Source organism: Gorilla gorilla, chromosome X (genome assembly GCF_029281585.2).
Source record: "Gorilla gorilla gorilla isolate KB3781 chromosome X, NHGRI_mGorGor1-v2.1_pri, whole genome shotgun sequence".
NCBI classification, from domain to species: domain Eukaryota; kingdom Metazoa; phylum Chordata; class Mammalia; order Primates; family Hominidae; genus Gorilla; species Gorilla gorilla.
Window position 1 is genome coordinate 57,535,820 of NC_073247.2, and position 138,965 is coordinate 57,674,784.

At 49.7% G+C, this 138,965-nt stretch overlaps 6 protein-coding genes, 1 non-coding gene and 1 pseudogene across 23 annotated transcripts; 5 read left to right on the plus strand and 3 right to left on the minus strand.

The window, feature by feature from the left end:
• Nucleotides 1–1,721: 1,721 nt before the first annotated feature.
• NDUFB11 (NADH:ubiquinone oxidoreductase subunit B11) lies at nt 1,722–4,071 on the minus strand. Its single transcript, NM_001279697.1, has 3 exons — nt 3,865–4,071; nt 2,019–2,149; nt 1,722–1,845 (listed from the first exon to the last, which is right to left on the minus strand). Exons 1-3 carry the CDS (start codon nt 4,069–4,071, stop codon nt 1,722–1,724), a joined length of 462 nt encoding a protein of 153 aa, NP_001266626.1.
• A 522-nt stretch (nt 4,072–4,593) lies between these two features.
• On the plus strand, nt 4,594–45,932 carry RBM10 (RNA binding motif protein 10). Of its 7 annotated transcripts, none has more exons than XM_004064063.5 (24): nt 4,594–4,908; nt 6,741–6,882; nt 28,448–28,631; nt 30,161–30,391; nt 32,256–32,325; nt 34,139–34,212; nt 35,620–35,706; nt 38,215–38,275; nt 38,431–38,607; nt 38,992–39,152; nt 39,324–39,421; nt 39,531–39,618; nt 40,327–40,513; nt 40,619–40,758; nt 40,861–40,978; nt 41,063–41,154; nt 41,274–41,438; nt 44,174–44,323; nt 44,421–44,486; nt 44,561–44,749; nt 44,835–44,909; nt 45,184–45,290; nt 45,377–45,506; nt 45,593–45,932. In XM_004064063.5, the coding sequence occupies exons 1-24, from the start codon at nt 4,839–4,841 to the stop codon at nt 45,716–45,718; spliced, it is 2,988 nt and encodes a 995-aa protein (XP_004064111.1). In that variant the 5' UTR covers nt 4,594–4,838; the 3' UTR covers nt 45,719–45,932. The 7 variants fall into 7 exon arrangements, with proteins under 7 accessions (XP_004064111.1, XP_018874609.1, XP_004064109.1 ...); XM_019019064.4 differs by having other exon boundaries at nt 4,613–4,908; nt 38,992–39,149; XM_004064061.5 differs by having other exon boundaries at nt 4,743–4,877.
• LOC109024634 (inositol-tetrakisphosphate 1-kinase-like) lies at nt 15,771–27,877 on the minus strand (annotated as a pseudogene).
• A 3,986-nt stretch (nt 45,933–49,918) lies between the features above and the next one.
• On the plus strand, nt 49,919–74,306 carry UBA1 (ubiquitin like modifier activating enzyme 1). Of its 5 annotated transcripts, none has more exons than XM_055375627.2 (27): nt 52,936–53,173; nt 56,095–56,172; nt 57,954–58,070; nt 58,194–58,252; nt 58,355–58,523; nt 58,626–58,760; nt 60,039–60,145; nt 60,421–60,511; nt 60,623–60,755; nt 61,301–61,398; nt 61,503–61,649; nt 61,783–61,959; nt 62,088–62,192; nt 62,279–62,359; nt 62,686–62,841; nt 65,102–65,267; nt 65,402–65,598; nt 68,806–68,870; nt 69,111–69,306; nt 70,025–70,099; nt 70,219–70,408; nt 71,608–71,696; nt 71,955–72,047; nt 72,174–72,365; nt 73,505–73,606; nt 73,715–73,815; nt 73,972–74,306. In XM_055375627.2, the coding sequence occupies exons 2-27, from the start codon at nt 56,155–56,157 to the stop codon at nt 74,105–74,107; spliced, it is 3,195 nt and encodes a 1,064-aa protein (XP_055231602.1). In that variant the 5' UTR covers nt 52,936–53,173; nt 56,095–56,154; the 3' UTR covers nt 74,108–74,306. The 5 variants fall into 5 exon arrangements, with proteins under 5 accessions (XP_004064108.3, XP_004064107.3, XP_055231602.1 ...); XM_055375626.2 differs by having other exon boundaries at nt 52,945–53,173; nt 56,098–56,172; XM_055375625.2 differs by lacking the exon at nt 56,095–56,172 and adding an exon at nt 57,457–57,503 and having other exon boundaries at nt 52,951–53,173.
• Nucleotides 74,307–77,058: 2,752 nt separating this feature from the next.
• CDK16 (cyclin dependent kinase 16) lies at nt 77,059–89,149 on the plus strand. Of its 7 annotated transcripts, none has more exons than XM_004064065.5 (16): nt 77,059–77,830; nt 82,716–82,923; nt 83,541–83,674; nt 83,774–83,899; nt 83,990–84,046; nt 84,144–84,258; nt 84,928–85,022; nt 85,121–85,183; nt 85,435–85,558; nt 85,739–85,859; nt 85,968–86,065; nt 86,150–86,255; nt 86,337–86,379; nt 86,533–86,623; nt 87,720–87,797; nt 87,884–89,149. In XM_004064065.5, the coding sequence occupies exons 1-16, from the start codon at nt 77,819–77,821 to the stop codon at nt 87,919–87,921; spliced, it is 1,509 nt and encodes a 502-aa protein (XP_004064113.1). In that variant the 5' UTR covers nt 77,059–77,818; the 3' UTR covers nt 87,922–89,149. The 7 variants fall into 7 exon arrangements, with proteins under 7 accessions (XP_004064113.1, XP_018874616.1, XP_004064112.3 ...); XM_019019071.4 differs by having other exon boundaries at nt 77,192–77,830; nt 88,173–89,149; XM_004064064.5 differs by lacking the exon at nt 77,059–77,830 and adding an exon at nt 77,840–78,271.
• A 2,703-nt stretch (nt 89,150–91,852) lies between these two features.
• On the plus strand, nt 91,853–107,416 carry USP11 (ubiquitin specific peptidase 11). The gene is made up of 21 exons (XM_019019066.3): nt 91,853–92,377; nt 98,186–98,295; nt 98,467–98,597; nt 98,900–99,017; nt 99,415–99,560; nt 99,697–99,758; nt 99,884–99,986; nt 100,383–100,556; nt 100,647–100,805; nt 101,189–101,413; nt 101,546–101,629; nt 101,731–101,825; nt 102,498–102,704; nt 103,598–103,650; nt 103,782–104,024; nt 104,115–104,185; nt 104,464–104,576; nt 106,166–106,315; nt 106,398–106,513; nt 106,702–106,790; nt 106,884–107,416. The coding sequence occupies exons 1-21, from the start codon at nt 92,073–92,075 to the stop codon at nt 107,019–107,021; spliced, it is 2,892 nt and encodes a 963-aa protein (XP_018874611.1). The 5' UTR covers nt 91,853–92,072; the 3' UTR covers nt 107,022–107,416.
• Nucleotides 107,417–132,811: 25,395 nt separating this feature from the next.
• Nucleotides 132,812–133,920, minus strand: LOC101130789 (nicolin-1-like). The gene is made up of 2 exons (XM_004064069.2): nt 133,749–133,920; nt 132,812–133,370 (listed from the first exon to the last, which is right to left on the minus strand). The coding sequence occupies exons 1-2, from the start codon at nt 133,918–133,920 to the stop codon at nt 132,898–132,900; spliced, it is 645 nt and encodes a 214-aa protein (XP_004064117.1). The 3' UTR covers nt 132,812–132,897.
• A 4,710-nt stretch (nt 133,921–138,630) lies between these two features.
• LOC115932571 (small nucleolar RNA U13) lies at nt 138,631–138,734 on the plus strand. Its single transcript, XR_004068834.1, has one exon. It is a non-coding gene; the product is annotated as a small nucleolar RNA U13 (small nucleolar RNA).
• Nucleotides 138,735–138,965: the final 231 nt, after the last annotated feature.

Sequence of the window (138,965 nt, forward strand, 5' to 3'; positions counted from 1 at the left end):
CAAAGCCCCAGGCAGGGACAAGCACAGAGATGGTAGCAATGAATATATGAGGTGGTGATTTGAATGTGGGAGCTGTGGAAGGAAGAGATGCCAAGAGGGTGAAGGGAAGCCCACACTTAACAGAGATGCTTTTGAAAGAAACAAACTCAGCCAGGGCCAGAACAAGTCCCCTACTCCATCTGCCAGACTGAGAGACAGCAACCCTGGTGCAAGGAGACAGCCTATTTCCACAGAGGAAGAAAGTAAGGGAGAAAAGACTTCTTGATTTCGAGACACAGAAAAAGAGAGGAAAGGGGGTGAGGAGAGAAACAGACACACGTGCACACACATACACACACACAGATGCATATCTTGAGTTAGAGGTCATCCAGATTTGGGGCAGAAGGGAATACAGGCATCCAGACTCACCAACACACAGGACAGGGGCAAACCCTAAAGCCCAGAGAGAAGCAGAGAGGACAGGGAGGGGAGACAAAACACCCACCCTTAGCAACAGAAAGCCCTGCACTCACCCTCCACCTTAATCCCTGGTCTCCCTGGCTTCTCCTCAAACGTAGGAGGTCCCAGTGAGGTGGTCTGGCTCTAAAGATAGCTGCCAACAATTTCTTCCCATGTGCCACGCTGTCATCCAGAGGAGCCCCAAGCCATCATGTAAGAAGCCGAGGTTAGGCTGGGCACAGTGGCTCATGCCTGTAATCCCAGCACTTTGGGAGACCGAGGCAGGTGGATGACCTACGGTCAGGAGTTCTAAACCAGCCTGGCCAACATGGTGAAACCCCATCTCTACTAAAAATAGAAAAATTAGCTGGGCATGGGGCGGGCGCCTGAAATCCCAGCTACTCGGGAGGCTGAGGCAGGAGAATTGCTTGAACCTCGGAGGCAGAGGTTGCAGTGAGCCGAGATGGTGCCACTGCATTCCAGCCTGGGTGATAAGAGTGAAACTCCTTCTTAAAAAAAAAAAAAAAAGGCTGAGTACGGTGGCTCACACCACTAATCCCAGCACTTTGGGAGGCTGAGGCGGGCGGATCACGAGGTCAGGAGATTGAGACCATCCTGGCCAACATGGTGAAACCCTGTCTCTACTAAAAATACAAAAATTAGCCAGGTATGGTGGCGGGCACCTGTAGTCCCAGCTACTCTGGAGGCTGAGGCAGGAGAATCGCTTGAACCCGGGAGGTGGAGGTTGCAGTGAGCAGAGATTGTGCCACTGCACTCTAGCCTGGGTGACAGAGCAAGGCTCCATCTCAAAAAAAAAAAAAAAAAAAGTCAAGGCTGTTCTGCTGGAGAGAGGCCATATGGAAGAGGACTGAAGTGCCAGACATGTGAGTGAAGAAGCCATCTTAGACACCCAGCCCAGTTGAGCCTTCAGATGACTCCAGTCCCAGCCACCATCTAACTACAACTACCTGAGACCCCTAGAAGAGCCACCTTACTGAGCCCAGTCAACCCACAGGGCCATGAAAGAGAAGACTGAATTGTGGTTTTAAGCCACTAAGTTTTTAGGTGTTTGCTACACAGCAATATATAGCCAGAACGCCCAGGGAAGGTTGCAGCAGCCCTTTTAAAGCTTTTGACACCCCCATCCCATATCCCCTTCACAACACAATCAACACTAGCGAGTCAGACTTTCAGCCCCTTTAATTAGGCGCTCTGAGAAGAGGTCAGAATGGTAGGCAGGGGGTGGGGAAGGCGGTGCTTCTTGAGCCCCACTTAGCAACTGGTCACTCATCCTCTGGCAGCTCGATCTTGCTGGGGTCGAAGCAGTTGGATTCCATGATGGGAAGGCCATTGGCCTCTCGGTATTTCACAAGCCTCTCAGCTTCGCGGCGGGACCACTCTTTCATCCTGGTAGTGCAAATAGCAGGGGTAGACGTGAGGGAGCCTCAACTGATACCAATCCCTCATCTCAGCTCCCCATTCCCAATGGTGCAGGAACAAAACTCCTGGCAGAATCCCCTTCAACCTCCATCCCTGCCTCTGCCTCTCACCCATCCCACGCTCTTGGACACCCTGTGCACCTGTAGTCAGGCAGATAGGCCACAAAGGTGCTGCCAAGGACCAGGATGATGGAGACGCCAAAGAAGAAGACAAGTCGCATGTTCCAGACGTCCAAAACGGGGTCCTTGTCATAACCATGGGAGTCTGGGTTCTGTGGAGAAATAGAGGTCAATGAGGGCTTCCTGCTGCTCCACAAAGCCGTATTCTGGCCCTGCATAACTTGGTCTCCATGTGCCCCTCTCACTAAATTCCTCTGTTTCCATTCTTGGGATATGTCAAGCTCCTTCCCACTGCAGGGCCACTGCACTTGCTGCTCTCTCTGCCTGGAAAGCCTTTCTTCCAGCTCTAGTCATGGCTGGATCTGTCTCCTCATTCAAGGTTTTAGATTCATCACCACTTCCTTCAGGAGGCACTCCCTAGTTACCTTGTCTTTCAAAGTTGAAGCATAGGAAACTGCTATTTTTATAGGTCACAAATGGTTGAATACTGGCAATTTCTTATAGCTCAAGCTAATGAAATAGCCCCCTACACCCAAGTCATTCTCTATCCACTTATCTTGCTTAACTTTGTCTTCACATCCTCTCTTCCTTCTGTGTCTCTTTCTAGTCTATGTTTACCTAAGTAGCATACTTTCCCCATTCTCTGTATATCATACATTCTCACGTTATATTATCTATTATACTACTTTGTATTATTGTTTTCTAATATTTTACTGTTTATTTTCTGTCTTCCCCACTATCATGTAAGCTCTATGAGAGCATGGGCTTTGTCTGATTTCCACACTGCTGTATCCCCAGGGCCCTGAACTGAGCCTGGCATACAGCAGGCCCTCAATACATATTTACAGAATGAACAAGCATCCTATATATCCAAGCCCCTTAACCAGAGGTTAGTATTGATGAAGTACTTATTATGTGCCAGTCTTTTCACATAGAAACACCTCACAATATCTCAGTGAGGTGAAACATGGCAATAATAAACACATTCTAGTGCTGAGTACATACTTACGAAGTGCCAGCTGCTGTTCTGACCATTTTTACTCATTTAATTACATGAGGCAGGTGGGGTGTCCTATTTTTTAGAAGGTGTCCTATTACTGTTCCCATCTTACAGACAAAGAAACTGAGGCACCAAGGGTTTATGCTACCAAGATCACACGGGTGGGTAACTGTCAGTGCTGCCTGATTTCACAGCGTCTGCTATTAATACAGCACAGCAGACCTGGTAGCCCTAAATTCAAATACCAGTTCCACCTCCACCATGTATTCAGTTATGTGAGCTAGGGCAATCCACTTAACATCTCTGTGCCTCAGTTTCCTCATCTGTAGGATGAGTATAATAATAGAGCCCACCTCGAAATGGGGTTTGTTTCAAGGATAAGATGAGCTAATGCAGTGTTTAGAACACAGACGGGGCCTGGAGCGGTGGCTTATGCCTGTAATCCCAGCACCTTGGGAGGCCGAGGCGAGAGGATCGCTTGAGCCAGGAGTTCGAGACCAGCCTGGGCAACATAGCGAGATCTCGTCCCTATAAAAAAAAAAAAAAAGAATGCAGACGGCAACGAGCAAGTGCCATATCGGTGTTTAGTATTATCGTTGTACTATACTGCTTCTAACGTGTTTTGAGCGCTGTCCACTTGAGGTGTGATTTCTGTCTGCAAAATAAAACCAATCCTGCCTCTGGCCCTGGAACGAAGATACCGAGAGACAAAGGAGGAACACAAGGTAGGCAAAATTCCCAAGTCTTCTAGGCTTTCGCCGGCCGCGCAGTCCTCTACTGCCTAAGAACGTCCTCTACAGCGCCCCATCTGCCGATCCCGGACTGACCCCTTCGGGGTTCCGTCCCCACTACCCCCCCGCCTCTCACCTTCTCATACAAGTTTTCGTCCTCGGGTTCTGGGTCCTCTTGCCACTGTGTGGTCGGTTCTGGGGGCCGCTTTCCCGCCACAGCGGACGGGGCGACCACAGTCCTGGAGAAGCTAGATTCCCAGCGGACGCGGGCGGCCGGGAGCCCTCGCGTCGCCGCTGCCGCCAAAAGACGGCGAGCGCTCAAACCAAACAACCCAGCCGCCATGACAGATGGTGCTGCAGGGTCTCAGGGGCGGGGAAGGAAATGCGACTGTGCGCAGCTGCAGTGGGTGCGAGCGCGACAATCATTGCCCCGCCTCCGCCACGCTATATAGGTCCCAGATCTGATTTTGTTTTCCAATGAGGCGGGGCGTTGAGCAACCCTCTTTGCCTCCAGTTGTCGTGGCTTCGTGGGGCCAACCATTTTCGGCCAGGCTGAGAAATTTCTTATTGATGGGTCTGCTCATTTCCTGCATAGGAAGAAATCGGTGACATTTGGGTGGATACAGTTCCCAGCCAATCGCCCCGAGTTCCCTCGCCCACTGGGGAAAGAGGCAGAGCTTCCGCTAGTCTTTCATCTTCAAAGGAAATCAAGCTTCTAAAAAGCGGGCCCTGCCGAATTGGCCAATAGCTACTCCTTTTCTTCACTAGGGGAGCGTTCGCAAGGGGTGTGGGGAGGTGGCCAGCGCTTGCCAATCAGAGGAGGCCAGGGCTGTCCCCTAGCGGGCGGTGACCAATCGCCGGGGCCGGCCAGAGCGCGCTTCCTTAGTAGGTGGATGGTGGTCGGAGCGCCGACTCCCTTCTCGTCGTCGCCATTTTGAGCTGGTGACTGTGGCCGGCTGGGAGTAGGCGGCAGTGAGTTTCCCTGGGAGGGCAGCGCGCTTGGCGCTTCTCCCCTCCCCCCGATCTGCCTCCAGTCTCGGACTTGGTTGTTGCGCGCTCCGGCTCCGGCTGAGCTGGGAGAGTTGGAGGAGGTGGCGGCGGGCAGAGGTGATGTCTGGGAGCCCTCCCTTGACAGCCCGGGCCGAGAAGGTGAGCGTCGACGCTGGTCGTGGGGGCGGAGGTAAGGGGCCCGGGGCGGGGACGTAGAGGAGGCGCGAGGGCGGACTTCGGGTCGGGGGAGATGCGCGGAACGGAGGGGTTCGTGCAATGTCTCAACCCGGGAGGGTTTTTTTTTTTTTTTGGTTTTTTTTTTTTTTTTTTGGTGTGAGCAAAGGCGCGTGCGCGACTGGGACATGGGATGGGTGCATGCGGGTTGGGGGAAGGGAGGGACGGATGGGAGTGGGCTACTGTGGATCACTGTGTCGGCTACATCGAAGTTTATCAGTGGGGAAGCGGTTGTCTGCGACTTTGAGTTTGTGCATAGGAGAGGGGATGCTGCTCTGTGTTACTCTGGTGTTTATCGGTCCATGGGGAAATGTTCTGTGGTTCTGGTCTCTATTCCTGGGGGATCGGAGGGGGGATGTGACTCTGGTCTTTACCCTTTGAGGGGGGGCGGTCTGTGACTCTGATCCTTATCCATGGGGCGGGGCTTGGGGGACGACTGTCTTTTGATTGACCCTAACCTACTTATTGGGTGGGAAGGGGCATGCAGGGAATGTGTGTGTGACTCATTGCCCCTTCTTTTGGGGAGTTTGTATCTGTGACACTGACGCTCATCCATGGAAAGGGGACCCACTGTGTAATTGTGGTCCTTACTGTGTGTTCCTTCTGTGATGTGGGCCCGTAGTTATTTGGGGCTCGTGTCTCTGACTGGCCCTTGGCTGTGGTGGATGTTACTGTGTGACTCTGGCCCCTTTGCCAGAGTCTCTTGAAGGTTTTTGTGCTCTCAGACGCCAGTGCCTCTGTGTGATTCTAACTCTTGCCCACCTGGGAGCAGGTAACTCGGGTTCCCTGTGGCTTGAGGAGGAAGAGAAAATTGGAGTGTGTTTGTCTGTGTATGTGTGCACGCGCATAGAGCAAAGGTGTGGCAGCAACCTAGTGTTGAGCAGGTGCTATTATTGCCTGGCTTTACCTGATTCTTATTCAGAGGGTGGGGCCTGAAGATCTGGGATTCATCCTGACCTCTGGCTGGGTCACAGGGTTCTCAGGACTCCCTGAGTTCTCACCACAGCCCTGAGGGTTGGATGAAGTGGCTGCTGCTCCATCCCAATAGAAGAGCACAGTGGTTCAGAACAGCCTCCAAAAGGGCCCCTTTTGCCTCTGGAAAACGGGCTTGAGCCCTGGGGAGGGAACCACCTTAGGACCGGGCTGCACATAAGAGACAGGGCTCAGGGCTGAGCCAGTTGCTGTGTGAGGGCCAAGGCTGTGTTGGCCAGGAGCCCAGGGAGGTGGCAGCTGTCTCGTCGCCAAGTTCGCCCCTTCACACACACCCCCAAGAGCCTTTCATGGTCTTTTGCTGCCTTATAGGGGACAGCCAGCAGCTTGTTGGGAGGATGAGATGGTCCCTTGGGGCCCGTGGAAGGGGCCTGGGGCCCCCATTGTTGTGAAGTCTTGTCTGATGTGCTGAATCTCAGGCAAGACTTTCAGCCCTGAGAGTCCCCTACCCCCACCCTGGGATGCAGCCCCAGGCTTGAATTTGTCTACCTGTCTTAGGTGGCAAAGCCCTGATCACACTGTGGGTGGCCCCGCCAGGTCTCTCTGCAAGATGCCCCCTGTCTGCTGAAGTCCTTGCTGTTTTCTAGGGCAGTGGGCTCTAGCCTTATGTTTGCGGGGAAAGGGAAGAGCAGGCCAAGTAGGGGCTTCCTTCATACTGTGATGCACAGGAGTGCTGGGAGCTGGAAGACAATGTCCCTGGGCTAAGGGGCAGCGGAGAGCCTTGACAATAAGAGTTTCTCAAGGAGGCCCTCTCAGTCCCAACTGTTTTGACCCCTTTCTTCCCTCCACTCTCCCCAGAGTCCCTGCAGGAAGCATCACCGAGGCTGGCAGATCATGGTAGCAGCAGCGGGGGTGGCTGGGAAGTGAAACGGAGCCAGCGGCTGAGGAGGGGCCCCAGCAGCCCCCGAAGGCCCTATCAGGACATGGAGTATGAAAGACGGTGAGTTATCTGTTCTCAGCTTCCCAGACAGCCTAGGCTTGCGTCTATGTGAGAATTGATCCAAGAAGATGCTAGGATGGGGCTTCTGGGTAGAGGAAACAGCATAGCAGATGATGGGTTTCTTTTCAGCAGACAGGTGTTTGGCGCCTGTTGTGAGCCAGGACCTGTGCTAGGCTCTGATAGTGCAGTGATGAATGAGACATGAGATTGCATCCTTCTCAGTACTCAGGGTGTCACAGGGACGCTATGCAGTTAACGGGTGGGAGGTTGAGGTTGGGGCTATAGCCTGGGGTATGAGGGATGGGTGGGAATGGCACCATCAGAGTCAGGATTTGCCCGGGACCACTAGGGGACAAGCCAGGTCAGATAGTGGAAGGCTCCAGGGACAGTATGGGCTACAGTTGGCATGATACTTGCTGGGAATGGATACTCTCAGACAGTTATTTCTTCAGCTCTGCTATGAACAAGGAATAGCTGGAACACTGGGTAAAATACAGAAATCCTGAGTAAAATTCAGTGATCCCTCGCCATCCAGGTGATTCCGAGGCAGGTGACGCAGCCATGACACTTGAAGATTGCCTAGAAAAGCAGACCTAACTCTCCCAGAAAGCCTCTATTAAGACTCAAGAGTCAATAGCTTTATAAAAAGAGAAAATAATTTTTAAAATGTTTTACGAAGGGTTTCTTCTACCACCACTCCTTTTAAAAATGTAGAATTGTAATATTTTGTTTTCTGAAAAGTGAGCCCAAATTTGAGATAAGGTCATCACCTAGTGTTATTCAGTCTTGGCTTTCATTAGAAATGTTTTTTGAAAAACATTTGATTTTGGACGGTATTCACTAGAAGTGCTCTGTGGCCATTTCTGAATTTGAGTAGCTGACATACATACTTTGTTCAAACTTTATTACCAAGTAAAACCATTGACTTTTAAAAGCCCTCAAGTGCAGAGGTTTGAGTTCATCATACTTTCCAGTTCAAGGTAGGTTTCTGTCATAGGTCAGCAAAAGGCTTCCTCTTGTCATGTTTATTTTTTCATTTTTATTCCCAATTCCCACCTCTGTGGGCAGCTGCTCTGTCGTGTTTGATATGTATCCTTCTATGATACATATCATAGAAAATGTATCCTTCTATGATACGTATCATAGAAAATGTATCCTTCTATGATACGTATCATAGAAAATGTATCCTTCTATGATACGTATCATAGAAAATGTATCCTTCTATGATACGTATCATAGAAAATGTATCCTTCTATGATACGTATCATAGAAAATGTATCCTTCTATGATACGTATCATAGAAAATGTATCATAGATTTATCATATAGATCATTTTCATATAAATGTATCGTATAGATACATGTATCATATAAATACATACATAAATGTATCATATAGATACATTTTCATAGAAAATGAAAATATGAAGTGTTGTTTTGAGTGACTGTGTTTTCAGTTGACACACATGGCATGGTGCCACAGTCTTCGTTTTGTTTCCTGAACTTTGTATTACTCAGAGTGGGAGGTTTTTTTTGTTTTTTGTTTTTTGTTTTGAGACAGGGTGTCTCTATGTTGCCCAGGCTGGTCTCAAACTCCTGGGCTCAGGCAATTCTCCTCCCTTGGCCTCCCAAAGTGCTGGGATTAAAGGCATGAGCCGCTGTAACTGGCCAACAGTGCTGTTTTTTTTGTTTGTTTTGTTTTGTTTTGTTTCTTTGTTTTGAGAAAGAGTTTCACTCTTGTTGCCCAGGCTGGAGTGCAATGGCGCAGTCTCGGCTGACCACAACCTCTGCCTCCCGGTTTCAAGCGATTCTCCTGCCTCAGCCTCCCAAATAGCTGGGATTTCAGGCATGTGCCACCATGCCCGGCTAATTTTGTATTTTTAGTAGAGATGGGGTTTCTCCATGCTGGTCAGGCTGGTCTCGAACTCTCGACCTCAGGTGATCCTCCCATCTTGGCCTTCCAAAGTGCTGGGATTATGGGCATGAGCCACCACACCCGGCACAGTGCTGTATTTTTAACATCTGTCTGTATTGCCATGTATATGTTACTACTTTGTTTCTAATTGCTGGCAAGGGCATCATGGGGCATGTCTACTGAGTTTTACTTAATAATTCCCCCAAGAGTAGATGCCTGTTGTTAATTTTGATGTGCTAGCATCATTTTTTTTTTTTTTTTTTTTTTTTGAGACGGAGTTTTGCTCTTGTTGCCCAGGCTGGAGTGCAATGGCGCGATCTCGGCTCACCACAACCTCCACCTCCCAGGTTCAAGCAATTCTCCTGCCTCAGCCTCCCGAGTAGCTGGGATTACAGGCATGCGCCACCACGCCCAGCTAATTTTTTGTATTTTTAGTAGAGATGGGGTTTCTCCATGTTGGTCAGGCTGGTCTCAAACTCCTGACCTCAGGTGATCCGCCCGCCTCGGCCTCCCAAAGTGTTGGGATTACAGGCGTGAGCCACCGTGCCCAGCCCAACATCACCTTTTTTGCTTTATCTTTTAATGTATAGTGTTTTTTGTTTGTTTGTTTGTTTGTTTTGAGATGAGTCTTGCTCTGTCACCCAGGCTGGAGTGCAGTGGCACGATCTCGGCTCACTGCAAACTTCACCTCCCGGGTTCACACCATTCTCCTGCCTCAGCCTCCTGAGTAGCTGGTGCTACAGGTGCCCGCCACCACACCTGGCTAATTTTTTGTATTTTTAGTAGAGATGGGGTTTCACTGTGTTAGCCAGGATGGTCTCGATCTCCTGATCTGGTGATCCGCCCGCCTTGGCCTCCCAAAATGGTAGGATTACAGGTGTGAGCCACTGCGCCCGGCCTAATGTAGTTTTTACCTTTTGCATTCAGATCTTTAATCCATCTAGATTCCACTCTTGAATATGGCATATGGTAGGCTCCGGTTTTATTTTCCTCCATATAGTAGGCAGTTTTTCCAGTACCACCTCCTAAATAGTCCATTCTTTCTTTATTGATCTGTGGTACCTCATCTGATTTCAGGTTCCCTCATGTACATGGATCCGTCTTGAGTGATGTGATTTGTTCCATTGGTCTATTTGCACATTCTTGTGCCAGCACCTTACTGTTTTTATTATTATGGCTTTATAGAATGTCTTAGTAGCTCCTTTGCACTTATTTTTCAAAGCTGGTTTAATCATTTGTGGGGCTTTATTATATATCAAAAGTTATCAAAGTCCCTCAAAAACAACAAGAATTTTGATCTATGTTATACTGAACTTCTCTATTAATTTGGGGAAAATTATCTTTGTAAGTAGTCATCTCATCTAAGACCTGTGTAGAGAATATTTTGAAATTTATGTAAAGAGCATAAAAAGCTTTCATTTTCATAAATGGAAATACAGGTCTTATGTATTCTTTGTTAAAGTAATCCCTAGGTACTTCAGTCACTTTCATTATCTTTTTTTTTTTTTCTCGAGACTTGGTCTTGCTCTGTCACCCAGGCTGGAGTGCAGTGGCGACCTCCACAGGCTCAAGTGATCTTCCTACCTCAGCCTTCCAAGTAGCTAGGACTACAGGCACGCACCACCACGCCCAGCTAATTTTTTGTAGAGATGGAGTTTCACCATGTTGTCCAGGCTGATCTTGAACTCCTGAGCTCCAGCAATCCACCCACCTTGGCCTTCCAAAGTTCTGGGATTACAGGCCATTATCTTATTTTTTAAAAAATATTTTTCATGCTGGTATTTGCTGGGGTAGAGGAAAGCTGTTGATTTCTGTAAGTTACCCCTGCTGTATGCCCTTGTTATTTCTAATACTTCATTGTTGATTCTGATGTTCTTTCTAAGTAGTTGGTCATATTGTATGCAAATCTATCCTGTCACTTATTTATTTTTCTTCATTTATAGTATTGTCCAGGACTTTTAGTACCATATTAAATAGTATAAGTGATACTGGGTACACAAATTAAGATTTACTTTGGCTGGTTGTGGCAGAAAATCCAAAGGATAATGGCTTAGACAAGATAGTTTACTTTTCTTTCCCATAAAGGCAGTCTGCAGAAGAGCAATTAATCTAGGGCTGACAGGCAGCCCCTTCTGTATAGCCATCCTCAGCACATGGCAGTTGAGACAGTAGGAAGAAGGGAGAGGAATAAAAGGGAATGTGTCTAAAGTTTCTCCATTAAGTATGGTGCATGCAGTAAGTTTTTAGAATGTATCCTTTAATAAATCAAGAAAATTATCTAATCTTCGTTTGCTAATATTGACCATAAATAAGTATTGAACTTCAAAATCCTGTGCTTTTTTTCTCCCTTTGTCCATTAATTTCATAAATTGTGGCCTGGCATGGTGGATCACAGCACCTTGGGAGGCCAAGGTGGTTGGATCGCTTGAGGCCAGGAGTTCAAGACCAGCCTGGCCAACATGGTGAAACCTCATTTCTACTAAAAATACAAAAATCAGCCAGGCATGGTGAAGCATGCCTGTAATCCCAGCTACTGGGGAGACTGAGACATGAGAATCGCTTGAACCTGGGAGGTGGAGGTTGCAATAAGCTGAGATCGTGCCACTGCACTCCATCCTGGGCAACAGAGTGAGACTCCATATCAAAAAAATAAATAAAAATTTTGTAAATTGCATTAAATTATATCCTTGGCATTCTTGAGCTATACCCCACTTGATCATGGTATGTATGTATATGTTTATGACTTCTTACTTTGAAAATATCTCAAATTTACAGAAAGGTTGCAAGAAAAAGTATAATGAATTCCCGTATATCCTCTACTCAGAATTACTTGTTTTAAGTATTTTGCCACATTTGTTCTATCACTCTATATCTTTTTTTTTTTTTTTTTTTGAGACGGAATCACTCTGTCACCCAGGCTGGAGTGCAATGGTGTGATCTTGGCTCACTGCAACCTCCACCTCCCGTGTTCAAGCAATTCTCCTGCCTCAGCCTTCCAAGTAGCTGGGATTACACGCGCCTGCCACTACGCCTGGCTAATTTTTGTATTTTTATTAGAAACGAGGTTTCACCATGTTGGTCAGGTGGGTCTCAAACTCCTGACCTCAGGTGATCCACCTGCCTCAGCTTCCCAAAGTGCTGGAATTACAGGCGTGAGCTATCGCGCCTGGCCCATCCTATAGCTCTATATCTTTACATAGACACACACACACACACACGTTTTTTTTAATCATTTGAGTTGGTGGCAGACATGACTTTTCTTTTTGAGTCAGAGTTTCACTCTTGTTGCCCAGGCTGGAGTGCAATGGTGCAATCTCGGCCCACTGCAACCTCTTCCTCCTGCATTCAAGCGATTCTCCTGCCTCAGTCTCCCAAGTAGCTGGGATTACAGGCATGCGTCACCACACCCAGCTAATTTTGTATTTTTAGTAGAGACAGGATTTTTCCATGTTGATCAGGCTGGTTTCAAACTCCCGACCTCAGGTGATCCGCCCATCTCGGCCTCCCAAAGTGCTGGGATTACAGGCATGAGCCACCACATCCAGCCTGACATGACCTTTTAAGTCTGGCAGCATGTATGTCCTAAGAACAAAGGTGTTCTCTTCCATAACCACAATATACTTATCAATATCAGGAAATTAAACAATTATATAGTACTTTTATCCTATATAAAGCCCATATTCAGATGTTATCACTCTTCTCAATAATGTCCTTTATAATGGTTTTCCCCAATCCAGGATCCAGTCCAAGATCATGTATTGCATTGAGCTCCTTGTCTCCTTTAATCTGAAACAGTTATTCTATCTTTGTCTTTTATGACCTTGTCATTTTTTTTTTTTCCTGAACCTATGGATTATATTGAAAGCATGTTTTAAAGTTAGTTGTTTTATAGAATGTTTCTCAGTTTGGATTTTTCTGATGCTTACTCATGAGTTTTTGGCAGAAATGTTATTTAAGTGATTTATGTATATTTTTAAAACCTTGTTAGATTTTATTAGCCATTGTATCATCTAGGATATCTACACCTGTATTTATCAGTGAGGTAGTCCAATATTTTTATTTTCAGTATTTATCTGGCATTGGAATCAAGGTAGCCTCATTACATGAATTGGGCAGCCTTTGTTATTCTCTCTTTATTGGAGAAACTTGTATAAGAATTATCTGTACCTTGAAAAACTTGGTAGGACTCACCTTTAAAAGCATCTGGAGGCTGGGCGCAGTGGGCCGAGGCAGTTGGATCACTTGAACCCAGGAATTCGAGACGATCCTGGGCAACATGGCAAAACTCTGTCTCTACAAAAAATACAAAAATTAGCTGGGCGTGGTGGCAGGTGCCTATAGTTCTAACTACTCAGGAGGCTGAGGAAGGAGGATTACCTGAGTCTGGGAGGTTGAGACTGTGGTAAGCCATGATCATGCCACTGCACTCCAGCCTCAGTGACAGAGTGACACCCTGTCTCAAAAAATAATAAAATAAAAGCATCTGGAGCTGGTTTTTGATTACCATTTCATCTCTTCTGCCAATTTTAGCATTTTATATTTTCTAGAAATATACTCATTTTGTGAAGATCCTCATATATGATGATTCAGTCCAGCATCCTAGAAATGCTTTATAAAAGGGGTATGCCTTTGGAAGGTGTTTGTTCAGAGTGCTCTGGTGGCCAATTAAAAATATTCCTTTCTATCCAAATATGTTCCCTTCCTGAGTTTAGATAGCAAGAGTTCAATACCTGAATTTATTTGGTTTGGATATTGGATGTCAAGAGAGTTCAGGATAATTTCATCTGAAAATTTATAAATTTATTCATATCTGTTCAGTTCTTGATTTTTTTTCCTTTTTTTTTTCTTTTTGTTTGTTTGTTTGTTTTTGTTTTTGAAGATAGTCTCAGTCTGTCTTCCAGGCTGGAGTTCAGTGGTGCGATCTTGGCTCACCGCAACCTCTGCTTTCCAGGCTCAGGGGATTCTTGTGCCTCAGCTTCCTGAGTAGCAAGGATTACAGGCGCGTGCCACCACACCCGGCTAATTTTTGTATTTTAGTAGAGATGGGGTTTCACCATGTTTGCCAGACTGGTCTCGAACTCCATACCTCAGGTGATCCACTCGCTTCAGCCTCCGAAAGTGCTGGGATTACAGGTGTGAGCCACCATGCTGGCCCAGTTCTTGAATTTTGATGACTACAGTTCAAATTGATTGTATCAAGAACCTTATAACTACTCATACCACTGACAGTGATTTCTTCTCTAGGCATTTACGGTAGGGAAACAATTTGGGGCCAGGTGTGGTGGCTCACGCCTGTAATCCCAGCACTTTGGGAGGCCGAGGTGGGTGAATCACGAGGTCAGGAGTTTGAGACCAGCCTGGCCAACATGATGAAACCCCATCTCTACTAAAAATACAAAAAATTAGCTGGGTGTGGTGGCAGGCACCTGTAATCCCAGCTACTCGGGAGGCTGAGGAAGGAGAATCGCTTGAACCCAGGAGGCAGAAGTTGCAGTGAGCCAAGATCACGCCACTGCACTCCAGCCCGGAGGACAGTGCGAGACTCCCTCTCAAAAAACAAAGAGTTTGGGTTCCAAGCTGAGTTCATGGGGACAGGGACTTCATTTTGTTCACAGCAGTATCCCCATTACCTAGAACAGTACTTATCGTATAGCCAATGTTAGGTTAATATTTGTTGAATGAATGCATGAACAAATAATTGTTTAAAAAAATGGAAGTCAACCAAAATGTTTGAAAACATGTTTAATGGATATTTGCCCCATTTGTTACCTTTATGGTGTTTTCCATAGTTTAGTGTGAAATTTCAAGCATGTAGCAAAGTTTAAAGAATTTTACAATGGGCCGGGTGCGGTGGCTCATGCCTGTAATCCCAGCACTTTGGGAGGCCGAGGTGGGCAGATCACGAGGTCAGGAGATCAAGACCATCCTGGCTAACACAGTGAAACCCCATCTCTACTAAAAATACAAAAAAATTAGCCGGGTGTGGTGGCGGGCGCCTGTAGTCCCAGCTACTTGGGAGGCTGAGGCAGGAGAATGTCATGAACCCGGGTGGCGGAGCTTGCAGTGAGCCGAGATCGCCACTGCACTCCAGCCTGGGCGACAGAGCGAGACTCCATCTCAAAAAAAAAAAAGAAAAAAAAGAATTTTACAATGAACACCATATATACCCATCCACTAGATTCTTTTTCTTTTCTTCTTTCTTTCTTTTTTTTTTTTTTGAGATGGAGTTTTGCTCTTGTTGCCTAGGCTGGAGTGCAATGACACAATCTCAGCTCACCGCAACCTCTGCCTCCTGGGTTCAAGTGATTCTCCTGCCTCAGCCTCCCGAGTAGCTAGGATTACAGGCACGCGCCACCACACCTGGCTAATTTTGTATTTTTAGTAGAGACGGCGTTTCTCCATGTTGGTCAGGCTGGTCTCAAACTCCCGACCTCAGGTGATCTGCCTGCCTCGGCCTCCCAAAGTGCTCGGATTATAGGCATGAGCCACCGTGCCCAGCCCACTAGATTCTACTATTAACGTTTTACCATACTTGCTTTATTACATATTTACTTCTAAGTTTCTCGTATTTTTTACACTCTGTAGAGATTTATAATTTTTACAAAGCCAGATTTATTCATTTTCCTTTTATGACTGCTGGGATTTGTCTTGCTGAGGAAGGCCTTCCCCACTCTTAAGGTGATACATTTTTTTCTTATGTTTTCTAATATTTTCTTTTTTTAAAAGTTCAACTTTTATTATAGATTAAAGGATACACATACAGTTTTTTTTTTTAACTCAGTGAAGAAGTCTGCACAGCAGGAATCATGTGGGATGGGATGGCCCTTTTTCCTAACGCTGGACCACTTGATGTTCTCTTCCATCTTACCCCAACCCTCATTTAGATCATGACATCAGAAAATCAGGTTAAAGTTAAGAAAAAAAAGAATCAGATCATTGGGGATTCTTAGTAGTAGCATCGCCATTGGGAGCTGCTAGCCCAGCGGGTATTCCCCATGCCACCCCTCTGGATCTTGGCTCCGTGGGTACTGGGAGGAGGCCTTGTTGGCCAGGGAGGCCACGCTGTGCTGCTAGAAGCTGGGCGACATACTGGTGGTGCAGCAGAGTCTCGGGTGCGGCAGCTTGGAGGTACTACCCACATAGGCGTTGGCCTTCCAGGGTGCATCCTGGCCCATCATGCGGCTGCAGCAGCTGTGGCTGGTGCTGCATGTCTGCTTGCCTGCTAGGCTGCTCGCCGGCTTGGCCAGGAGCTTGCTGTGCCTCAGTGGGGCCACATCCCCTGTGGCTGCTGTGGCTGTGCTCTGGTCTTGGAAAATGGTGGCGATGTGGTTCCAGAGGTCTGTGAAGAACCTGCTCACACCCTCGTAGGCTGGGAAGGCGTTGATGTCGATGACGGCATGCTGCCCCATCTGGTTGTTGATGATGATGTCGGTGCCGAACAGCAATACTCCCAGCGCCTGCCGCAGGGCCCGGGGGAGTTCCCGGATGACCTCTTTGCTCGGCTGCTCTTGAACAGACCAGACCCCTCGATCTTGTCCAGCTCCATCAGGACCAATGACGACTCCGGCTTTGACACGCTGTGGCTATTGAGGAAGATGGATTCGTGGTCACATTGTGTCCGTGGAGAATTTCTTGAGCAAGGGCCTCTGGACCACGGTGTAGGACTTGCTGACCACGAACACCTTGTACAGAACGGTGTTGTGGTTGATGAAATTCTAGACCACACAGGGTGGCTGTATGCCATTCAGGCCCTCCTGATTGAATACAGTAGACATCTCGTGAGAGTTGGTGCCGTGAGCCACTCTAGTTTTGCACATGAACGGGAAAGCCAGGCCGTTCTTCTCCAGCAGCCACATGGTGTCATCCCCGCACAGGCTTGTGACCTCCATGAAGGGCAGCAAGCAGATCCTGCCGCCTTCCATGTAGATCTCAATCTTCCAGATGAGTTTGCAGGACTTGGAGTGGTCGAGCAGGGTTCTGATGGCAGGGAAGGAGTCCAGGACGATGGTTTCAGGGTGGGCATTGATGTACTCCTGAAACCTGTGCACCAGCTCCAGGGACTGGCTGTCATTCTGGTCGGCTTCAAGGATGACATCGGTCAACTTGTGAATGATGACGTCGGGGTCCCTGCTCCTCGATTGGCCGGCTGAGGTTCAGCTGCATGACTTTTTTTTTTTTTTTTGAGATCAGTCTCACTCAGTCGCCCAGGCTGAAGTGCAGTGGTGTGATCTCGGCTCATTGCAACCTCTGCCTCCCGGGTTCAAGCGATTCTCCTCCCTCAGCCTCCTGAGTAGCTAGGATTACAGGCACTTGCCACTACGGCTAGTTTTTGTATTTTTAGTAGAGACAGAGTTTCACCATGTTGGCCAGGCTGGTCTTGAACTCTCGACCTCAGGTGATCCACCCGCCTCGGCCTCCCAAAGTGCTGGGATTACAGGCGTGAGCCACCGCGCCCAGCCTCAGCTGCACCACTTCTATCCCTCACTTCCTGCACACCTCTGCTAAAGCCTGGAAATTGAGCTTCTTGATTTTCTTCTCATGCAGCCAGTAGCCAACTCTCTTCCCTTTCATAAAGGTCTATATCTTCCTCCTCGGGCAAGGAGCCTGGGTCCTGAGGAAATCGCCCATAGGCTGAGTCTGTTGGCCAGTGAGCGCTGGGAGCGTGCGGGCACCCCCTGGTGGCAGGGGTGTGGAAAGGGCTCGGGGTGCGGGGTTAGGGCCGCGTGGTGTCACGGTCTCCACAACCCCCCCACCCCCGGCCACCCAGCTGGAGCTCACGGCCCACATACAGGTTGTTGTTCTTTTTTTCATACGCAGTTTCACTCTGTCGCCCAGGCTGGAGTACAGTGGTGCGATCGGCTCACTGTAACCTCCGCCTCCCTGGTTCAAGCAATTCTCGTGCCTCAGCCTGCCCAGTAGCTGGGACTGTAGGTGTGCACCACCATGCCCAGCTAATTTTGGTATTTTTTAGTAGAGACGAGGTTTCACCATGTTGCCCAGGCTGGTCTCAAACTCCTGACCTCAGTGATCTGCCCCCCTCGGCCTCCCAAAGTGCTAGGATTACAGGCATGGGCCACCGCCCCTGGCCCGTACAGGTTTTTTTACATGGGTAAATTGCGTGACACTGAAGCTTGAGGCCGCGTTGATCCCATCACCCAAGCAGTAAGCTTAGTTCCCGACAGATGGTCCTTCAGCCCATGCCCCCCTTCCCACTTTCCCGGTCTAGTGATCCCCAATGTCTGATATTCCAATATTTACATTCATGTACATTCAACATTTAACTCCCATTTATAAGTGAGAACATGCAGTACTTGGTTTTCTGTTTTCGTGGTAGGTGGCTTAGGATAACAGCCTCCAGCTCCATCTATATGGCTGTGAAGGACATGATTTTGTCTTTTTTATGGCTGCATAGTATTCCATGGTGTATATGTACCACATTTTTCTTTATCCTGTCCACTATTGATGGGCATTCAGGCTGATTCCATGTCCTTGCTATGGTGAATAGTGCTGCAGTGGCCAGGCGCCATGGCCCATGCCAGTAATCCCATCACTTTGAGAGGCTGAGGTGGGCAGATCACCTGAGGTCGGGAGTTCAAGACCAGCCTGACCAACATGGAGAAACGCCATCTCTACTAAAAATAAAAAATTAGCCAGGCGTGGTGGCATGTGCCCATAATCACAGCTACTCGGGAGGCTGAGGCAGGAGAATCTCTTGAACCAGGAGGTGGAGGTTGCGGTGAGCTGAGATGCACCATTGCACTCCAGCCTGGGCAACAAGAGCGAAACTCCGTCTCAAAAAAAAAAAAAAAAAGTGCCGCTTTGAACATGGGTGCATGTGATAGAATAAATTATTTTCCTTTGGGTATATACCCAGTAGCAGGATTACTGGGTCGAATAGCCAAAGCAATCCTAAGCAAAAAGAACAAAGCCAGAGGCATCACATTGTCCAACTTCAAACTATACTATAAGGCTACAGTAATCAAAATAGCATGGTCCTGGTGCAAAAACAGACACATAAACCAGTGGAACAGAGTAGAGAACACAGAAATAAACCTGCACACATAGAACCATCTGATCTTTGACAAAATCAACAAAAGTAAGCAAGGGGGAAAGGACTCCTTGTTCAATAAGTGCTGGGATAGGTGGCTAGCCATATTCAGAAGAATGAAACCGGACCCTTACCTCTCACCATATACAAAAATTAAGATGTAAGACCTCAGACTATAAAAATCCTAGAAGGCCAGGCGCGGTGGCTCATGCCTGTAATCCCAGCACTTTGGGAGGCCGAGGCAGGCGGATCACCTGAGGTCGAGAGTTCGAGACGAGCCTGACCAACATGGAGAAACCCCATCTCTACTAAAAATACAGAATTAGCCAGGCGTGGTGGCGCATGCCTGTAATCCCAGCTACTTGGGAGGCCGAGGCAGGAGAATCACTTGAACCTGAGAGGCGGAGGTTGCAGTGAGCCAAGATTGCGCCATTGCACTCCAGCCTGGGCAACAAGAGTGAAACTCTGCCTCAAAAAAAAGAAAAAGAATCCTAGAAGAAAACCTAGGAAATGCCCTCCTCGATACAGGGTTTGGCAAAGAATTTATGGCTAAGTCCCCAAAAGCAATTGCAACAAAACCAAAAATTGACAATTTGGACCTAATTAAACAGCTTCTGCACAGCAAAAGAAACTACCAACAGAGTAAATGGACAGCCTACAGAATAGGAGAAAATGTTCATAAGCTACACATCTGACAAAGGTCTAATATCCAGAATCTACAAGGAAGTTAAATCAATAAGCAAAAAGCAAAATTTCCAATTAAAAAATGGGCAAAGGACATGAACAGATACTTCTCAAAAGATAACATACAAGTGGCCAACCAACATGAAAAAATGCTCATCATCACTAATCATCAGAGAAATGCAAATCAAAACCACAAGGAGACACCGTCTCATGCCAGTCAGATGGCAATTATTAAAAAGTAAAAAAAAAAAAAGATGTTAGTGAGGCTTCAAAGAAAAGAATGCTTATATACTGTTGGTGGGAATGCAAACTAGTTTGGTCATGGGAGAAAGCAGTTTCGAGATTTTTTTTTGGAGAGAGAGATTTCTTTAATATTTTTATGGTTTCTATTTGGGAATTTAAGTTTTCACCCATCCAGAATTTATTTGGCATAAGAAGTGAGGTAAACTTTGTTTTCTTAGTGGGCAACACTTTTCTGTGAAGGATCAGATAGTAAATATTTTTGGCATTGCATTGCAGGACTGTCTCTGTTGCAACTAAACTGAAAGCAGTCACGGACAATTTATGAATGAATGAATATAGCTGTGTTCCAGTAAAACTTTATTTAATTAATTTTTTTTTTGAAACAAGGTCTTGCTGTGTTGCCCTGGCTGGCTGGAGTGCAGTGGCGCGATCAGAGCTCACTGCAGCCTCTGTCTCCCTGGCTCAAGGGATCCTCCCACCTCAGCCTCACACACAGCTAATTTCTTTCTTTCTTTCTTTCTTTTTTTCTTTTTCCAGTAGAGACGAGGTCTGACTACTGTGTTACCCAGGCTGGGTCTGGAACTCAAGGGTTACTCCTGCCTTGGCCTTCCAAAGTGTTGGGATTACAGATGTGAGCCACTACATCTGGCCTCCACTAAAACTTTATTTAAGGAGACTGGATTTGGTCCACTGGCTATAGTTTGCTGATTCCTAGGCCAGATAGTTATTGTAACTATTATTTATTGACTAATTTGTTTTCCCCTTGTTAGTTTGAAATATAACCTTTGGCTTATACTGAATTTCCAAGTGTGTTTTTGTATGCTGTAGATTCTGTTCTATTTCACTGATCTGTCTATTCATGTTTTAATTAATTTACCTTTATAATGTTTTAATATTTGCTAGAGTTCCTCTCAACTCATTAGTTTTTTTTTTTTTTTTTTTTTTTTTTAGTGAGAGAGAGAGAGAGGGTCTGGCTTTGTCGCCCAGGTGCAGTGGCACGATCATGGCTCACTGCATCCTTGACCTCCTGGCCTCAAGTGATTCTCCTGCCTCAGCCTCCCAAGTAGCTGGGGATACAAACACGCACCACCACGCCTAACTACTTTTTGTATTTCTTTGTAGAGATGAGGTTTTGCCATGTCACCCAGGCTGGTCTTGAACTCCCAGGCTCGAGCGATCCGCCCACCTCATCCTCCCAAAGTGCTGGGATTAGGGGCATGAGCCACTGCTCCTGCCTTATCCTTTGTTTTTTGTTTTTGTTTGTTTGTTTTGAGACGGAGTCTCACTCTGTTGCCAGGCTGTAGTGCAGTGGCACAATCTCGGCTCACTGCAATCTTCGCTCCCTGGGTTCATGCGATTCTCCTGCCTCAGCCTCCTGAGTAGCTGGGATTACAGGCACGCGTTACCACACCCAGCTAATTTTTGTATTTTTAGTAGAGACGGGGTTTCACCATGTTGGCCAGGCTGGTCTCCATCTCCTGATCTCGTGATCCGCCTGCCTCGGCCTCCCACAGTGCTGGGATTACAGGCGTGAGCCACTGCGCCCAGCGTATCCTTTGTTTTTTAAAACAATGCTACAGTAACTTTTTTGTACATGTGCAAGTATGTGTATACTTTAAATTCCCAGAAGTAGAACTGTGGGTCAAAGGGTATATAGATTTTTAGTTTTGTCAGCTATTGCCAAATTCTCCTCCATAAGGATTATTCCATTTTTAACTCCTGCCAGCAATATGAAAGTACCTGTTTTCCATACAGTCTTGCTGTTTGTTTTCAAACATTGGACTGTTGTAAATCTGTTAGATTAAAAATGTTCTATCAAATCTTCCTTACTAGTGATTATTGTATAGTACAATACTATATTATTTAATAGTTATCATAAATAATAATTTTAATATAACTCCAAATAATGTAGATACTCCCTCCTCTAGGAGGTAGAGCTTAATTACCCTCCTTTTGACTGTGGGCTGGTCTTAGAGACTCACCTCTAAAGAATAGAGTATGGAGGCCGGGTGTGGTGGCTCACGCCTGTAATCCCAGCACTTTGGGAGGGCAAGGGGGGGGCGGATCGTGAGGTCAGGAGATCGAGACCGGCCTGGCCCAACATGGTGAAACCCCGTCTCTACTAAAAATGCAAAAATTAGCTGGGGGTAGTGGCAGGTGCCTGTAATCCCAGCTACTCGGGAGGCTGAGGCAGGAGAATCGCTTGAACCTGGGAGTTGGAGGTTGCAATGAGCTGAGATGGCACCACCGCACTCCAGCCTGGCAACAGAGTGAGACTCCATCTCAAAAAAAAAAAAAAACAGAGTATGGAGAGAGAAATAGAGAAATTTTACAGGGAAGAAACCTGGCAGACAGCACCTTAACTAGGTGATCATGGTTAACATCACCAGAGATAAGTCATGTTGTTATCATGTACTCTTCTGTGATATGATCAGAAGGGCATTTCACTATCTCACTTCTGTTGTATGCTTCTCCAAAAAAAAAAAAAATCCATAATCTTAGGTCTAATCATGAGAACACATCAAACAAAACCAGTTAAAGGGCATTCTACAAAATACCTGGCCAGTGCTCTTCAAAACTGTTAAGGTCATTAAAAACAAACAAGGACAGACTGATAAACCTTCACAGGCCAGAGGAGACTGAGGGAACATGACAACTACATGTAATGTAATATTTAGGATTAAATCTTGGATCAGAAAAAGGATATTAGTGAGAAAATTGGTGGAATCCTAATATAATCTGTAGTTTAGTTAATTCCTTAGTTTTGACAAATGTGCCTTAGTTTTGTTAATATTAGGAGAAGCTGGGTGAAGGGTATACAGGGATTCTTTGAACTTTTCTGTAAATGTAAAATTATTTCAAAATAAGAAGTTTGACTTCATCAAAATTAGAAACTTTTGTTTATTTTTGTTGGTTTTATAGCGATGAGTTTTCGGTATGTTGCCCAGGCTGGTCTCAAACTCTTGGGTTCATGTGATCCGCCCGTCTTGGCCTCCCAAAGTGCTGGAATTATAGATGTGAGCCCACCACGCCTGGCCACGATTAGAAACTTTTGGAAGTCTCTCTGAACCTATTCTGGTTCAGGGACTGCTGGTAACAACAACAAAAGATTAGAAACTTTTTTTTTTGAGACGTAGTCTCACTCTGCTGCCCAGGCTGGAGTGCAGTGGCGTGATCTCGGCTCACTGCAAGCTCCACCTCCCGGATTCACGCCATTCTCCTGCCTCAGCCTCCTGAGTAGCTGGGACTGCAGGCGCCCACCACCACGCCCGGCTAATTTTTTGTATTTTTTAGTAGAGACGGGGTTTCACCGTGTTAGCCAGGATGGTCTCGATCTCCTGACCTTGTGATCTGCCCGCCTTGGCCTCCCAAAGTGCTGGGATTACAGGCGTGAGTCACTGCGCCCGGCCAATTAGAAACTTTTATACTTCCAAAGACACTATCAAGAAAGTGAAAAGACAACCCACAATGGGAAAACATATTTGTAAATAATATATCTGGTAAGGGATTAACATCCAGAATATATGAACTCTTACAACAACAAAATTATCCAATTTAAAAATGGGCAAAGGATTCATGACCAGCTTGACTTAACATGGTGAAACCCCTGTCTCTACTAAAAATACAAAACATCAGCCAGGTGTGGTGGCAGGCGCCTGTAATCACTGCTACTCGGAAGGCTGAACCTGGGAGGCAGAGGTTGCAGTGAGCTGAGATCATGCCACTGCCCTCCAGCCTGGGTGTGACAGAGTTGTACTCCATCTCAAAAAAAAAAAAAATTGGCAAAAGGACTTGAATAGACATTTCTCCAAGAAAGATATACAAGTGGCCAGTAAGCACATGAAAAGATGCAAAATAACAAGTGTTGGTGAGGATGCGGGGAAATTGGAACCCTTGTGCAACACTGGTAGGAATGTAAAATGGTACAGCTGCTGTGGAAAACAGTTTGGCGGTTCCAGAAAAAGTTAAACACAGGATTACCATGTGATCCAGCAATTCCACTCCTAGATATATACCCAAAAGAATTGAAAGCAATAATTCAAACAGATACTTGGACACCAATATTCATAGCAGCGTTATTCACAATGTCCAAAATAACCAAGGGGTGGAAACAACCCAAGTGTGCACGAACAGATGAATGAACAAAATATGCATACTACAATAGAAGAGTATTATTCCACCATAAAAAGGAAGGAAATTCTAACATACTGCCTTGTGGATGAACCTTGAAAACATGCCAGGTGAAATAAGCTAGACACATAGGGACAAATATATGATTCCACTACTATGAAGTACCTAGAATAGGCAAATTCATTGAGACAGAAAGTAGAATAGAGGCTGTGGGGTGGGGTGAGAATTGTTTAATGGGTACAAAGGTATTGTTTGGGATGATGAAAAATTCCTGGAAAAGGTGATGGTTGCATAACATTGTTAGTATACTTAATGACACTGAATTAGATAATTAAGAGTGGTTGGCTGGGCGCGGTGGCTCATACCTGTAATCCCAGCACTTTGGGAGGCCAAGACGGGCGGATCACCTGAGGTAGGGAGTTCGAGAGCAGCCTGACCAACTTGGAGAAACCCTGTCTCTACTAAAAGTACAAAATTAGCCGGGAGTGGTGGTGCATGTCTGTAATCCCAGCTACTTGGGAGGCTGAGGCAGGAGAATCGCTTGAACCCGGGAGGCAGAGGTTGCAGTGAGCCAAGATTGCGCCATTGGACTCCAGCCTGGGCAACAAGAGTGAAACTTGTCTCAAAAGAAAAAAAAAAAAAAGAGGCTGGGCACGGTGGCTCACACCTGTAATCCCAGCACTTTGGGAGGCCGAGGCAAGCGGATCACCTGAAGTCAGAAGTTCGAGACTGGCCTGGCCAACATGGTGAAACTCCATCTCTACTAAAAATACAAAAATTAGCCAGGCATGGTGGCACACACCTGTAGTCCCAGCTACTCGGGAGGTTGAGGCACAAGAATTGCTTGAGGCCCGGCCCAGTGGCTCACGCCTGTAATCCCAGCATTTTGGGAGACCAAGGTGGGCAGATCACGAGGTCAGGAGTTCAAGACCAGCCTGGCCAGCATAGTGAAACCCCGTCTCTACTAAAAATACAAAAATTATCCGGGCGTGGCTGTGTGCATCTATAGTCCTAACTACTCGGGAGACTGAGGCAGGAGAATCGCTTGAACCCAGGAGGCGGAGGCTGCAGTGAGCCGAGATTGTGCCACTGCACTCCAGCCTGGGTGACAGAGCAAGACTCCGTCTCAAAAAAAAAAAAAAAAAAAAAGAATCGCTTGAACCTGGGAGGCAGAGGTTGCAGCGAGCCAAGATTGCACCACTGCACTCCAGCCTGGGTGACAGAGCGAGACTCCATCTCAAAATTAAAAAAAAAGGATGGTTAAATGGTAAATGTATATTTTACCACAGTACAAAATGATCTAGAAAAAATATACAAAAATTAAAATTTTAAGTTTATTTTAGGCCATGTGCAGTGGCTCCCGTCTAATCTCAGCACTTTGGGAGGCTGAGGCGACAGGCTCACTTTAGTCCAAAAGTTCAGGATCAGGCTGGGCAACATAGTGAAGTCCTGTATCTACAAAAAATTTGAAAATTAGCTGGATGTGGTGGTGCATTCCTGTAGTCCCAGCTGGTTGGGGCTGAGATGGGAAGATTGCTTAAGCCCAGGAGGTGGAGGCTACAGTAAGCTATGATTGCACCACTGCACTCAGCCTGGGCAACAGACCGAGACCTTGTCCCAAGTAAAATAAAATTTATTTTGAAACAGTCTATCCAATGTAGTTTTAATTCTCATCTTTCTCTCTCTCTTTTTTTTTTTTTCTTGAGATGGAGTCTCGCTCTGTCACTCAGACTGGAGTGCAGTGGTACAATCATAGCTCACTGTAACCTAGAACTCCTAGGCTCAAGCAGTCCTTTCGCCTCAGCCTCCTGAGTAGCTGGGACTATAGATGTACACCACCATGCCCAACTAATATGTTGTGGTGGTGATGGTGGTTTTGTAAAGACGGGATCTTGCTATGTTGTCCAGGCTGGTCTTGGCCTCGAGCGATCCTCCCACTTTCACCCCACAAAGTGCAGGGATTACAGGATGAGCCATCTCACCTAGCAAAATTTTCTTTTTTTTTTTTTTTTTTTGACTGAGTCTCGCTCTGTTGCCCAAGCTGGAGTGCAGTGGTGCGATCTCAGCTCATTGCAACCTCCGCCTTCTGGGTTCAAGCGATTCTCCTGTCTCGCCCTCCCGAGTAGCTGGGACTACAGGTGCGTGTCACCACACCCAGCTGATTTTTTTTATTTTTAGTAGAGATGGGGTTTCACCATGTTAGCCAGGATGGTCTCTATCTCCGGACCTCGTGATCCGCCTACCTCAGCCTCCCAAAGTGCTGGGATTACAGGTGTGAGCCACCGCGCCTGGCAAAATTTTCATCTTTCATTATGAGTGAGATAGAGCATCTTTTCAGATACACATCATTGATATTTTTATCTGTGAATTCTGTTTACTTCCTTTCCCCATATTTTTTCGTAGTTTATTGTCTTTTGACTTGGTTAATGATGTTTTTTATTTTTCTGTTTTTTTCTCCAAGCAAAAGTATTTTATTTTTATGTAGTTGAATTTAGTAATCTTTTCTGTGGCTTCTGGATTTGGATTATAGGTTTCCCCATTTCAAGATTATAAAGAAATTATTCAGTTATTCTATATTTTCTTTTATGATTTCATTTCTTTTTTTTTTTTTTTTTTTTAAGACAGAGTCTTACTCTGTCACCCAGACTGGCAGTGGCTCACCGCAGCCTCCGCCTCCCGGGTTCAAGCGATTCTCCTGCCTCAGCCTCCCAAGTAGCCGGGATTACAGGTGTGTGCCACCACACCCAGCTAATTTTTGTATTTTTGGTAGAGATGGGGTTTCACCATGTTGGCCAGGCTGGTCTCGAATTCCTGACCTCAAGTGATCTGCCCACCTTGGCCTCCCAGTGTGCCACCCACGCCTGGCCTATGGTTTCATTTCTTATGTTTAAATCTTTGATCTATTTCAAATATATCCTGGTATATATGTGAAGTATAGTCATAATATCTTGCACATGTCTAGGTATTTAACCTTTTTGATGAATTGTACTTGGGACCTTTCTATTTTCTAAACAGTGGTTACATTAATTTGTACCCAGCATCGTTACTGATTTATTATTTATAACAAGTTTTTCAGTTGATTCTCTTAGGCTTTGCAGGTATACTCTCATATCATTTACAAATAATGGTAATTTTACCTTCTCCTTTCCAGCTTTTAACCTCTTTTCTTCCTTCCCTGTTTAATTGCTTTAGCTAGTGTCTTTAGAATAATGTTAAGAATGCTGTTGATAACGGACATTCTAATGTTGTTCCCGACCAGAATTGGAATCCTGTTAGTATAGTAGCATTCTTCTGTGGCATCTAGTTTTTTCTATTTTAAATAAACATATATTGGTTGCTCTTAGAATGCTTTTTTAGTCATTATTTGTTCAAAATAATTGTTGAGCACCTACTGAGTGCTGGGGAATATGGCAGTGAGCTAAGGGTCCCCTCATTTCCTGGAGCCCATATTCTAGTAATTTTTTAACTCACCAAAGAAATACAGTTTAGGCCATGCACAGTGGTGGATGCCTGTAATCCCAGCACTTTGGAAGGCTGAGGTGGGTGGATCACTTAAGCCCAGGAATTTGAGACCAGCCTGGCAATGTGGTGAAACCCCGTCTCTACAAAAAATACAAAAATGAGCTGGGCGTGGTGGTGCGTGCCTGTGGTCCCAACTACTCAGGAGGCTGAGGTGGGAGGATGGCTTGAGCTTGGGAGGTTGAGGCTGCAGTGAGCCCTGATAATGCCACTGCCCTCCAGCCTGGGCAACAGTGCCAGATCCATTCTCAAAAAAAAAGAAAAGAAAAGAAATGCAGATGAAATCAGCTTTGAGATCATTATTTTACAGTTATTGCGGTAGGAGAAATTTTAATGAAAGAGCTGCTAGTGTCGGCAAGGTGACAGTGAAGCAGGGGCAGGGGACGTGGTGCAAGACAGGGAGGAGGAGCCTCACCCCCGGGGATCCTGCAAGCCGCATGAGACCTTGGTGAGCATTTTGGTATTTGATCCTGAGACTGAGGGGGAGCCACTAAAGGGAGTGAGATGGGTTTGAGTGGCTTCGCCTTAGAAAGCACTCACATTTGGGATTTGGGATGTAGAGACTGAACTGGGGAGGTCCAGGTAGAAGTGAGGAGAACAGCCAGGCCACAACCAAGGTGCCCCATGAGGGAAGCCAGTGGCATGGACCAGAGAGTGACATAGGGATGGAGAGAGGCAGGTTGCACTTCAGAGATGTGGAGCAGGGATTTAGGAATCCCTGTATGGGGGCGGGCCTGAGGGCTTCCAAAGAATAGAGTAGGGGGAGGGAAAAATAGAAAGTTTACAGGGGAGAAACCTGGCAGACACTGCCTTAACCAGATGACCATGGTTAACATCACCAGAGCTAAGTCATGGTGGTATCATGTACTTCTTTCTCTGATAGGATCAGAAGGGCACCTCACTTCTGTTGTATGCTCCTCCAAAAAAAACGAAACCCTATAACCACGAGAACACATCACCTGGGCCTCTTGCACCTTTTAGAAAGGGCAACCTTCTGATCCCTCCCCATCCTTCTTCCTCCACTAGTGGTGGTCGTGGTGACAGGACTGGCCGCTATGGAGCCACTGACCGCTCGCAGGATGATGGTGGGGAGAACCGCAGCCGAGACCACGACTACCGGGACATGGACTACCGTTCATATCCTCGCGAGTATGGCAGCCAGGAGGGCAAGCATGACTATGACGACTCATCTGAGGAGCAGAGTGCGGAGGTGAGGAGGGGGCGCGCTGCGCCAGGCCTGGCTGGGATGGGCTCCCAAGGGCCCTCTGTGTCTGGCTGCAGCACCGTGTGCAGGCAGCTCTCCACTCCCGTGCCTTCAGACTGTGCTCGGTGGCTTTGCCTCACCTGGAGGGCCTGTTCCCACTCCCCTCTCTGAGGGCTCCTCTCCCAACCTGGGTCTCCCTGGCTTCCACATGCTTGGCTCTGTACTTCTGAGGGCCCCTGGCCACCACTCTTTCCCTTTCTCCCTGTTGTTCAGTTCAGGCCCATGGCTCACTGTGAACCCTGTACTGCCCGCTCCCAGCCAACTTGGGCACTTGAAGAGCCTCTTCCATGGGACCCGGCGTCTGGGGTTGGGAGGACAACAAGGGGACTGCAGACCACCAAGCTGAGGAGCTCTGGGAGGCCAGCCATGGGCATTCCCAGTGGTGATAGAGCCCCTAGACAGAAGGGAAGGACCCTTCTGGAGAAGCCAGTGCCATGTTGGGTAGTTCACCCTAGCCTGCGGGATGAGGCGCGATGTTTACACCATCAGGGAGCCCCCACCCGAGGGGAAGAAACAGGCTTGCCTTAGGGGAATCCCAGTTGGAGGGGCAGTCAGGGACCTGGTCCATGCAAGCAGGCAGCTCTCCTGTCCAGCAGGCTGGGAAGGGTGTTCTTGCAAGCCCAGCCCTGGGAGGCAGTCTGTGAGCTGCCCACTGCCCTCTGGAGGGTCCAGGGCAAAAACCCCTTTGGTGGACTGCCAGGCTTCTCCAGTGGCAGCTGTCAAGCTGTGCCCAGACGTCTCCAGGAGCACTGGGCCCTGGCCAGGGTGGGAATGGAGCACCAAGTTATCTGGTGCTTCCCCACTGTGGGCGGGAGGGCTTTGGCCCCAGGCCTGGTCTGCTTAGTCCTGGAATGGATGGATTGGGCAACAGCCCAGAGCCCAACAGCCATACCATTTTGAGCATGGTGTGTGGTGGAGGACTGGCCAAGGCTGAGGATCAGGCACTGAGGAGGGAGTGTCTGCAGCCCTCACACCACCTCCACCAGCTCCTGCTGCCTGGCTCTGGCTGAGATCTGAAGCTGTTCTTATGCCCCCAGCTTGGTTGCAGGGTGGAACCGTAGGAGACATGCAACCTTCGGTGGTACAGTGAAGCAATTGAGCACACCCCCTGAGCTGGCCAGAGAGGGGAGGAAAATCAAGGGTGGGGTCTGGTGTGCTGACCCCAGGCTGTCTTGCCCCAAGGAGGTTTAAGCTGTGTCTTGTCAGCTACCTTTGGGAGTTCCCCCCACACCAATACTGTCACCTACCTCTCCCCACCCCCTGAAGGCAGCCCCCAAAAGGACCCCATGGAGAATTTACAGTCCCAGAAGGATTGCAGGCCGGGGCCTGCCCACCCTGCCTGCCTGAGCCTTTAGCCGGAGCCCGCACATCCCTGGCTTTCAGAGCCTGCCTGCCTCACAGAGCCAGCGGCCAGCTCGTAGGCCTGCCCAGACTGACTGCCCGTCTGGTGTCACTCATCTCATTCTGTCGGCCAGGATTCCTACGAGGCCTCCCCGGGCTCCGAGACTCAGCGTAGGCGGCGGCGGCGGCACAGGCACAGCCCCACTGGCCCGCCAGGCTTCCCCCGAGACGGCGACTATCGGGACCAGGACTATCGGACCGAGCAAGGGGAGGAGGAGGAGGAGGAGGAGGATGAGGAGGAGGAGGAGAAGGCCAGTAACATCGTCATGCTGAGGATGCTGCCACAGGCAGCCACTGAGGATGACGTACGTGCCCCCCATGGCCCCGGGCAGGAGGCCAGGCTGGGTCTCCTCCAGGGCCCTCAACTTCTCCCCACCCCTCCCTCACCTGCAACCTCAGCGCCTTTCATCCCTTCTCCCCATCCAGCTCCTATCCCCCAGCACTGATCCGTCCTCTGTGGGCAGGTCCCATCGGCCCCCCGGTGGGAGGAGTGTCAGAGAGGCCGGCTTGGCCAAGGGACATTGGCCGTGGGTGTCTGGTAGTGGTGGGTATGGGCGGGAGAAGAGCAGTCCTGCACATTCCACTGGTCATCCAGCCATTTTGCATGTGTGCATCATGGGCCAGACACTCACCGGGCCAGTGCTGGCTATTGCTGGTAGCAGAGATGACACTGGGGCCCTGTAACCATTGGGGGAGGGATGGGATTTTCTGAAATTTCCTTCTCTTTTTCCCCCATCCTTTTTTGTCAGCAGCCTGGCCTGGCCTCAGAGCCTTGGGTGGCTGCTAACAGCCTCCCCGCCTGCCTCCCTTTCCTCCTGTTTCCTTTTCATACATACTTCTCATGACAGCCACACTGAAGCCCCACGAGGCCTACCAGAATAACCTCCAAGAATAGTGTCCTGATCTTGGTCCTTCTTAGTCTACTCCGCCGCCCCTCACCCCCCACCCCCATGAATTCTCTGATCAGCCCTCCTCTGAAATCTGCTAGCTGCTCATTTTGTAGCAGAGAAAATCCCACTTGTGTATTTGAGGGTTTCTAAGGTCTGGCCCACCTGCCCTGTTCAGGGTCAGACAGTAGCTGGTTGCTGACATTTGTTGAGAATGTATCTCAGGGTGGGCCATGTGTTAGGTATGATTCAGTCCCCATGGCAGCCCAGCAGGGAAGGTACTCTTTGTATTCCATCCTTCGGATGAGGAAACCAAGCCCTGAGTGGGAATGTGACTTGCCCCAGGTCTCACAGCCAGTGAGTGGCAGAGCAGAGCTGGAGTCTGAACCCGGGCAGCTGGACCCTAGAGCCCACTTTTTGCTGCTTCCTCAGCCTTCCCTGAGTTTGGAGTCCTGATAAGCTCTTCTGTGTGTTTTTCCTTTTCACCCTGTGTATGGGTGTGTGTAAGGCTAATGTCCTGTCTGTTGTTTAACCTGGTGGGGAAACTGAGGCCCAGAGACATGAAGACTCCTTCCCAAGAATGGCTGGCATAGGCTCCTGGTCCTCAGTGAGAGACCTCACTGGCCTAGAGACCCTGCCTCACCTGGGCCAAATCCCGAATTGCCTCTGCAGTTTCCCTCTGGCCTACTCCATCTGGGAAGCAATCCCCAGGACTACATCTTTTTGCTTTTTGTCTCCACCCTAAGTTATTGCTACAGTCATGGTCTAGGGCACATGGCTGGGATTTGCTCAGACTCCTGTCCTCCCCAGTTTGGCATTTATGTCATGGATCTCTTTTGACGCAAGCTGCAGGTCAGCGGGGCAGGGGCGGGGGTGCGGGTTATCCCCTTGCCAAGGGCAAGAATTGCATCCCAGGTTTCCTTACTTCGTGGCTGCCAGCGAGCCCTTTGTCAGATCACCCTGCCCACCGTTCTTAAGTGGCTGGCTCACTTGCTCTCTTGTTCTCTGTGCCCCTGAGGGTCGTCCTGCTGCCATGCTTTACCTTGCTCTGTGCCCATTTCTTCATTTGATTCACTTTCTGCAAGTCTGAGGCTGAAAGTCAAGACTGTGAACTGGTGTGGGCCTGGGGCTGTTGTCACTCAGGGAAAAGCTGCGAAAGAGGTGGAGGAGACTGTGTGCACATCACCGATGACCCCTCGGGATCCAGAGGCCTCCAGCCAGCCTCAGGTACCCAGCGGCCCCATTGTGCTGAGCCTGCCCTACTCTGTATCTCCCCGTATAGATCCGTGGCCAGCTGCAGTCGCACGGCGTGCAAGCACGGGAGGTTCGGCTGATGCGGAACAAATCTTCAGGTGAGCTTTTGTTCCAGTGCCCTCCCCTTCAAGTGGCCAGCCTCAGCCTCCGAATCTCCCTCCTGCCTCTGCCTTCTCCCCCACTCCCTCCACCACCTTCCTGCCACAGCTGGGAATGGGCAGCGTGGGGGGTGCCCTCTCTTCTCTCCCACTCCCCACACTCTCCTCACAGCTCCAGCCAAAAGCCTCTTCAATGGGGCTGTCGGGGCAGGGGTGCAGCTCTGAGCTGAGCTGGGTGCTCCCTGGGGTCAGGGCCAGGGCCAGGCTCCCAGGCACCTCCTCTCTGGGACTCTGAGTATCTGAGATGGTAACCCCCTCCCATACACTCCCTTCCCTCTCCTTTCTTCTCCTTCCTCTGCCCCTCACTTTCCCCCACATTTTTTGGTAACAGCCTCTGACCAGAAAGTAGCTCTGACGTGGTGGTCCCACATGTGTGTCCCAAGGGGGAAGCGGGGGATGGCTCTTATCCAAGGACACATCCCAAGGAACAGCCAGGACTTCCTGGCCTCGCCTGTTCCCTCCCTCCCTCCCTCTTGCAGGCTGCTTGGAGCTGGCCTGAGGTTAGCAGGGTGGTGGTGGGGGGAGTTGTCTCTACAGGACCTCTGCCCAGGCTCCCCAAGGCAGGCACAGTGGGGCCTCACTCTGCCTGGGCTTCTCTCTCCATCTCTCAGTCTCTCCTCCCCACACCTCCATCTCTCTCTCTTTTTCTCTCTCTCTCTCTCTCTTTCTCCCTCTCTCTCTTTCTCTCTCTCTGCCCCCCACAACTATATTATTCATTCCATCCTCCTATGCATCCTAACGGTTATTCTTTTGAACATTAAGCATGCCCCCCCAAGCCCCTCTCATCCAAGCCCTCCCCATGTATCTGCCTCTAAAGGACATGCTATCCTGAGGCCTCAACCCTGAATCCCTTTCCCAAGCCTGGAATCTTGGTTGCATGTAGGTCTTGCTCTGCATCACCCCAACTACACCACACACGGACAGCTTCTGGGTCTCTCTCTCCACAAGGAGGTGTTCCAGGTGCGGCCTTCTCAATGGCCCTGGGCGCTTCTCCCAGGCACCCATTGATTCTTACCTCTAAGGTCCTCCTGGCCAATCCTGGCCACCATTCTCCTTTTGTCCAGGGTAACCTGGACTGTTTGTGGCTGTAGTCTCCACCCTGTGGCCCTGAGGTGGCTCCCTATCGAGGCCCGCCTCCCCTGCGCTGCGGTGAGGCTGAGATGAGGTCGTGTCTTTAACCGCCCCTGGTTTCCAATGGGCCAAGAGCCTTCCTAGCCTCGCAGAGCAGCCTGGCCCAGCTTCTCTTTTGCTCCTGTGATTCAACACCTGTTACAGGACCCCTCCTGGGCACCCCTGGCCTTGAGCTGGGCCCGCCCTGGAGTTAACGTATTGTGGCTTGTGTGGAGCCAGCAGCCTGCCCACCGTCCCCTCCCTCCTTCTTTGGAGGCAGATCTCTAGTATTCTTTCCCTCCCAGCTGCTTCTCTCCGTCTCTGTCACCCCAGGCTGGCTGGGCAGGTCTGCCCGAGCCCCATCTCTCTCTCTCTTCCCAGTTGGTGTGTGTGTCTCTCCCCCTACCGACCTCTGGCCTCTGTTTTTCTCCCTCCGCCTTCCCTGCCCCACCTGGCCATCTACCTTGTCCCCCACACCCGCTAGTCTTTCTCTCTCTGATTGCCTCTTTCTCTTTCTTCCTTTTTCCTCTTCCCCTTTCCCTCTCTGCCCCCGTCCTCTCCCCTCGGGTCCCGCCCCCGGGAACGCCGTGTGTCCAAAGCTGTTGACTAACCCACTGCGTCTGTATCTGAATGCTGTCTCCAGGTCAGAGCCGGGGCTTCGCCTTCGTCGAGTTTAGTCACTTGCAGGACGCTACACGATGGATGGAAGCCAATCAGGTTGCTTTGCCGCACTTGAACCCCCCCCCAAACAAATACTACTTTGTAATCGAGCGCTCCCCATCGCCTGATTCTTATGGACACAGTTCCCTGCCCTGTGGCCCTGTGTCCCATCCCCCCGCCCCCTCTCTCCCCTTCCTGACCCTCACTATCTCCTCTTCCCATCTCTCGCTACCCCACTGGGCTTCTCATCCAGAGCCCACACTCACCACTGGCCCCTTCCTACCACCAGGCACTAGTGCTGCCCCTTCACCTCTCCCAGCTGAGCGTTCAGAGAAAGAGCTGCCAGGGTGGGTTCTTTCACCTAGCTTCCCACTCCCCCGGGGCTGGTGGGGGGGGCACCCCTCTCTGGGGTTAGCCAGAGCCAGGACCTCATTCCACCCTCAGGACCACTGGAAGTCCTGCCAGTGAGGAGCTTAGCTATTGGCACAGTCACTAGCAAGACTCATTTTGTCAGCCCCCTCCCTGCATGTGAATTTGGCCCTTTGATTTTCATGCAAGGGGACAGCACTGCTCTGTTGATCTCAAGTTCCCATTGAGTATGATAGTTTTATCGACACCCTGGCCTCACTTCGCCGCCCCTACCCTTCCTATCACATCTCCACACTCACAGGAGGCACCACCTCAGGCAGCTCTGTCTTCTCGGCAAGGACCTGTGCACAGTCAGCCCTGGGGGGAGCCTGTCCCCCAAGCCTGGCACGGGATCCCAACTCAGCAGCTTTGGGACCTCCGAGACCCAAAGATCTGCCTGGTCACCCACCCCTGCCCAGATCCCTGGTGTAGGGCACTGGAGAGAAGTTTCAGGGGAGGAAGGGGCAGAGGTGGTAGAATGGGGGATCCCGGCAGAGGCAGCCCTGGGGCCGTCTCCTCGGGGTTGGTAGGCTAGTGCCATGGGCCCAGGACCCAGCCATCCATGGGAAGACGGCCTCATGGCAGAAACTTCCATCTGTTCGAAATGGCTCTTTCTTTTTCCCCTTCTCCAGCACTAGCGCACCTGCGCTCTCTTTCTCTTTTTCTCCCCTCTCCCTCCCCCTCCCTGTCTCCCCTCACCCCCCAAGTGTAGCCTGTGTAGTCCTGGCCCTGGGTGTGGCCTGGCAGTGTCAGGGCCGAGTGGGGGTTTCTCCCCACTGTCCGGCAAGCGTCGGTCAGCCGAACACTGTGTGCCTGGTGGTGTGTGTTCACATGTGTGCGTGCGTGTGCCCGGCAGAGCAGCAAACAGCTGCGCCCGAGAGCTGTGGCGCTTTCCCTCCCTACCTCCCTTCTTCCCTCCATCCGCTCTCCGACCTCCCTCCGTTCCCTGTCCCTCATCCATCCAGCTGAAGGGCTCGCTCACTCTCTTCTCCTGTGCTGAAACGGTGCGTGGGGCACTGCTGCCTGGACCTCACTGTGCTCTGCTTTTTCCCGCAGCACTCCCTCAACATCCTGGGCCAGAAGGTGTCGATGCACTACAGTGACCCCAAGCCCAAGATCAATGAGGACTGGCTGTGCAATAAGGTACAGGGGCGGTGGGCAGCAGTTGTTATGGACAGAGACAGCAACAGCAGTGGCGGCGATCCCTCCCTTCCTCTCCCGCTCTTTCTCCCTCCATCTCTCCCCTTCCCCCAATCTCTCCTCTCCCTCTGTCTCTCTCTCTCTCTCTCTCTCTCATTCTCTATCCCTTGCTCGCTCAGCTTGAGTAGTCACCATTCCTAGCCAGCCATATACAAATGTGTAGTGAGCGTTCACTTGGTGCAGGCTCTGTCCTCCTAAAATGCAGTCTTGCCTGGAGTTCCAGTAGACTTTAAGGAAATATATACGTGGATGATGAATTAGTGACAGTGTAGACTTGAAGTGGTGGTGTGGAGAATGTGGGCTTCAGAGCCAGACTGGCTGAAATGAGACTATCCCAGATCGGCCTTGATTTTGGCCAAGGTGCTTAGCCTCTCTTTGCCTCACTTTCCCCATCTCTAAAATGTGAATATTAATGACACCTCTCCCAAAAGGTGGTTGGGAGGATTCAGCTGTGTTAATGAGAGGGTAACACTCAGAACAGCGCCTGGCCCACAGTTAACACAGTCGAATTGTTAACTGTAATCATGAAAGAAAAGCACAGAGCGTTCTGAGAGCCCATATCAGGTAGCTCAAGCCTGAAGGCCACTCTGACCAGGCCAAGTCAAACCTGAAACTGGAGGCTATGGTTTTGTAGTCACCTCTGTCTTCCCTGAGGGGAAGCTGAGGCTCAGAGAGGTGGAACCATGGGTGAACCTTCAGCTGTGCCCTGTGCCTTGCTCCTGATCACAGGGACTTGGATGCCACAGTGGCTTCAGGTCTGCCCTGGGGCCAGCATTGTGATTCCACAGTTTGTAGAGGCCCCAACCCTCTCCCCAGGAAGTACTCTGCCTAGTCAGGGAGAGTGGTGCATCTGTTTTAAAAAAAAAAGTCCCATCAGAGGATTGGTGCTTAACATTTCTGGAGAGATAAAGACAAAGTGACAGTGGAACTCCTTCCTGTATTTCCATATAGCCTCAAAACCAGGGAATTCTCTCTTTTTTTTTTTGAGACAGGATCTGGCTCTGTCGCCCAGGCTGGAGTGCAGTAATCTGGGCTCACTGCAACCTCTGTCTCCAGCGCTCAAGCCATCAGCCTCCAGAGTAGCTGGGACCACAGGCACATGCCACCACGCCCACTAATTTTTGCCTTTTTTTTTTTTTTTTTTTGGTAGAGACAGGGTTTCGTCATGTTTGCCAGGCTGGTCTTGAACTCCTGAGCTCAAGCAGTCCTCCCGCCTCAGCCTCCCAAAGTGCTGGGATTACAGGCGTGAGCCACCACGCCCAGCCCAAAACCAGGGAATTCTCTTGAACTCCTTCCCCTCCCCTGCATCCTGTTGGCCACCAGGTCCTGTCACTTCCATCACAGAAACGCCACCTTCCCTCCCTCGCCATTCCCGCTGCTTATGCCAATCGTCACGTTCTCACCCACTCGCTGTGGAGCCCTCTCTGGTATGCTGGCCTCTTGTCCTCTTTCTCCCACGCCCTCACCTGGAGCATTCCTCAAAACCACCTCTGACTACCCATGCCTCTCCTCCTCTGCTTAACCAGCCCCAGCTCAGCTTAAGCATAAGATCCTCCATTACCTAACTGGCTTCCTTCCCTGATCTTGGCTTTTGCTTCTCCCCTTACTCTCCCACACCAGTTTTGGAAAGTCCATTGTTCCCTCCGATAACAATCCCTCCCCAGCAAGGCTTAACAAAATGAAACTTCTGGGCATCCCAGGTCAAACCTCCCTGCTTCTGTGCAGGGACTGTCCCTGCCGAGTAAATGGCACCCCACACCCAGCCCATTTCCCTCCCCGAGCCCCTGCTGGATGGTCCATGCAGACCGACCTGCCCCTCTTCATGCTGCATCTGCCCCCGTGCTATTAGGCCATGAGGGCGGAGACCATGTTCTGGCCATGTGCAGCAGGGCCTGGCCCAGGAGTGGTGCTTAGTACCTGAGTCTGGAACAGAGATGGAGTGTGGTAGAAGCTGGGTCTCCGGATGCTGGAACATTCAAGGAAAATTTCTCAAGCGTAGCAGGATCCAACCCAGTCCTAGAGCTAAGACGAGGGGTGTGGGTCTGGCTACTGACTTCTAGGGCTGAAACACTGAAAGGTTTCTGAATAGAGAAGCAAGTTTCAGGGAGAGGAACCTAATAAAGGGATTGAATACATGAGGCGGGGAACAGTCCTGGGAGTTGGTGGCCTTAAGAAGGCAGAGGAAGGAGAGGAGGGAGTTGTTGTACCAAATGGGGGAGTTGTTTATTCCTGAGCTGAGCGGGTTGGCACAGAGGACAAATGAGAGTCTGGAAAGGGAAGATGCACAGTACTGAGAACAACATCAGAAGGTTCAGAAGGCACCTGCCACCATTGCCTGGGGGCTTTCCTTCCTGGGGCACTGCGGGGTCCCTGGGAGATCTCTTCATCCAAGTTTGGAGGGTGCAGTGGGAAATCCCTGCTCCCTCTGACGGCCTGGCCTGTGCCTCACAGTGTGGCGTCCAGAACTTCAAACGCCGAGAGAAGTGCTTCAAATGTGGCGTGCCCAAGTCAGGTGAGGCCCACCTACCTCTCGCACTCTCCAGGGCGGGGCGGTTGGGGAGAAGGGAAGGGTGAGGGGTCTGTGCTCAGGGCTTGGTATAGGGAGGAGGGTGACCAGTCGTGGAGCCTTCCCCTTATCACCAGCCTGTCTCCCACTGCCCCTGACAGAGGCAGAGCAGAAGCTGCCCCTCGGCACGAGGCTGGATCAGCAGACACTGCCACTGGGTGGCCGGGAGCTGAGCCAGGGCCTGCTTCCCCTGCCGCAGCCCTACCAGGCCCAGGGAGTCCTGGCCTCCCAAGCCCTGTCACAGGGCTCGGAGCCAAGCTCAGAGAACGCCAATGACAGTGAGTCAGTTGTTCCTTCTTCCTCTGTGCCCTAGGGTGTCGGGCTGGGCTCACCAAGACCAGAGAAATGGCAGTGAGCAGGACCTCATCCTCATGGAATCTCCACCTGGTGCGGGGATAGACATTTGATGTAGGGAGAACAGGGGGAGTGGCAACATCCCACCTGACTTTGGGGGTGTGTCGGGAAGGTTCTCAGCAGACAGGCAGCCAGGCTGGCACCTGGACCGCCAAGCAGAGTTGATCCTGGAGGAAGCAGTGAGGGAAGCAGCAGTTGCAAAGGCACGGAGCGGGTGGGGGCAGAGGAAAGGGAGCAGTGGGGGCATTGAAGGGCAGGGCTGGCAAGAGTGCCAGGGGTGTCCTCTAACATTGGGCCCCTTCCCACAGCCATCATTTTGCGCAACCTGAACCCACACAGCACCATGGATTCCATCCTGGGGGCCCTGGCACCCTACGCGGTGCTGTCCTCCTCCAACGTGCGCGTCATAAAGGACAAGCAGACCCAACTGAACCGCGGCTTTGCCTTCATCCAGCTCTCCACCATCGTGGTGAGGGCGGCACAGTTGGGGGCCGGGCAGCCAGGGTCCCGGCCCCCGGGGTGGAGACGAGGGTCCTTTTCCCCAGCCTCCCACCGTGGCCGCCAGCCTGGAAATCGGGCAATGGAGCCGGGGGCCTCCCCGGGCCTGACCCTTCTGTCCCTGCCTCCCCTCCTCCCACAGGAGGCAGCCCAGCTGCTGCAGATCCTGCAGGCCCTGCACCCACCACTCACTATCGACGGCAAGACCATCAATGTTGAGTTTGCCAAGGGTTCTAAGAGGTCAGGGCCCCACCTGTGTGCCTTCCCACCCTTCCCCTCCCCACCCTCCCACTCCCCCCTACCGCTTGGGGCCTCCTATCTCACTCCCAGTCTCTAACATCCTCCTCAGGGACATGGCCTCCAATGAAGGCAGTCGCATCAGTGCTGCCTCTGTGGCCAGCACTGCCATTGCTGCGGCCCAGTGGGCCATCTCACAGGTACTCAGACCCCTTGTGCCTCCCAGCGTCCTGAGACCTGGGCTTTCTCAACCCTCCTGCACCCTCTCTGAAGCAGGAAGGCTGGCTTGCTATCCATGGATGCAAAACCCTCTCCCAGTAGCTGGCATGGCTATTCTACCTTGCTCCTGACTCTCTAGACCCCCTGGGACATTCCCCTTCATCATCACCGCAGCTTTCTTCCCAATTGCCTCCCATGCGCTCATGTACGACGCCATTGTGCCTGGCATTCTGTGCTGTTTGGTGGGGTTTTTATTGTCCTGAATTGGTATGATATACACATATCCTTATATGTAATATATACATATATGATATACACGTATCATATGTTCCTGAATAAAAATAACGTGTAAGTGGTTGAGAGAAAATTGGGAGAAGAGAATAAAGAAGTAAGAAGATGGTGTCTTCCTTGGCCTGACACCCAACACACACACCACACACAGCAGAATCAGCAGAATCAGCCCTGGAACATTTTGGCGTTCGTCTGTTTTTCTGTCTTGTGTTTGCCACTGGCCTATTTGTTCTCTTGTGGCCAGGCAACCCTCGCTTTCCACTTGTCTTAAGGCTGCATGCTTTGTCTGTCAGGTAGAAATACTAGCTCCACGTGTGGGACAGATGCTTCTAGCAGGTTCCCCACCCCCCATCCCCACACCTTCCTGTTCTAATGAACCCCTCCCACCTGCCCTTCAGGCCTCTCAAGGTGGGGAGGGTACCTGGGCCACCTCCGAGGAGCCGCCGGTCGACTACAGCTACTACCAACAGGATGAGGGCTATGGCAACAGCCAGGGCACAGAGTCTTCCCTCTATGCCCATGGCTACCTCAAGGGCACCAAGGGCCCTGGTATCACTGGAACCAAAGGGGATCCCACTGGAGCAGGTGAGCCCCAGCATCTCTCTCTGCAGCTGTGGTGGGGGCCAGCAGGCATAAAGTCCCCGGCCCCATTATTCACAGGCATTCTCCCTGCCCTGTCCCTCCTTACAGGTCCCGAGGCCTCCCTAGAGCCTGGGGCCGACTCTGTGTCGATGCAGGCTTTCTCTCGCGCCCAGCCTGGTGCTGCTCCTGGCATCTACCAACAATCAGCCGAGGCGAGCAGCAGCCAGGGCACTGCTGCGAACAGCCAGGTGAGTGAGCCCTGTGGGTATGTATCCCAGGGAGGCAGGCAGGCGGCAGGGGTGGCATGGGCAGACACTGAGCCCTGTTCTCCTGTCTGGCCCCATGACCAGTCGTATACCATCATGTCACCCGCTGTGCTCAAATCTGAGCTCCAGAGCCCTACCCATCCTAGTTCTGCTCTCCCACCGGCCACCAGCCCCACTGCCCAGGAATCCTACAGCCAGTACCGTGAGTAGCCACAGCCTGTGGGTAGGGGTGGGGAGTTCTTAATAAAGCAGGGAATAGTGTGACCCCGTTCCCCTCACCCCCTAGCTGTTCCCGACGTCTCTACCTACCAGTACGATGAGACCTCCGGCTACTACTATGACCCCCAGACCGGCCTCTACTATGACCCCAACTCCCAGGTAATAGGGCAGCCCAGGGAGGGATGGGATCGGGTCAGGTCGCGTCAGGAGCAGCTGGCCCTGCAGGTTCCCTTCACAAGGTCTTCCCTCACATCCCCTCTTCCCTCCTCCTCCCTCAGTATTACTACAATGCTCAGAGCCAGCAGTACCTGTACTGGGATGGGGAGAGGCGGACCTATGTTCCCGCCCTGGAGCAGTCGGCCGACGGACATAAGGAGACAGGGGCACCCTCGAAGGAGGGCAAAGAGAAGAAGGAGAAGCACAAGACCAAGACAGCTCAACAGGTGAACACCAGGGTCCAGCAGTCACTGGCTGGCTGTGTGGTGTCTTCCAGCAACGGCACTCTGTCAGCTCTTGCCCTCTCCTGCCAAGGGAGATGGCGGGCAGGTGTGGATGTGGGCAGTGACTGCTTAGCAGACCATGCTCTTGCCCCAGCTCTGCTCTTTGCTGAATGGCCTTGAGCCAGAGCAGTCTCCTCAGTGTGTGGCAGGGTTGCCCAACTCCAGGAGGTGGCTTGTGCCATCCGAGTGAGCCCTGTCAGGTGTCTTCTGTCCCATGGTGGGGACCCTCACATTCTGCTGGTGAATATACATGTATGCCAGAGAAATTCTCACAGGCCATAAGGGGGTGGGCAGGAAAAAAGCCCTGCAGTGTTTTGTGGGAGTGGGCAGATGGAGGGCACCTCAGTGTCTCTCTGTGGAGAAAGGGTGTGACACTGTGAGCGTAGTGTTTACAAGCAAGCACTAAGTGTTCCCTCAGCAACCTGATGAATTCTAAAAATGGTGCTGTGCTGGGGGGAACATGGAAATATAGAATGTGGCATTGTGTCATGCATATAAATTAAAGTTATACGCAGATAAACATTCCTATGCATTTTTAAATGATAAAATGGAAATGCACAACAAATGTGACAGCGTGAGTGTATGTCAGGGGAAGAGGAGTGTCTTCATCCATTTGCTGCTCCATAACAATACCACAGACTGGGTAATTTATAAGGAAAAGAGATTGATTTGGCTTACAGTTCTGTAGGCAGGGAAGCCCAGTGGTGTTGGCATCTGGTGAGGGCCTTCTTGCTGCATCATAACATGGCAAAGGGCAAGAGAGCATGCATGAGAGCAAGAGAAAATTGGGCCAAACTCCCCCTTTTTATCTGGAACCCACTCAGTGATGGCATTAAATGGAGACTCAAAAGGTGGAGGGGGGCCGGGAGCTGTGGCTCATGCCTGTAATCCCAGCAGTTTGGGAGGCTGGGGTGGGCAGATCACCTGAGGTCAGGAGTTTGAGACCAGCCTGGCCAACATGGCGAAACCCTGTCTACTAAAAATACAAAAATTAGCCAGGCGTGGTGGCAGACGCCTGTAATCCCGGCTACTCAGGAAGCTGAGGCAGGAGAATCACTTGAACCCAGGAGGCGGAGGTTGCAGTGAGCTGAGATCGTGCCATTGCACTCCAGCCTGGGCAACAAGAGCGAGACTCCTTCTCAAAATATATATGTATTATATATATATAAAGGTGGAGGAGATGGGAGGGGGTGAAGGATGAAAAATTACTTAATGGGTATGATGTACATTATTTGGCTGATGGATGCTCTAAGAACCCTGACTTCAGCACTATACAATCTGTGCATGTAACAAAAGCACTTGTTTATTTTATTTATTTATTTATTTATTATTTTTTTGAGATGGAGTTTCGCTCTTATCATCCAGGCTGGAGTGCAGTGGTGCAATCTCGGATCACTGCAGCCTCCACCTCCTGGGTTCAAGCAATTCTCCTCCCTCAGCCTCCCGAGTAGCTGGGATTACAGGCATCCGCCACCATGCCCAGCTAATTTTTTTGTAATTTTAGTAGAGACGGGTTTTCGCCATGTTGGCCAGGCTGGTCTCAAACTCCTGATCTCAGGTGATGTGCCCGTCTCGGCCTCCCAAAGTGCTGGGATTATAGGCGTGAGCCACCGCGCCTGGCTACAAAAGCACTTGTTACCCCATAAACTTATACAATTTCTTTAAAAAGCAGCCGCGATCTCTTGAGGAGGGCAGAGCCTTTGTGACCTAATCACCTCTGAAAGGCCCTGCCTGTCAACACTGTTGCATCAGGGATTAAATTTATCTTTTGAGATGGAGTTTCACTCTTGTTGCCTGGGCTAGAGTGCAATGGTGCAATCTCAGCACACTGCAGCCTCCGCCTCCCGGGTTCAAGGAATTCTCCTGCCTCAGCCTTCCAAGTAGCTGGGATTACAGGCATCCACCACCACGCCCAGCTAATTTTGTATTTTTTTAGTAGAGCTGGGGTTTCATTGTGTTAGCCAGGCTGGTCTCAAACTCCTGACCTCAAGTGATCCACCCGCCTTGGCCTCCCAAAGTGCTGGGATTACAGGTGTGAGCCACTGCACTCAGCCGGGATAGAGGCTCCACCTGTGAACACTGTTGCATTAGGGATTACATTTCTGACACATGAACTTTGAGGGACAAAAAACGTAGCAGAGAACACAGCCAGAGAGGGGCTTGGCAAGAAGCACTGGTGACTGGTGACAGAAAATAGGAACTTGCACTACTGTGTCCCTCACCTTCTGATTGTTCTGCCTCAGCTTCCACTCATCTGCCTCCCAGATGGGCCCGCCACTCTGTCCACACTGCTTCTGCCACCTCACCATTGCAAACCAGTGGGGGTGGGGGCACAGGGTGTGTTCAGTGATGAGGTCAGGAGTAGCCAGGTGCCAAGTGCCTTGCAGGCTGTGGTTGCGAGTTTGGGTTTATTCTTGGTGTGATGGGAGGTGAAGGAAGGGTTTTAAGGACATTGTATTTGGGGGTGGGAGTGGCTTATACTTCATGAAAGAGTGCTCTGCTGGGAAAGGTGGTCAGGAGCCGTAGCCCAGAGGCCAGATGAAGCCTTCTGCAGTGGTTCGGACTAGGGATAGTGGCCGGCCCGTGTTTGAGGATGCAGGGCAGTGGGTCAGCAGATAGAGTTAGTAGCCCCAGGGGCATGAGGGCTCTGGGAACCTCACCTCCACCCTCACCCCCAGATTGCCAAGGACATGGAACGCTGGGCCCGCAGTCTCAACAAACAAAAAGAAAACTTCAAAAATAGCTTCCAGCCTATCAGCTCCCTGCGAGATGACGAGAGGCGGGAGTCAGCCACTGCAGATGCTGGCTATGCCATCCTCGAGAAGAAGGTGTGTTGGGGCCACCCCCCTGCACCCTGCCCCACAATCTTGTCCTTCCTTTGGGCCCTCTGTGGAGTCCCTGAATTTCTGTGTCCCTCCACCCCAGGGAGCACTAGCCGAGAGACAGCACACCAGCATGGATCTCCCGAAATTGGCCAGTGACGACCGCCCAGTGAGTGCCCAAGGCAGAGAGGGGCGGGGGCTCTGATCTGGCCAGGCCTGACCGCCCACCCTCACCCTCTACAGAGCCCTCCGCGAGGACTGGTGGCAGCCTACAGCGGGGAGAGTGACAGTGAGGAGGAGCAGGAGCGTGGGGGCCCTGAGCGGGAGGAGAAGCTCACCGACTGGCAGAAGCTGGCCTGTCTGCTCTGCCGACGCCAGTTCCCCAGCAAAGAGGCGCTCATCCGGCACCAGCAGCTCTCAGGGCTCCACAAGGTAACAGCGGATGGTTGGCAGGGCATGCTGGGGCCTGGCCCACTGAGGCTCAGCCTCTTCACTTCTCATCCTGTCCCTCTTGCAGCAAAACCTTGAGATTCACCGGCGAGCCCACTTGTCAGAAAACGAGCTAGAAGCACTAGAGAAGAATGACATGGAGGTGAGGTGTGACCTGCCCCTGGGCTCCCTCCCCTGTGTCCCTTCCAAGTCCCCATCACCTCAGGCAGCTGGAGTTCAATTTCTCACGTGTTAACCCCGTGAGCCTTCTTCCCCATTTTCCTATCCTGGCTGCTTGTGCCTGTGATGGCCTGACCCTCAGGACCTGAGCCTCATTAGCCAGATGGCATGCCCTGTGGGACCCCACTCCCCATGCCTGTGTTGCCTGAGAAAAGAGACCAGCTCCCCAACATTCACATACACATACAAACTTTCAGCAAATGAAGTACCGGGACCGTGCAGCTGAACGCAGAGAAAAGTATGGCATCCCCGAGCCGCCAGAGCCCAAGAGGAGGAAGTACGGCGGCATATCCACAGCCTCTGTGTGAGTGGCTGGGCCAGGTGAGGGGGTCTGGAGCCCGGGGCCGGGGCCGGCAGGCCGACCACTCATGCTGTGCACCGCCCCTGCAGAGACTTCGAGCAGCCTACTCGGGACGGGCTGGGCAGTGACAACATTGGCAGTCGGATGCTCCAGGCCATGGGCTGGAAAGAGGGCAGCGGCCTGGGCCGCAAGAAGCAGGGCATTGTAACGCCTATCGAGGTGAGTCTCAGGCAGTCCTGTCCCATCCCCCAGCACCCCTCACAGCATCCCCCACCAGCCTGACAGAGCCTGCCTCCCTCACACAGGCCCAAACACGGGTGCGGGGCTCCGGCCTGGGTGCACGGGGCAGCTCCTACGGGGTCACCTCAACCGAGTCCTACAAGGAGACACTGCACAAGACAATGGTGACCCGCTTCAACGAGGCCCAGTGAGCAGCTTCAAGAGCAACTTCTCCACATGTTGGGTGTCCATCCTGGGGCAGGGAAGGACAGAGTGTTGGATGGCTGGGAAGGGGCCTTGCTCTTGTCGGCCAGCCCACTCCCCAGCCAGAGAGGGCTTGACCAAATCAAATTGAGGTGGTGACTTTTGTTGGAAAATTGGGCTGGGATCATGTCCTTTTTTGTAATAAAAGCTGAAAAGTCTGCATGTTGGCCTCTCCTCTTTCTCGTCCTCTAGCACAGTTGTATAGCCTATACAGACACGGGGACCCAAGCAGATGGACAGGGGACCTTATCAGGCCAAGGTGGATGGCAGTGGTGGCATTCAGTGTCTGGAACATAATGGCTACTAGAACATGGGGTTCTGACCTGTACCCCAACCCATAATATCCTGGTTATGGCCCCTCTCCCTTGTTGGTTCCAGCAGGTTATGTTGTACCAGGAAATCTAGCACCACCAGGCATGAAGCCCCCCCTGATCAGAGCTAGGACTGGGAACCCCCATCCCCTGTCCTTGCTGCCCCCTGGCTTTACTTAGCCTGCAGTCCCAAGGCTAAACTGCATTTTGCCGTCCCTAGATCTGGAGACAATGCCCTCAGGCATCTCCAAGTAGAAGACAAGAGGTACTCAGGTACCAGTTGGCCCAGAGCCCTCAACAGGCTGATGACAGAGGGGTGGAGGTGGAGCTTGGCCTGCAAATCCAAGGCCAGGTCCCAGGGATGCCCTTTGAGAACCATTCAGGCCTACCTTCTCTGTTGTTACCACAGTGCCCCACCCCTCTAGTCACTGCAACCCATGATTCCCAAGTATGTGCTTGTGCTCTCGGCAGAGGTTCTGGGTACGGTGGACCGTGACGCTGGGGCTGCCCTCTTCCAAGCCTCAGAGGGCCACAGTGTGAAAGGGGGATGGTGCTAGAAGACCAGTTGGTGCAAAGCCCCTCCCCCATTTATTAATATACATTGTGACACCACCCTGCAACAGTCATAGGAGGTGGGGTTAGAAGGGGACCCCTAGAGGTAGGATGGTGCTGATCTGGGGTGGTGGGTGTTGCCCAATGAAGGAAGGGGATGGGAGAAAAAAAGGGTGAAGGAAACAGGATTAAAAAGAGGCCTCCTGGGCCTGGGCACAGTGAGTTGCACCTGTAAGTAATCTCAGCAATTTAGGAGGCTGAGGCAGGCGGATCACTTGAGCTCAGGAGTTCAAGACCAGCCTGGATAACATAGCCAGGCCCTGTGTCTACAAAAATAAATAAATAAATAAAATTAGGCTGGGCGTAGTGATTCGCGCCTGTAATCCCAGCATTCTGGGAGGCTGAGGCAGATGGATCACTTGAGCTCAGGAGTTTGAGACCAGCCTGGGCACCAAGGTGAAACCCCGTCTCTACAAAAAAAAAAAAGTACAAAAATTAGCCAGCTGTAGTGGCACACACCTGTAATCCCAGCTACTCAGGAAGCTGTAGTGGGAGGATTGCTTGAGCCTGGGAGGTGGAGGTTGCAGCGAGCCGAGATCACGCCCCTGCACCCAAGTCTGGGGGACAAGAGTGAAACCCTTTCTTGAAAAAAAGAGGCTGCCCTAGTCTCAGGATGGGTGTGTCTTTTAGCAGAGACGCCTCCACATTCCCTTCCCTCTTCCCACCCCAGAGCACTGCTCCCAAAATCCCACAAGGAACCCTCAAAGCTCAACTGGCAGGAGTGCAAAATGATACAGCCACTCTGGAAAACTGGCTGCTTCCTATAAAGTTAAAATATGCTTAACCTATGGCCCAGCAATTCTATTCTTAGATATTTAGCTCCAAATACATGAAAACATGTCAACAAAAGACTTGCATACATATATTTGTAGCAGCTGTATTCCCAATAGCCAAAAACTGGGAACAACCCAAATGTCCAACTAGAGGAGAATGGATACAGTGTGGTATATTCAAAGGATGGACTACAGCTCAGCAATCAAAAGGAACACAATGCTGATACAGATATCAAAGGATGAGTCTCACATGGTGAGATGGTTCACATGGTGAAAGAAGCCAGACACAAAAAGCACATAATGTTTCATTCCGTTTATATGAAGTTCTAAGGCAGGCAGAACAATTTTATGGTGATAGTAGAAGAGGGTTGAGGTGAGGAGGGTGTCACTGGAAAGGGTTGCAAAGTAGCTTTCTGGAATCATGAAAAGTTTCTATGTCTTGATTGGGGTGCTGGTCACATGGGTGTATACCTATTTAAAAGTCCAACAAGCTGTATAACTAAAATCGGAGTGTTTTATTGTATGTAAATTATACAAGAAGTTGGAAAATGACCGCCACAGCAAACCTCAATAAATAAGAAGGAAATAATGAACAGAAATTGATGATATAGAGAACAAAAAATGACAGATTAATAGAAACCAAAAGCAGAATCTGAAAACAAAAATTAAGAGGAAACACTTTTGGCAAGACTGGTCAATTGAAGAAGATAGAAGATGCAAATGCAACAGAGCTTTTAAAAATAAAGAATGTATCTGAAAATCTAGATGAAATGAATATATTCCTAGAGGAATATCAAATGCCAAAACTGTTCCATGGAGAAACTGATTACTCAAATGGAGCAATTAGTAATATAGAAATTGAAATGGTAGTCAAGATCTTCCCTTTCCCCACAAAAAAAAAAAAAAAAGGGGCCCAGATGATGTGTGTATGTGTGTGTTTCTTTCTTTCTTTCTTTCTTTTTTTTTAGATGGAGTCTTACTCTGTCACCCAGGCTGGAGTGCAGTGGTGCGATCTCAGCTTACTGCAACCTCCACCTTCTGGGTTCAAGCAATTCTCTTGCCTCAGCCTCCTGAGTAGCTGGGATTACAGGTGTGCACCACCACACCCAGGGAATATTTTGTATTCTTAGTAGAGATGGGGTTTCGCTATGTTGGCCAGCTGGTCTTGAACTCCTGACCTCAGGTGATCCACCCTCCTTGGCCTCCCAAAGTGCTGGGATTACAGGCATGAGCCACCTCGCCTGGCCCAGATGGTTTTTATAAGAGCATTCTACCAAACTCCCAAGGATTCCTTTCTTATCAAAGTTAATTCCTTTCTTATTAAAGTTGTTCTAGATATTAGAAAAAAGAAAAGATGTCTATTTTAACAGGCTAGTGTTAGCTGAAGCTGCGAAGGAAGAGGCACTCTCATACATCGCTGGAGGCAATGCAAAATAGTACAACCCTCTCTTCCACCCTCCCTCTCCCTCTCCTTTGTCTATTTTCCTGCCTCCACAGGGCTCACTGTGGGACCACAGATGCACCCCACTATGCCCAGCTAATTCTTTGATTTTTCGTGGAGACCAGGTGGTGGTGGTGGGGTGTGTGTGTGTGTGTATGTTGGCGGGGGGGAGGGGGTCTCACTTTGTTGCCCAGGCTGGTCTTGAACTCCTGGGCTCAAGCAATCATCCTGCCTCAGCCTGCCAAAGTGATGGGATTATAGGCGTGAGCTGCCGCGCCCGGCCAAGACTCCATTTATTAAAAGGCTAAAGAATTTTGCCAGGCGCGGCGGCTCACGCCTATAGTCCCAGCACTTTGGGAGGCCGAGCGGGCGGTATCGCCTGAGCTCAGGAGCTCGAGTCTAGTCTGGCTAACGTGGCGAAATCCCGTCTCCACTATGGTAACATATGTAAACATAGAAAAGATAACAGTAAAATTTTTTCTGTGTTATAGGACCGTTGACCAAAATGTTATGCAGCACATGATTGTATATCCATAATTTATATTACTGTGTATAGTCACAGATATCTATTATAATACGGGTTTGTATGTGAAACTATAATTTTACTTATTGTTATGTTTATGGTCTGTGTATCTTGCTAGAATGTCAGCTCCATGAGCCCAAGGAAGAATTTCCAGCACCTGGCCCATGTCAAATGAACTTTTTTGGCCACCTGAGTCTCGGTCTCCCCATCTGTAGGATGGGTGTGCCTTTCCATGTGGAGGCACCCACACGTTCCGTTTCCTCTTCCCACCCTACAGAGCACGGCTCCGGCAATTCCACAGCTCAGGCTTACATTTTCCCATATTCTGGACGCTGGTGCCCACCACGTGCACCAGGCACTGGCCAGACAGAACTACCACCCCCAGCATGCCGCGCGCATTTGGGCCGTACCACAACCTGTAGGGTCATCTGGGTCTGAAACGGGCACCAGCGACGCGGGAGCAGGGACTGACGCCCCTCTAGCAAAGCATCTGTGGTACATCCCAGACCCGGGGCTCTCCAAGGCCCCGCGCTTCCGAGCTCCGCGCAAACTCTGGCTTCTCTTGTACGACGGAGGTGGTTTGCTCTTCCGTTGCCCCGTGGCTTCAGCTCATCTTTGGCAGGAAGGCGAGGCTTCCGCCCGGCACAGGGGGTGAGCTGGAGCACCGTGCCCCCAAGCCTCTGGACAGCATTTGGAGGAGGGTGCTTCCCTAATCCCAACTTCGGGGAAACCCCTCATGGGCGTATTTGGAGCCTCCGGGCCCGGGGTGATATTTAGGGGGCGTCTGCTTTTGAGGAGACCCTTAAGGGGTGCCGTTTGGGGACTTCGGGGTGGGATTTGGGAGTCTGTTTCGGGGAGCACCCCTCGGAGGCAGGGTTTGGGGGGCTTTGGGGAGATTCTTAGGGTCCGTGTATGGGCACCCTTGTCCGTGGAGCAGGATTTGGGTTATTCTTCAAGGGGAGAAGCAAAGCTTGAGGCTACTAAAGTCAAGGCGGGACTGGGGGCTTGTTTCAGGACGGGGTCCTGGTGACAGAACAATCGGGACTGACATGGCATTGTGGAGGTGTCAGGCCTTTGTGACCTCTGGTTTTGTGATGAGGTCCTCCCCGCGCCTGGAGGCTCAGGACTGCGAGACTGGACACGTCGGGGGCCCAGATGTTTCTAGGGAGAGGAGCCTCCCAGCTCAGGCTAGGGAAGGGACACCGGAGCCCAGCTCTTCCTGAGCTGACGCGGCGCCACCCGGCCTTTATTTATTATTCATAATAAGGTGGGGCTGTGGTAGGCGGCAGTTTTTTGCCTCTTTCGCACCTGGTCCGCTGAAGGTTCTCGGCTTGTGAATTATTCACGAGGGGCGGATCAGCGTGCCGAAGGGACGTGCTGAAGGGGCGTTCTGAAGTCTGCCGCGCAAACGAGTTCGTTGATGATTCGCGAAAGTTAAGTAGCACCCTGAGTTTTCAGTGGCTTTCCTAGGGGTTCCGTGCTTAATTCATGAGGAGCGTGGCTTTTGCAGCTTTGTCTGCGTGATCCGCGGTTAGCTTTCCCTTGCAGGTACCAGAGTTAAAACCTGGCGTCTAGCAAAGGGATGAGGCCTCCTACATTGTTCATTTCTTATGGCCTGATAATCCCAGATAATCAGCCGGCTCTGGATTCAAATCCCATCGATCCTTTCCAGTTGTGTGATCTTTGGCAAATCGTTTTGTAAGCCTGAATAATGGGTATGAGGATAACGATAAGATTAGCTTACACTCGTTTAGCTACTTAGCGCATTTAATCTTCACGACAATCCTAGGAGGTAGGTCATTATTACCCCCACTTTATAGATAAGGAAACTGGGACACAGGAAGGCTAAGTAATTTGCCTAAGGTCACACAATCAGTGAGTGGCTGGGCCGGGATTCAAATTGGGGTCTAGTTCCGCAATCTGTAGTCTTAACCAGATGCCATAATGTCTCCCCTCCCCATTCCCCTGCGCCGCCATTTGATAGTACTACTACTACTAATATAACACTTAGCATGTGCCAGGCACTGGTCTAAGCCCTTTCTACTTATTTCTTCATTTAAACTCCATCGCAAGGTAAGTTGCTGTTATTCCTATTTTATGGATGGGGAAGCAGTGGCCCAAGTTGGGGGTTTCTCTAGTGGCTGAGTATTCATAACTAATTTTATATTAATGTAAATATATATTTACATATCTTAACATATTTTATATTAATATATAATATTTTAAAAATTTAACAGTGCCTTGTGCCAGCAATGTTCTAAGGCTCATCCCATAATTTATATTCTCTGATTTTCTTTTGTTTGAGACGGAGTTTCTCTCTTGTCGCCCAAGCTGGAGTGCAATGGCGCGATCTCGGCTGACTGCAACCTCTGCTTCCCGAGTTCAAGCGATTCTCCTGCCTCAGCCTCCCCAGTAGCTGGGATTACAGGCGCCCGCCACCATGCCCAGCTAATTTTTGTATTTTTAGTAGAGACAGGGTTTCACCATCTTGGCCAGGCTGGTCTGCAATTCCTGACCTCAGGTGATCCACCCGCCTCGGCCTCCTAAAGTGCTGGGATGACAGGCGTCATCTGATTTTCATAATAACACATCTCTGTGAGGTGGATGGGCTCTATTACTATCCTCATTTTACAGTTGTGGAAACTGAGGCACCTGCCAAAGACATGTAGTGAGTTTGGGTTTGATTGGACCAAGGCAGCCCTTGTTCCTGAGGCGGGGAGAATGGAGGGAGGCGTGGAGAGGGGAGGTGGGGGCAGGGAGTACACGTCCCCTGGGTTTTCTGGTGGCACTGCAGTGACATCTTTCATTATTCATGAACAGGAAGGCGTGCTCACTTTGCCTTGGCTATAGCATCATAATCCCTATTTGCTGGGCAGGGCAGTCTTGGGTGTTTCTTCGCCTTATGCATAATTCATAAATTGGGTGGAACCTTTCTTGACCTCTCTGAGTTTCCAGGTTGAGCTACTGCAGCAGCATAATTCATTATTCAGGACCTGGGAGAGTGTGTTTTCCCTGCAGCAGCCCCATTTCCCTGCTTACAGTGTATTAGATGCAGCAATAGGCGGGCGTGCCCCTTTTATTCCAACCCACTGGGCCTCATGCATGATTCATGAGTAAGTTGTGGCCTGGGTCTCCTTGGCTTCCGGGCCCCTGCAAGATCATCATTATTCATGAATGGGGGTGTGTGGCTTCCATGTTTTAACATCTGCTTTCTGGTTGCTGGTTGTTAGTCTACCAACCACTCAACTTCATGCATAACTTATAATCAGGAAGCATGGCCTTAACGGTTTTTCTTCGCTTCCTTGACAGCCTGGCTGCAACAATTTCATTCATTAGTCACATTCCATGAGGCGTGGCCTCTGTTTTACCTGTTTCGTTGTTACTGCCACAATGTCCACCAGGTGGTGCTGTTCCACTTCTAACCGAATGAATCGCAACCGAGTAGGGAACTTTATGCATGATTCATAAGTAGGCGCGGCCCGCTTGCATCCGGGTTTCTGGGGGTGGGGCCCAAGGTTTTGTTCCGGCCCCAGGCTCAGCGTCCGCCATCTTGTGTCGGCGGCTCGGCTGTAAGGAGGTGGCAGGGACAACCACAACCACAACGGCCGGGGGAGGAGAAGGCGGCAGCGGCGATTCTAGGCGGCCCAGGCGGCGGGGAGGAGGAGAAGGAGGAGGGTGGCGGCCGGGCTTGGCTTCGGCTCCTTGAGGAGTTGGCGGCGGCGCGACCCGGGGAACCGGCATTGGTAAAAAACGTCCTTTCACTGCGCCTCGCCCTGGGCAGGGGTTTCGGGGAGGCACTGGAGGGCCCTGAGCCACGCTGCTGTCGGGGCGGGCCGCGGTGACTCGGGAGCCAGGAATCAGCGGAGTAGGGAGGGGGAGCGGATCCTGGGGCGGGGCCGACTTTCCCCGGCCAGGACCACTCCGGCTCCCTCTGGTTGCAAAATCTGACCTTGGAGTCGGACCCCCAGGATGTGCTTTTAGAGACTCACGCCCAACATCTCTAGTCTGGGACCTGACTCCGTCCCGAACCTTGTATCTCAGATCAGAACTCTTCCCCAGTCTCCAATAGAGATTTACGTGGATCAGCATTGCTGATCAGAGCTCCTCACCATTGAATGCCGTTAAAGACCTGCCCCAGAATCTCCTTTGAGACACTTCCTAGCCTCTCAGTATTTGTCCTCAAGGCTTCCAAGACGGGCTAGATCTCGAAGGGGTCCATAGGCCCTTTATCTCTGTAAGAGAGTCCTCTTTAGCATTTTCTTTCAGACCCCCATCCCACACACATGCTAGCCGCGCTCAGAGCTTCCAGGGGTACTAGACCCTGTGAAAGGCCATTTGGGCCTGGCCTTTGTGTCGGGGACCCCTCTTCGCCACACGTCAGGTCTCCTAACCCCACCCTGGCCCTAGCATCTTCCATCAGAGACTCTGCCCAGTATTTCTACTCAGAGACCCCTCTTACCATCAGCCTTGAGAGACTCTTCAATTCCTAGACTCTGTCCTTTGACACTTTCTCTACTTTTACGGAATTTCTCGCTTTTTATACTTCCAGTATTCAGAGACTACTGAGAGGCCTCAGCATCTTCCCCATCAGGCACCTTGAACCCCCAGAGCCTTCCAGTGCACCAGATACCAGGGAGGAACTGTTTGGATACATAATCCTCCATCAAAGAGCCCCTGCGAGCATCTGCTCTTGCAGACCCCGTTGGCTTCTAGCCCCTTCCATCAGAGACTCGCCTCCCCAACCCCACCCTAGACCCAGCCTCTGCCTTCAAAAACCAACCTGGGTTCTAGCTGCTTTTTTCACAGATCCCTTATCCTCACATCAGGCCTCAGAATCTGCCCTCAGATCCTTTCAAGGTCCCTAACGTCTGCAGTCAGGGGTTTTCAGCTTCTGCTTTCAGCCTCCTTGGACCCCAGGATCATTGTCAGATGTCCCTTCCCCCCACAGGCCTTTTTGTTTTCTTTTTCTTTTTCTTTTTCTTTTTTCCGAGACAGAATTGTTTCACTATGTCCAGGCTGGAGTGCAGTGGCGCCATCTCAGCTCACTGCAACCTCCACCTCCCGGGTTCAAGCGATTCTCCTGCCTCAGCCTCCCGAGTAGCTGGGATTACAGGCATGCACCACCACGCCTGGCTAACTTTTTGTATTTTTAGTAGAGATGGGGTTTCACCATATTGCCCAGGCTGGTCTCGAACTCCTGACCTCAGGTGATCCACCTGCCTCAGCCTCCCAAAGTGCTGGGATTGCAGGCGTGAGCCACCGCGCCTGGCCATGGCCCTCTTGTTTTGTACTGCAGTAGAAAACCCTCTTCTCAGCATCTACCTTCAGCGCCTCCATCGGGTCCTACATAATTGGTCAGAGAAACCCAACCCCATTTGGGGACCTAGCCAGTGTTTGCTTACTAACCTTTTTAAGGCCTGAACTATCTGGGCCCAGCTTCCCTTTTCCACACCCTCAGAGCAGCTGTGATACCTAGCATGTCGTGTCAGAGATTGACACAGGGCCTTTGTGTTCCATTAGAAACCTCTCCCAGCCCCTCACCATCCACCCTCACAGCCTCCTGGGACTCTGTAGTAGGAATGTCAGATACACCTCTCCTCTTGCATGTCCCTATCTATTATTTTTGGTTAAAGATTTCTGCTACCAGCATCTGTCTCCAGAGTCCTCCAGAGCCTCAACATCCTCCTGATGGAAGCTACCTCTCCCCCTAGACCCCAACATCTTCCTGCTGCCTCCTCAGACTCTAGAATCCCCCACCCATTCCCTTTGCAGCTTCCATGGGGCCCAGCAACTGTCCTCCTACCTCCTTGCAGCCTCTGGGGGCCTCCACTGCAATTTTTCAGCCTTTCTCCAAAAGATCCTTTTCCAGAGATCCGAATTTGAGTCTTTTCCTAATACCCTAGCCTAGTCCTTTCCCTCCCAGGACTTCTAACATCTCCTTTCCCATTTGTCTCAGAGCCTCCTTGCTCTTAGACACCCACTTCCTGATTCTCCTCTCACGTTCCCATGGACTTCTCAGTTAACCCCTCCCAGAAAGCTTGACATGCTCCAGCCCCCCTTCTCTATGCCCTAGCTTCTCCATCCTGCTAACCTGCGTCCTCTCACACCTCCAAGACTCCTCCCTCAAACCCTCTGGTTTGGGAATAGAGAATGCTTACGCTTGAAAATCTTCAGTTTGGAGACTCAGGTTTGTTTAGAAGCTAAGCCACAGCTCAGCCTTGCCAAACAGTTCACAGTGTGTATGTTATGGTGGGGGCCTGAGCAATTGTTGAGGTAGGAAGGGTGTAGATTGTTTTTCTGCTGGGGGTGGGGGATCTTTAGCTCCTCTGCAGAGTTTCTGTCCCAGACTCCTGCTTGCCTTGAGACAGGGCTGTTCCAAACCTTTGCAGTCAAAATCCACTTGAACAATCATCTGAAACTTCTTAGACTCTTGCTGCCTGCACTAGGGATCCAGAGGTGAAATGTCCAGATATTAAAGTGCTCTCTGGCCCTGGATCATCTCTAATTTATGGAGTGAGGAAATGGCATGTCCCAAACAAACTGACCAATGACAAGGCAAGGAGATAACTAAGTAATGGAGGCCACTACACGTGCCCAGGGAGGAACTCACATCCTCAGGTCAGTGAGTTCTGACCACAGACCTTGGCTTCTTTAACCCTGCCAGCAGCCCCTTGAAGACAGTTTCATTTGTCCCAGCTTTTGGAGAAAATGAGGCTCAGAGGAAATGAGATCTCTACCCCAGGTCAGTCAGAGAGTCAGTAAATGGAAAATATGGTTCACCTTTGTCTCTACTAACTCACCAAGCCTCTTGCTACCCAGGTTGGCTCTTAGCATTCTAAGCAATTCACCTGGCTATCTCAGGGGCTCCAGCCAGCCTGCTGCCTCCCCTCATCTCCCATTCCTTAGCCCTGTGGACTGGGCCCTGAGCCCAGGGGCATTTGGCAAACAGTCCCCCACCAGCTGCATGCCTCTGGGCGAGTGAATGGGGTTCTCTAAGCCTTTGTTTTCCCATTTGTGATTTGGGCATAGGGTTATCTGGGTCATGGGGATTGTTAAGATTAGACAAAGCCCTTTCCTCTTTGATTGACACACAGTATGCTCTTGGTAGATAGTAGGGAGCTCTTGTCATTGTGGTTGGTGCTAGTGACAAGTGCCAAGATGGAATCTTAGGTACATTGGGATACTTAGTGTCATAAAAGTCTCAGTGTGGGAGGACTTGTGTGAACAGAAGACTCAGTGCCTAGAGGAGCACTTGGGGTGAGGGGAAGTGATGCTGGGTCCTCCCATCTCCAGCATGTGGACCCAGTCACCCCCACCACCAGATTTCACTTCCACAGCAGGCTTTATTGTTCTGTCTCTGGGACCTAGCAGGTGACCCTGGGCAAGTTACTTCTCATTTGTCCGGCAAGGACGCTAAACTCTGCCTTGCTGGGTCAGGGTCATGGAGGGGATGAAACGTGATAACACGAGGAAGCAGCCTGGGCTTCAGAGTCAGCAGATCCTGGTCTGGTCCCAGCTCAGTGTGTGGGAACCTTGGTCACCGAACGTCCCTGAGTGAATTTTTTTCCATCACTTTAAAGTTGAGGGTATTATTGATAGCAGTCCAAACCCCACAGGGGTACCCTGAGGACAGAGTGAGACGAGGTTTAGAGAAGTGCTTACTATGGCATCTGGCACAAGGAGGGCTCCTGATCAATCTAATACTCATTTATCATTGTGGTTAACCTGTTTAAGGGACTCCGCATGCAGATGAGGCTTGGGATGTGTTTGTTTTCTATCTTTTTGCAACCTCTTTTATTGGTCTGTGTCGGTTTTCCCCTCCCAAAGCTGGGGGCAGGGTTGGGCTTTATAAAACTTGAGCCCCTCTGGGGACTGGGTTCTCAGCAAGTTACCGCTCCTGCCATCATGCCACCCTGATGGATGTCCAAGCCTCACTTCCCTCCTGCACTCCCCGCTCCCGCCGCCATCCCTGGGATTAAGGGAGAGGAGAATGGCTGCTTGTTACTGCCTACCTACTCTGTGCCAGGTTCTATGCTCTGTGTTATTTATCATCTCGATAACCCCATGGGGAAGGTAAGTGGTATTATCACCCCTGTTTCACAGGTGAGAAAACTGAGGCCTGTGGCGGTTAATTATTACTGTTAGTGCGTGGCAGGCTCAAGATTTGAAACCAGGTCTGTCCTGAATCCACATCCTTCCCCTGACCTCGACACAAGTACATTCTTGTCATTCCTTTCACTCCAGGATTAGAGTCTCTCCCTCATTATGCTGGGCTGGGAAGAAGCAAATGGCTTAGTGGTCAGCAGTGTGGATTTGCAAATCAGACCACCTGGGTTCAGATCTTAGGTCTGACAGCTGTGTTACCCTGGGCAAGTCCTCACCTTTCTGTGCCTGTCCCCTCTTTGCTGTAAAATGGGGGTACTAATACTTAAGTCTTCCATTCCCCCACAGTTGCTACTAACAAACAGACAAACGGTACCCATGTGCTCCAGGGTCACCTCTGACCTTCTTTTTTTCCTCCAGATGTCCAGCTCGCCGCTGTCCAAGAAACGTCGCGTGTCCGGGCCTGATCCAAAGCCGGGTTCTAACTGCTCCCCTGCCCAGTCCGTGTTGTCCGAAGTGCCCTCGGTGCCAACCAACGTGAGTGTCCTCTCCGTGGAGACTGGCAGACGAGGTGGTGGGTGGGAAAGTCTTTTGTATCACTGTCTGTCTATCCATGCTCCACTCCTGTGTGTCTCCCTAAACTTGTTCCTCTACCCCTAGGGAATGGCCAAGAACGGCAGTGAAGCAGACATAGACGAGGGCCTTTACTCCCGGCAGCTGTAAGTGGGGCCAAGGCCGGGCTGAGGGGTGTGGAATGGGACATTGAGAGGATAAGGTTGGGTGGGGCAGGCCCTGACCTAGAGTACCCCCTAACCTGGCAGGTATGTGTTGGGCCATGAGGCAATGAAGCGGCTCCAGACATCCAGTGTCCTGGTATCAGGCCTGCGGGGCCTGGGCGTGGAGATCGCTAAGAACATCATCCTTGGTGGGGTCAAGGCTGTTACCCTACATGACCAGGGCACTGCCCAGTGGGCTGATCTTTCCTCCCAGGTACCTCTTCCTAGCACCCTTCCCCCTTTCCCCCTTCCCGTGGCACCACTGTTCCCGGTGCCACAGCCATTTCATCTTTTTCCCTACTGCACACCCTTACAGTTCTACCTGCGGGAGGAGGACATCGGTAAAAACCGGGCCGAGGTATCACAGCCCCGCCTCGCTGAGCTCAACAGCTATGTGCCTGTCACTGCCTACACTGGACCCCTCGTTGAGGACTTCCTTAGTGGTTTCCAGGTATCTTGGGGGTACTACCCAGCCTTCTGCCCAGTTTTCTCAGAGCCCATCTCTGGTTTATTTAGTAGTGTTCAATATTGATTTAATGGGTCGGCCTGAATGTCAGGTTTTGTGCTGGGGGACTAGAGTATGCAGGCAGCAGTTAGCCCCTGGCCCTGCCTTTTCTTTTCTTCTCTTTTTTTTTTGAGACGGAGTCTTGCTCTGTCGCCCAAGCTAGAGTGCAGTGGCGCGATCTCGGCTCACTGCAAGCTACACCTCCTGGGTTCACGCCATTCTCTTGCCTCAGCCTCCCGAGTAGCTGGGACTACAGGCGCCCGCCACCACGCCCGGCTAATTTTTTTTTGTATTTTTAGTAGAGACGGGGTTTCACTGTGTTAGCCAGGGTGGTCTCGATCTCCTGACCTTGTGATCCGCCCGCCTCCGCCTCCCAAAGTGCTGGGATTACAGGTGTGAGCCACCGCACCCGGCCTGGCCCCGCCTTTTCAAGTGGGGAAGATGTGTACAGACAGTACAGCATAGTGGTTGTGGGCACAGACTGTAGAGCCATACTGCCTTGCTGCAGGCCTCCAGCCTTGGTAGTGTGACTTCAAGCAGGTTGTTTCATCTCCTGTACCTTTGTCTTCCTGTTTGTAGTCAGTGCGTGGTAGCAGTACTGACTTCACGGACTTTTTGTGAGGGTTAAACACGTGGAATTGCAGCTGGCATATAAGGACTGGATGGGCGTTTGTTAATTAAAAAGTCCAGGCCGGAAAGAGGTGCTCTGGAAGCTGAGAGTTGGCCCTGGGGTATCCCAGGTTGCCAGGGCACTGCAGCTAAATCCTGATGGAGGAGTAGGAGCTCACCCTGGTGGGGAAGGATGGACATTCAGGCAGAGAGCAAAATCCCAAAGATCATGGCGGAGCAGGCGTTGTCTTGAGAATTGGAAGCAGGTGGGTGTGGTAGGAGTGAGCTCAGACTTTGGCTGGAGACAGAGTTTTACTCCAGTGTCTCACAGGGCATGGCAGACAGACAGCAGCGGGTGTTTGTCAAATAAATGAGTCAGCTCTTCTCCAAACTCTGTCCTCCCAGCTACCTCTTCACCTTTCCTGGTATAGTCCAGGGGTTCATTTTCGACCCCCACAGAGTCTGATGCACAGTAGGTGCTATGTGTTTGTGAAAGAGGCTGACCCAGCAAAGCCTGGATGTGTTTGCCTTGAGGACTGCCTGAGTCCTCCACACCAGCCCTCCATTTTTTCCCCTTCACCCCAATGCTGGGCCTGAGCCTCCATCTCTCCACAGGTGGTGGTGCTTACCAACACCCCTCTGGAGGACCAGCTGCGAGTGGGTGAGTTCTGTCACAACCGTGGCATCAAGCTGGTGGTGGCAGACACGCGGGGCCTGTTTGGGTGAGTGGCAGCCCACCTCCCTCCCTGTCCCCTTTTCCCCCAACTCCTACCAAGCCCAGGCCAAGACTCTAGGCTCTCCCTACCCTCATCCCTTCTCAGCTACCCAGGTTTTGGGTTCTGTGTTTTCATCTCTCCCCATGTGGCACAAGTACCATCTTACATCCCAGCAGTGATAGGCTGAGTTTGCTCAGCAAGTTTTCACTACATCTTGAGGGACCCGTGGGACCTGTATGTGCATGGGACACAGGTACCAGCCCTATTGCTTCCCTCTACAGGCAGCTCTTCTGTGACTTTGGAGAGGAAATGATCCTCACAGATTCCAATGGGGAGCAGCCACTCAGTGCTATGGTTTCTATGGTTACCAAGGTAAGGAGACCAGCCCTAGGGTTCCTGGCAGGCAGGTGGGCTGCAGTAGTCCTTCCTGTCTGCTCTTGGTACCCTGGGCCTGTTTCTGAGACTCACTCTTCCTTTAACCAGGACAACCCCGGTGTGGTTACCTGCCTGGATGAGGCCCGACACGGGTTTGAGAGCGGGGACTTTGTCTCCTTTTCAGAAGTACAGGGCATGGTTGAACTCAACGGAAATCAGCCCATGGAGATCAAAGTCCTGGGTGAGCTGGGACCATGGGGGAAGCAGAGGGGAACTAGAAGATATGTTACTGGGTTCTGGCCGGGGAGTTGAAGGGAGAAGACATGGCCCTTGGTTCAGAGTTGGGGAGACACATCCTGGTGTTTGAGATGAACTACAGACAATCCTGTGGGGTCCAATAAGAGCTGGTGGGCATGGGGGAGAGGTACTGTGTTTGAGCTATTCCTGGGAGAATGTGTCCCTGGTATCTGAGCTGAGTGGGGAAAAAGTCTCTGGTGTTTGAACAGGGCAGATCAGAGGATCTACTTGTGTGTGAGCTGATTTGGATGGGAAGCAGAGAAGGTCTTCCCGTGTAGACTTGGAGCCAGGGACACAGGGTCTCACGGGGTCTGAGCTGAGTCTGGGGCACAGGAGAGATGGTTTCTGATGTCCAAGTGGAGCCTGGAGCAGAGGGAAGACAGCTTCTGATGTCTGAGTTGAGTCAGGGCAGGAGGTTCCTTATCTTGCAGGGGTTGTGGATTTTAGGGAGAATGGGTAGACTGACAGCTCTCTTCCTGCCCTCTGTAGGTCCTTATACCTTTAGCATCTGTGACACCTCCAACTTCTCCGACTACATCCGTGGAGGCATCGTCAGTCAGGTCAAAGTACCTAAGAAGATTAGCTTTGTGAGTGTGTCGATGGGAGCAGTGGGCTGTGGGGGGTGGTTCTAGGCATTCCCTATTTCTCCATTCCTCTCTTCTGGTTCTGATGACCTCTCCCCCCGCCACAGAAATCCTTGGTGGCCTCACTGGCAGAACCTGACTTTGTGATGACAGACTTTGCCAAGTTTTCTCGCCCTGCCCAGCTGCACATTGGCTTCCAGGCCCTGCACCAGTTCTGTACTCAGCATGGCCGGCCACCTCGGCCCCGCAATGAGGTGGGTGAGTGGGCGAGCCAGCCAGCGCAGACATGCCTGGCACTGAAGGCCCACCATGCCTCTCTGCCTGTCCACACTCCCTGCCCTCACTGTGGCCTGACAGATCCTCTCTTGGTTCTTTCTGGCCCACCAGGAGGATGCAGCAGAACTGGTAGCCTTAGCACAGGCTGTGAATGCTCGAGCCCTGCCAGCAGTGCAGCAAAATAACCTGGACGAGGACCTCATCCGGAAGCTGGCATATGTGGCTGCTGGGGATCTGGCACCCATAAACGCCTTCATTGGGGGCCTGGCTGCCCAGGAAGTCATGAAGGTCAGCACGGGTGGGGAGAGGCAGGATTGGGGTGGGCCAGGTGCCTCCATGACTCTGTCACTTGCTCTCTGTCTGTGTCAGGCCCCTGTTAACCACTGACCACCCCCTCTCTCCCTTCCCCTCTCCAGGCCTGCTCCGGGAAGTTCATGCCCATCATGCAGTGGCTATACTTTGATGCCCTTGAGTGTCTCCCTGAGGACAAAGAGGTCCTCACAGAGGACAAGTGTCTCCAGGTATGTGGGTGGGACCTGTGGGGAGGGCATCATTGGGGACATTTCTGGGGAGGCCTCTCTAACCCTCCTCCCTTTGCATTCCTTAGCGCCAGAACCGTTATGACGGGCAAGTGGCTGTGTTTGGCTCAGACCTGCAAGAGAAGCTGGGCAAGCAGAAGTATTTCCTGGTGAGTGGTCCCCTTGGATGTCTGCTCCCCTCATCTTGGCCTCTGGCCATCACCCCTGGGGCTTCCTTCGGCATCTCAATGCAACCGGTGGCACATTCTCTTTGCCATTCTCCTTATCTTGAAGGGAAGCCCAGTGCATCTCTCGTTTCCCCCTCTGGTGCCTCCTTCCTCACATGACTGCGTGTCATTTCTTAGAGTCCTGCAACCTGAAGATGTGGTGTTAGCCCCTCTCCCCGTCTCTCAGGGGAGTGAGGGGTGATGGGTAGCTTCACACTAACCTGCATCACCCTGACCAGCCTCTGCCTGTCTTCTTGGTTGCTTCTTAGGTGGGTGCGGGGGCCATTGGCTGTGAGCTGCTCAAGAACTTTGCCATGATTGGGCTGGGCTGCGGGGAGGGTGGAGAAATCATCGTTACAGACATGGACACCATTGAGAAGTCAAATCTGAATCGACAGTTTCTTTTCCGGCCCTGGGATGTCACGGTGAGTAGGGTAGGAGGTTGGGGCTTTGTCGTCTCACTTTCCTCCTTTTTCTTTTTTTTTTTTTTTTTTGAGACGGAGTTTCGCTCTTGTTGCCCAGGCTGTAGTGCAGTGGCGTGATCTCTGGCCCACCACAACCTCTGCCTCCTGGGTTCAAGTGATTCTCCTGCCTCAGCCTCCTGAGTAGCTGGGACTACAGGCATGCGCCACCACGCCCGGCTGATTTTGCATTTTAAGTAGAGACAGGGTTTCTCCATGTTGGTCAGGCTGGTCTCGAATTCCCGACCTCAGGTGATCTGCCTGCTTCAGCCTCCCAAAGTGTTGGTATTACAGGCGTGAGCCACCACACCTCACCCCTCCTTTTTCTTGTTCCCATTCTTTCTGTCAGAGATCTTTCTGCCTCTGCCAGAAGCCCTTCTTTTTGGCCTTTCTTTCCCTCAGCTTCTGTATCTTTTTTTTTTTTTTTTTTTTTTTTTTTTTTGCCTTAACCTCTTTTTAGTGCTGGTTGGGACGGTGTGTCTGGGGTCCTCAAAACTACTCTCAAGCTCAATTCACCTAGAGTACTCACAGGACTCAGCATATAGTCGTGCTTGTGGCTACGATTTATTACAGCAAAAGGATACAGACCAAAATCAGCAAAGGGAAAAGGCTGGTGCAAGTTTCTAGGAGTCTTCTCCCAGCGGGAGTTAAACAAGGCGGCCTTAATTTCCCCAGTAGCAACAGTAACTACAGAAATAACAGCAACAAGGTGTAACAAGACATGAAATGTTGCCAACCAGGGAAGCTTGTTAGACTCAGCACCATCTCTTTTACTTGGGGCTGGTCATGTAGGCGCCCCCTTCCTGGCACATACCAAAATTTCCAGACTCCCAGAAGGAAAGGTGTTCAGCATAAACTGTATTGTTTGCATGAACGGTTTAGGCACAGTGAACCACTGATACCAGGTAGGGAGCGGTGGGAACCTTCCTGAATTCCAAGTTCCCAGACACCAGCCAAGGAGCACCTTGGAAGCAGGCCTTTCCAAGGGTTGTAGTTTCAGTCTCCTAGGCTTACACTTCTCTGCACATATGGAAACTGGGTTGGTTATGCAGGGTTCTCTGAGAAGCCTTCTGTAAGGAACAATGTCATTTTTGCTTACCCAGGATTTATTCCCCCTTTCATTTATTTCATTTATTCACCAGATAGTTATTGAGGTACTGTTTTAGGTATTGGGGATATACCAAGGAATAAAACAAGATTCCTGGAGGGAGAGGGGAACGGACAGCAAACAATAGACACAATACGATCGTGAGGTATATAGTTAATGTTGGTAATGAGTGCTCCTCAAAGGAAACAACTAAAACCAGACAAGGGAAGTCGGGGTGTCAGGGAGAATGGTTTGTAGTATTGATGACAATGGTTAAGGAAGGCCTGAGTTCTGCAAAGACCTCAAGGATATGAGGGACTAGAGCGCCCTCTGCTGTGGAAGAGCCTGCGCAAAGATCCTGAGGTGGGAGGGGTCAGGGAGCCAACTCATTTTACGGTAAGTGGAGGTGGGATCCAGGGGAGGATTCTGAGCAGAGGAGGGACGTGGCCCAGTTTGGGCTTTGAAAGGATCCTGCTTGTCTGTGTGCCAGCATCCTGGTGGTGGTTGGGGGAGTCTGCATCAATCCTGGGTGCTATTACCTGAAAAAATAGCAGGTGTTAAGACGAAAGAACAGATGTCTGGCCCATTGTCTCCAGTCTGTTCCTGTCCACAGCTTCCCTTTATGCTGAGCCCCTGCCACATGCATCATCATCCTGGCCATGTGGCATTGTCACAGACCGTCTCTCCTGCTAGCCTCCTAACTCAGGGCCTGGGTCTTCCCCAGCATTAAGTAAATAAGTCTCAGGCAGACAGCCCTTTATAGGTGTTTGGGCCAGGTGCGGTGGCTCACGCCTGTAATCCCAGCTCTTTGTGGGGCCAAGGTCTTTGAGCTCAGGAGTTCAAGACCAGCCTGGGCAGCATGACAAAACCCTGTCTCTACCAAAAATACAAAAATTAGCCACGCATGGTGGCACACACCTGTGGTCCCAGCTACTCGGGAGGCTGAGGTGGGAGGATCGCTGGAGCCTGGGAAGTTGAGGCTGCAGTGAGCCGTGATCACGCCACTGCATTCCAGCCTGTGTGATGGAGAGAGACCCTGTCTCAAAAAAAATAAAGATGTTTGTTGGGTGAATGCACAAATAAGTGAGCTTTGTTCCCCCATCCCCACCCTGGAACTGCACTTTCTTAACCCTTTAGAAGTTAAAGTCTGACACGGCTGCTGCAGCTGTGCGCCAAATGAATCCACATATCCGGGTGACAAGCCACCAGAACCGTGTGGGTCCTGACACGGAGCGCATCTATGATGACGATTTTTTCCAAAACCTAGATGGCGTGGCCAATGCCCTGGACAACGTGGATGCCCGTGAGTTTGGAGGCGGGTGAGGTGGTCAGGGGCAAAGTTGTGTGTGTTTCGGTGTGTATATACCAAGAAGGGTGTCTGTCTTTCTGTCCTTTCCTGATGTTTCTTTCCCAGCTCTCGCTTTGTCCTCCCCACAGGCATGTACATGGACCGCCGCTGTGTCTACTACAGGAAGCCACTGCTGGAGTCAGGCACACTGGGCACCAAAGGCAATGTGCAGGTGGTGATCCCCTTCCTGACAGAGTCGTACAGTTCCAGCCAGGACCCACCTGAGAAGTCCATCCCCATCTGTACCCTGAAGAACTTCCCTAATGCCATCGAGCACACCCTGCAGGTGATAAGCTGTGGGAGAAGGGAAAGAGGCCAGGCATCTGGCCAGGCTGCCTCTCTGCCCCCAGGCCCTTGCCTTGCCTTCAGATGTTGCATGCCTAAGTGTAAGATGTGCCTTTTCTCCAAACCTCCCTCCCTCACTTCCCACCAGGCAGCCTAGGTTTCTAGAATGACTCATTCTTTTTTCACTTTTATTTTGATTTTTTTTTCAACACATAGACAAATATTAAGAATATTATGATGAATACTCAAATACCATTCCTCACCTAAATTTAACAATTCTTAATGTTTTGCCACATTTTCTTCTTAGATTTATGTAGATTTTTCTTCTTTGTGCTTAAATGTGTCACAGACATCACAACCCTTTACTCCCTACTATTTCAGTGCCTCTGCCAAGTGAGGATATGTTGCTATAGAACAGGGTTTCTTAGCTTCAGCACTACTGACATTTGGGGCTGGTTATTTATTTGTCATGGGAGAGGGGATGCCCTGTGCACTGTAGGATGTTTCTCAGCATTCCTGACTTCTGCCCACTAGATGCCAATAGCACTCTCCCTCCATCATGACATCTCAAAATGTCTCCAGACATTGCCAGATGTCCCCAGGGGTGCCACATCACTCCCAATTGAGAACTACTTCTGTCTAACAGAAACATCATTTTCATGCTCAGCAAAATTAACAATCATTCTTACCATCTCTTCTAGTTATTTATTTGTCTCTAATGGTCCATATTCAGGTTTTCCCCAGCTGTTACTCAAAATGAGTTTAACAGCTGGTTTGTCAGGATGATTCTGTGTGTATGGTGCATTTATCTACAGAACAGTGCATATATTATCTAGCTCAGGGGTGTCCAATCATTTGGCTTCCCTGGGCCACATTGGAAGAAGAATTGTCTCGGGCCACACATAAAATATACTAATACTAACGATAGCTAATGAGCTGAAAAAATAAAAGAAAAAAAGATCCATGCATAAATCTCATAATGTCTTAAGAAAATTTACAAATTTGTGTTGGGCAGCATTCAAAGTCATCCTGGGCTGCATATGGGCCACAGGGTAGACAAGCTTGATCTAGCTGAAGTTTTACAAAGTGAACACACAGGTGACCACCACCTGGGCCAAGAAACAGAACCTAGGGATTACCATTGTGCTGTCAGAATAATTCTTAGTGCAGTGTTTGAGGCCAAACCATTTAGAATAGTAGGAGTATGAGGGTGGGAACAAAATAGGGAAGGGAAAAAAAAAAAAAAAAACAGTTCCATCTGTCACTTTCTCCCTTCTGACACTGCAGTTCCAGAGTGGGTATGTTTGTATTTGTGCACCCACCACAGTCTTGCTAGGTCATGTGTAACCTTGAACTTAACCTCTCTGTGCTGCAGATTCCTATTCTGTAAAATGGGAATGATAGCATCTACCTCACAGGACTATTGTGAACCACTTGGCATTTACTGTGTGCCTGGCACTGTTTTAACCAAGCTTTAAATATATACGTATTTGCTCATTTCTTCCTAGCAACCCCATGAAGTAGTTATCACTGTTGTAACACCTGTTTTAGAGACAAGGCACAGAGGTAAAGATGTTATCCTGTGTGCCTGAAGTCACAGAACTAGGTAATACGTGGCATAGCTGGAATCTGAACCTGAATTTCTAACATCTGTACACTCCAAACCACCTCGCTAATGACTGCGAACTGTCCTAGGAATTCTCAGAGGCCAGAAGCTCTGTCTTGTTTGCTATTTTATTTTTTGAGACAGGTCTCATTCTGCCATTCAGGCTGAAGTGTATTGGCACAATCATAGCTCACTGCAACCTTCCAACTCCTGGGAAATGTCTGTGTGTACGTGTGTGTGTGTGTGTGTGTAAGTGTCTGTGTGTACGTGTGTGCGTAAGTGTGTGTACGTGTGTGTGTGTGTGTGTGCGCGCACGCATGCCCGTTACGTTGACCAGGCTGGTTGTAAACTCCTGGGCTCAAGTGATCCACCTGCCTCAGCCTCCAAAAGTGCTGGGATTACATGTGTAAGCCTCTGTGTCCGGCCTCTGTCTTGTTTTCTGCCAAGTCCTCAGGGCCTGGATAGGGATCATTGTTGGTTTGGTCTGAGTTTTTTGTGTTTTAAAAAACTGTGGTAAGATATACCTAATTGAAGTTTTTATTTTTTATGGAGGCATAACATATCTAGAATAAGGTACACAGATTTTTTTTTTTTTTTTTTTTGAGTGGAGTTTTGCTCATGTTGCCCAGGTTGGAGTGCAGTGGCGCAGTCTCGGCTCACTGCAGCCTCCGCCTCCCAGGTTCAAGCGATTCTCCTGCCTCAGCCTTCCAAAGTGCTGGGAATACAGGCGTGAGCCACCTCGCCTGGCACTCAGATCTTAATACATTTTTAGGCTGGGCACGGCGGCTGACACCTATAATGTCAGCACTCAGGAGGCCAAGGAGTGAGGTTTGTTTGAGCCCAGGAGTTCAAGACCAGCCTAGGCAACATAGCAAGACCCTGTCTCTACAACAAATCTTAAAAATTAGCCGGGTGTGGTGGCATGTGCCTGCGGTCCCAGCTACTCGGGAGGCTGAGGTGGGAGGATCGTTTCAACCTGGGAGGTCAAGGCTGCTGTGAGCCGTGATTGCATCGCTGCACTCCAGCTTGGGTGACAGTGTGAGACTTTGTCTCAAACAACAAAACAAAACAGTTTTCCACATACACAGCACTATTGTAACCACTGCCCAAATCAACTTCATTGGTTTTTCTTTTCTTTTTTTTTTTTTTTTTGAGACGGAGTCTTCCTCTGTCACCCAGGCTGGAGTGCAATGGCATGATCTCGGCTCACTGCAACCTCCGCCTCCCGGGTTCAAGAGATTTCCTGCCTCAGCCTCCCGAGTAGCTGGGATTACAGGCATCTGCCACCACGCCCAGCTAATTTTTGTATTTTTAGTAGAGATGGGGTTTCACCATGTTGGTCAGGCTGGTCTCGAACCCTTGACCTCAGGTGATCCATCTGCCTTAGCCTCCCAAAGTGCTGGGATTACAGGTGTGAGCTACTGTGCCTGGCCAGGTTTTTCAATTGAGGTGGGGGAATGGGGAAGGCTAGAGGGCTTCCCCACTTCCAGAGTAGCTGTGCGCCTTGTACTTGCTTTATTCACTGATGGTCCTTCTAATAATGCCTGCGGAAATCCATTTTGTCAACTGTGGCCACATGTAATCTGTTTGCTCTGTCTGCAGTGGGCTCGGGATGAGTTTGAAGGCCTCTTCAAGCAGCCAGCAGAAAATGTCAACCAGTACCTCACGTGAGTAACTTGAGTGCCCTCTCGCCCTGTCCCTGTCCACCAGCCAAGGCATCCCGGCTGCTTTCCTCATCACAGTAACACTTGGCACCAGGCACACTTTTCACATGAATGAGTGGCTGTTGGGGCCTCACGTTGTTTGGGGTCAGGACTAGTTTTCCATGGAGAAAGTAAGATTGCTCTGGAGCCCACTCTTGAGGCTGACATGTAATCCTATCCTCTGTCCTCTTCGATTCCTGATAGAGACCCCAAGTTTGTGGAGCGAACACTGCGGCTGGCAGGCACCCAGCCCTTGGAGGTGCTGGAGGCTGTGCAGCGCAGCCTGGTGCTGCAGCGACCACAGACCTGGGCTGACTGCGTGACCTGGGCCTGCCACCACTGGCACACCCAGTACTCGAACAACATCCGGCAGCTGCTGCACAACTTCCCTCCTGACCAGGTAATGCCCAATTGTTGGGTCCATTTGGCAGAATGTGTTTCCCTGAAATGGGAGCCTGCAGTGTGGGTCCTCCCACTGCGGAGTCCAGCTGTGGCAGGTGCCCTGAGGCATGGGGATCTGAGAAGAGTGATTGACCCTGACCTGCTTTTTCCTCACCCTAGTTCCTTTGAGCAAAGAGGCTTGGTTGCTGTTTCCCTTGACTGTGGTGTGGGCTGCGTCATACCTGATTCCCAGTCAGGGCTGTAGGGATTATGGGGGAGAAATTCTGGAGTTAGGAGCACAGGAATCAACATGGGTTCAAATCCAAACTCTACTTGAACTTAGGCAAATCACGTAACTTCTCTCTGTACCTCAGTTTCCTCGTCTGTGAAGTAGAAATAATAGTGATCTATCTCATGGGGGGTTTGGGGAGGATTAACTGGTATTTATTAATATGAAGTTAGTACAATGCCTGGTAATCCATGAGAGTTTGTTAAATGATGGGCTGTCTAGCACAAAATGACTACCCAGGGATTGGTAATTGTTCTCTCAGCCAGATCTCTGGTTCAACCTGTGGGACCCTACAGTTGAGGTATTTTGTGATTGGCTCCAGTCCCCATCGAGTGCCCAACCCAAGATAGTGAATTGGGGGCACATCTGGGGCCTAGGTGAAGCGTGAAGATTGTCAGAGAGGCCTTCACTCTCAGGTCCTGTTCTCAAAAATCTCTCCATCCCTTAGCTCACAAGCTCGGGAGCGCCGTTCTGGTCTGGGCCCAAACGCTGTCCACACCCGCTCACCTTTGATGTCAACAATGTAAGTCTCCTTTCTAGGGTCTTCTGGGGTCAGGTGGAGGGTGAATAGGTGGGAAGGAGGTGGCGGCTCCCCACTCGAGGGCTGATGTGCTCACCCTTCCCTGCCCTGCCTTCTCCTAGCCCCTGCATCTGGACTATGTGATGGCTGCTGCCAACCTGTTTGCCCAGACCTACGGGCTGACAGGCTCTCAGGACCGAGCTGCTGTGGCCACACTCCTGCAGTCTGTGCAGGTCCCCGAATTCACCCCCAAGTCTGGCGTCAAGATCCATGTTTCTGACCAGGAGCTGCAGAGCGCCAATGCCTCTGTTGGTGAGGGTGTTTGGCCAGTTGGCCAGGAGTCACCCCCACATGTCCCCGGCCTAGTCCAGCCTCCCCACCAGTCCTCTACCCCTGGTTCTGCTCTGCTCTGTGACCCCAGGCCTGAGGTTTACCCACACCTTCCTTTGAGCCTCCCTTTGACATGAAGAGGGTAGGTTGGGGCAAATTATCTCCCTCCCTCCTCCTCCTTCCCACTATCTGGCCCTCAGGAGAACTTGCTGTTTTACTCTTGCTCTGTGTATTTCCCTTAGTTTTGTTCTTTCTTCTGTTTCTTCTTGATCTGTTCATCTAGGAGGTATGATCTCTACCAGCAGTCTCTCTCCCTTGATACTTTACTGCCTTGTCTCCTTCCAGATCCGCCCCCATCTGTACATCTACCTGCATGTTTCTCTGTGCATCTTCACCCTCCATAGTTTGGGGCTGCGGTTTACTGACACCCCCACCCCACCCCATCTGCATATTTTTTCACCACCCCTCCCTTCTGTATATGATGCTTCTGTAGCTCTGTAACGCCCCCTACATTTACCTTCCTTATATCTCCCCCATCTTCCTCTCCATAGATCTTCTCCCATTTCCCCTTCCATGGTCCCCATCTTCCTTCTGAAATGTCTACTCCTTCATGTTCCTTTATGTATGTCTTCCAGTCTTTCCTTCCATAGCTCTCATCACCTTCATATATTTCTTCCATCTTTCTCCTCCCACCTGCCTCGCCCTCTGTATATACCCCCACTCTCCCCCTTTTATATCTTCTCCATCTCCCCCCATATCTTTCCTCTATGTCCACATCTGTGTATTCCCCCCAACTTCCCCTCCATATATCTTTTTTACTCCCCTTTTCCTCCCTGTATCCTCTGTGTTCCCCCCATCTTGCTCTACATCATTCTTCCCAAGATCTTTATGTCTCCCATCTTGATCTCTCCATCTCCACTTTCTCCTAACATTTTCATTTCCGTTCCTTAGTGTCTCTAGAGAGATCGTTCTTGATAGCCTCAGCTCTTTCTCTGTGTTTTTCAGGTTTGTATTCTGCTCTGCTCTACCTCTCCTCCTTGCCCCTTTTCTCTCCCAGGATGTCTCTCCTTTCCAAATCCTTTTTGTACCTGAATACCTTTTGCCCCACCCTGGGCTCTCATTTCCATCTCAGACCTTAGCCTGGGATCTAAAGGGCTGACAGTGTCCCTTTCTTCATGCAGATGACAGTCGTCTAGAGGAGCTCAAAGCCACTCTGCCCAGCCCAGACAAGCTCCCTGGATTCAAGATGTACCCCATTGACTTTGAGAAGGTACGGGGTGGGGCTCAGGACAGGGAAGGAGGATGGGCAAAGCATAGACAGGCTGGAGAAAACAGGAGTATCTGGAGCCAGCCCCGGGCCTTTGTGGGGATCAGATTGTGGGCCTGCCACATGGCTCTGAATGAGTAGGTGTTCCCAGCCATCCCTTTGTGATCTGGGAGAGTCCAGCAGGCAGTTGCAGTGGAGGATACACATCTTCTTTATCTGATCCTCTCCCCACTGCCTTCACACCCTCCCCACTCATAACAGGATGATGACAGCAACTTTCATATGGATTTCATCGTGGCTGCGTCCAACCTCCGGGCAGAAAACTATGACATTCCTCCTGCAGACCGGCACAAGGTGAGGGGAATCTAGATCTGATGTTCCGCCCTCCTCCAGGTTTGAGTTACCCACACTTAGCCCCTCTGTAGACCCTGAGGCTCTTGTACTTAACTACCACCTTCTTTTGTCCCTTCTGTCTCTCAGAGCAAGCTGATTGCAGGGAAGATCATCCCAGCCATTGCCACGACCACAGCAGCCGTGGTTGGCCTTGTGTGTCTGGAGCTGTACAAGGTTGTGCAGGGGCACCGACAGCTTGACTCCTACAAGAATGGTTTCCTCAACTTGGCCCTGCCTTTCTTTGGTTTCTCTGAACCCCTTGCCGCACCACGTCACCAGGTGGGGGCCTGCATCCGAAGCAGGGTTTGGGTGGGGTGTATCTGTGTAGATCTGGTTCTGATTCACGTCATACCCTGTCACCAGGTGAGGGTTTCTGTGTACCTACCCTTTTTGTGTATCCTTTTTCACTTATTCATTAATCACATTATTTGAGTACGTGCGAAAAGATGGGATATTTGAATTGTGCCCTGGGAGATTATTAGTAACTACACAATAATGGCAGCCAAAATTTATTGGACGCTTCCTACACTTAAGTGCTTTGCTTGCTTCATTAATGAATTCACTCAAATATTTATTGAGCACCTTTTGTGTGCAGGTACTCTTCTAAGTTATGTTCCTCAAGTAGATTATATAAATAACCTATTAAATGATTTTGGAATCAAAAAAGGATAAAAAGAGGCCGGGTGCGGTGGCTCACGCCTGTAATCCCAGCACTTTGGGAGGCCGAGGCACATGGATCACCTGAAGTCAGGAGTTTGAGACCAGCCTGGCCAACATGATGAAACCCTGTCTCTACTAAAAATACAAAAAATTAGCCAGGCGTAGTGGTAGGCACCTGTAATCCCAGCTACTCGGGAGGCTGAGGCAAGAGAATCACTTGAACCCGGGAGGCGGAGGTTGCAGTGAGCCAAGATGGCGCCATTGCACTCCCGCCTGGGTGACAGAGCGAGACTGCATCTCAAAAAAAAAAAGATAAAGAGGACTTGAGAATACCAGGGGGCGAGGGGATGTATTTGAGATTTTGTGTAGGATGGTCAGAAAAGGCCTTGCTGAAAAGATGACATTTGAGATCAGACTTGGAGGATGTAAGGGGACAAACAGTGCAGGCTTGGTGGCGAGTGGGGACACATTCCAGGCAGAGGGACCAGTTCTTGAAAGGGTACCAAGATAGGGGTGTGCCTGGCAAGTTGGAGGAATTCAAAGTCCCCAGAGTGAGTGTGAGATTGAGGAGGGTAGGAGATGAGAAGAAAACAGAATTTCATTGCTTAGGGTGAGATAGGAGCCACAAGAGGATTTCGAACAAAAGAGGGTTGTGATCTGACTGAACACGTCTGCATGGGGGTGGGGGGGATGGAGACAGATGGGGGCTGGACCCTCTGGGATGGTCTCCATCTTACACTCCCCTCTTTATCTTGCAGTACTATAACCAAGAGTGGACATTGTGGGATCGCTTTGAGGTACAAGGGCTGCAGCCTAATGGTGAGGAGATGACCCTCAAACAGTTCCTCGACTATTTTAAGGTAAGGCCCCTCCCTTACTCTGTCACCCCACCTCGGGGGGCGAGGTGTACACGGTGACTTGCTGGCCTGTCCACCTCCATGACCCTGCTGTTCCCCCTCCCTCTCCAGACAGAGCACAAATTAGAGATCACCATGCTGTCCCAGGGCGTGTCCATGCTCTATTCCTTCTTCATGCCAGCTGCCAAGCTCAAGGAACGGTTGGATCAGCCGTGAGTTGGACACTGGCCAGGCTAGGGGAGGCCCTGTATGGGTTGGGGAGCCTCATCATCCAGCTGTCCCACTCCAGTTCACTGCCCCCACCTACCTGCCCATGCTCTCTTGCTTTCTGCCCTCCTGACCCTATACTCCCATCCCCCTATCCCCAGGATGACAGAGATTGTGAGCCGTGTGTCGAAGCGAAAGCTGGGCCGCCACGTGCGGGCGCTGGTGCTTGAGCTGTGCTGTAACGACGAGAGCGGCGAGGATGTCGAGGTGCCCTATGTCCGATACACCATCCGCTGACCCCGTCTGCTCCTCTAGGCTGGCCCCTTGTCCACCCCTCTCCACACCCCTTCTAGCCCAGGGTTCCCATTTGGCTTCTGGCAGTGGCCCAACTAGCCAAGTCTGGTGTTCCCTCATCATCCCCCTACCTGAACCCCTCTTGCCACTGCCTTCTACCTTGTTTGAAACCTGAATCCTAATAAAGAATTAATAACTCCCACTTCGCCTGCCCTGCTGGTTCCAGGGAAGGAAGGGACTTCCTGGAGCTGTCTGGTTCAGATGATAACTCAGAGGGCTCAACCCCACCACACCTGCCAGTTTTCTGGACAAAGAAAATGTAATTGCCACCTCTTCCTGCCCTCTCTGCCTAGGAAGAGATGGAGGCACCAGTGAGGCCATAGTGAGCAGGTACTTGGGTCCATGTGACTGTTAATTTGAGCTGGGTTCAATTCTCACCTTCTCCATGTCCTAACTCCTTGCTCTGTGAAGAGGAAACTTACGGTGACCAGGCTGCTAGGGCATGGCCAGCATGCCTTATGTCCTTACGGCAGATCCCCTCCCATCTGGCTCAAAGCACTCAGACCCTGGGCAGCCTTTTGTGGTCATGGTTCCCAGCACCAGGAATGCCTGTGCTGCTCTTAGTTCAATTTCCTTGCTGCAGGGGTGTCTTAAACAGCTCTGCCGAATGCCAGTGCCTGCAGGCATACTTTGCGATTTTTATGGAAATACTTGAGAACATCTGTAGAGGAAAAGCCCCTTGGTTGCCTTACGCTTCCTCCGCCCCTGCCGCGGCCCCAGCCCCAGGTCTGCCTGTATTCCCCTTGAGGATCTTCAGCCTCCTACTTTGGAGAAGACAGCTGGCTGTGGGGACTGAGGGGTGTTCATCACTTAGAGCAGGTAGCAGGAGGCCTAACACCAGCCCCACCAGGACTGCAGTTACCGTGCTCTGTCCTTGGTCTTGGCTGAGTGCTCCAGACAGTTGAAAGCACCAGTCTGGCCACTGCTACATCTTTGCCTTCTTCTATTGTACTGGCTCCTGGTGCCTGAGGAGTCCATTCATACTTCTGTTCCTCAACTAACCAATAATTTATCTACCTTACTTAGAAACAAGATCCCTCACTCTTCTACTCAAATCTGAGTGTAAGGAATAGCTCAACCTGTTCTGAACTGGCTTGATTCCCATCACAGCCTGTGCCCACATCTGCTGCCTCCTGGGCCAGTAGTTCCTGGTCCTGGGCACAGTATATGCCCTTGTCCACCTCCTCCTGATCATTTTATTTTCTTGGCCTGCTCTGCTTGGGTGACCTTATCCTTCCACAGTTTCTTCTTCCCCACTAGGACGTTGAGGACAGAGGCATTTTCCCTTTGGTATCTAGTGGTGATACTGTCAAATGGAAAGTTTTTCCCACCACAGGAACTTTCCCATTATTGCTCTAGAGTACCCTAGACACTCCACACCGCAGTCCACTGGCCACACCACTACAGCAGCTGAGGCTTGAACACAACTGTTGTCTTCTTTCTCCAGTATGCCAGCTCCTTTGCGGATACTCTATAGACACCTTGTTCACTGCACCTCCCCCATTACGGCTCCATGTCTTCCCCACCACAACTCCTGGATCTCCTTGACACCTTATTCGTGCCTGACACCCTTCTCCATCAAAACAAGCTTTTGAGTCACACATGAATCCTGGTTGCATCTTAGTTGTTCCCCCTCCACCTCATTCCATTTTACTTCTGCGGTTTGTCTACCATTGTAACACCAGCCAGATGGGAGATCACGGCTTAGCAGGCGGGGGTTGCGTCATTGCACCGAGCCCCCTGCACCCAGCAGCCACAAAGGATAGGGTGGGACAAAGGTTTCTCTTGTCACTGCCTGGAACTATTTGCCCACCTCCTTCTGATCATTTTATTTTCTTGGCCTGCTCTGGCAGGCATTCAACAAACATTTGTTGTGTGCTGTGTGCCAGTCACTTTCTAGGCACGTGAGACAGCAGTGGATAAAACAAAGATCCCTGTCCTCTTGGGGTTTACGTTCTGCTAGGTTGACACCCAGAATAGATTATAAACACACAGTAAGCAAATTGTACCTTAGAAGTTGATCAGTGCTCTTCAAAAGGCGAGGAATAGAGCCCGATCTGGGGATCTGGAATGATGGCAGTGCAGGTAAGAATTTTTAAATCGGAAAGGCTTCATGGAGATGACTTTGAAGCAAGCACCTGGAAGAAGTGAGAGAATGAGGCACGTGGATGTGGGCCAGCAGCATTCCAGGCAAAGGGAACCACAGCAAATGCAAAACCCCTGAGGCTGGACTGTGCCCGTTTCACTCAAACAGCTAGAAAGAGCGCTAGTATGGTGGCAGTGAGTCAGGGGAAGAAGAGGAAGAGATGAGGTCAGAGAAGTGATGGGCCTGTTCTATGCCAAGGCGAGGACTTTTATCTTTGTCAAATATTTCCACTCCCATCATGGCCCGGGAAATCTCACTAATGTAAACCTTACTGAAAATCCTAACTGGTGTGATCAAGGCTGCCATAAAGGGAAGCCCGGAAGAGGCGGGGAGGCTGCCTTGGAACAGGGTAGTGTAAGGATGTGCCAGAAGGCCTGCTGGAGGTTGCAGCCCTTTGAGCTGGACTTGGGGATAGTGTGGTTTTCCAGGCAGAAAGAAGTGAAGGATTAGGTCGGCCTGGTAGTACTTGGCACACAACATGCACCCAATAAATAAAATGGAAATAAAACCGCGGAGTGTTCTACTTGTGTTGACTGACATCAAAACAAAACAAAAAACCCTTAAGTGAGGGGAGGCACGGGCGGGGCTGTGCCGGGCAAGAGAGGTGGCAGGAAAATCCAACGCACGGCGCCTATGCAAATACTCGTGTGAGGCAGAAAAGAGGCTCCGCCCCGCTCGAAGTTCCAAGCATGCGCAGTAGCGGCTCCTGCGCCGCTAAGGATCCGCCTCTTTCCTCCTTTCTCAGCCTGGGTTCCACCCCGAGAGGCCTGCTGTATGAGATGGAGGGCGGGCTAAAGGCGGGACGAGACCCGATTGAGCGCAATTATGACCAATCACCTTGCGGAATATTCGGCCTATAGCGAAGGAGGAGCTCAGAACAAAAAGGAGACCCACCCCCGCCGACGGTGAAAACCTATGAAACCTGGGCGGAGGCGTGCGGAGTCGTTTAGAGAGCGAAATCACGCCTCTTCAGTCAGCCACGCCCTTTATTCTTGCTCGGCCTCGCCACAGAGAGCAAATCAGATTGGCTGGGCGACAACCTCAAAGGGCGGGGCTGCACACGTTCACTACGGGAATGAGGTAGCGGTGGAGGGGGCAGTTGGGCGGGGATAGGCCGTCCTAGCTAAGGTGGTAAAGGCCAATAACTCTTCAGGCTGCCTCTCCTCGAAAAGTCATCTTCTCGCGAACCTTTAAAATGCCTTCCTCCCCAAGCACCTCAAGGGACTAGAACTGAGTGCTTCATTTGTCTTTTTTCCTCCTTGCAAAAGTCCCGTTTGCCACCATGGGGATGTACCAAGTGAGACCGAGTAGGGGGAGCGAGTGGTGATTGACGCGCCAGGTTACTGGCCACTGCTCACCTAGGCGCTAGCAAACTTCTGCCAAGATCGGAACTGAGTACTAAACAGCCTCCACAGTTCTCCCTGGCGCCGTCTCCGGCTTGGCGCCGCATCCTCCTCTGGGCTCGCGATGGCCGTGTCCCCTCCCGCTGCGGACGGGTCCTTTGGTACATGCAGTCCGAGGTGAGTCCCCTCCTTTCTACTTCACCCTTCCGAGCGCCTGCGTGCGCATGCGCGGAGCGCGGCGCGCGCGGCGGTTGGGCCGTTGGCTGTTCGGCCCTGGGATCCGCCGCCACTCCGCGATCAGACGGCTCTGAGCCGCGAGCCGCCGTGAGCACTCGGATTCAAGCCGGCGCCAACGAGTCCGGGGGCATCGCCCGCAGCGGCCAAGCTCATGGCCGGCTGAGCGGGACGCCGCCTCCGCCTCAGCCACCGCCGCCGCCGCCGCCTCCTCCTCCTCAGCCGGCGGCGGCCCGGGCCCAGCAACCATGGCTGAAGACTACTGGGACGGGCGCCTGCGGCGAACAGGAGGAGAAGGAGGTCGCGCGGCCTCATCCCGGGCCGCCGCCCCAGGCGCCGCCGCGCCGGCCCCGCGGCTCTGAGGTTGCTCGCGCGCCCCCGCCGGTGAGCGCGTCCCCGAGGCGTGGAGGCTGCCCCTCCTCCTTCAGAACCCACCTCGGGCGGTGCCCAGGGGTCTGGGCTGCGGGGCTGGCAGGTGCCCCCACCCCCGGCGAATTTCCCAGAATGCACCGGGGCGGGGGGTCATTTGGGGCCTCCCTGACCTTGGCCCCGCCCTGGGCCCGTCCTGGGAGCTGGGGTTGGGTAGTGCTGTGGGTGCTAATGGGGACCAGGGGGAATCAAAGGACCAAAGGGTGTGGAAATGGGTGACAATGGGGTGAAAGACTTGGGGGGGGTTGCTGATGGGGGTCGGAGCATGTGGCAGTAAGCCTCACGCCAATAAGTCGTGTAAGGTTCAAGGCCCCGTGTGTGCTTGTGGAAGGAGGGCGGGGTGCGGAGCGGGTGAGGGACCCGAGGGTGTATAACGGGGGGGTAGGGTGTCGAGGAAGTTCTAAGACATGCTCATAGGGATTATGTCCGCAGAGAGGCCCGGTGTGTGTTCATGGGGAACAGGGTGGCACAGGTACCAGAACGTGTGTTGGTGGGGTCAGGGCTCTGAGGCCTGGTGCGTGGCAATGAGGCCCTGGATGGTGTTAATACTGCGTGTCTGTCCGTGGGGCCTGCAGTGTGTGAGAATGCAGTGTGTGCTTGTGGAGGGCAGGTAGCTGAAGGACTCGAGTGTGGTGTGTGCGCCAGTGGGGGTCATGGCTGTAGAGGGTGTATGCCTGTGGCCTCGAAGGTCTAGGTAGTTTGGGACCCAGTATATGCTAATGAGGGCAGAGTGGAGGAAGGACCTGAGGGTATCTAACGGAGGAAGGACTGTGGAATACCTGAGCCTGGCCTAAAGGAGATGAGAATTGCGTGTCTGCCTGGGCCCAGGAAGGAGTGGTGGGGAAGGAAGTGTCTTAGCACTGTCAGAGGCTTAGTGGACGAAGGGTCAAGGTGATGTGAGGTGAGTGTGTCCATGGACACAGGGAATGTGAGTCTCGAGGGCACACTAGGAAGGAGCAGGGTAATAGAAGTACTGGTGGTTGCTAATGTGGGTTTAGAGACATAGAGGCACTTCAATGTGTGCCATTTCGAGAGTCAGCTGTGTGAAGTCTGGAATATGCTAATAAGCATCAGAACCTTGCGAAGATTGTGCCCTTGTGTCCGCGGAGGACCGGAGTATGTTGAGGTTCCAGGGGATGCTACTCGGGGGTAGGGCTGCGGAGGGGATCTAGTGTGTAATAAGGGGGATCAGGGCTTTCATGAAGGGATCTAAGTGTGAACCAACAAGGATTATATCTGTGGAGATATCTCTGAGCAGAGAGCAATAGAGGACAGGAATGTGTGATGATCTCGGTGTGCTGAAGTGGATTCTAGCTAGGGAGGGCTGAAGTGTGTGCTAATGGGAGTCAGGGCTGAATGAGACCTGTGTGCACTAATGAGGGTCAGGCCATGGTAGAACAGTGTGTTTGTGTGTCCCTGCGGAATAGGGCTGAGTAAGGGTTCAGGGTGCACTAATGGGGAGGCAGGACTGTGTGAGGCCCAGCGTGTGCTAATAGAAATCAGGCCTGAGTGAAGACTCAGTTTGTGCTGACAGAGGGGACAGGACAGTGGAAGGACTGGAATGTGTGTTAAGGATGGTCATAGCTGTGAAGGGGCCTGAGTGTGGGTAACACTGGTTAGAGATCTATCTGTAAGGTTCACTTTATGTTAATAGCATTCAGAGCAGCATGAAGAAGGTCCAGTGAGTGCTAATGTGGGTCAGCTATAGAGTACCCCAAGTGCATGTTAATAGAGGTCAGAATCATGTAGGGGGAACAGTACGTTAATGAGGGGAGTCAGTACTATGGAGAAGGTAACAAGCAGCTAGGCCAGGGAGGGGCCCAAGAATGTGGTGGCAAGAGTTACTTAGAGGAGGCTGAGTGTGTGCTGACAGAGTTCAGGGCGGTATGTTATGTGTTAGGGCTTTGAATGCTGATGGGTATATGAGATAATAGGTAAGATGTAGTGAGGCCTCCTTGAGGGTCTAGCGTGTATTAATGGGGATCAGGAGGACATAGGGTGCCATGACCGAGTCCTTAGTGGTCGGTGTGTTGAGTATCCTTGAGTATGAGAGTAGTCTGAGGATGGGTGTATGTCTTTGGGGATCAGGAAGGGTCAGGCAGGACATGTGCCTTTTTTGGGGTAAGGTTTTATGTCCAGTTTCTTGCTCCCGCCTTTTTTGAAATCTAAAAAGCTCATTCAACTGAAATGATATTTAAAAGTTTGCTTGCGTATAAATGTTCAATTATCTCTGTTCACAGGGGCTTGTCTGAGCCCCCCATCCCCCTTTCTGGGAGTGTTATGTGATATACAGATTTTACACCCCATCTTCCTAAAATCCCAAAAAACTGAACTCCAGAGCATGTCCAGCCCTTGGGGTTTCCAGTTAGAGGTCGTGGACCCATGGCTCCTCCTGGCTTCCTCCCCATCCTCCATTCAGCCCTACTTCCAGTCTCCCCCAGCCCCTCCCCTACTCCCTGTCACAACATGCAAAGCAACTGGGTATCTGTGCCATATGGGGACACAAGGTTGTCTTTGGGAGCTGGCCATGCTTTACCTTCCTTGCCTTAGGCCCAGTATTCAGCCTCCCAGGTCAGGATGTTTTGTGGTAATCCTGGGTTCTCCATGGATGGACCTCATCCTGTATCTGAGGTCTTTCTGCTAGGGTGGCCCCTACCCCTCCTGGGGATAGTGAGTTCAGCCAGGTGGGGGTGAGAACTGCTGGGGGAAGCACCTGATTTCAAGGTAGCAGATGACCCATTTCTCTCCTCAAATCCAGCCCCAGTCTCATCCTCGACCTCCTATCTAGCTCTACTTCCCTTGGGCCCAGGGCCATCTTAGGCCCTGCTGTGAGTCCAGATGGTTCCTGGGTCAGGTCTTTCCCCCTCCTTGCTGGCCCAGAGCCCAAGAGGAAGCAGAAGACGGCTGGCCTAAGCCTTTTGGTGGCCCCATTCCCTTCAGCAATCCATCTAGGTCATCTTCCTGTCGATGCCAGCATCCCTGGGCTACCTTGTTTAGGGTTGTTCAATGAATAGCAGGGACTCATCACCTCAGCAGAGGTTGGTCCTAGGCCCTCAGCCCCCTGATTCACTTATTTCTGCCATAAGCACTTTTTGAGCATCTACTCTGTGTCAGTCACTATTCCAGGTCCTCAGGATATAGCCGTGACCTAAACACAGAAATCTACCCTGGCGGAGCTGATCTTCTAGTTGTGGCGGTGAGGAGATAGACAGTAAAGACTAAAGAAACCAATAAGTAGGTGGTGTCATTTCTGAGGAGGTAATGAGTGCTGGGGGATAACTGGCAAGGTGAGGGAGTTCAGGATGGTTGAGATTTTAAATAGGGTTATTCACAGAGGCCTCATGAAAAAGGTGACCTTTGAGCAATGGCCCAAAGGGAGAGGGGAGTGAGCCATTTCGAAATTTAGGGGAAGGGTGTTCCAGGTACCAGGAACAGCCAGTGTAAAGGCCCCGAGGTGGGACTCTACTGGGTGTGGTTGCAGAACAGCAACTAGGAATGATGGCGGGGGGGTGTGGGGGTGGGGGGGGGCCGTGGGCAAGAGGCAATAGGGGCAAATGAGGTAAAGAAACACCTGTGGGCCACATTGAGGACTGGGGCGTGTATTTGGGGTGATGAGAAATGTACATTCTTGAGTAGAGGAGAAATGTGACTTGGCTTGTCAAAGTCTAGATTGGACCCTAGGGGTCCTAACCTGATCAAACCTTTCTGGCAGCCCTGAGAAGAGCTGGTGTACACTGAGACCCCCCCCTCCACACAATCCCACCCAGTGGTTGGGTCTGGGCAGGACACCCTGACACACGCTCCCCTCCCCCCCCACCTGGGTAGATGAATGGGATGATGCAGTGGTTGTCATGACGATGAGTGCTAGAGAAGTCAGGAAGAGGGTCCCTGTGGCCACAGGGAATAGTCTGCCTTGGCCTTTGAGGGTGGTGCTAGGGGAACTATGCCACTCTATGGGCGTGCTCGAGGCCATGTCACCCATCCTTCAATTCTGGGCACACGCCCTGGCCGACCCATGGCTGGGCCCATCACTGCAGCTGTACCTGAGAAGATCTGCAATGGAGCCTTCTGCTCCTGCAGTGGGGCTTTTCCCCTAGATCCCAACAATCCATCGTTAGGGCCCTTGCCCTCAATCAGCCACCTAAATCTGAGAACTCAGGTGGGCTACGTAGGAGCAGGGTCCCAGTGGGGCTGGCTGTGTGGGTGGGCAGGTACTGACAAAGATCCCCATCCATGCTGGGTTTCCAGAACTCCTGAGTGGCTCTGGGGTCCATAGTGGTTGAGTGAGCACTGACAAGTTCATGTCAGTGCCCCCTGCTAGGCTGTGGGCTTTAGGGAACCCATGGTGATCAAGCAAATGCTAATAAGAGACCCATTTCCATCCTTGTCCTTTGCTCAGATCGCCATGGATCGGATGAAGAAGATCAAACGGCAGCTGTCAATGACACTCCGAGGTGGCCGAGGCATAGACAAGACCAATGGTGCCCCTGAGCAGATAGGCCTGGATGAGAGTGGTGGTGGTGGTGGCAGTGACCCTGGAGAGGCCCCCACACGTGCTGCTCCTGGGGAACTTCGTTCTGCACGGGGCCCACTCAGCTCTGCACCAGGTGGGTCCACTGGCTATCCCCTCTCCCATATGACCCCAGGCTGCTTCCCAGGTGTTGCCTCCTGGTCACATTCCTCATTTTCCTCTAAATTTTCTGCCCTTTCTCTGCCCCCCATGTGCTCTCTTCTCCCCCTTCCCTCCCATCTTCTCTCAACACCGTCTATCTGTCCATCTGCGCTCCTCTTCTTGCCTTTCTGCCCAGGCCCCGTGGTGGGGGACAGAAGGTCCCTTGCCTGTCACAGCTGCCCCAAGGCTCCCTCTGCCCTTCTGCCCTCTATGATGGCCTCCTCAGTCCTCTGGTACCTTCCTGCCCTGGCCCTGCCTTCCCAGGACCCTTGGCTTCCCCTGCCACCACCTAGCTGCCGGCTCTGAGCTCAGCTTGCCCTTGGAAGGAAGGGTTCCACTAGGTGACTTTTGCCTCCCCACCCCCCAGTTCAACCTGCCCTAGATGTACCTGAGCTTCCCTGGGCTCAGGTACATCACCCTCTCCCCGAGGGACTCCACGTTTCCTCTGGGGGCCACGTGCACACATGTGATGATGGAATGTTTCGTGGGGGATGGGGTGTCCTGTGGTTCCTGACCCCACCTGGCCTGCCCTACCCCTCTCCCTGCCACCAGAGATTGTGCACGAGGACTTGAAGATGGGGTCTGATGGGGAGAGTGACCAGGCTTCAGCCACGTCCTCGGATGAGGTGCAGTCTCCAGTGAGAGTGCGTATGCGCAACCATCCCCCACGCAAGATCTCCACTGAGGTGCTTGACCCCGTCTGGATGGTGGAGGAACTGGAAAAGGGGGTTGGACCTGGGGAGGTGGAGCTCATGATCCTGTTTCTCTCTTGCCTTACCTGCTAGGACATCAACAAGCGCCTATCGCTACCAGCTGACATCCGGCTGCCTGAGGGCTACCTGGAGAAGCTGACCCTCAATAGCCCCATCTTTGACAAGCCCCTCAGCCGCCGCCTCCGTCGTGTCAGCCTAGTAAGCACCTTCTGTTCCCGTCCACTCCTTTTTCTCCTCTCCCAGACCCTTCTCCTGAGCCAGCTTCAACCTGCCTCATTTGTCCCACAGTCTGAGATTGGCTTTGGGAAACTGGAGACCTACATTAAGCTGGACAAGCTGGGCGAGGTGAGAGGCAAATAGGAGGCCCATGGTGGGGATGAAGGTCAGTGGGAACTCCTGGAATCTCATAGCACCTCTCCTGTCACACTTCCTCACATTCCAGGGTACCTATGCCACCGTCTACAAAGGCAAAAGCAAGCTCACAGACAACCTTGTGGCACTCAAGGAGATCAGACTGGAACATGAAGAGGGGGCACCCTGCACCGCCATTCGGGAAGGTACACACCCCCATCCCATCTGCCCCAGGCTTCCCCAACCCACCCCTGGCGCACACACTCCATAATGAGAACAAAGACTGGTTCTAAGACCCCCCAAAACACTCTGGCTTTCATGGGAATGCCTGTCACCCACATATCCAGGTAATAATCAGGGTAACCAGGAATCTGTTCCCATTTGGATAAAAGGTAGATGAATTGCAAACCAGGGTTTGGTTCTGAGAACACCCCTGAAAGTGCTCACCAATTTATTTACTGTAACAATTTCTAGTCAGAATATCACATGGAATGAATTTGAATTGCACTGAAATTTAGTGTGCAAATTCGATTTCACATGATGCTGCAGGCCTATGTACTGAGGGTTGGAGCCAGGCCCCTTCCCAGAAACCAAAAACAGGTTGTGAAAATCTAGTGTCACATGAGCCTGGGGCTGCAATCCCAGGTTCTTGCTCCATACTCTCCTCTGAGTCTTATTTTCCACATCTGCAACATGGAGACACAACTTCCTTCTGGCATGAGGCGGGTTAGAGCTGGTGGCTCCGAGGCGTTACCCTGAACTGTCTAGAGAAAGAAAGAAAACCTGGGCTTGTCCCTTTCTAGTCCTTGTCCTCACCTCTGTCCTGAGGGTAGGACCCTGACTCTTCCCCTGTCCCACTCCCATGCTTCCTGCAGTGTCCCTGCTCAAGGACCTCAAACACGCCAACATCGTTACGCTACATGACATTATCCACACGGAGAAGTCCCTCACCCTTGTCTTTGAGTACCTGGTAAGGTTGAGTGGCAGTAGGTCCCAGGGGGAGGTGAGGAGAAGGCCAGGAGCCATAGGAAGTAACCCTCATTCCTGTACCACCTCTTCTTTCCTCAGGACAAGGACCTGAAGCAGTACCTGGATGACTGTGGGAACATCATCAACATGCACAACGTGAAAGTGGGTGTGGGGCAGGAAGCAGGGGCACAAGGGGGCCCCCACTCACCCACTCCAACCCACAAATCTCCCAGAAACGGACTTTTCCCTTTGGCTTTTTTTGCTAGGAGCCCTTGGAGGGCACTGGGACCCTGTCCTCTTTTGTGTGACAAGGCTCTGGGCCTGGTGTCTGTGTTTGGGAGGGGAGCAGTGCCTGCTGGGGGTCGGGCTAGTGGATAGTCTTTGACCTCTGCCTGCCATTCCTGGGTCCCCAGCTGTTCCTGTTCCAGCTGCTCCGTGGCCTGGCCTACTGCCACCGGCAGAAGGTGCTACACCGAGACCTCAAGCCCCAGAACCTGCTCATCAACGAGAGGGGAGAGCTCAAGCTGGCTGACTTTGGTACCACTGGCCTCCCCTTTCTTATTGGCTCCCCAGCCTCCTACTTTCCCATGACCACTTAGTCTCACTTCCCTTCAGCCTTGCCAGATTTTGCCTAGGACACCCTCAGTCTCAACTGCACTCTCCCCGAGACTTTGCCCATGACTCCCTCATTCTAGCTGTCCTTTCTCTGATTTCCAGGCCTGGCCCGAGCCAAGTCAATCCCAACAAAGACATATTCCAATGAGGTGGTGACACTGTGGTACCGGCCCCCTGACATCCTGCTTGGGTCCACGGACTACTCCACTCAGATTGACATGTGGTAAGGACAGGTGGAAGTGTGGCAGGGGCCACGTGATAAAGGGGGTGGCTTGGTCACAATAGCCACCCAGCCAGCTGCCTTTCTATTCACTGTGCCCTCCCTGCCCAGGGGTGTGGGCTGCATCTTCTATGAGATGGCCACAGGCCGTCCCCTCTTTCCGGGCTCCACGGTGGAGGAACAGCTACACTTCATCTTCCGTATCTTAGGTGAGGAGGCATGGGCCCTAGGCGCTGTGGAGACACACAGGGAGGACCTGTGAAATGTTTGGGATAACTCCTCTTCCCTACTAGGAACCCCAACTGAGGAGACGTGGCCAGGCATCCTGTCCAACGAGGAGTTCAAGACATACAACTACCCCAAGTACCGAGCCGAGGCCCTTTTGAGCCACGCACCCCGGTGAGGCTGGTGGGTGGGTGGGCGTTAGGGGCCAGAGTGTCCAAACTCATTTTAAATCAGGTCTCTTTGTCCTTGTGGCAGACTTGATAGCGACGGGGCCGACCTTCTCACCAAGCTGTTGCAGGTGAGACCACCTTGGGTCAGCCTTGGGGGTATGGGATTCCAAGTGTGGGGAAACAGGGACCCCCCCCCAAACCAGGGGCAGGGTCTGAGGTGGGCAGAGAGACCTACTTGTTGAAGATATTAATACTATCCCCCTCCCCCCACCCCCACTCAGTTTGAGGGTCGAAATCGGATCTCCGCAGAGGATGCCATGAAACATCCATTCTTCCTCAGTCTGGGGGAGCGGATCCACAAACTTCCTGACAGTGAGTGGAGCTGGGGAATGGACCAGCCAGTGTGGGGACTGGGAAACAGGACTGCTGGGGCCAGCTGGCGGGTTGTGTAGGATTCTGGCTGTGCCACCTCTACGTGGGGGGACATCTTGTTCACGTGTGTGATGGGTTGTATTTGTTATGAAAACTTATTTTTTAGTTTTCAGTTCCTTTTACCTTTCATGAAAAATTTAAAACATACATAAAAATATATGCAATAGCACTTTACTTTTTTTAAAGTAGACATTTCCTTACATGCACTAAAAAATGCACAAATCATAAGTATACTATACAATGAATTTTCATAAATGAAACACATCCTTGTAACTAGCACAAAAGTCAAGAAACAGAATGTTAAAAGCTCCCCACCCCCAGCTCCCTTGCATCTCCTTCATTTATTCCCAGCCCCTTCCCAAAGGGTGGCTACTGTTTTGACCTCTAACAGCAAGGATAAGTTTTTTCTGTCCTTGTACTTTATAGAAATAGAATCACGTGTGATGTTCTCTTTTTATATCTGGCTTTTGAAAACTTTAATATGGATATTTTCAAATATATGTATTTATATATTAGTCAAAGTAATATGATGAGTCCCCAAGTACTCCAGTGAGTCAATTCATGGTCAATCTGGTTTTATCTATATTCTCTCTGATTATTTTGAATCACATCCAATCCCAGACATCATAGCATTTATCCTTAAATAATTTCAGCATATACCTATAAAAGATTCTTTTAAAACAACAATATTATTATCAAACCTACAAAAAACATTTGCTCACTTTCCCTATCTTCCCACTGGATTAATATATAAAGCAAACCCCAAACACCACCCATCACCTAGACTTAACAGGTGGTAATTGCAATACCATAATTCACTTGACAAAATTAATAATGATTTCTTTGTGTCATGTAATAGTCCATATTTCATCTTCCCTGGTTGTAGCTGGTTTGTGTATGGAATTGTTTGACAGATGAAGGTCAAGCCTCTCAGAGAAGGGGCAGCTTTTTCTAACTCTTCCCATGGGGTCATATGGGGCTGGTCCTAGATGACCTCATGGGTCATCCCCCACTTCTATGTCTCCCCCATCTGTAGCTACTTCCATATTTGCACTAAAGGAGATTCAGCTACAAAAGGAGGCCAGCCTTCGGTCTTCGTCGATGCCTGACTCAGGTAGGTATAGCCCCTTGTCTTCCTCCCTGCCCCACCCACCTACCTGCTTACCCACCAACAGCCATCTGCTCTGCTTTCCCCCACAGGCAGGCCAGCTTTCCGCGTGGTGGACACCGAGTTCTAAGCCACAGACCGAGGCCCCAGCAGGCAGCGGCTGGAGGGATGCCACACCCCTCACAGGGCAGCCCCCAACTACATCTTCCCTGCTTACTCTCTGCCTACCTGCCTGAGCCATGTTCACCTGCCCACTTGTCCCCTGCTGCCTGCCCAAACACCCCACCATTGGCCTGTCAACCCACCCATTGGCCTGTCTGCTGGGTGCTAACAAAGCTCTCATCACTCCTTCACTTGGTCTGTCTGTCTCTGTCTTGGTAGTTGCCGGTGGACAGCATGGCCGTGCCAGCCTCCCACACTGAGGCCAGGTCTACCCCCCATCATACCAGCCCCCAGGACCACTACCCCACGGCCAGCCAGGGGTCCAGAGCTAGCCCAGGCTGGGGATCTCGACTCAGACAAGATGGTGACAATGCCTTGAGTCTGAGGCATCCTCTGCCTGCTTTCCTGCCTGCCCCACCTGCCTCATATTGTGTGGGCCTTTTTTTGTTTGTTTCATTCATTTTTTTTTGTTTTTAATTATTTTAAATGAGATTTTCGTTTTTTTTAAATGCAATATCTCTGTATACAGACTGGCCGGGCCCCACCCCCTGCGTGTGGCCCTCCCACAGTATTTTGTGCAATGAAGCCCTGCTCCCAGCCTTTCAGAGACAGGGACACAGCCCCTATTTGGAACCCTGATCATCACCAGACCCTGGGATTGGCTATGGGAAAGCATGCCACAGCCACTCGCCTTCCTACCCCCGCCCGCCATCCCCAGCTGCAGGGGGATCTGGGGACTACCAGAGACTCTGGGAAATGGACAAGGTGGGGGGCCCCACTCTTTCTCTCCTGCAGTCCCGTAGCTGGGGCCTCCTTCCTTCTCAGGGTCTCCCCAGCCCAGTCCCCTTGCTCCCATCCCACTCGGTGCTGTTGGGTAGGGGCCCTGCCAGGAACTGACCAGCTCAGCGAGGAGCCATAATGTGCATATGTGCACAAGCAGGGTTGGGGGAGGGGGGTGTGAGGGGTTGTGCCCAGGTGTTGCCCCCTATCTCCTGGGGAGGGTGAGGCAGGGCAGGGACAGTCTCCAGGGTCAGTCCCTGGATGGGTGGTTACCTCCCCTTCCTCCACCCTAAGCCCTGGGGCCCTGAAATGGGGTGGGAGGGCAGGGGTGGGAGCCCTCCTAGTGGGTTTGGGGGGTTGGGTTCCTGAATGCACCATAATCGCTGTATGAAATATTAAAAAGTCTAAAGTGAAAAGCCTGCTTGCAAATCCCTGTAGGGGTGGAGGGTGGCCGAGCTGGGGTGATTATTGGGACCTTGGAGAATTCATACCTCATCACCACTGTCTAGGAAAACACTGGGAGTGGGCCAGGGACACGTCACGACTATGAAAAAGGCATCTAAGGTATTGCATATGTAACAGTAGAACATGGAGTTGAAGCAGGTAGGGCAGGCTGAATGGTGTTGATGGGTTGAGAAGCAGAAAGGGAGTTAGATTTGCCCAGGAATATGAGGAAGCCTGATAAGAGGGTGGAGGCAGGGGAATGGAGAGATGATGTTTGAAAGACACTGGACGGCCCAATAGAACCATGGATGGGAAGATGAGGCAAAGGCCCAGTATGGCCATCTGACTAGGAAACCATGAAGAGGAGGGAATGTTCAGGACGGTAGGGGGTAGATTTTGGACCACTGAGTAGGTAGAGAAATCCTTTAATACATGGATCAAATTAAGCAGTGGGGCCATAGATGGATCTGGAAATTTCAATTATTAGTGTCCAGGAAGTAACAGAAACCATGGGCATGGGTGAGAGAGTTTGCAAGAGGCCAGGGATCAATGACACAACCTGGGGTTTGCCCTCAGGCATGAGGATAATTGAAACTTTTATTTTCTTTGTCCTGTGAGTTCCAGCCCCAGTCCCACCATCTTGGGCAAAGCCAAGGATTGTTTTCTAAGCAGAAGAGGTGGGGTGAGCAGGGCCAGGCAAATACTGCAAGTAATGGCAACCCTAATTAAGTGGCCGTTTACTAAAGCCCAGTGGTGGGGGCCCATGAACTTCTAATCACTCTACTGTGTGTGTTTGTTTGTTTTTTGAGACAGAGTCTCTGTCGCCCAGGCTGGAATGTGGTGGCACAATCTTGGCTCGCTGCAACCTTTGCCTCCTGGGTTCAAGCGATTCTCCTGCCTCAGCCTCCTGAGTAGCTGGGATTACAGGCGTGCACCACCACGCCCAGCTAATTTTTTATTTTTAGTAAAGATGGGGTTTCACCATATTGACCAGGTTAGTCTCGAACTCCTGACCTCAAGTGATCCACCCACCTCGGCCTCCCAAAGTGCTGTGATTACAGGTGTGAGCCACCAAGCCCAGCCTCTACTGTGTCTTTCTAAGCACTTTAGTGATGTTTCAGCTTGCAGCCTCATGGTGCCATGATGACTGCCATGTCCCCAGAGATGGAAAAGCAAGCAGGGAAGACAGAACACCTTCCTTACCTGTCTGTGTTCTTTTAACGGCTGGAACTTCCACAAGCTCCTCAGCAGACTTCCTGTGCCATTTCTTGGCTAGAATCAGATGACATGGCCACTTCTGGCAGCAAGGGAGGATGGGAAAAGGAGGGCCTTGCAAAGGGGGACAGGATTGCCAGGCTGGATTTAAAAGGTCTAGAACTCACCCAACTGCTCTGGGAAGTGGTAGGGTCACTGGTGTGGGCAGAGGTTGGCCTCTGGAAGGTGGAAAAAAAAAACGGTCTAGGGCTGGGAAAGGAGGTCTCTTGGATTTACCTGGCTGCCCAGATAAATGGGGAGGGGGAGTCTGCAGAGGGGCAATGGGGAGAATCAATTCAGAGAATCTGACAAGATTCAACTGGGCTTAAAGAGCAGCTATCTGCCATGTGTCTGACTCAACTCAAATGCCACTTTCTTTGGGGACCCTTAAGTGAAAGGCCTGCTCCCTTTCCTCACCCAGAGCTTACACAACTGAGTTTGTGACCCCTCATCTATGCCAGGTCTGGGCTGGGGGCTGGAATCACAGTAATAAAGACACAATCCCTGCCCCGCAGAGATTAACTGAAAATAGGTAAATTATGAGATTGTGAGGGGGAAGGGAGGTTCGAAATTAAAGTCATCATCAACGGGGCTGGCAGCCCCAGCAGAGGAAAGAATAGCATAGCCTAGAGCAGTGGTTCTCAACCAGAGACATTTTTCCCCCAAAGGACATTTGGTAATGTCTGGAGACACTTGGTTGTCCTGAGGGGTACTACTTGGTATCTAGTAGGTAGAGGCCAGGGATGCTGCTACACATCCTGCAATGCCCACAACAAAGAAATGACAGTGCTGAGGTTGAGAGACCCTGGCCTAGTCCAAGGGTTCTCAAACTTTGGGTCTCGGGATTCCTTTATGTTCTTAAAAGTTTAAGATATTCAAAAGAGTTTTTGCTTATGTCATATAGCCTCTGGATTCAGAAGCCTCTGGATAATCACACTGTACACCCCTGAGAGAATGAGAGTGAAAAAGTATTGTGAAAATAGTTTTCATTTTGTGAAACCCCAAGAGGATTTTTGGACCGGTAGACAGGCTGGGACCACTGGGACCACACGGTTGGAGAATGTTTGGCCTGGTGTTTAAGGTCACAGCTCTGGAACCAGATTTCTCAAGTTTAAACTGCAGCTCCACCACTAATTAGCTGAGGGACGTTTCTGGTACTCAGCGTCCCCATTGTTACCCATGGGTGACAAGGACAGTACCTGCTGCCTGAGGCTACTATTTTAGTCCAATAAAGCACTTAAACTGGGCGGACAGTTAGTTTAGTTATGATTGCTATGACTCCAACAAACATAGGGCCTGGGGCTAACTTGTCTTCAACACCTTGTCTAGTGAATAAATCTAGTTCAGGAAGAGAAACAATAGCCCGCAGGCCTCGGTGGGTCTCTGGAGGTGGAAACCTCTTTTGCATTGGGTTTTGATGGTACAATGAAGGGCATTCTGATCAGGCTAACAAAAACACTGCTCCCAGGGTAGGAGTCCTAGCCCACGTCGCGAACCTCAGCCTCCACTTTCCATGCCACCTGTGCCCTAAGTCTACAGGGCGTTAGGACCCCACAAGGCACTTTTGTCTTTCTTGGTTCCCACTGAAGATTTTACCCCACCTAGCCCTTCGACGCGTCTGTGCGCGGGGCCATTTCCAATATGGCAGTAGCCCCGCGACTGTTTGGGGGGCTCTGCTTCCGTTTCCGGGACCAGAATCCGGAAGTGGCTGTTGAGGGGCGTCTTCCAATCTCGCACAGCTGCGTTGGCTGTAGAAGAGAACGGACGGCGATGGCGACGGTCGCAGCAAATCCAGCTGCTGCTGCGGCGGCTGTGGCGGCGGCAGCGGCGGTGGCTGAGGATAGAGAGCCACAGCACGAGGAGCTGCCAGGCCTGGACAGCCAGTGGCGCCAGATAGAAAACGGCGAGAGTGGGCGAGAACGTCCACTGCGGGCCGGCGAAAGCTGGTGAGGCTGGGCTGCGGTGGAGCCTCGGCAGAGGGGACGGTGGGGGCATTGACAACCGCTGGGGATTCGGCGGCCGAGGGCCGCGGGAAAGCTGCTGCGGGGTGCGGGGGCGGGGGAGTGGCCGGCGGGACAGCGGGCTAAAGGGGCGGGGAAGTGCCTTTGAATGAATCGCAACGTCTGGAAAAGGGGCGGGGCCTGTGTGGTGCAGTCTGACGCCTGAGAACAAAATGGGGTTTGTTGTGATGAGACCAGTTTCGGCCCTGGAGGTGGGGCCGGGCCTACGTAGTGAAACTGCGTAGGAACCTGGGAAGAAGGTGGGTTCTGCGACATAAGGCGGGGTCGCGGCCTGCGCTGCGTAATGCAACTTTTGGGGGCGAGGAGCGGTCTCCGTTGCTCCGGGGCGGCTGGGAACGAGGCGAGCTTTGTGACGTCAGCAGAAGAGCGGGATGGAGCCGAACGGTCCGAGGGAGGGAGCGGGGACCTCCGTGGGGGAGGGGGGAGGAGCCTGGAGCCTGGGAACGAGGTTAGGTTGGTGACGTGAGCTGAGGGGCGTACTCTGAGGCCGAGAGACGACAGTGGAGGGGAGGTGGTGCCTATGAGGCAGAAAATGGCGCCTGCGAATAAGCAAAGTTTATGACGCGCAGTGGTTTTTGATTCTGGCGGAAGCCTTCCCGAGTCGAGGGAACGTGCAGGTGATTAGCACCGGAGGGGCCTTCCATGTTTAATTGGTTTTCTGTGTTGGTACTGTTTTGTTTTTAGAATCAAGAAAAAGTCGTTTTTTTAAAAAACTAGAATTTTGATAAATCGGCTTGTTTTACTGATTTCTTGCTAAACAGTCCTTCTTGAAATTTACTGCTTCTGAGTTCATTTTATTTCTCGCCGAGTTGCATCTCGTTTTTTAATTGTGGAATACGTAAGACTTAAAAAGATTATATAAAACATTTACGCAGCCCAGATTGACGGACATCCTGTTAAAATAAACGGCCTACACTCTTCAAAAATGTCAGGATCATGAAAGACAAAGGCTGAAGAACTGTTCCAAATTGAAGGAATTAATGCAGTTTAACGAGTCATGATAACTAAATGCAACATGTGATCCTCGATTGGATCCTGGAACAGAAAAAAAATTATTTAAAAAATCAATTTTTTATCATAAGATTATTTTTGTCTCTTTTACTGTAAAAGGCAATGGAAACGTCGGTAAAATTTTATTAAAGTGGGTAGATACTAGTACTACTAATTATTGTGATCATTATGGCTGTGAAAAATAATATCCTTGTTTATAGGAAATACTGAAAAATTTAGGGATAAGAACGCATCGTGTAAGCAGTTTATTCTCAAATGCCTGAAAAATTAGCATATATAAATTTATATATGGCGAGGGGAAAGGAAATTGGGGAGATGTTGGTCAAAGGATACAACATTTCAGTTAGACAAGAAAAATAAGTTCAGATCTGTTGTACAACTATAGTTAATAAATTCATTGTATACTTGAAAATTGCTGAGAGAAGATTTTACATGTTCTACCACCCCACAAAAAATAAGTATGTGACGTAATGGATGTGTTAATTGCCTTGACTTAGTCATTCCACAATGTATACATAAGTCAAAACTTCATGATGTACACTCTAAATATATACAATTTTTGTCCATTTTAAAATAAAAATACCAAAAAATGCATGTAAAGAAACAACGATTGAGCAAATGAGTAAAATATTAGATTTGGAGAATCTGGATGAAGGACATATGGGGATTCTCTGTATTATTTTTGCCAGTTTTCTCAATCTATTTCAAAGTTTAAAAATTAAATAATAATTAAATAAAAACGTGTGAATTCACCATCCATGTTAAGATTCAGAACACTGTCTTAAGAAATCCTTCTGTGCCCCTCCCAGATGGAAATTCCCCTCCTTGCTCCATGGGAAACTGTTATCCTGAATTTTGAGTTAACAGTCTCTTCCTTTTCTTTAATGTTTTACCACAACTGTATGCATCCCTAAGCGGTATGTATTGTCTAAGCTTTCACTTTATACATATATGGAATACATATATGTAAAATTCTACTGGATGCATACTGTGAGCCCTTATCTTCGCATCGGGTAATACATGGTATCCACATGGCATCATTGGTGATGTTAACCTTGATCACTTGGTTATGGTAGTGTTGGCCAGCTTTCTCAACTGTAAAGGTACCATTTTCCTCTTTACATATGCAGTAATTATTTTTAAAACATGTATCATGTCCAGCCATTCCTCAAAATACTCTTAACAGCTTCCCATCTCTTGCAGCGTAGATGCTAAAATCCTTACAATGAATTGCAAGCCTTTATGAAGCTGGTCTCCTGCTTGCATTCTGATGTCTTCCCATATCTCTCCTCTGATTACGCACTCCCTCCCTGTCTCCATCCAGGCCGGCCATATTGGACTCTTGCTGTTCCTCAAACACATCTAACCTTAGGGCTTTTTCGAGTGAGGTTTACTCACTACAGAGTTCTTTAATAACCACACCAGTGAAATGTGTATCTCTGTTACTGGGGCGATGAGTTGAGATTTTCCAAATCGGGAATACAAACCCAAGCCGTGTTTTTCTGCCATTACGTCACACCTTTCCAGCAAGAAAAAGCCTCATTTCATCCTGAGAATAAACAAAATAACCACAGTGTTTTGTAACTCATTTGAAGATGTTCAAAAGGGCCTTGAGGCTTTGATCCTTGCCTCTTCCTACCTTTGTAGCCTTGTGATTGTGTCACTGGTAGGACATGACATCCTGTCATCCTTGATAATACGCTTTAAAATTACCCCACCAGTACTGGGTTTTCTTTTGGGATGATGAAATATTTTGGAACTAGGGAGAGGTTGTGGTTGTACAACATTGTGAATGTTCTAAATGCCACTGAATTGTTCACTTTAAGATGGTTAATGTTATGTTATGTGAATTTCACCTCATTAAAAAAATTACCACACCAGTGTTGGTTCAGTGTTGAAGCCGGTTTGTCTCTGCTGTCATGGGTATTATCATGAAGCATTTTTGCTAAACTCCACTTTGTTAATGCTTCTCTAGTAAGAGCAAAGCATCTCAAGGTTCTTTATTGCTGTCCATTTTCCATTTTACAGGGGTTTGCTTAAGTGGCCAGGATATATGTGTTTATAAAGCATTTTGAAGTCATGGACTAACCCCAAATCATATATCTTGTATCAGTATTAATATTTGCACCTTCTGTCTTTTGTCAGCTGGCAGATTTGGGTGAGGGTAGTTAATTAATTTGGTCATCACAACTGATTTAATTTCTGGGAGAAGCTTGTATTTTAAGGCAAATTCAAATCTGTAATAATATAGCCTCCTTGGAAATTTTCACTTTTTCCTTTTGTGGGATGAACCATCTTCAAACACAAATCAGACACAAGAGAAAACTAGAAGACAGAAAATAAAGAATTGTTTAGTAACTTTTTTCCATAAGCACATATTTCATATCATTTCAACAAATTTGAGGAAGCACGAATAAACCTAAGTGACTTTAGCAAGATCAGTTGTACCTGTATATACTGGCAGCAAGAAACTAGAAAATTAAATTTTATGATACCATTTATGATAGCATCCAAAAAATTGAATACCCAGCTGTAAATATAATAATTTGGGTGTTATTGATACAGACCATGACACCTTTGTTGTGACTGCCACCTGGCCTGACAGAGATTGTGAGACATCCTGATTTCAGAGATGTTAACAATGATTTTTTTAAAGTGTCTTTGACTTGAAGCAATATGGTAATAATTTTCTGTGAAAAATTATGTAAAATGTCAGTCCTCTATGAAATCTATAGAAATTCAGCCTGTAACCAGGTCTGGAAGTTTTGCTTACCACTCTACAGCGTGATTTTAATGTTATTTTTTGTTCAAAATCTGCTCTTAAAAATAAGTTGAGCAGTGCCTACCTTTGCATTGGAAGGTACTGTTAACTATAGCTTTACTGAACAAATTAACTTCCTAGACTGGCTATGGAGGCAAGTAAAGCCACAGAGGGTGGATGGTGGTGTGTGGGGTGCAGAGTTGGGTCTGAGCATTGAGCCACCGGCACAGAAGGGTTTGTTTCCCTGGTGTGAGTGATATGGGGCAGGGTCTGTGGGGGTCAGTGCAGCAAAAAAACAAAACCAACAAAAAACCCACAGAAATGTTTGCCTGTCTAGGTGACTTGTGACTATTCCAAGATTTGTCTGTCCCTCCATCCTCCCACCTCTCTGATCCTTTCATGAACAAGGGAAAGTTGACATTTTAAAGAATCACATTGATGAGGTTAAATTGGGAGAATCGCTTGAACCCGGGAGGCAGAGGTCGCAGTGAGCTGAGATTGTGCCACTGCACTCCAGCCTGGGCGACAGAGCAAGACTCTGTCTCAAAAAATGATAATAATAGGTTAAATTGCTTGAAAACCAGCCAATATAATGTTATGTGCATTTCATCAAATTTGGTTATTTTTTAAAAAGCATTTATTTGAGGCTGCTCAATATTTGGGATAGCCTTTTATGTGTCAGAAATGCCACAGCAGAACAGGTGTGTGTGTATGTGTGTGTGTGTGTGTTTAGGCAGGAGGAGGTTTATGTCTGTGAGCTTTTATGTCCAAGTCCTGAAGTCCAAGCTGTCAGAACAATGACAGCTAAAATTCATTTAGCACTTATTATATGTCAAGTATTTTCCAAACTTCAGGATTTCTCACAAAGGCAGATTTCAATATAGTTCTAAATGGTTATCCTTGTAGTACATATAAGTTTCACCTTTAAAAGAGAGCTAGTTGAACTGTATACTGAAAAATGCTTGATGGTAAGTTTTATGTTACATGTTTTTATCACAGTTTTTAAGAGAACCATAAGCTCAGGAATTTACTATAAAGCCAAAGTAAATTCTAAATTAAAAAATGATGAACAATAGCAATATGCAGTTCTTTTTTTTTTTTTTTTTTCTTTGAGATGGAGTCTCACTCTGTCGCACAGGCTGGAGTGCAGTGATGCAGTCTCGGCTCACTGCAACCTCTGCCTCCAGGGTTCAAGTGATTCTCATGCTTCTGCCTCCCAAGTAGCTGGGATTACAGGCACGTGCCAGCACACCTGACTAATTTGTTGTATTTTTTAGCAGAGACGGTTTCACCATGTCAGCCAGGCCGGTCTTGAACTCCTGACCTTAGGTGATCCACCCGTCTTGACCTCCCAAAGTGCTGGGATTACTGGCGTGAGCCACTGTGCCTGGTCTTTTTTTTTTTTCAATATGCAGTTTTTGAAGGAAAACCTTATGATTCTTTTTAGCATTTTAAATTCTTTGCTCCTTTTAAAAGCAGATTTTTCACCATTTATCAAATCTAGTTCTTAGCTGAAGAATTATGCTTCCATTGATAGATCCTTTAGAAACAAACACATAATGAATGGCTAAAGCCTTATAAAATTAGCTGCAGATGGCAGATATCTTGAGCCTAACTTAACTGGGTTATCCCACAGACTAATTCAAATGAATCATCTTTTATTCTATAATAAAACCATGTTTCCTAGCACTATAAGTATGGATTTTTTGTTGGTTTGTTTGCCATTGTTAACCACATTTTCTGTTTTTAATCAGATTTCTTTTTTAATACTAAGAAGTTATCTAACATACAAATCTGAGTTTCGCTGAATAAATTTTGCTTCAAATTTATTTTTATATGATGCTGAAACTTTTCATCTTAAATTATAATGTGTCAATACTTTCAGTCTGTTGGGCATGGGAAGTTGTATAGCTAACCCTCAGCTACCCATGTAACACCCTTGTTACCTGTCTGGGCCCCAGGTTCCTTGTGGAGAAGCACTGGTATAAGCAGTGGGAGGCATACGTGCAGGGAGGGGACCAGGACTCCAGCACCTTCCCTGGCTGCATCAACAATGCCACACTCTTTCAAGGTACAAGGCCTTTGCCTCCTTCTCACCCTAGCCCTGGAGTTCTTGTCCCTTCCGTCCCTACAGATGATCATAAGCCCATTCTGTGTGCTAGGTCACTGGTGGGGTGGCCAGAGTCATTCGTCAGTTTCCTTTGTTGATTCTTCCTCTGCCACCTCCACCCCCGCCCCACAGATGAGATAAACTGGCGCCTCAAGGAGGGACTGGTGGAAGGCGAGGATTATGTGCTGCTCCCAGCAGCTGCTTGGCATTACCTGGTCAGCTGGTATGGTCTAGAGCATGGCCAGCCACCCATTGAACGCAAGGTATAGTGGATGGGGAGGGTGCATGGCGGGGAGTGCGTAGTAAGAAAGCCTTGTAGGCCCAGCATGGGTACAGATCCATGTATGCTGGGTAGGTACACATATGTCTGCTCTCTTCCCCCTCCTAGCTCATCATACAGGTATCTTTGTGTGTCTGCTGTGTGTGTTCCCCTGTGTGGCTCTCTTTACAGACCATTGTATATGTGTGTTTGTATGCTATGTTTGTAAGGCAGAGTGTGTGCTCCTCTCATTTGAGAGGTCACAGCGCTGTGTCTGTGTGAGTACACCTGTGTCTGCACCTACAGGTCATAGAGCTGCCCAACATCCAGAAGGTCGAAGTGTACCCAGTAGAACTGCTGCTTGTCCGGCACAATGATTTGGGCAAATCTCACACTGTTCAGTTCAGCCATACCGATTCTATTGGTGAGTCTAAGGGTCACGCAATGGGTTGGTGTTCCTAGTTACTAGTCCCAACTCAGTGACTTGAGGTTGCATAGGGTTAAGCTGAAGCTGACTGAGAAGGCACTGGTCAGACTTTGGAAGACCCAGAAGGCATTGGCTAAGTTGGGTGGAGGCACCGAGGGGATCTACTAGAGCCCTGAGGGTATGTGAGCTACATTCCAGTGGCTTACATGGTGTGGCAGAGGATATTTGCTGGAGATCTCCAGTCTGGAGTGTGGGCCAGTCATTTGGAGATTGATTGAGGACACAGGTATTGGCCAAGCATGTGAGGTCCGTAGGGATGAGTCAGGTATGCCCAGATGGATTGATCATTTTGGGTCTCACAAAGATCTTGAATGTACTCCATCACCCCGCACAGGCCTAGTATTGCGCACAGCTCGGGAGCGGTTTCTGGTGGAGCCCCAGGAAGACACTCGGCTTTGGGCCAAGAACTCAGAAGGCTCTTTGGATAGGTTGTATGACACACACATCACGGTTCTCGATGCGGCCCTTGAGACTGGGCAGGTAAGGGTGGGGAGGGCTTTTCTGTTCAGGTGGACTGGCAGATAGACTCACCTGGCAGTACTCGGGGGAAATGAAGGCTAGGTACCCATAATGTCCTCCATTAATACCTTTCCTTCTTTCTCTTTCTCCAACCCAGTTGATCATCATGGAGACCCGCAAGAAAGATGGCACTTGGCCCAGCGCACAGCTGCATGTCATGTGAGCCCCTGGGGTATCTGGTCCAGAGCGGGGGCGTCCCACAGTAGGCAAAATGATTTAGCCCATGAGCACATTGCACCCCCATGCAGCAGGCCCTCAGCTGACAGTTTCTCATCTAACCCCAGGAACAACAACATGTCGGAAGAGGATGAGGACTTCAAGGGTCAGCCAGGCATCTGTGGCCTCACCAATCTGGGCAACACGTGCTTCATGAACTCGGCCCTGCAGGTTGGGCCATTATAGTTGTGTCTGGCACAGCCACGTGGTTGGGCTTCAAGAGCTGAGGATTGGGGACAGAGCTGGGGTCCTGAGGGGACTACAGGGCAAGGGGTCAGGATGAAAGCTGAGGCCCCACAAGTCTGAAGTGACACGCCCACGTTCATTCCTGAACTATCAGCCTCTTCTCTCAGCTTGCCCTCATTTTCCCTCTTCTCTTCCCTGTTCCCACGTTCTTCCTTCTCGTGAAATCCTAATGCCTTCTCTCCCCTACTCTCCTGCTCCTCTCTCTCCTCCCTTCCCCTTCTCATTTTCCTCTCTCTTTCCTCCTGGCTTCTTTTTGTGTATCCTCACTTTGAATCTTCTGTCTCCCCTCTGCCTCATTCACCTGGTCTCTGGCCTCTGCAGTGCCTCAGCAATGTGCCACAGCTCACCGAGTACTTCCTCAACAACTGCTACCTGGAGGAGCTCAACTTCCGCAACCCACTGGGCATGAAGGGTGAGATCGCAGAGGCCTATGCAGACCTGGTGAAGCAGGCGTGGTCTGGCCACCACCGCTCCATTGTGCCACATGTGTTCAAGGTGTGACTCAACCCTGGGCACCCCCGACCCCCTACGTCTCTTGGCTCTCGTAACTCCCTCTCTCTCTGATGACCCTGCCCGTCTTCTTAGAACAAGGTTGGCCATTTTGCATCCCAATTTCTGGGCTACCAGCAGCATGACTCTCAGGAGCTGCTGTCATTCCTCCTGGACGGGCTGCATGAGGACCTTAATCGGGTGAAGAAGAAGGAGTATGTGGAGCTGTGCGATGCTGCTGGGCGACCGGATCAGGTAGGCTGCCCCCGCATTTGCAGTCCAATTAACATCACCAAGGCCTCTGCCTCAGGGATTTTCTGGCCTCCCTGGGGTATCTAAACACGCCACCATTTTCTGTTAAGTTTCTCTACCTGACCTCAACTCCAGCTTTACTCTTAACCTTAGTTCCAATACCATATCTGCCCCCACAGTCAATCCAGAGTAAACCCCAGCGCGGTCTCCTGCCCTAAATGACCCCCAGTCTTGACCGTGAACATAGTCTCTGTGTATCCCTAGCTGGAGCTCTGCCTCTGGACTTTAGCAGTGGCCTTCCGCTTCACCCCGTTTGAATGCACCCCAAGCCATGGTTTCCTCTTACCCTGGGCAAGCCCCACCACCCACCATGACACTATCAACAGGAGGTGGCACAGGAGGCATGGCAAAACCACAAACGGCGGAACGATTCTGTGATCGTGGACACTTTCCACGGCCTCTTCAAGTCCACGCTGGTGTGCCCCGATTGTGGCAATGTATCTGTGACCTTCGACCCCTTCTGCTACCTCAGTGTTCCACTGCCTATCAGCCACAAGAGGGTCTTGGAGGTCTTCTTTATCCCCATGGATCCGCGCCGCAAGCCAGAGCAGGTGTGGGGCAGTGGGGGCCTGGGGAGATGATGATGGACACATAGAGTTTGATTAGCTGCCATAGCTCAAGGCTTCTTGCATTAACTCACCACAAGCCCTTTTGGTCTTTTGTGGATACCGTTTTTCCCTTAGCACCGGCTCGTGGTCCCCAAGAAAGGCAAGATCTCGGATCTATGTGTGGCTCTGTCCAAACACACGGGCATCTCGCCAGAGAGGGTGAGACTGCAGGAGGCTGGATGGGATTCCAGGGCAAGGAGGCAGAAGGGCCTGGGGAGGCCATGCAGACTAACAGTCCCCTCTCCATATCCCATTCCTAGATGATGGTGGCTGATGTCTTCAGTCACCGCTTCTATAAGCTCTATCAGCTGGAGGAGCCTCTGAGCAGCATCTTGGACCGTGATGATATCTTCGTGTGAGTGGGGATGGCAGGGAGGTGGTGGTTCCTCAGGAACTTGGTCCACTTCCTTTTGTATGGTCCTGCCTTAACCACCTTCTCTCTTCCCTGCTCTGCCTCGTTCACTGGGCACCTGCCCTGCGCAGAGCTTCAGCCACATGCCTTGGGAGGCTGAGGCAGGAGAATCACTTGAACCCGAGGTTCAAGTGAGCCAAGATCACGCCGCTGCACTCCAGTCTGGGCGACAGGGCAAAACTCCATCTCAAAAATAAATAAAGCCGGGCGCGGTGGCTCACGCCTGTAATCCCAGCACTTTGGGAGGCTGAAGCAGGCAGATCACGAGGTCAGGAGATGGAGACCATCCTGGCTAACACGGTGAAACCCCATCTCTACTAAAAATACAAAAAATTAGCCGGGCGTGGTGGCAGGCGCCTGTAGTCCCAGCTACTCGGGAGGCTGAGGCAGGAGAATGGCGTGAACCCAGGAGGCGGAGCTTGCAGTGAGCCGAGATGGTGCCACTGCACTCCAGCCTGGGCGACAGAGCGAGACTCCGTCTCAAAAATAAATAAATAAATAAATAAAAATAAAAATGCCTTCAGGCTGTGAGGATGAGTGGGTGGGGCAGCCAGGGCAGAGTCAGGGAGTCTCTGGGGGCCCTGATCAGGTGTGCCTGCTGTCCACCCCCCACAGCTATGAGGTGTCAGGTCGCATTGAGGCCATTGAGGGCTCAAGAGAGGACATCGTGGTTCCTGTCTACCTGCGGGAGCGCACCCCTGCCCGTGACTACAACAACTCCTACTACGGCCTGATGCTTTTTGGACACCCCCTCCTGGTATCAGTGCCCCGGGACCGCTTCACCTGGGAGGGCCTGTATAACGTCCTGATGTACCGGCTCTCGTAAGTGTCCTCTTCCCCGGGGGTGGGGGGCGGAGGGGTCTGAACTCCGACTTGGGTGTTTAGCTGCTTATTTGACACCTCCCCTGTAACAAACAAAAGACAGTCCAAACTTAACATGGCCATAGAAGAACTTGTAGGGTTTTTTCTTTCTCTAGACCTCTGGCTTTGCTACTGCTTGTCTTGGGTGCTAGGGATACAGAGGTGAACAAGATGCACAAAACACAGACAACTTCATCTTGTCTTCAGTTGTCTCTCCTGGAGACTGTTGTCCCTCCTGGGAGAGTCTTGGTTTTTTTGTCTTTTTGCTGACAAATTTTCATTTTGCCTAAAATCTAGAGTCTTTACTGTGGCACACAAAGCATTGTGTTATCAGAATTCTCCCCCCTCATTTTGCATTCAAAAGTCATTCCCCAGAGGCTTTCCCTGATGGGAAGTTACAGCCGGCATGTGTCTTGTCTAGCAGTGGCTTATTAGAGTAAAAGTCCACGCTCCACACCTTTTTTGTTTTTTGAGACGGAGTCTTGCTCTGTTGCCCAGGCTAGAGTGTAGTGACATGATCTTGGCTCACTGCAACCTCCATCTCCCGGATTCAAGCGATTCTCCTGCCTCAGCCTCCCAAATAGCTGCAATTACAGCCACGCGCCACCACGCCCAGCTAATCACACTCCACACCTCTGAGTGGGACACAGGTTCCTTCATTCTCAGGCCACTGCTGACAGCCTTGTCCTCTTCATGCATTTACGCGTCACCCCTTCAGCCCTCTCGCACCTCAGATTCAGAACGGTTTACACGTGGGTCTACCAATGGCTTCCCATTATCTTAAGTAAAATCTCGGGCTCTATCCCCACTGTCCTTGTACCCCTGTCTTGGGAGTCTCCTCTGCTCTGTTGCAGACGCTACGTGACCAAACCCAACTCAGATGATGAGGATGATGGGGATGAGAAAGGTGAGGGGGCTAACAGTCAGTGGGCGGGGGCTCTGGGTTAGGTCTGACCCACGTAGGGTTCGTCTAGGTGTGCATTGCAGCTTAGCACTTGAGGCTCAAACCTTCCCATCTCTGACATCCTCCTGTCCTAGAAGATGACGAGGAGGATAAAGACGACGTCCCTGGGCCCTCAACTGGGGGCAGCCTCCGAGACCCTGAGCCAGAGCAGGCTGGGCCCAGCTCTGGAGTCACGAACAGGTGCCCGTTCCTCCTGGACAATTGCCTTGGCACATCTCAGTGGCCCCCAAGGCGACGACGCAAGCAGCTGTTCACCCTGCAGACGGTGAACTCCAATGGGACCAGCGACCGCACAACCTCCCCTGAAGAAGTCCATGGTATTTCCTTTGGCTATCAGCGAGGGCTGGGGAGGCTGGAGGGGAGATTCCTGGCAGCAGGATCCATGACCACCTCTCCCTCACCCCCAGCCCAGCCATACATTGCTATTGACTGGGAGCCAGAGATGAAGAAGCGTTACTATGACGAGGTAGAGGCTGAGGTAAATGAGATCCCAGGGATGGGGGGTACTTTCAGCTCTTGCCCCTCAACTCTTCGTATATCCTCCCCACCTCTAGCTGGGAACAGAGCCAAGAGATCCAGGTCAAGCTTGGCCTTGGGGCCTGAACACCTACTGAGAGCTCCAGGGCCTGAGGTTCCTAGCTTCAAAGTCGGTGCTCTGACCCACTCAGTGTGTGTCTTCCCCGCTGGGCCCCCACTCCCCATTTCTCCACCTGTCCTCACACCCGGCCATCTGGTCGTCTGTTCACCCAATCCTAGGGCTACGTGAAGCATGACTGCGTCGGGTACGTGATGAAGAAGGCTCCCGTGCGGCTGCAGGAGTGCATTGAGCTCTTCACCACTGTGGAGACCCTGGAGAAGGAAAACCCCTGGTGAGGGGCCAGAGCGGGGCCTGTGTGTGGGGGTTTCATTGGATGGAACTACTATATTTAGCTTTTTTTTTTTTTTTTTTTTGAGACAGAGTCTGGCTCTGTCAACCCAGGCTGAAGTGCAGTGGTACAATCTCGGCTCAGTGCAACCTCTGCCTCCCAGGATCAAGCTGTTCTCCTGCCTAAGTCTCCTGAGTAGCTGGGATTATAGGCACCCACTACCATGCCTGGCTAATTTTTATATTTTTAGTAGAAACAGGTTTCGCCACGTTGGCCAGGCTGGTCTCGAACTCCTGACTAAAGATGATCCATCCACCTTGGCCTTCCAAAGTGCTGGGATTACAGGCGTGAGCCACCACACCTGGCCTATATTTAGCTCTTTAAGTATACCTTCCTCCTCCCTCCTCCACGCTCAAACCCTTCTTGCCAACCTGGCCACCAATCTCCTGAGCAGACTCCTACCCCAGAGCCTTGGCCTGTGCTGTTCCTTCTCCAGGAATGTTGTTCCCAGTGATCTACAGGACTTCACTCCTTACGATGCTCAGGTCTCCGATCAAACGTGACCTCATCAGAGAGACCTCCTGTGACTACCCTGTTAAAAATCACCCTTCCCCACCATCCCTCTCCATCCCCTCTCTGCTCTTTTCTTCCTAGCCAAGCATTACATTCTAGCTCAGCGATGCCACTTGATGTGATGTCCTGTATCCACTTTTGTGTTGTCATCTTCGTTAGAGTCAACTCCTCGAGGGTGAAGACTTAAGTTCACTGTGTGTTGCTTCTACCTGTTTATAATAGTGTTGAGTGTTTGGTTGATGCTCAGTAGACACTTGCAGAATAAACAAAAAGAGAACCAAAATCACACTCCCTAGTCTCAGAAATAAGAGCAGCATGTCCGTGGAGCAGAAATGGAACAGAAATACAAAATGGTTCCAAAGGGTTAAACAAGCAATCAATAAATACTGGGGAATGAATGAATGACTAAAATACGAAGAGAGGAAACTAGAAGGATAGAGGTGGGCTCTAAAATAAGACTAGCATCTCATGGAACAGAAATCAAACAAAAATACAAAAAATAGTATGAGCGCATATACAAAAGATAGTAAGCACTTGACGAGTGAGTGAAAGGATTTTAACAGGAACAGAGCAAACTAGAATACTAGATGGGCTAATAGTAAGAGCAGTGTCTCTGTGAGCCAGACATGGCACGTGAGAGGCAGTACAAAGGGCACACAGTAGGTGCTCAGAAAAAGTCTGTTTTGTCTGGGCATTGTGGCTTATGCCTGTCATCCCAGTACTTTGGGAGGCCGACACGGGTGGATCACCTGAGGTCAGGAATTCAAAGCCAGCCTGGCCAACATGGTGAAACCCTGTCTCTACTAAAAATACACAAATTAGCAGGGCGTGGTGGTGCATGCCTGTAATTCCAGCTACTCGGGAGGCTGAGGCAGGAGAATCGCTTGAACCCAGGAGGTGGAGGCTGCAGTGATCCGAGATCATGCCACTGTACTCCAGCCTGGGCAACAGAGCGATTCTCTGTCTCAAAAAAAAAAAAAAAGAAAAAGTCCGTTTGCTGACTCGGGCTCTGTCTGTAGGTACTGCCCTTCCTGCAAGCAGCACCAGCTGGCAACCAAGAAGCTGGACCTGTGGATGCTGCCGGAGATTCTCATCATCCACCTGAAACGCTTTTCCTACACCAAGTTCTCCCGAGAGAAGCTGGACACCCTCGTGGAGTTTCCTATCCGGTCAGGGGCCAGGGAGAGGATGGCTGGGGGAAGGCAGGGAAAGGAGGGGGTGTACCAGTATTAACCCTCTCCCCACCCACAGGGACCTGGACTTCTCTGAGTTTGTCATCCAGCCACAGAATGAGTCGAATCCAGAGCTGTACAAATATGACCTCATCGCGGTTTCCAACCATTATGGGGGCATGCGTGATGGACACTGTATGTGCCAGGCTGTGGGTGGGGCCTGCCCTGGGGGTTCTGGGCAGGGGGGCGATCAGGACCTTCCCAGTGAGTGACTAGGGATGTGAGCCAGTGGTGAGGTTATCGTGGTGGGAGGAGTGACAGTGAATCTGGACACTTCTGAGAGGCAGGAAGGGTAGGCGAGGATAACTCTCCTTCCCTTTCAGACACAACATTTGCCTGCAACAAGGACAGCGGCCAGTGGCACTACTTTGATGACAACAGCGTCTCCCCTGTGAATGAGAATCAGATCGAGGTGTGACTTCCAACCTACCTCCTCCCCTTCTTCCTTTCTGATTCCACCTCCCCACCCCCACAATCCACACTGACTCCTGTTCTCTCCCCACAGTCCAAGGCAGCCTATGTCCTCTTCTACCAACGCCAGGATGTGGCGCGACGCTTGCTGTCCCCGGCCGGCTCATCTGGCGCCCCAGCCTCCCCTGCCTGCAGCTCCCCACCCAGCTCTGAGTTCATGGATGTTAATTGAGAGCCCTGGGTCCTGCCACAGAAAAAAAAAAAAAGCCCTCTCTGCAATCTCGCTTCTCGTGTCCGCCCCGCTTCTCTTATTCGTGTTAGGTGCCCCCGCCAGGCATTGCAGGCTTAGTCGTGGCTACTGTTCTCCTGTGCCGCTGCATCGCTCTCTCCCGGGAAAGAACAGGTCGTGTCTCCTCCTAGCAGTGCGCGCCCCACCTGTGTTTGCCCTTCCAGCAGTGACCCTCCCTTCTAGTCTTTATTTATGGTCGTGCCCTTCCCTCTCCTCAGCCCAGAGTGTTCTGCGTGGGTGGTGATGGGGGTTCACCTGAACACAGAGCGTATTTTCTTATTGAGGCCCTGTACCTTCTGCTGTGTGTGTGTATATATAAAGCGCCAGTCTGCTCCCCACTCAGCAGTGTGGTTTTTTCCTCCATGGAGTTAACTAAGCACCAGTTTTGTGCCTGTGTTCTGTGTTCTTATCAAAAGCCAGATGTGTGATGGGTGCAGCTCTGAGTGGTTAGTGAGCACCAGCTGTGGGCTGGGTACTGCTGTTCTAAGTGCTTTGAAAGCACCCTCTGTGTGCCAAGGCACTATTCCAAGCACCAATGGCATGCCCAGTTTTTTCCAAAATATTTTCCAAATATTGATACGTAATCCTCACAACAATCTCATGCAAGAGTTGTCATCTCCAGTTTCGGATGGGGATACTGAGGTACAGAGGTCACAGAATTGCTCAGGGCTTGTCAGGAGGTCAGTATACCTCATGTGCTGCCCGAGTCGGTCCCTGGAGGGGGTGCTTGGCTTGTCTGGACCCAGGACTGCTACTCAATCTGCAGACATGAGCTGCCCTACAGGCAATGTGGAAATGGAGCACGTGGGACGGATGCATCCATGTGGGCAAATTTGTGGTTTGGGGACATAAAAATACTCCTCTCAGGCCAGGTGCCACCTGTTATCTCAACACTTTGGGAGGCCAAGGCAGGAGGATCACTTGGGCCCTGGATGTTGAGGTTGCAGTGATCTATGATCGTGCCACTGCACTCCAGTCTGGGCCACAGAGCAAGACCCCATCTCAAAAAAAGGATGCTATTCCCCAGACCACCTCACAGACCCCCAGTAGTGTCCTCTGAGAAGATTTTGTCCCCCTGAGACCTCCTTTGGAGATGGTACATGCATTTGGCAGACCAGCCAACCTGCCAGGACAAATGTGCTGTCTGTGTGTGGCCCCTGTAGTCAGCCCCCTCTCCCATCATGACCCCAGCTCCCACACCAGGCAGGTTCCCTCCACCCTCACCCCAGACGACACTGAACACCTGCCGCAGGAATTTGGACATAAATAAGCCATCCAACCCTTCACACTGATGGGTGAGGGGAATCCTGATCGGTGGCAGCTGAGAGACCATTCTCATGGCCAGGGCCTCAACACTCCCCCCAGCCTTCTGCCTTTGCACTGGGTCTGGGCAGACCCACTGTGAGGGTCACTCAGCCCCAGCATCGCCCCCCACAAACCTCCCAGTCACTGCTGACACAGGCAGAAATCAAGGCAGTTGCTGTGAGGAGCCCAGCTCAAACTGACTTAGCAAAAGTAAGAACAGAAATACTAGTTTCAGGTATGACTGGATCCAGGAACTCAGAAGCTGTCATCGAAGGCTCGTGAAGACCATATGACTGAAGCACTACAATCACCCCATTTTGCAGATAAGGAAGCAAGCATAAAGAGCTGGGTGAGAATGGGCTGTAAGGGCCAGGCGCAGTGGCTCATGCCTGTAATCCCAGCACTTTGGGAGGCCGAGGTGGGTGGATCACCTGAGGTCAGGAGTTCGAGACCAGCCTGGCCAGCATGGCGAAACCCCATCTCTACTAAAAATACAAAAATTACCCAGGCATGGTGGCACACGCCTGTAATCCCAGCCACTTGGGAGGCTGAGGCAGGAGAATTGCTTGAACCCAGGAGGCGGAGGTTGCAGTGAGCTGAGATTGCACCACTGCACTCCAGCCTGGATGACAGAGTGAGACTCTGTCTCAAACAAACGAACAAAAAAACAATGGGCTGTAAGTACAGGAATGTCTCCTTACTGATAATCAGTCCCGGACCAAGCCCACCCAAAGCAAATCCATTTAAAATAACTTCTCTGATCTAACCAAGGACACCTTGAATCAAGACATGCCTAAGACTCAGGAGAAATAAAAGACAACTGGCTCACGCCTGTAATCCCAGCACTTTGGGAGGCCGAGGCAGGCAGATTACTTGAGGTCAGGAGTTTGAAACCAGCCTGTCCAACATGGCAAAACCACATCTCTACTAAAGCAACAAAAATTAGCCAGTCATGGTGGCACACGGTAGTCCCAGCTACTGGGAGGCTGAGGCGGGAGAATTGCTTGAACCCGGGGGGAGGAGGTTGCAGTGAGCTGAGATAGCACCACTGCACTCCAGCCTGGGCAACAGAGCAAGACTCCATCTCAAAGAAAAAAAGGATATCATACTAAAGAACAGAAAAATAGTAAGTTTCAAACAAATGGGGAGAATAGAATGAAGAATAATAATCCAGAAGAAGGCAAGAATAAAGAAATAGAGAACAGGTGGACAAATAGCACGTACACAACAATTTGCAGATAAGATCTCTGCTCCCTCCAGTTCAAGGGAGGGAACTGGGAATGAGGCAGCTGCTTTGAGACTAACCAAGACTGCCATCGTGCCAGGCAGACAGTGGGGGAAGGGCAAGTAAAAATGCCACAATACTCCCATTTTGAAGTTGGCTTTTTCTTGGTTGGACAGTTGCTGTAAACTTTTTTTTTTTTTTTTTTTTGAGATGGAGGCTCGCTCTGTTGCCTAGGCTGCAGTGCAGTGGCACTATCTCCGCTCACTGCAAGCTCCGCCTCCCGGGTTCAGGCCATTCTCCTGGCTCAACCTCCCGAGTAGCTGGGACTACAGGCGACCGCCACCACACCCGGCTAATTTTTTGTATTTTCAGTAGAGACGGGGTTTCACCATGTTAGCCAGGATGGTCTCGATCTCCTGACCTCGTGATCCGCCCACCTGGGCCTCCCAAAGTGCTGGGATTACAGGCGTGAGCCACCGCGCTCGGCCTGCTGTAAACTTTTGACCATTGTATTTGTCTGTTCTCACACTGCTGTAAAGAAATACCTGAGACTGGGTAATTTATAAAGAAATACCTGAGACTGGGTAATTTATAAAAAAGGCTTAATTGGCTCATGGTTCTGCAGGCTGTACAGGAAGTATGGCTGAGAGGTCTTAGGAAACTTATAATCACAGTGGAAGGTGAAGGGGAAGCAGGCACATCTTACCTGCCCTGAAGCAGGAGGAAGAGAGTGAAGTGGGGAGGTGCCACACACTTTTAAACAACCAGATGTCATGAGAACTCACTATGGTGAGAAGAGCAAGGGAGAAATCTGCCCCCATGATCCAGTCACCTACCAGGCCACTTCTCCAACAATGGGGATTGCAATTCTATACGAGAGTTGAGCGGGAACACAAGTCCAAACCATATCAACTATTTTCCAGCACTCTGACACAGTTAGCTCTAACAATTCTGTTTGCTTTTTGATGTTTCTGTTAAGGAGCCAGAGCCTGGAGCTTCCTAGTCTTCCATTTTGGTGACATCACTCTTTTTTTTTTTTTTTTTGAGATGGAGTCTCACTCTGTTGCCCAGGCTGGGGTGCAGTGGTGCCATCTTGGCTCACTGCAAGCTCTGCCTCCCGGGTTCATGCCATTCTCCTGCCTCAGCCTCCTGAGTAGCTGGGACTACAGGTGCGTGCCACCATGCCCAGCTAATTTTTTGTATATATTTTTTTTTTTGGAGATGGAGTCTTGCTCTGTCGCCCAGGCTGGAGTGCAATGGCATGATCTTGGCTCACTGCAACCTCCACCTCTCAGGTTCAAGCGATTCTCCTGCCTCAGCCTCCTGAGTAGCTGGGATTACAGGCACGCGCCACCACAACCGGCTAATTTTTGTATTTTTAGTAGAGACAGGGTTTCACCATCTTGGCCAGGCTGGTCTCAAACTCCTGACCTCGTGATCCACCCGCCTCAGCCTCCCAAAGTGCTGGGATTACAGGCGTGAGCCACCGTGCCCGGCCTAATTTTTTTGTATTTTTAATAGAGACGGGGTTTCACCATGTTGGCCAGGATGATCTCAATCTCTTGACCTCATGATCCACCCGCCTTGGCCTCCCAAAGTGCTGGGATTACAGGCGTGAGCCACCATGCCTGGCTGACATCACTCCTCTTGTGTGTTATGGGTTTTTTTTTTTTTTCCACACACAACATGGATTTTTATCTTTTCTTTTTCTTTTCTTTTCTTTTTTTTGGGGGGGGGGGTATAGGATCTCACTATGTTGCCCAGCCTGGTCTCAAACTCCTGGGCTCAAGGGATCTTCCCTGCCTTAGCCTCTCAAGTGGCTGGAATTATAGGCCTGAGCCACTCCACTATGCCTAGCCCGCTTTATCTTTTCTTGGCTTATCAACTATAACTCTTGGATTTTTGGTTTGGGTTTTCTTTTTTAAATTATTATTATTATACTTTAAGTTTTAAGGTACATGTGCACATTGTGCAGGTTAGTTACATATGTATACATGTGCCATGCTGGTGTGCTGCACCCATTAACTCGTCATTTAGCATTAGGTATATCTCCCAATGCTATCCCTCCCCCCTCCCCCCGCCCCACAACAGTCCCCAGAGTGTGATGTTCCCCTTCCTGTGTCCATGTGTTCTCATTGTTCAATTCCCACCTATGAGTGAGAATATGTGGTGTTTGGTTTTTTGTTCTTGCGATAATTTACTGAGAATGATGATTTCCAACTTCAACCATGTCCCTACAAAGGACATGAACTCATCATTTTTTATGGCTGCATAGTATTCCATGGTGTATATGTGCCACATTTTCTTAATCCAGTCTATCATTGTTGGACATTTGGGTTGGTTCCAAGTCTTTGCTATTGTGAATAGTGCCACAATAAACATACCTGTGCATGTGTCTTTATAGCAGCATGATTTATAGTCCTTTGGGTATATACCCAATAATGGGATGGCTGGGTCAAATGGTATTTCTAGTTCTAAATCCCTGAGGAATCGCCACACTGACTTCCACAATGGTTGAACTAGTTTACAGTCCCACCAACAGTGTAAAAGTTGGGTTTGTTGTTTAATTTTTAGAGACGGGGTTTTACTCTGTTGCCTAGGCTGGAGTCCAGTGGTGCAATCATGGCTCACTGCAGCCTTGACTTCCTGGGCTCAAGCGATCTTCCCAGTTCAGCCCCCCAAGTAGCTAGGACTACAGGCGTGTACCACCATGCCCAGCTATTTTTTTTTTTATTTTTTGTAGAGGTGGTGTCTCGCTATGTTGCCAGGGCTGGCCTCAAACTTCTGGGCTCAAGTGAGCCTCCTGCCTCAGCTTCCCCAAGTGCTGGGGTTGCAGGCATGGGCCACCACACCCAGCCAACTGTTGGTTTTATTTTAGCGATTGCTTTAGGGTTTATATTATTCACCTCTAACTTATCATAGTCTACCTTCAAGTGATATATACCACTTTGCATACAGTATAAGATGTTTAGTGTACTTCCATTTCTTCTTGCTCAGCCTTTATGCTGTTGTATCATGCATTTTACTTTTATGTATGTTATAAACCCCAAAATACACTGTTATTTTTATTGAAACAGTCCATTTTCTTTTTTCTTTTCTTTTTCTTTTTATTGTGAGACAGGGTCTCACTCTGTTGTCCAGGCTGGAGTGCAGTGGCAAAATCATAGCTCACTGCAGCCTTGAACTCCTGGGCTCAAGCACTCTTTCCACCTCGGCCTCCCAAAGCACTGGGATTCTATACACATGAAATACAATTTTTTGGCCAGGCGCGGTGGCTCACACCTGTAATCTCAGCACTTTGGGAGGCTGAGGTGGGTGGATCACCTGAGGTTGGGAGTTTGAGACCAGCCTGACCAACATGGAGAAACCCCATCTCTACTAAAAATACAAAATTAGCCAGGCTTGGTGGCACATACCTGTAATCTCAGCTACTCGGGAGGCTGAGGCAGGAGAATCGCTTGAACCTGGGAGTCGGAGGTTGCGGTGAGCTGAGATTGCGCCACTGCACTCCAGCCTGGCGACAGAGCGAGACTCTGTCTCAAAAAAAAAAAAAAGAAAAAAGAAAAAAAGAAATACGATTTTTTGTAGAGAGGAGGGTCTCTGCAAAAAGCTACTGTGCCCCGACTCACCTTATTTTTTGAAAGATATTTTCATGAGTATAGAATTTTAGGTTGACAGTTTTTAAAAAATTTTTTATTACTTTGAAGATTTTTTGTTTTTGTTTTTGAGATGGAGTCTTGCTCTGTCTCACCCAGGCTGGACAGCAGTGGTGTGATCTCGGCTCACTGCAGCCTCCACCTCCTGGGTTTAAGCAATTCTCCTGTCTCAGCCTCCTGAGTAGCTTGGACTACAGGTGTATGCCACCATACCTGGCTAATTTTTGTATTTTTAGTAGACACGGAGTTTCATCATGTTGGCCAGGCTGGTCTCAAACTTCTGACCTCAGGTGATCCACCTGCCTCGGCCTCCCAAAGTGCTGGGATTACAGGCGTGAGCCACTACGCCTGGCCGCTTCCCAGTCTTCTTGTTTGCATTGTTTCAAGTGAGAAATCTGATGTCATACTTCTCTTTGTTCCTATGTACATAACATGTCCCATTTTTCCCACTGGCTGCATTTAAGATTTTCTCTTTAGCACTGGTTTTGAGCAATTCCGTTATGGTATGCCTTGGTGTAATTTTCTTCATGTGTTTGGGGTCCTTTGAGCCTTCTGGATATGTAGGTTTCTGGTGTTCATCAAATTTGGAAAAATTTTGTCCAGTATTTCTTCAAAAACAATTTTTTTTTCTGAAGTTCTCCTCTATTTTCCTTCATGGATACAAATTACTCATAAATTAGACTGCTTGAAGTCCCGTGGCTCATTGATGCTCTTTTCAATTTTTGGAGTTTTTTTCTCTGTGTGTTTTGTTTTCAATTGTTTTTATTGCTATGCTTTCAAGTTAACTAATATTTCCTTCTGCAATGTCTAATGTGCTATTAATTCCATTCAATGTATTTTTTATATCCTCAATGTCTCTATTTAACTTTTTTAACATATGGCATACTCTGAATTGTTTTTCCTCAGAACACTTCTGACACCAAATGTGTGGTTTTTTCCATACCAACAACCAGTTCGCCAACTCTCCAGATGCCAACTGGGTGTCCAACAATTCAATTCAATTCTAACACTAACTACCTGGCATTGGTGTCAGACCCCACAAGTTAAGGGCTTGGTCCCACATAACTGCCTCCACTTGAGACACCAATTGAAAACCCTAGGCCTCCCATACTTCTGATTGATCGGCTGTAAATCAGGGGTTCCCACAACCCCTTCCTCGGGTTGGATAATTTGTTAGAATGGCTCACAGAACTCAGGAAGGCACATTATTTACTATGACTGGTTTATTATAAAGGATACGACTCAGGGACAGCTAAATGGAAGAGATGTATAGGACTAGATATGGAAGGGGCACCCTCCCAGCATGTTGATGTGTTTACCAACCCAGAAACCCTCCAAACCCTTCATTCAGGGGTTTTTATGGACTTTCCATCATGTAGGCATGATTGATGAAGCCATTGGCTGGAGATGGATGATTACCTCAATCTCCAGACCCTCTCCCCTCCCCAGAGGCCCAGGGTGGGGCTGGCAAACAGCCCTTATTTGAAGCTATCTAGGGGCCCTCCAAGAGTCACCTCATTAGCATAAACTCAGGGATGATCATAAACTCAGGGATGATTGAAAGAGGCATGTTATGAACAACAAGATGATCCTCTCACCTCGCCATTCAGGAAATTGTAAGAGTTTTAAGAATTCTGTGCCAGGAACCAGGAACAAAGACCAAATATATACTTACTCTTATATCACAATATCACACATAAAGTTATAATAGTAATTGTATTAATGTCCTTCACTGCTAATTCTAACATCCTTGTTGGTTCTGAGTCTGTTTTGATTGATTATTCTCCTCATTTTGGGTCCTTTTTCCCTTCAAAGGCATTCCTGGTAATCTTTGGTTGGATCTCAGACATTGTGCATTTTACCTTATGGTTGCTGGATATTTTGTATTCCTATAAGTATCCTGGAGCTTTTGTTCTGGGATGCATTTCATTCTTTCTTTCTTTCTTTCTTGGCTGTTGTGAATAGTGCTGTAGTAAGCATGGGAGTGCAGATATCTCTTCAACATGATTTCATATCCTTTGGATATATACCCAGTAGTGGGTTTGCTGGATCATATGGTGGTTCTATTGTTAACTTTTTGAGGAACTTCCATACACTTTTCCATAATAGCTATACTAATTTACATTCCCACCAACAGCCTGCAAGTGTTCCCTTCATGCCATATCCTCACCAACACTTGTTATCTTTTGCCTTTCTGATAATAGTCATTCTACCAGGTGTGAGGTGGTATCTCATTGTGGTTTTGATTTGTATTTCACTGATGATTAGTGATGTTGAGCATTTTTCTCATATACCTGTTGGCCATTCATATGTCTTCTTTTGAGAAATGTCTATTCAGTTTCTTTGCCCTTCTTTTTTTCTTTTCTTTTTTTTGAGACGGAGTCTCACTCTGTCGCCCAGGCTGGAGTGTAGTGGCACAATCTCGGCTCACTGCAACTTCTGTCCCCTGGGTTCAAGTGATCCTCCTGCCTCAGCCTCCCTGGTAGCTGGGACTACAGGGGCACACCAACATGCGCAGCTTTTGTATTTTTAGTAGAGATGGGGTTTCACCCTGTTGGCCAGGCTGGTCTCGAACTCCTGATCTCAAGTGATCCACCTATCCACCTGCCTCGGCCTTTCAAAGTGCTGGGATTATAGGCGTGAGCCATCGTGCCTGGCCAACTTTATTATTTTTGCCCAAGATTTCTTGACTTTTAGGAGCCTCTCTCTCTCTCTCTCTCTTTTTTATTTTCCTTTTTCCTTAGATCCAGGGACAGACTGGATATTCTGGGTCTTTTGTGATTCCATATAAATTTTAGGATTGTTTTTTCTATTTCTGTGAAGAATGTCATTGTTTTTTGGGTTTTTTTTTTTTCTTTTTGACACAGCGTCTCACTCTGTCACCCAGGTTGGAGTGCAGTGGTGTGATCTGGGCTCACTGCAACCTCTGCCTCCCAGGTTGAAGCAATTCTTATGCCTCAGCCTCCCGAGTAGCTGGGATTACAGGCGCCTGCCACTATGCCCAGCTAATTTTTGCATTTTTAGTAGAGACGGGGTTTCACCAGATTGGCCAAGCTGGTTACGAACTCCTGACCTCAAGTGATCCACCCGACTCGGCCTCCCAAAGTGCTAGGATCACAGACGTGAGCCACTGCGCCTGGCTGGTATTTTTTGTTTTTTGAGACAGAATCTCACTCTGTTGCCCAGCCTGGGGTGCAGTGGCATGGTCATGGCTTACTGCAGCCTTGATCTCCTGGGCTGAAGGGTTCTTCCCAGCACAGCCTCCCAAGTATCTGGGACCACAGGTGTGCACCACCACACCTGGCTATTTTTTAAAAAATTTTTTTGTAGAAACAAAGTCTTACTGTATTGCCCCGGCCAGTCTCAAACTCCTGAGCTGAAGAGATCATCCCACCTCAGCCTCCCAAAGTGCTGGGATTACAGGTGTGAGCCACCACGCCCAGTCAAATTCTTTCTTCTGAGGAGGCAAGAATTGAGGTTGCTGCAGACCTGGACAGATTTGCCACTGCTAACAGGCTCACATCATTTGTTTCCACTGTCCTCCATTTTCTGATGTTATTGTTTTGAAAGCTGTCATTGCATGTATTTTGTGTAAATCTATTGTTTGAAGCAGGTAGTAAGTCTTGTCCCTGTTACTCCATCTTGGCCAGAAGCAGAAGTGCTTTCCCACAACTTTTACAAATGTACTTTGCTCTTCTTCTTTTTCATTTCTTGAGATAGAGGCTTACTTAGCTCAGTACTTATTCAAACTTTTTGCCTTGATATGTTTCTAATCATAGATACTAAAAGACAGCAAAAACTCCATATACATATATTTATTACTTTTAACACTGTTGGATTTTTATAATTCTTTATATCCAAAAAATGTAATCCATTTTGTGAAATGCTTACAGTCTTTTTTGTGTGTGCCATCACAGCTCTCATCATTAAAAAAGTTTCCTTAGCAACCGGACAAAAATTGATATCAACATGGGTACCTATATGATTTTAAAGTTTTTCTTACTGCACCTTTTAAAAGTTGCACATTCTGGCCGGGCGTGATGGCTCACGCCTGTAATCCGAGCACTTTGGGAGGCTGAGGTGGGCGGATTGCTTAAGGTCAGGAGTTTGAGACCAGCCTGGCCAGCATGGTGAAACCCCATCTCTACTGAAAACACAAAAATTAGCTGGGCGTGGTGGCGTGCTCCGGTAATCCCAGCTATTCAGGAGGCTGAGGCAGGAGAATCTCTTCAACCTGGGCGGCAGAAGTTGCTGTGAGCTGAGATTGCGCCACTGCACTTCATCCAGCCTGGGCAACAAAGTGAGACTCCATCTCAAAAAAATAAAAAAATAAAAGGCTGGGCGCAGTGGCTCACACCTGTAATCCTAGCACTTTGGGAGCCTGAGGCGGGCAGATCACGAGGTCAGGAGTTCGAGACCAGCCTGGTCAATATGGTGAAACCCCGTCTCTACTAAAACTACAAAAATTAGCCGGGCATAGTGGCAGGCGCCTGTAATCCCAGCTACTCGGGAGGCTGAGGCATAAGAATTGCTTCAACCTGGGAGGCAGAGGTTGCAGTGAGCCCAGATCACACCACTGCACTCCAGCCTGGGCGATAAAGCAAGACTCCATTAAAAAAAAAAAAAGTTGCACATTCTTTCAGTGTAATAAGGAGATAGGACAGAGAGAAATAAAGAAATTAAAAAGAGAAGAAGGCAGATGAAAACAAGGAGAAGGAGGAATAGAAAAGTAGGGAAAATGAGTAGCACATGGACGACCTTTACAGAAATGGCGTGTAATCCCTCACCATTTCTGAATCTTCAGTTAAAGTTTCCATAGAATGCAATGCATAGCTGATCATGGTCCACATGCATTTGCCACCCACCCCACTGATCTGATCACTACCTGTGTTAGCTACTCTATAAAATGGTAAAAACAATATGTAACAACACCGTAGAAGAAAACTTAAGTATGAATATAGCTTTTTGGTATTGTTAAAAATGAACAGGGTCTGAAACCAGGGTTCCAAGGGACCACCCAGTTTTTTCCCATTGTCATAGACAATCTATGTCCTAACTTCTGAGCAGCTCTAGAATCTTGTTTCTTTTCATCCTGGAACCCAACAACATTTTGGTGTTGGTTTGCTATAGCACTACCCTGGCTGAGGGTATTTTCTGCTTCTTTCTTTCCCAGGCAGTAGGCTTCTCTGTGCCTAGCTGGTAATGGGGCAGAGGTGGAGAGGACTCTTCTCTTTCCAAAAGGAAATTGTTCTGAAGGCAGCAGATTTTGTGTCCTCTTGGTAACACTACTGCCTCTTCCCAACCTCCTGTCCTTGTCTCCAGCTTTAAACTCATCTCTTTTCTTTTCTTTTCTTTCTTTTCCTCTTTCTTTCTTTGTTTCTCTCTCTCTCTCTTTCCTTCCTTCCTTCTTTTCTTTTCTTTTTTTTTTTATGAGACAGTGTCTCGCTCTGTTGTCCAGGTTGGAGTTCAGTGGCACGATCACAGCTCACTGCAACCTCTGCCTCCCAGGATCAGGTGATCCTCACATCTCAGCCTCCCAAGTAGCTGGGACTACGAGCATGTGGCACCATGCCAGGCTAATTTTTATATTTTTTGTAGAGACAGGGTCTTGCCATGTTGCCCAGGCTGGTCTGGAATTCCTGGGCTCAAGCTATCCTCCCACCTTGGTCTCCCAAAATGCTGAGATTACAAGCATAAGCTACAAAAATACTTTAATAATTATTAAAAACTGTGGACTGCTGGCTGGGCACGGTGGCTCACACCTGTAATCCCAGCACTTTGGGAGGCCGAGGGGGGCAGATCATGAGGTCAGGAGTTCTAGACCAGTCTGGCCAACATGGTGAAACCCCGTCTCTACTAAAAATACAAAAATTAGCTGGGCATGGTGGAGCATGCCTATAATCCCAGCTACTCAGGAGGCTGAGGTAGGAGAATTGCCTGAACCCAGGAGGCAGAGATTGCAGTGAACTGAGATCACGCCACTGCACTCCAGCCTGGGCAACAGAGCGAGACTCCGTCTCAAAACAACAACAACAACAACAAAAACTGTGCACTGCTCCAATGACATAAAAGCAATAATGTATAGGGGACTTCAGAAATTACAAAGGGCAGCCAGACACAGTGACTCATGCCTGTAATCCCAGCACTTTGGGAGGCTGAGGTGGGCAGATCACCTGAGGCCTGTGTCTACTAAAAATACAAAAATTAGCTGGGCGTGGTGGTAGACGCCTGTAATCCTAGCTATTCGGGAGGCTGAGGCAGGAGAATTGCTTGAACCTGAGAGGTGGAGGCTGCAATGAGCTGAGATTGCACCACTGCACTCCAGCCTGGACAACAAGAGTGAAACTCCGTCTCAAAAAAAAAAAAAGAAAAGAAAAGAAAAAGAAATTGCAAAGGGCTTTCAGGTAGATTCTCGTTTGTCCTCTGTGATAATGCTCTGGGATGTGGAGCAGCCGCTTGGGAGGTTGGGCATCTCGCCCAAGGTCATGTAGCACGTAAGGGGTATCTTTAGCTAGGTCTTCTCTCCAGAGCCACACCCTTTCTACTGTGTTGCTTCTAACATGTACCTAAAAGCAATTTTATTTGCTTACAGAAAAAGAAACTACTTTTCAGTCCTCCTAACGAATATGATTATATGTAAGCTTAAAAAAAAAAGGAAATGTGAGCCAGACATGATGGCTCATGCCTGTAATCCCAGCACTTTGGGAGAGGCAGGTGGATCCCTTGAGCCTAGGAGTTGGAGACCAGCCTGGGCACATAGTGAGACCTCATCTTTACAAAAAAAAAAAAAAAAATTACCAGGTGTGGTGGGGTGCATCTGTAGTCCCAGCTATTTGGGAGGCTGAGCCAGGAGGATTACTTGAGCCCAGGAGGTTCTAGGCTGCCATAAGCTGAGATGGTGCCACTGCACGCTATCCTGGGTGATAAAGTGAGACCCCTGTCTCAAAAAATAAAAATAAATAATTTTTTTTTTTTTTGAGGCAGGTTCTCGCTCTGTCACCCAGGCTGGAGTGCAGTGGTGCGATCTCGGTTCACTGCAAGCTCCGCCTCCCGGGTTCATGCCATTCTCCTGCCTCAGCCTCCCAAGTAGCTGGGACTACAGGCGCCCACCACCACGCCCAGCTAATTTTTTGTATTTTAGTAGAGTTGGTGTTTCACTGTGTTAGCCAGGATGGTCTCAATCTCCTGACCTCGGGATCCGCCCGCCTCAGCCTCCCAAAGTGCTGGGATTACAGGTGTAAGCCACTGCACCCGGCCAATAAAAAAATTTTAAGAGGCCGGGCGTGGTGGCTCATGCCTGTAATCCCAACACTTTGGGATGCCGAGGCGGGCAGATCACGAGGTCAGGAGTTCGAGACCAGCCTAGTCAATATAGTGAAACCCCGTTTCTACTAAAAATACAAAAATTAGCCGGGAGTGGTGGTGGATGCCTGTAGTCCCAGCTACTCAGGAGGCTGAGGCAGGAGAATTGCTTGAACCCGGGAGGCGGAGGTTGCAGTGAGCCGAGATCGGGCCACTGCACTCCAGCCTGGGAGACAGAGCGAGACTGTCTCAAAAAAAAAAATGTAAGAAAAGAAATGTATTCCTATTATTCAAAGGGGTGAGCCATGTGAGTAGGGTCAACTCTTTAGAAATCAGTTAGTTATTCTTGATCAGCAGTCCCCAACCTTTTTTGGCACAAGGGACCGGTTTCATGGAAGATGATTTTTCCATAGACCAGGGGTTGGAGGGGGATGGTTTTAGGATGATTCAAGCCATTACATTATTGTGCACTTTATTTCCATTATTATTATTACATTGTAATACATAATGAAATAATTATACAACTCACTATAATGTAGAATCAGTGGGAGCCCTGAGCCTGTTTTCCTGCAACTAGGCAGTCCCATCTGGGGCTGATGGGAGACAGTGACAGATCATCAGGTATTAGATTCTCATAAGGGGAACCTGCATAGTTCACAACAGGGTCTGAATTCCTATGAGAATCTACTGCCGCCACTTCTCTGATGGGAGGCGAAGCTCAGGCGGTAATGCTGGCTCACCCACTGCTCATCTCCTGCTGTGTGGCTGGTTCCTAACAGGCCATGGACTGGTATGGACCCACGGACCAGGGATGGGGACCCCTGCTCTAGATCATCTTATTCTTTAGCTTTACTTCTTTCTACCCTGCCATGGTGGGATTAATGACATCTTAGCTTGTGAAGGGCATTCCATCACAGGATGGGCAAGGCAGCAGATGTTGCGAATTTGTTGGGATTGCTGCTTTATTTGTGGTTCTGGCATGAGGTTTGAAAGCAACCAGTAACTGACTTTCTCCAGGATTTTTGTTTTCAAATTTCAGCTATTTGCAGTATCTCTTTGTCTTAATCCGGAATCAAAAAACTGGAGGTTTGTTATTCTGTTGCTGGAGCAAAGAGAGAACATCACCTGCTTTGACTGGTACAATGTATTTCATCTATGTCTCCATTCCTACCTCCCATAACCACCAAGGTCACAGGACTGCCTCCCCATTTTTACAGGACATAGAAACACCAAAAGCCTCAGATTGTGCTGTTGTGGAAATAGCCAGAGTTCAGGTGAACGCTGACAAGAAAAGAAGCTAAAAAAGATTATTTTTTGTATTTGGAGAATGAAGAGAGTTTGTAACAATCATATTCCAAAGCTTACATCTCTTCTGATGTTAAAACAGCAGAAAGCTGCAACAGAGGCTGGGCACAGTGGATCACGCCTGTAACCCAGCACTTTGGGAGGCTGCGGCAGGCGGATAACTTGAGGTCAGGAGTTCGAGACCAGCCTGGCCAACATAGCAAAGCCCCGTCTCTACTAAAAATACAAAAAATTGGCTGGGCATGGTGGCAGGCACCTGTAGTACCACTTACTTGGGAGGCTGAGGCAGGAGAATAGCGTGAACCCGGGAGGCGGAGCTTGCAGTGAGCCGAGATCGCACCACTGCACTCCAGCCTGGGCGACAGAGCGAGACTGTGTCTCAAAAAAAAAAAAAAGCTGCGACAGAAACTTGGAGATTGTAGGCCAGAGAACTGCCCAGTAGCATCAGACCCCAGCAAGGAGGCTACTTTGATGGGATTTACTGAATTAAATAGATAACAAGAAAATGTATTCAGTGCATGTGTTACTTGTCATTGACTACATCTGAAGCCCTAATGTCAGCAAAGGGGTCTGAGCATGCAAGGAGAGAGTGCACTGAATCCACAGCTGCTGTGTTCTCCAGGGAGGTTTTTTTGTTTTTTTTTTTGTTGTTTTATTTTGTTTATTTGTTTTTTTTTTTTTTTTGAGACAGAGTCTCTCACTCCGTTATCCAGGCACAATCACGGTTGCAGGCTTGACCAGCCAGGCTCAAGCAATCGCCCCCACCTCAGCCTCCTGAGTACCTAGGACTACAGGTGTGCACCACCACATCTGGGTAGTTTTTTATTTTTGTAGAGACAGGGTCTCCTTCTGTTGCTCAAGCTGGTCTCGAACTCCTGGGCTCAAGCAATCCTCCTGCCTCAGCCTCCCAAAGTGCTGTGATTACAGGTGTGAGCCACTGCACCTTGCTCCAGAGAATTTTTTTTTTTTGACGGAGTTTGGCTGTGTTGCTCAAGGTGGAGTGCAGTGGCATAATCTTGGCTCACTGCAACCTCCGCCTCCCAGGTTCAAGTGATTCTCCAGCTTCAGCCTCCCGAATAGCTGGAATTACAGGTGCCCACTACCACATCCAGCTAATTTTTTTTTTTTTTGTATTTTTAGTAGAGACAGGGTTTCAACATGTTGGCCAGGCTGGTCTTGAACTCCTGACCTCGGGTGATCTGCCTGCCTCGGCCTCCCGAAGTGCTGGGATTACAGGTATAAGCCACTGCACCTTGCTCCAGAGAGCTTTTTGAGGGAAGAAGAGACATCTTTAATTTCTTCTTCTTTTTTTTTTTTTATTTTTTGAGACAGAGTTAAGCTCTTGTCACCCAGGCCTGAGTGCAGTGGTGCGATCTGGGTTCACTGCAACGTCTGCCTCCTGGGTTCAAGCAATTCTCCTGCCTCAGCCTCTCAAGTAGCTGGGATTACAGGCGCCCGCCACCATGCCCAGCTAATTTTTGCATTTTTAGTAGAGATGGAGTTTCACCGTGTTGGCCAGGCTGGTCTGGAACTCCTGACCTCAACTGATCCGCCTGCCTCAGCCTCCCAAAGTGCTGGGATTACAGGCGTGAGCTATCCCGGCCGCCATCTTTAATTTCTTATTGGACTGCTGTGATGTTTCTCATTTCTCTCCCTTCTAAGCATTCCATCTGCTCCCTTCCCCCACTTTTCCTCCAACAGTCTCCTGAGTAGGATTTATGGGAAATATGTTTGCGTCTTTCTAAGTTAGAATTTTATGAGTATTCCCAAGAAATCAGGAGTTATGTGTCTATTTTGGAAGCACAATTTTAAAAACTACAGCATTCACTTAACACTTTCACTGAAAGTATAGCTTCAAAAAGTGATATTTGCACTCTTAAAACATTTAGATGAGTGAATTAGACATAAAGGAACAATTCACATCCCAGAGCTCCGTAATGTCCTAAAAAAGGTGCTTTATATGTCATAGACATCATTCTCAAATGTCACCGAGTCTTTCCTTGGTCTGAAGGTCGCATTTCCCTGGTGTCTCTTCCATGCCATCTTGCTCTCAGGTAAAGGAGCATACTTGGGTTCCGGTCAGAGCCCTCCTCCTAACCTCCATTTCTGGGCTTGATCTCATTCTCTACAGCTGTAAAAGTAATAAATTGAATGATCCTATGAACAGAGAGCTCCTGTAGCTCTGAGTTTTCATGGTTCCAAGAGCACAAATGAAATCACAGCATAACCTAAATTTTATAGGAACGTGACACTCACTTGACTGTGTCTAGCCTGTGTGTGTGTTTTAGTATTCTGGGAAGACAAGAATTGCAGTGAATGTGCTTCCAAGCAACGATAAACAATAAAACTGGGCGCAATATGGCTGACCGTCTCTATGGCAACCTCTGTTGACCCTGTGTATGCATGTTTTACTCATTTTGGTGAATCACATTTTAAAATATAAATGATCTTATGTTGATGATCATGATTTTGTGACCATCAATTATTTGTGGCTGTGATAATTCCACTATTGTTTCTGCTCTGGAATCAGAAAAGCTGTGGAGGAGGTTGGGGGAGGACACACCGGGAGAGAGATGACTCATTTTAACCTTTTCTGGAACAAACAAGTGATTACTTCAGAAAAAGATGACTTCAGTATGTACTTCCTCCCACCACCCCCATGAGCTGTTCATGGTGATGTAGACATGCCTGTCTGCGTTGACCCTGTCCTTTAATCACTGCCATCAGGCTGGGGCTTCTGTTCTTTTGTTTTTGAGACAGGGTCTCGCTCTGTCACGCAGGCTGGAGGACAGGGGCACAATCACAGCTCACTGCAGCCTTCATCTCCCAGGCTTAAAGGATCCTCCCACCTCAGCCTCCTAAGTAGCTGTGACTACAAGCATGCACCACCTTGCCCAGCCAATTTTTAAATTTTTTGTAGAGATATGGTCTCACTACTTTGCACGGGCTGGTCTTGAACCCCTGGGCTCAAACAGTCTTCCACCTCCACCTCCCAAAGTGCTAGGGTTACAGGCTTGAGCCACTGTGCCCGGCCAGCTTCCGTTTTTTTCTTTCTTTCCTTCTTTCTTTTTTTTTTTTTTTTGAGACAGAGTCTCTCTCTGTTGCCAGGGCCGGAGTGCAGTGGTGCAATCTCGGCTAACTACAACCCCCGCCTTCCGGGTTCAAGCAATTCTCCTGCCTCAGCCTCCTGAGTAGCTGGGACTACAGGTGCCCTGCCACCATGCCAGGATAATTTTGTTTTTTGTTTTTGTTTTGGGTTTTTTTTTTTTTTTTTGAGATAGAGTCTTGCTCTGTCACCCAGGCTGGAGTACAGTGGCACAATCTTGGCTCACTGCAACCTTGCCTCTCGGGTTCAAGAGATTCTTCTGCCTCAACCTCCCGAGTAGCTGGGAATACAGGAACCCGCCACCATGTCAGGCTAATTTTTGTATTTTTAGTAAAGACAGGGTTTCATCATGTTGGCTAGGCTGGTCTTGAACTCCTGACCTCAGGTGATCCGTCCACCTTGGCCTCCCAAAGTGCTGGGATTACAGGCATGAGCCACTGCACCCAGCCAATTTTTGTATTTTTAATAGAGACAGGGTTTCACCACATTGGCCAGGCTAGTCTCAAACTCCTGACGACAGGTGATCCACCCCTCTCAGGTTCCCAAAGTGCTGGGATTATAGATGTGAGCCACCACACCCAGCTCAGCTTCTTTATTTAAATGAGTCTGGAGGAAATTTTTTGGTGAGACACTGGGTTGTACTATGCTCGTTGGGGACAACTCTTTGAGGGCCTCAATTGCTAACATCTCATGATGGGAGTTTAAGAACTGCTAAGAAGCATCTTCATCAGCCCCATTAAACCAGATGGCCATGCAAAGTCTACCATGACAAATCTGAGGCTTCCTGGGGTCACAGCTAGGACACTGAATTATAGATTCAGACCCTGGCTGGGTGTTGTGGCTCACAAATGTAATACTAATGACTTGGGAGGCCAAGGTGGGAGGTTTGCTTGAGGCCGGAAGTTCAAGACCAGCCTGGGCAACATAGTGAGACCCTGTCTCTACAAAAAATTAAAAAACTAGCCAGGCATGGTTACATGCATCTGTAGTTCCAGCTACTTGGGAGGCTGACGTGGGAGAATTACTGCCTGAGCCCAAGAAGTTGAGGCTGCAGTAGGCCAAGTTTGCACCACTGCACTCCAGCCTGGGTGACAGAGCTGTCTCCATGGCCTGGCACTGGTTTTCATCCTGGTATTAGAAATGCATCAGTGCTCCCTGGGGAAGGGGCCAGTTTCACCAGCTCCTGCCCCATGAGCTGTGAAAATGCACATTCTAAGAAGGAGCCAGGCAGGGCCCGAGTCCCTCTGTGACCCATGGGCCATGATAAAGGTGTTGGAACAATCGTGCCAATATGGCCACAGGAAGCACGATTGTTCTCTCCTTGTGCATTGCAAGGGCTGGAGGTTGAAGGCGCCACCTGTGCTGTTGTCCCAGGAGCCGGGGCTTTCTCAGAAGCCCTTTTCTTGTGATGCCCAAACAACCACGCAGAAAATGCTAATTGGTTACCCTCCAAAACAACAGTGAAAAATGATGCTTTAGGCTTCAATAGCCCCATCACAGCTTTCATCTCACCAAGAAACCCTAGGCCAAGCTTGTGCAACCCTCGGCCTGCAGGTCGTATGTGACCCAGAACGGCTTTGAATGTGGCCCAACACTTTCTTAAAATAAAACATTATGAGATGTTTTGTGTTTTGTTTTTTAGCTCATCAGCTATCATTAGTATTAGTGCATTTTACGTGTGGCCCAAAACAATTCTTCTTCCAATGTGGCCCAGAGAAGCCCAAGGATTAGACACCCTGCCTGGGCTTTTCCGATTTAGCCTTCCTACATTTCCCAGAGCAGGACAGTCCCTCACACCAGTCTCAAAGGCCAGCAGGGCTTTTCCCACAGACTGAGAGCTATGGTCGCTAAAGTGTTCAGAAGTGATGATAACATAATCAAGACTCTTCCTTAGGGCTTGAGGGTTCCAGCAAACATCTCTGCCATCTGTCTGCCTGCTTTTTCTGTCACTTCTGAAATTCTGGTATCATGCCCGTGGTCAAAGCAACTAACTTCTGCGGCTACTAGAACTTTCTTCCTGCTTTTCTCACTCTGCACTTCCTGCTGCTGTCAATGAAACTCAGCTTCTTATTCCCAGGCACTCTCAGAGTGAGGATCCATAGGAGGCTTTGGTTCTCAGGACAGATAACCCCATCTTTCCTCTGGTTCTGACCTATTTTTCTGTGTCCTTGTTACTGTGGTCATACCCAGAGAAGTAACATTTTGTCTTGAATTTGTAAAAATCTCTACCTTTCCCCACAAAGGGATTTCAGCACAGTGGCTATTTTAACAGATACCGTGCAGCACGTACCACACGTTCCCTTCCTGAGTCCTTGAAAGTAATTTTCAGCTTTTGATCGACTATATTGTTCTTCCCAGCTACATTTTGGGAAGTCCAGCAGAATAACTTGCTACTGTTTTAAAGTTCCTAATGATAAAACGAAACAAAACACCCCCTTTTTATCATCACCCACAAAGCCCTAATGCGTGCAACAAAGATTGTGAAACGTCCAGGGAACAGCTTGTGAGACAGAAAGGATGGCTTTGTTGATTAGCAAAAAGCTGGAACGTGGACACCGGCAACACAACAGGATTGGGACCCGCTTTCTTCAAGTGAAACAAAGTTGGAATTATTTTCAATTTTAATGTTAAATGGTTTTTTTGTTTGTTTGTTTCCAAATTATTTGAAAAGTTACTAATCCAAGCGTGGTATGAGTGGTATCATTTTGGTAATTAGATGAATGCACTACCAGATCCTAGAATTTCCCACTTTACCAAATAAAAGAATGTTCTGTGGAATTCTCCTAGACCAAGACAGGCTTTTCCCCTGAGCAACAGTGATAAAGTTGTCTAAATACATGAACTGGTGGCATTTTTTAAAAAGTAATAATGTTATAACTGAGAGGTGGTGTTGCTATGTTGCCCAGGCTGGTCTTGAACTCCTGGTCTCAAGTGATCTGCCAGCCTTGGCCTCCCAAAGTGCTGGGATTGCAGGCATGAGCCACCGTGCCTGATGGTGGCATTTTATCTTCTTCAGGGAAAAAGTTAAAAGATGCGTTGGATGACATTGTGAACAACACAGTGCGACCCCATATCTTCAAAAAAAAAAAAAAAACCAAAAATTAGCCACGTGTGGTGGTGTACCCCTGTAGTCCCAGCTACTCAGGAGGCTGAGATGGGAGGATCATCTGAGTCTGGGAAGCCAAGGCTACAGAGAGCTGAGATTGCATTGCTGCACTCAAGCCTGGGTGACAGAGTGAAACCTTGTCTCAAAAACAAAACAAAACACTGCCTATTTTATGTATTTATTTATTTTGTAGAGATTGAGGGGGGGGTCTCACTATGCTGTCCAGGGCGATCTCGAATTCCTGATGTCAAGTGATTCTCCCGCCTTGGCCTCCCAAAATGCTGGGATTACAGGGGTCTTTAAATGCTGGGGATTGGTATCTTTAAAATGAACACACTGTTTTAGTTTAAGAGACTAAAGAGGTGCATGTGTATGGAATAAATGAGCCTGGACTGAATCTTGTCTTTTAAAAAAGTTATAAAAGATGTATGGGACAACTGGGGAAAATTAAACATGGACTGGCTATTAAGTGATATTAGGGAATTATTGCTAATTGTCTTAGGTGTGTAAACGTAACATGATAATGTAAGAGAATGTACTTACTTTTAGGAGATGCATGCTGAAGAATTTAGAATTGAAGGGGATTGCTGTCTGCAACTTACTTTCAAATGGCTGGAGGCCGAGCACAGTGGCTCATGCCTGTAATCCCAGCACTTTGGGAGGCCCAGGCAGCGAATCACCTGAGGTCAGGACTTAGACACCAGCCTGGCCAACATGGCGAAATCCTGTCTCTACTAAAAATATAAAAAATTAGCTGGGCATTGTGGTGGGCACCTGTAATCCCAGCTACTCGGGAGACTGAGGCAGGAGAATCGCTTGAACCCGGGAGGCAGAGGTTGCAGTAAGCTGAGATTGCACCACTGCACTCCAGCCTGGGCAACAAGAGTGAGACTCAGTCTCAAAAAATAAAAATAAAAATAAAAATAAAAAATAAAAAATAAATACAACCTTGCAGGAAAAAGTACAGAAAAGACTGTGAGTCATATACAGACACATGACTGGAATTAAATTATATAAACATTTCCTTATATCTGTACAGAGGCAGTTTCACGTAGTAATTAAGATTCTGGAGCTGGCTGGGCGCGGTGGCTCACGCCTGTAATCCCAGCACTTTGGGAGGCCGAGGCGGGTGGATCACGAGGTCAGGAGATCGAGACCGTACTGGCTAACACGGTGAAACTCCGTCTCTACCAAAAATACAAAAAAAGAAATTAGCCGGGCATGGTGGCGGGTGCCTGTAGTCCCAGCTACTCGGGAGGCTGAGGCAGGAGGATGGCGTGAACCTGGGAGGCGGAGCTTGCAGTGAGCCAAGATTGCGCCACTGCACTCCAGCCTGGGTGACAGAAGGAGACTCCGTCTCAATAAAAAAAAAAAAAAGATTCTGGAGCCAGACTGCCAGGGTTCAAAGTCAAGCTCTGTCACAACTAGCCGACTGTGTGGCCCTGGGCACATTATTTTTCTTTGCTGGACCTCACATGACCCCAGTGCTCAGTCTGGAAAATTTTGCCTGATGACATTTTAATAATTATTAAATCTAGATGGTGGACATATGAACATTTATTGTACTAGTCTCCGTACAAAACCTTTTTTTTTTTTTTGAGATGGAGTCTTGCTCTGTCGCCCAGGCTGGAGTGCAGAGGCACTATCTGGGCTCACTGCAAGCTCCACCTCCCAGGTTCACGCCATTCTCCTGCCTCAGCCTCCCGAGTAACTGGGACTACAGGTGCCCACCACCACGCCCGGCTAATTTTTTTTTTGTATTTTTAGTAGAGACGGGGTTTCACTATGTTGGTCAGGCTGGTCTCGATCTCCTGACCTCATGATCCACCCACCTCAGCCTCCCAGAGTGCTGGGATTACAGGCATGAGCCACCGTGCCCAGCCATGTGCAAAACCTTAAGTAAGCTGGGCGCAGTGGCTCATGCCTGTAATCCCAACACTTTGGGAGGCCAAGGTGTGTGGATCACTTGAGGCCAGGAGTTCGAGACCAGCCTGACCAACATAGTGAAACCCCCATCTCTACTAAAGATATAAAAATTAGCCGAGTGTGGTTGCAGGGGCCTGTTATCCCAGCTACTCCGGAGGCAGGAAATTGCTTGAACCCGGGAGGCAGAGGTTGCAGTGAGCTGAGATTGCGCCACTGCACTCTGGCCTGGGCGAAAGAGTGAAACTACCTCTCAAAAAAAAAAAAAAAAAGTGTGCAGATAACCTTGGTTAGTGTTTTAGAATATATTACTTTAAAACAATCCCAAACTTACAGAAAAGTCACAGGTATAGTACGCATCACTTTTCTCTCTGAACCACTTAAAGTTAAGGTGCTTAGTCACATACTTTGGTTGGAAAAAAAAATTAAGTTGTTAACCTGATGCCTGATCATCCCTGAATGCTGTAATGTGTATTTCCTACAAGTAAGAACGGTGGCCAGGCGCAGTGGCTCATGCCTGTAATCCCAGCACTTTGGTAGGCGGAGGCTGGTAGGTCACCTGAGGTTAGGAGTTCAAGACCAGCCTGACCAAACATGGTGAAACCCCATCTCTACTAAAAATACAAAAATTAGCCAGGTGTGGTGGCGGGCGCCTACAGTCCCAGATACTCAGGGGGCTGAGGCAGGAGAATCACTTGAACCTGGGAGGCAGAAGTTGCAGTGAGCCGAGATCATGCCACTGCACTCCAGGGTGGGTGACAGAGGGAGACTCTGTCTCAAAAAAAAAAAAAAAAAAAAAGAACATTCTCTTATATAACCAAAATATAGCCATCAAAATGTAATATGTTATTGCCATCTAATCTCAAACCCCATTTAAGTTTTATCACTTGTCTCAATAAGGTCCTTTCTAGTCAGGCATGGTGGCTCGCGTCTGTAATTCTAGCACATTAGGAGGTTGAGGTGGGCAGATTGCTTGAGCCCAGGAGTTCCAGACCAGCTCGGGCAACATAGGGAGATCCTGTCTCCACAAAAAATACAAAAACCATCTGAGCCTGTTGGTTCGAGCCTGCAGTCACAGCTACTCAGGAAGCTGAGGTGGGAGGATCCTTTGAACCCAGGAGGTCAAGGCTGCAGTGAGCTGTGATTGCGCCACTGCACTCCAGCCTGGGCAACCGAGGGAGAACCTGTCTTAAAAAAAAAAAAAAAAAAAAAAAAAAAAAGGAAGAAGTCCAGGCCCGGTGGCTCGTGCCTGTAATCCCAGCAGTTTGGGAGGCTGAAGCCGGTGGATCACCTGAGGTCAGGGGTTCGAGACCAGCCTAGGCAAAATGGTGAAACCCCGTCTCTACTAAAAATACAAAAATTAGCTGGGTGTGGTGGTGCACCCCTGTAATCCCAGCTACTCGGGAGACTGAGGCATGCGAATCACCTGAACCCAGGAGGCGGAGGCTGCAGAGAGCCGAGATTGTGCCACTGCACTTGCAGCCTGGGCAACAGAGTGAGACTGTCTCAAAAAAAAAAAAAGAGAAATTCTTGACTTTCATGACCTTGATACTTTTGAAGGTTAGAAGCCTGTTATTTTGTAGCCTGTCCCTCAGTTTGGGTTTGTCTGATGTTTCCTTGTGGCTAGGTCAGGTTCTGCATCTTCTTCTTTTTTTTTTTTTTTTTTTGCATTCCACAAGTATTTACTGATCTTGCTGCATACCAGGCCCTGGGCTGGGGACACAGCCACGAATGAAGCATGGTCCCTGCCACCACAAGGTCCTCTTCACTCACACACACACTGAGGACTACTGCTCCATCACCCTTTCAGAAGCAGCTGAATGGGGCTATGTAAGAACTCATGGATGAGAGCAGAGGGTGACCACCAAAAGGTCACTGAACTCCCCCAAGAAAACTGTTGAGTCGCACACATGTCCAGTTTTCCAGGTCCAAGACATACAACAGTACTGCTTTATAATAGCCACCAGGGGTGAAGCCAGGAAGAACCAGAGGGAAACAGGGTTTTCTCACATGAAGGAAGAGCAGCCCGCATCACTTAATGGTTGGCCTGAGTTAATGGAGGACCTAGGCCTCTTAAAAGGCACCAATGAGAACCCTTACTTGGACCCATTCCCCACCATGGTTGATCTCTCATCATGCTGAGCATGTCTCTTGGAAAGGGGCAACTGGGAGAAAGGATAGGGATGTGCTTTGGGCTATGTCAGATGGCAGACAGATCCCAGTTCTTATTCTCAGGCCCTGGCTTTGCTAGAGACACCTGTCCAGGCCCTATGGGCACACCCATTTGGACATATATTCAGGAGCCAGCTCAGAAACTGAGAGACTCAGGCTGCCCAAATCTTCAGCTTTGCTTCCTAGGCAGGCAACAGAAGAGTTTAGACAGGAAATTTTCTTTCTATGGCATAACACAAAGGGAAAGAAAGTCACTAGGGGACACACAGGAAGAAATAAGGTTTCTGTTTCTTCCTCAAGTATCCCAAGTGCCATGGCAGCAATGGCCTTCTGGGTCCACACATGGAGCGCGTTCTAGTAGGTCAGCCCAGCCCAACTGCACTGAGGTGAAGGAGCAGGCAGAAGACAGGAGTGTGCATGTTGGCAGGAGGGGCAGAGGGCACTCAGGGACTCTTAGTAAGTACAACTGACTGGAGTGTTTTTGGGTAGAAGGAAGAACTGAGTTGCAGCCAGGTGAAGACAGAGTGCCCCCCTGCCAGGAGCTCATGCTGAAGCAACACAGTCAGCCCCGGAGAATCTTGAATCTGTGAATGTTGCCCAGACAGAACAGGCATGCAGGCAACACTTGGAATGCACAGAAAACACACTTCGGCCTCTGGTGGCCCAAACCAAGTCTGAGTGGGCACAGAAAGGCCAACATCTTGGCTAGGAGCCACCATTCAAGTGTAGGAGAGCAAGTTCAGGTCATAACAGCCATCTACATCAAAGTGGCCTATCCTCGCGGAGGTGTGACTGGCCCGGATCATCTCTGTCAGTGCCCACATCTGCTGCACCTCAGAGGATACCCTGCTGGGGTCTGGGAGACCCTCATGGAGGAGTGCAGGTTGCTCACAGGGCATTGGGTGGGAGAGCCACTTGGGGAAGATCATGGAGGGGCTCTTTGGTCCCTGCTGATAGATCTGCAGCTCCTCCACTGTGAAAGACAGCCACAGTGGTGATGGCTGCTGCAGAATCAGGTGTAGCTCCGATATTCTGGCCATGTCACACAGTATCTGTTGCTTGAACAGCGACACATACTCCTGGGCTCCCTCCTCACTGTGTGGGTCGGGCATCAGACAGTCCCACAGGCAGGTCACCCACTTGGCCGGTGTGTGTGCTGAGGTGTGCTGACAGACACGGATGCTCAAAAAAGCTGTGTAGTAATCCTTTTTATTTTTTTTTGAGATGGAGTTTCGCTCTTTTTGCCCAGGTTGGAGTGCAATGGTGCGATCTCGGCTCACTGCAACCTCTACCTCCCGGCTTCAAGCGATTCTCCTGCCTCAGCCTCCCAAGTAGCTGGGATTACAGGCATGCGCCACCACCCCGGCTAATTTTGTATTTTTAGTAGAGACGGGGTTTCTCCATGTTGGTCAGGCTGATCTTGAACTCCCACCACCACACCTGGCTAATTTTTGTGTTTTTAGTAGAGACAAGGTTTCACCATGTTGGCCAGGCTGGTCTCAAACTTTTGACCTCTGGTGATCCACCTGCCTCGGTCTCCCAGAGTGCTGAGATTACAGGCGTGAGCCACCATGCCCGGCCGCTGTGTAATAATTCTTAAACGTGATCCCCTCGAACGGAGTGACACAGGGGAAGGTGACATCAATGACCAGCACACCAGGCCGGCCTTGGGAGGTCCATACGTCGCCCACCTGCAGGGCTACGGTGCCTTTCACATGGCAAGGCACCAAAACGCGGGACATGGTGCTAGCAGCCGCGATTAAGTGCAATAGCTGCTCCAGGCCCCGACCGCCAGCCCTTCCTGCCGTCCTCAGTTTCTCATCTTGGATAGGAAGATCACAGAGGTGATGCTGTGTCCTCATTTCAGCCTATGAGGTGGCACATGATTTGAATACTGATGATATTCACTTTGATTCCTTCGTTAAGATGGTATTTGCCATGTTTCTGTACTTTAAAGTTATTATTTTCCTATTTCAGTTCGGAGTGGGGAGGTACTTTGAGGCTATGTCAATATCCCATTCCTCATCAAACTTTCCATTTATTCATTAATTTATTTATGGCAGTATGGACTCACGGTTTTCTAATTTATTCAGTAGGTTATATAATTCATTCCTTTCATTATTTATTTTGATTCTTTTTTCTGTTTCTTTTTCTTTTTTTTTTTTTTTTTGAGACGGAGTTTTGCTCTTGTTGCCCAGGCTGGAGTGCAATGGCACGATCTCGGCTCACCGCAACCTTTGCCTCCCAGTTTCAACCAATTCTCCTGCCTCAGCCTCGTGAGTAGCTGGGATTACAGGCATGTGTCACCATGTCTGGCTAATTTTGTATTTGTAGTAGAGATGGGGTTTCTCCATGTTGGTCAGGCTGGTCTCGAACTCCTGACATCAGGTGATTCACCCACCTCGGCCTCCCAAAGTGCTGGGATTACAGGCGTGAGCTACCATGCCCGGCCTATTTTGATTTTTAACTTTTTGTTTTAAAATAAGTATAGATTCACATGCAGTGGTAACAAAAATTATAAGGGAGGACCCATGCACTCCACTCAATTCCCCAAATGGTAACATCTGGCATAAATTTAGTACCATGTCAAAACCAGGATATTAACGTTGGTGCAATCCAGAGTGTATTCAGATTTCGCCAGTTTTGTGTGCACTTATGTGTGTGAGTTTAATTCCATTCAGTTATTTCACATGTAACCACTACCACATTCAAGACAGAGAAGGCTTCCATCCCCACAAAGCTCTCTTGTGCTACCCCTTTATAAACGGAACAGACACCTACCTTCTCCACCACCCTAATCCCTCGCAGCACCTAATCTCTATTTTCTTATTTCAGGGTTATTGTATAAAAGAAATCATACAATACTCAATTTTTTCAGATTGGCTTTTTCACTCAGCATAATCCCGTGGAAATCCATCCAAATCGTTGCATGTATCAAGGGTTTGCTCCTTTGTATTGCTGAGCACTGTTCCATAGTATGGACATATCACAGAGATAAACATTCATCCCTAATGTTGAAAAGGCATTTGGGCTGTTTCACTTTGTGGCTATTATAAATAAAGCTGCTATGAACATTCATGTACAGGGTTGTATTTTTTGTGATCCTCCCACCTCAGCCTCTAGAGCAGTTGGGACCACAAGCGCAGAACGCCTCGCCTCGTCCCACCCCAAGCCACCCCGCCTCGCCTTGCCTCGCCTCATTCTTTTTTTAGATGGAGTCTTGCTCTGTCGCCCAGGCTGGAGTGCAGTGGTGCGATCTCAGCTCACTGCAACCTCTCCCGGGTTCAAGTGATTCTCCTGCCTCAGCCTCCCAAGTAGCTGGGATTACACGCACCCACCACCATGCCCAGCTGTTTTTGTATTTTAGTAGCGATAGGGTTTCACCATGTTGGCCAGGCTAGTCTTGAACTCCTGACCTCAGGTGATCCACCTGCCTCGGCCTCCCAAAGTGCTGGGATTACAGGCATGAGCCACTGTGCCCGGCCTTTTTTTTTTTTTTTTTTTTTTTTTAATAGAGACAGAGTCTTGCCATATTGCCCAGGCTGGTCTTGAACTCCTAGGACCAAGCGATCTTCCTGCCTCCCAAATTGCTGGGATTATAAGCGTGAGCCAGCGCACATGGCCCATAGAATATATTTTCTCTTTTTTTTTCTTTTTTTGAAACGGAGTCTCGCTCTATTGCCCAGGCTGGAGTGCAGTGGCATGATCTCGGCTCACTGCAGCCTCCGCCTCCCGGCTTCAAGTGATTCTCCTGCCTCAGCCTCCTGAGTAGCTGGGATTGCAGGCGCCTGCCACTGCGCCTGGATAATTTTTGTATTTTTAGTAGAGACGGGGTTTCACCATGTTGGCCAGGCAGGTCTTGAACTCCTGACCTTGTGATCCACCCACCTCGATCTCCCAAAGTGCTGGGATTATAGGCATGAGCCATCATGCCTGGCCAACAAAGCCATCCTTTCTGTCTCACAAACTGTTCTCTGGCCATTTCACAATCTTTGTTGCACGCATTAGGGCTTTGTGGGTGATGATAAAAAGGGGGTGTTTTGTTTCATTTTATCATTAGAACCTTTAAAAGAGTAGCAAGTTATTCTGCTGGACTTCCCAAAATGTAGCTGGGAAGAAAAATATAACCAATCAAAAGCTGAAAATTACTTTCGAGGACTCAGGAAGGGAATGTGTGGTACGTGCTGCATGGTATCTGTTAAAATAGCCACTGTGCTGAAATCTCTTTGTGGGGAAAGGTGGAGATTCTTGCAAATGCAAGACAAAATGTTACTTCTCTGGGTATGACCACAGTAACAAGGACACAGAAAAATAAGTCAGAACCAGAGGAAAGATGGGGTTATCTGTCCTGAGAATCAAAGCCTCCTATGGATCCTCACTCTGAGAGTGCCTGGGAATAAGAAGCTGAGTTTCATCGACAGCAGCAGGAAGTGCAGAGTGAGAAAAGCAGGAAGAAGGCAGGGCACAGTTGCTCACGCCTGTAATCCCAGCATTTTGGGAGGCCGAGGCAGGCAGATCACCTAAGGTCAGGAGTTCGAGACCAGCCTGGCCAACATGGTGAAACCCCGTCTCTACTAAAAATACAAAACATTAGCCAGGGATGGTGGCACGTGCCTGTAGTCCCAGCTACTTGGGAGACTGAGGCAGGAGAATCGCTTGAACCCGGGAGGCGGAGGTTGCAGCGAGCAGAGATCCGCGCCATTGCACTCCAGTCTGGGCGACAGAGCAAGACACCGTCTCAAAAAAAAAAAGGAAGAAGAAAGTTCTAGTAGCCACAGAAGTTAGTTGCTTTGACCATGGGCATGATACCAGAATTTCAAAAGTGACAGAAAAAGCAGGCAGACAGATGGCAGAGGTGTTTGCTGGAACCCTCAAGCCCTGCACTCCAGCCTGGGTGACAGAGTGAGATTACGTCTCAAAAAAAAAAAAAAAAAAGAATGGCTTTGTTGATTAGCAAAAAGCTGGAACGTGGACACTGGCAACACAACAGGATTGGGACCCTCTTTTTTTTTTTTTTTTGAGATGGAGTCTTGCTCTGTCGTCCAGACTGGAGTGCCGTGGCGTGATCTCAGCTCACTGCAACCTCCACCTCCTGGGTTCAAGTGATTCTCTTGCCTTAGCCTCCCGAGTAGCTGGGATTACAGATGCCTGGCTGTAATCCACATCGCCTGGCTAATTTTTGTATTTTTAGTAGACACAAGGTTTCACCATGCTGGCCAGGCTGGTCTCGAACACCTGAGCTCAAGTGATCCACCTGCCTTGACCTCCCAAAGTGCTGGAATTACAGGTGTGAGCCACCGTGGTGGTCATAAAAACTTTTTTTTGAGACAGGCTCTCTATCTCCTAGGCTGGAGTGTAGTAACGCGATCATGGCTCACTGCAGCCTCAACCTCCTGGGCTCAAGCAATTCTCCTGCCCCAGCCTCTCAAGTAGGGACTACAGGTGCACCCCACCATGCCTGGCTGATTTTTGTATTTTTTGTCGAGATGGGGTTTCACCATGTTGGCCAGGCTGGTCTCGAACTCCTGGGCTCGAGCCATCCTCTTGCCTTGGCCTCCCAAAGTGCTAGGATTACAGGTGTGAGTCACTGCCCCTGGCTGGATTGCTTCATTTTAAACACTATAAAATAAATATCTCACCCTCACCGGTAAATACACATATCTCCCCCTACTCCGTTTTTAACACTACAGGGCAACATTCTGAATTGAAATGTTCCATAATATTCATTTTTGTTACTCACCTGTAATAGTGTAGACACTGGCCAGGCGCGGTGGCTCACGCTTGTAATCCAGCACTTTGGGAGGCCAGGGCAGGCGGATCACCTGAGGTCAGGAGTTCGAGACCAGCCTGACCAACATGGAGAAACCCCGTCTCTACTAAAATACAAAATTAGCGGGGCGTGGTGGCGCATGCCTGTAATCCCAGCTACTCAGAAGGCTGAGGCATCCTTCAGAATTGCTTGAACCCAGGAGGCAGAAGTTGCAGTGAGCTGAGATCGTGCCATTGCACTCCAGCCTGGGCAACAAGAGCGAAATTCCATCACAAAAAAAAAAAATAATAATAAAATAAAAAGAAAAGAAAAGAAAAGAAAAGTGTAGACACTAGATTGTAGTTGTAGAATTACATCATAATGGAAATATGTTCAGGCTGAGTCCTTCCTTTGGCATGTTTGCATTGTGTGAACACTGGAATGAATCAATTTCTGTTACCATTACCATATGTTTTTCTCATCCCGTATGGTTTTCTCAGTACATAGCATCGTGTAAGCTACTCTAACACTGGAGTTCAGAGAACTGGTTTGAGTTCCAGCTTGCTAACCAGGTGGTGCTCAAAACACAGCCATGGCCACAAAAGCCCATTCTCTGAAGTTGGTGTGTGATGTATAAATTCATAGCCTAATTCTCCTTTTGATTTCTCCTCAATACACTGTTTCATAAAGATGGTAGCTGCCCACCCTTTTGTGGTTCATAAGTATGGTGGTTCGGTTTTCACGCTCACGTGTGAGACGTGCCTCTCTCCAACCTTGTTACAGCACAGGCACATTACCCATCTGACATGAGGGAAAAAAAGGTTATGGTTCTAAATGCCATTTTTGGAAAAGAAAAAGAAATCCGGCCAGGAGCAGTGGCCCATGCCTGTAATTCCAGCACTTTGGGAGGCCAAGGTGGGCGGATCACTTGAGATCAGGAGTTTGAGACCAACCTGGTCAACATGGCGAAATCCTGTCTCTACAAAAAAAAAAAAAAAAAAACCAAAAATTAGCCATGCATGGTGGCGGGCACCTGTA

Coding starts and splice junctions, on each gene's coding strand:
- NDUFB11 (NM_001279697.1), bottom strand. CDS start 4,071: ATGGCGGCTGGGTTGTTTGGTTTGAGCGCTCGCCGTCTTTTGGCGGCA. Junction 2,150..3,864: donor ACGAAAACTTGTATGAGAAG/GTGAGAGGCGGG, acceptor ATTTCTCCACAG/AACCCAGACTCCCATGGTTA. Junction 1,846..2,018: donor GCCTATCTGCCTGACTACAG/GTGCACAGGGTG, acceptor TTGCACTACCAG/GATGAAAGAGTGGTCCCGCC.
- RBM10 (XM_004064063.5), top strand. CDS start 4,839: ATGTCTGGGAGCCCTCCCTTGACAGCCCGGGCCGAGAAGGTGAGCGTC. Junction 30,392..32,255: donor AGGCAGCCACTGAGGATGAC/GTACGTGCCCCC, acceptor CTCCCCGTATAG/ATCCGTGGCCAGCTGCAGTC. Junction 39,619..40,326: donor CCCAGTGGGCCATCTCACAG/GTACTCAGACCC, acceptor CCTGCCCTTCAG/GCCTCTCAAGGTGGGGAGGG.
- UBA1 (XM_055375625.2), top strand. CDS start 57,462: ATGCTCTGTGTTATTTATCATCTCGATAACCCCATGGGGAAG. Junction 58,253..58,354: donor GGCCTTTACTCCCGGCAGCT/GTAAGTGGGGCC, acceptor CTAACCTGGCAG/GTATGTGTTGGGCCATGAGG. Junction 72,366..73,504: donor TTGCCGCACCACGTCACCAG/GTGGGGGCCTGC, acceptor TTTATCTTGCAG/TACTATAACCAAGAGTGGAC.
- CDK16 (XM_055375646.2), top strand. CDS start 82,260: ATGCCACTCTATGGGCGTGCTCGAGGCCATGTCACCCATCCTTCAATT. Junction 85,023..85,120: donor CCCTTGTCTTTGAGTACCTG/GTAAGGTTGAGT, acceptor TTCTTTCCTCAG/GACAAGGACCTGAAGCAGTA. Junction 85,559..85,738: donor GCTCAAGCTGGCTGACTTTG/GTACCACTGGCC, acceptor TCTGATTTCCAG/GCCTGGCCCGAGCCAAGTCA.
- USP11 (XM_019019066.3), top strand. CDS start 92,073: ATGGCAGTAGCCCCGCGACTGTTTGGGGGGCTCTGCTTCCGTTTCCGG. Junction 92,378..98,185: donor CTGCGGGCCGGCGAAAGCTG/GTGAGGCTGGGC, acceptor TCTGGGCCCCAG/GTTCCTTGTGGAGAAGCACT. Junction 104,577..106,165: donor CTGGAGAAGGAAAACCCCTG/GTGAGGGGCCAG, acceptor CTCTGTCTGTAG/GTACTGCCCTTCCTGCAAGC.
- LOC101130789 (XM_004064069.2), bottom strand. CDS start 133,920: ATGTCCCGCGTTTTGGTGCCTTGCCATGTGAAAGGCACCGTAGCCCTG. Junction 133,371..133,748: donor TTACACAGCGGCCGGGCATG/GTGGCTCACGCC, acceptor ATTACTACACAG/CTTTTTTGAGCATCCGTGTC.